Source organism: Squalius cephalus (assembly GCF_949319135.1).
Source record: "Squalius cephalus genome assembly, chromosome: 21".
Classification (NCBI taxonomy): domain Eukaryota; kingdom Metazoa; phylum Chordata; class Actinopteri; order Cypriniformes; family Leuciscidae; genus Squalius; species Squalius cephalus.
Window position 1 is genome coordinate 26994850 of NC_137142.1, and position 144179 is coordinate 27139028.

Sequence of the window (144179 nt, forward strand, 5' to 3'; positions counted from 1 at the left end):
GTCATCTCTCATCTGGTATTTATTGTATGTTTATACCGTGTATACCACAAATAAAGCACTGAGGTCATAGTGAGAGCTGCAGTGTGGAGTACCAGGTGCCCACAGTTATCTTGTGGCCTATCATCAGCTCTAACAAACACAAAGTTTTTGCATTAGTAGAATTCTGAAGCCCTTAGACGTCCACCATCCTGGGTTTTGAACACCATCATTGTGGAGATTTTTCCAAATCAGATGCTCATAAGGGCCGTGACACATCAAGCCACGTCTGTGGGGCTAGTTTTTGCAGTGTGTTCCACACATTGGCTCTAGTTAGGCTCACATTAGTCTCGCGTATAGCCAGACCTTCAGAGTGATGGCAGAAGGTCTGGACTCCATAGCAGTTTTCATGCCAAGGACTGCCCAGAGGCCGCCTGACTGACATGTAAAGCAACCAATCACAGTTTGTTTGGTTCTGCTTTATGTTTAGGGGGCGTGAAAATGTAACGTAGATGTCCCTACAATAACAGACCGGTGTGTAAAACTCTTTGACTGATCCAACTTTATATACTTTTTTGAAAATCCAGTGTTTAGTTGATCCTGAAAAGTTTACTTTTTGTGCTTGATTGATTGACTGGAGGCATAACGGTTGTGCATTTTGAGAGTTTTTACTGGCCATGAAATTTGCATTATTTCTTTTAAAAACAGGCAGTTATTACTACTACCCATGTCTGAACGATTTGGTTATTTCGGTCTCAATATAGAGCTGGTAAGTCCCGCCCATCCATAAAACCCCAAGTGGACCTCTAGGTTGAAAAATCGTCAATGCAAGTGAATGGGAGAAAATAATTATTTTCTGGTCCCGTTTGAATTGTGCCATGAATGTGAACATTTGTCTGTGAATTTTTTATATAATTTTTCATGTTACGAGTTTGACACTATATTGCATGATTCTTTGGCTAGCAGTTGTGGAAAAGACATAACGAGAAAGACTACATGTCGCCTATGTGACCTCACCCCATAACACATTTTCCCTCCACTTGTCAAATCACGGTGCTAATGCTGCAATAATCTATGGAGACAGATCGAGATGCCTGTGTGTTTTGTACCCAAATGTCACCATTCAAACCAAATGGGCTGTTCTTTCTTCAGATTCGCGTCAAAAGCAGCGAAGAGTTGAAGTCCACAACGTGCTCTCACACAAAGTCTAACCGTATCAAACTTCTACCAGCTAAATTGTAGCATTCTTTACACGAAAAATTATATAAAAAATTCACAGACAACATATGTTCACATTCATGGCACAATTCAAACGGGACCAGAAAATAATTATTTTCTCCCATTCACTTGCATTGACGATTTTTCAACCTAGAGGTCCACTTGGGGTTTTATGGATGGGCGGGACTTACCAGCTTTACTTTTTGGTTCCATTGTGGGTGCATTTCTGTATATGCATTTTTAGAGTCTAATTGATTTTCTATGATCATTAAGAGCATGCCACTGATGCTGTCAGCAGCAATGCACGGCTCATTCCTGCAGCGCTCTTTAGGATGACTTCAGCATCGCTAGTGCCACTGCGTGACCAAACATATTACGCATCTGTACATAAACAGATGTCCTCATTGAAGTTGCCTTCAGCAAAACTAATTGTGCAGAAATATAACCAAAAGTTTGCAAAGCGCTTTGTAACATATGGCTTTGGAAAGATTACAAATCTGACAAATCCCATAGAGCGTCTGGTTTTGAAGAGTCTGACTGGTAGGTGACTGATTTTCAGTGAACCTTAAGCAATTACATTAAAAGTACTGCACTGTGGGACAACTTGGTAATATGGTGAGAGCAGTGAAAGATGACATGTGGGGAGGGAAAATGAGAGAAATCGAGGCTTGTGGGAGTCAGAGAACCCTGCAAGAATAAAAAAAAAAAAAAAGAGGTGTAAAGGAATGAGGGATGCAAAGCCTCCCTCTGAGCAAACACATCTCTGAATCAGACACACCAATTTAGACCTGGCTCTCTCAAACACATTTGTGAAAGGAGCTCTTCAGCTGTAAAGTCCACGCACACGAGTACACACACACACACACACACACACACACACACACACACACACACACACTAAACGGACTGAATGAGTCTCTTCAGAGCTCTGGGGAAGCAGGATGTTCCCCTTCAGGACATATTTGAGTCTTTCAGCTCTGGAGAGCCGGCAGGACTCCAGCAAACAAACATTCACAGTCACAAATGCAATTTGTGTGACAGTTTGTCCTAGTCTAAAACTTTTTGTTTTATTCAGAACTCTATTCCATTAGCAACTTGTGCTCGTTTGACAGCGTTTGTCGTTGCTTCAGTAAGGCTAGTAATGCTGTCAATAGAGTTGCTAATGCCACCACTGAGCTATACTAACTTGCATTAGTTTAAAGAGAGAGAGATAGCACGTTAAAATAGTTAATTGGTGTCATCTTACGATTCAAATTGACCATTGGCTATAATAAACTGTCCTTGGAGGAGTTCAGTACTAATTTGTATCATATTGTTAATGTATATGTATAGGCAAGGGAGCAAGGATACCAAATTGTTGTAGTCTTGTGGCTATATGTTGTGAAAGACTAAGCTAGCCCATATTTCATGTCCATGTTATTTATTATACCTAGCCATATGGTAAATGGTATTATGTAAATGCAGCTCATAATTATCGCAAAATGAATTCAGACAGGGTGATAAAAGTAAATGGCTGCACATTATCAATGATGCCCAATTTTTTTTTGGCAAAACCAAACTTAAAGTTTTCAGTTTACCTGAAAACCAAAACAGTTTCAGTAACTCAGTTTGGGTAATTGTGCAACTGAACTCTTAATGCTGTTCAGGGTGTCGTAGTAAAGTTCTTTGCCAACAAGCTACCTCTTGATATTTCAGCCAGAAAATTGTATACATTGTTACTGTAGCACAACTTTTGGTTACTGTGAAGTGCGCCCACACCGTTGACTTGTTGTGTGCATGAAACAGACACTGAAACGGTCAAAATGAGAAGCGCCAATTAAACATCACTGTTTCTGTTGATTTCATCCCTCCAAAAGCATTTAGGCCAAAAATTCTTCTTTTTTTATTTATTTTTTTATATTTGTACGTTTTATATATTTTTAGTTGCCTGAATGCATTCCTCATGAGTTATGACTGAGGATTATGTCATAATATGCTTATCAAATTCCCTCCCGCTATTGCTGCCTAAATAAAACATGAAATCGTGAACGTGGCAAGTATAGATTTAAAAAGTAAGTGACAAGCGAACACTCGTTTTGTTGTGTTTATTGAAAAGGTTTTGATTGACAGCATAATTCCGTCAGGCACAGACTGATAGAGTGTAAAGAGGTTTAACAGCTCGTAAGGGGCACAACTGAAACAGAACGGAATGTTCCACATAATACAGAGATATGGAAAAATAACAAAACACTGTTAGTCAACTATTCCACTCTTTTGTTAAACAGAGAGGGATGCAGATGCTGAATGACTTTAATTCTGCAAACATGTTACCTCACCGCGTGAAGAAAGAAATCTACCTGGAATGCAATGCAACTCTTCTGTAAGAAAATACTGTAAAGAAGTTTTCATCCCTATTGAAACAAAACGAAACAAAAACACACCTATATAAAATCTACTCGACGTACAACAATCATCTGCAAATTTAAATCTATAACTTAATTTAATATCTTAATTCTAATAAGAGCTGAATGGCACTATCAAATAGAGCTTAAGAGGAAAAGAACAAATGCGTAAAATGAAAGAGTGTTGACATCAGACCAGTATTGCTCGTCATCCAGCCGCTTTAAAAGTGCTGGGGAAACACGTTGTCCTTTGACACTGTCTGGATGTTCATTGTAAACATTGTAAAGAAAACTTTCTTCAACCCCTAAATGCATCTCGGCTCTACCTCCATCCCAAAACACAAAAGCATGAAGGAATGCTGGCCTTTTGAACAAGATAAGGTCATGAAAGGAAACGGATCAAATAAAACATAAATACGAGGAAATAAATAATGTCGATCTGTGTCAAGGAGGGAAAAGGACCAGCAACATTGTTTGATATGTTTGAAACAATGCAAGAGGGCTGTCAGTAGTAGAGCGGAGGATGTGGAGGTGAGCCAGAGGTTACAGGTTGTACAAAAAAGGAAGCTGAGAGCGATCGCTTGCCCTGCCATCCCACACCAAACATTAAACGAAGAACTCCACACGTAATGGACGAACGCTCGAAAACACTGTATCCAACAGAACATGATGTCCCACAGCTGGAAGAAGAAATTACAGAACAACGTCATCCATATCTTTGAGAACCCAATCTGAGAATCAAGGTAACAAAGTGCCGTACAAATATTTACTTTATCGCTTTAAGAAACACCCTGCTTATATCTTTTACTGACGTGGCTGTACATTCAAACCGTACGTCGCAATATTCAGCCACTCAACTCCCTCCCAGGCACTTAACAAGTACAAAAATGCTATGTTTTGCAGGAGGAGGGAGCTGTACAGTCATCTCGTATCAAATCTACAGTTTTCGTAGTTTAGCAGCAAGCGAATCATCCTCTTTTTCTCCCCATTATATATTATTGCCGGCTTTCTGCTTGAATGCAATTGTCTGAGGACACCCTGAGACACGACCAAGCTATCCCATAATGCTTCGCTTAGATTCGCAGGGCCAGAGACACTCATCTGACAACCATGCACGCTGGAGTTGAATAGCGATAACGGTTCTGTACTCATTAACATAAAACTCAGAGCAGAGAGAAAGATTTTGGCACTTTGCAAACACACCGACCCGGAGGATTACCTCAAAAATGTTATTATACATATTCATTAGCAAAAGAGCAAATAAGAGCAACAAACTCATAGTATGGTTTCACCATATTTCTATATGCCATGTTAGGTTTTACCCACATAGCACTCCTTCATATTAAAGAGCTAGATGAAAGGATCACAGCGCCCATCTTCAGGGAAAACCAACACTGTTTTGTTTTTTTAAACAGATCTGCTTATGTCACATGCATGGAAGCCCAAATATGAAGTTTTTTTTGATACTATACAAAAATGATGAAAAGTGCTTTAAGTGTGAGTCTGACAGGAGTTAAAAATCAGTGTGGTTTCCTCGTGAAGAGCAGGAGCGCTTGTGGTCCTTTTATCGCGAAATTCAATACTGAGATACGGGCAAAGCAACTTCTGGTATACTTATTTCTTGCTTTAGAATTCATAATTTCATCCTCTTACTCTGCTGATATCACCAATTAGTTTCTCATACATTCTTGTCAATGTAAACTAAGAAATGGAAGGAAAACAAAAAGAAGCAAAAATAAATCTTGCACTTCTGTGGTAAATAACTTACAAAATTTAAAAGAAAAACCCTTTGTTTACAGTACCAAAACCCGACTATATTTTTAGACCCCCTTAAAAACCTTATGTCTATAAATAGCTTTACAAATATACATGTTAATTCAAATAAAACTTTTGTTTTGCTTTTTTTTTAGATTAAATGTTTACATGATCTCAACAGTGTATGCTCACTTGCTCTTTTAAAATGTCATTTCTTGTCTTTTTTTTTTCTTTTTTTAAGTACACTGCTACTGACTGCAATATGATACATATTTATATCTATATATTTACAATAAAAACTTTAAGATACATACAAAGCACACAGTTATATATCATCTAATTAATTCTCACATCTAGGAGACCTTTCTCTCTTTTCTCATTAAAAAAGGATGAAAAACGTTCTTTGTGAGGAGTGGAGAGGAGAGACTGGCCATGGGTTTGATTCTCACTCCAGTCAGATATTGCTGTAAAAAACCCTTCCCGTCCACGCGTGACAGGACGACTCTGTCTGCCGCTTCAGAACTGTGCTGTTACACAGTGTTGATCCGTTCTTTTTGTTTCCTGTCCAGCAATTTGTCAGTCTGTTTGTTTTTTGGTAGGCACGGAATGGTTTGACCCTTCTGACTGCGTCGCGCAAAGGAAAAACGAAACTGGCCGAATACAAAAATAGGAATTCTCTTTTCGAAGACAAAAAGCTGAATAATGATTTGGAAGAAAAGGAGGAGCTGAAGGACAGGGGCGTGATCTGTCCTTCAGACCTGTGACCAGTTGGAAGTCTGAAGCTTCTCGTTGAGCATTTCATGAGATCCACACTGTGCCAGGAACCCCCGTCTGCACTGCCGCTACATGCTGGTCCAGTGCAGCAAACCGAAAGATCCCCACAAACCACCGTTCCTTATGTTCTTATGACCCCATTGCTGTGGTGGTGATGCTTAGGGAGGCAGGGCTCGTCAGGTAAGGAGTCGTGAGCAAACACGGAGTCGTCGCCGGAAGAACAGGTGCTGTTGGAGTCCGGACAGGTAGGCGAGTACTGCTCGAACGGTACCGACAGGTCCAGATACTCCTAAACCATCGAATGCACACAAACACACACACACGTCAGAATTGGCTTTAACAGTTAGGTGTTAAGAGTTAAGGTGTTTGGTTTGATGCACGAGAGCTCTTACGTCAGTGGAGGTCATGGAAAGAACCCTGTCGTGATCCTCCACCAGCTGTCTGAACGTGGGTCTTTGTGAAGGAACGGCGTGCCAACACTCCCGCATAATCATGTACCTGCACAAAACAATATATGCATTTACTGAGCAGTGCCAGAAATTAACTTGATTGATGGACAATTGGTGCATCCACACCTTGTCAGAATTACAGAGCACTTGCGATCTCGTAGGAATAGTAATTATAATTCATAATTTTCTGAGAGCTCAGACTTGCACCACCTGACTGCAGCAACGTCATAGGCAAGGCAAGGCAAGGCAGTAAAATGAAGTTAAGCATTTATCTTGTAATATTTCTGTTTAATAATTCCTTTAATTGTCTGTTAATGTCATAATAATTAAATAATAATCTAAAAGTAGTTTAACATAGCTAGAGTTAACTAAGATCCTGCAAAAAAGGCATTTGCATAACAACTGTTGTTATTACTGTTTGTTGTATTGTGGTTTTGTCTATTGATTAATTTAAACCGATTAATGTTGGCATCAACAGTGTTGGCACTGAAATATATAATTTCGAGTTTTGAGTAGAACTTCTGGGTTGTCATCTAGTAATGACGGTATTTACGACATGGCCTGCAAATATTCACCCGCTTGGAATTGGTCTATATAAGTCACATACTTCAATTGAATCGAATCTGAACCATTACAGCTGTTACTTATAGCAAAACAATATAAAATTCAAGAGTATCAGTAAATAATACACAAGATATAACAATGAAATTATGAGATTTACACCAAGAACGATAACTATAAAGAGAACTAAAACGATAACTATATAGGTGTCCACACCAATGCACTATAACGTAGGACGAGCTTTTTAAAGCAGGATGGATTTTGATTGGCTGTCAATGTTTTTATCGTTAAAAAAAATTCCAACAGTATCATTCCTCTGTGCCATTTTCATTATAGTTGTGGTGTGGACTCTGCTATTCTTTCGCATTTAGAATGACTTTAAAACTATATCTTTATTGTTATCGTCCTTGTTGTAAATGGGCCTTTAGATTGTACAGCTCTATGCGTTCTACCATACATGGTTGTCATATGCCATTATAGACTCAGCAACATTATTTTAAGAGATGAATAAGAAGGTTTTAAGAGTTTTTCTAGATTAAAATGAAAAGAAATCATAATCGTACAGTTCATGAGTGCAGTTGGCAGGTTTGTCCATTCGATGTCCCTCCTTCAGCAGTTTAAAGAGCTCCTCCACTGGGATACCTGGGTACGGTGAGCCGCCCAGTGTGAAAATCTCCCATAATAAAACCCCATAAGACCACCTGAGATGCAAGAGAGGTCACAGTTCAGAGCAAATATGGGACAAAAATCACACATTTACATTAAAGTTCAAAATATAAACCAATTCAGTGAGAGAAAAAATGTCGAAACACTTGTTAGGCCACTATTATGCTGGTTGTGCTTGAAATAGTGGCGTAACAATACTCTCACTATCTCTTTCTGTCTGTCTCTCTCTGGGGTGTAGATACTTGGCAGATGTGAGAGAGGAGTTTTGCTGGTTCTCACTGAGGCTTATAATGTATGTCTCTGATATGAGACGCGAGTCTATTAAACTAGAGCGAGTGTGTGTGCACGCGCATATGTGTATGTGGGTGTGTGTTATCACAAGCTGCTCTGTTAACTCAGGGCTCTTTTGTTTTGGCCCATTCCTCCCACGCCACCACTGAGCAGTGCTAATCAAATTAGCCACGCTAAGAGACAACAGGAGCTATGAGCCAGCTAATGCTACTCGGCCAAATACATACACACATACAACACACAGTCAGTTAGAAGCCTTATGGGGGCTGAATAATTGGCTCGTCATTATATCACTATCCGTTCATTAGCTTTATGTCACAGTCAAATCTCATTTACGCCCATCAGCGTGGTGCTCTCTCTTACACACACACACACACACACACACACACACACACACACACACACACACACACACACACACGCAGTGAATGAAAGGCTCACTGCTCATATATCATAGCATAAGTAGAGCCTATAGGCAGAGGGAGATGATATTATTTTACTATTGCTGTCTCAGGCCAGCTGTGATTAAAGTGTATTTAGACATATTGGGAAAGTGCAGTTCTATGTACCAGTCTGAGTGTGATGAATGTGTGTATGGTCTACTGAGAGACAGTGTGCAATATACTAACATACTAATCAAAACCTGCTGCGCAAGTACACACTCTAGTCTGCTAACATACACTCATGCAAAACCACTCAAAAGTTTTGGGTCAGTATGATTTTTATCTTAAAAAAAAATTAAAAAAAAAGAAATTAATACTTTTATTCAGTAAAATGCCTTAAATTGATCAAAATTGTTAGTTTATTTGAAATAGAAATTTTTTGCAACATTATTAATGTCTTTATATTCATCTAAGAATCCTTGCCATTCAATGTACGTTTACACGACAACAATGTACTAAAAACGTAAAACTTTTTTGTGTACAGATGACATAATCCCTGTTCATACAGATCTGTAAGAACGATTAAAAATGTTGAATTATGAATGCTAGGCCAGTAGTTGGCGATGTAACTTTGTAAAGAAACACTACATGCCTTTAGAATGAACACATAATACGCGTGCACACGTTTTTGTAGTTTACACAGTGATGATAACGGTATCGTTTTCAAAAACTTGCACTTTGAAACCCATTTTCAAAAGTCAGCATTTTTAAGGCCCCCCAAAACGCTGTTGTCGTGTAAATGAACGCCCAAAATGCATAAATTGTTGTGTAAATGGACCCTCAGTCAGTAAGTTATTAATTCAATAACTGCTCTGATGAATTGAGTGATTAAATGGATCATTACAATCATTAGCTGCTTCAAACTGATTACTTGCGAGTTAGTGAATCATTTTGATGGATTCATTAAAATAACTCCTTTTGAATTGGACTATGTAATAACATGTACTGTAATAACATGTTAAAAAAAAATTCATGTCTCCAGTTCCGGTGAATTCCGGTGCAAGAAACACTGGTACACTCTATCGGATGGCTTTGATGCTGTTGTTGCAGGGTTATGGTGTTCACTTGCATTCCTTTACCGCTTGATGAACTTTATGAACAGATGGCATGAAGTGATGGAGAGGAAAAAAAGAAGAGGCATGCATGGCAATGTAAACTCACACATCACTCTGGTGTGTGTAGACACGGTCGAACAGTGCTTCTGGTGCCATCCATTTGACGGGGAGACGACCCTGAAAGGACACAGATCAGTCAGAACAACAGCGGTGCTGACCCAGCAAGACATACAGACGCCCATCGAACATCAACAGGCCTGCGGCTTAATCTCCTACTGTCCTATCTAATAAATACACTTCAGCAGTTCACATCAACATCTTCCCTCTCCCCAATGTGCTCTAATCTCCAACTGTCCCATCGAATATCCAAGACTTCACCAAACCCACCCCACATCTAAAACCCGCTATCCCCAAACCCACCCCACATCTAAAACCCGCTATCCCAACACCTAACAGTTCCATCCAACACCATCTATTCCTACCAGTTTTAGGAACCTTGTTTGATCTTGCTACAAGCTACTATAAATTAATTTAAGGTATTTTAACTATTTACATACTATATAGTGGGCGAAAAACAGTATGTGAGCTGAGTACTATATCTGAATTCATAATATTCATAAAAATATTGAAAAAAGTGATGACCTACTACTCGCGGCGAGATTCTAAAATGCGTATCCGATGGTCACTTTACCATCCCATGAGGCCACAGGGGAGGATTTGTGAATGGCAGTGAAACAACGCAACTGACGCGTAGGTTGCATGACAATGACAACATGGCAGATGTAGTACGGCTGAATTTAATTCATACTACATATTCATAATACAGAATGTATTTGTTTAACGGTCGTGAAGTAAGTTTCAAGGCAGATGTAGAGCGTACTCTATACAGCATGCGATTTCGGATGCAGCTCAAGTGTTTTTACCATAGCTAAGCTAATGCCATGCTACTGAAATTTTTTAGTTAGTTACACCCCAATACTGCATTTTACAATGCATAGTGGGCCAGGTAAACCGCAATGTGTTCAATACCGTCCAGTCCTCGCCAATACCCACACATTCTTAGTACCAACTCCAGACCTCATTCAACAGTTAATTGATTTATGACAAGCTGCTCATAAATGCACCTTCAAAAGTTCCTGAACTCGCACACACTCATTCAACTTCTACAGGTTTGACGTTTCTAAATACAGAGTGCGCAACCACATCTCTGTGCTTCAATCCAATGCCACCCAAGAGCCCTATCCTTCAAGCATTCTGAGATTGATAATCAGTGTCGACTTACGTTGGTGGTCTTCTTGTAGTAGTCAATGTTGTGCACGTCTCTAGCCAGGCCGAAGTCTGCAATCTTCATCACGTTGTCCTCGGTAACCAGAACATTCCGGGCTGCGAGGTCCCTATGGATACACTGGCAACACAAACAGAAAGAGGGCCATCCTTTATGCACAAGTCTGATAAATACACACTAGGAAAATAATATCTGGCAGCATTTATAAACTTTATAAACATTACAAGCCTCTTAAATTATTTCTATTCAAATAAGTTTACAAACTAAGATAAGTAGATGTGTTACCTTCTTTGAGGCCAGGTACTCCATACCCCTGGCGACCTGATAGGCGCAGGACACCAGGTCTTTAAATGTCAGAGTTTCGTTTGGGATCTTGCAGGTGTCAAATGAGTAGTCCATCCCAGGAGGCCTTCTTGCCCGCAAATATTCCCTAAGATTCCCTTTAGAGGCATATTCCACCAGCACATACAATGGACCTGTATGAACACAGTCAGAAACAATTCAGTCAGAGAAAATCAAAGCCGAACATCAAAGCTGTGATCTTATGTGTGTGCGTGCACTGACCATCTTGTGTGCACGCTCCCAGCAAGTTGATGATGTTCTTGTGTTTTCCAATCATCTTCATCATCTCCATTTCAGACACAAGGTCCGACAGGTCCTTATCTGTGCCATCATCTAAGAAAACAGTTACAAACAGCAATATTGTGAAATATTATTACAATTTAAAATTTATTTTAAAAATGAATTTTCAGCATCATTCCTCCAGTCTTCAGTGCCACATGATTCTTCAGAAATCATTATAATATGCCAATTTGCTGCTCAAGAAACAATTCTTATTGTTATAAATGTTGAAAACAGATGTGCTGCTTAATATTTTTGTAGAAACTGTGATGCATTTTTCAGGATTCTTTGATGAACAGAAAGTTCTAACTAGAACAGCAATTATATTTACAAACATAAAATTATAATTATAATGACCCCAAACTTTTGGATGGTAGTGCATATATTATTAATGGCAGTTAAACACATCTACAATGTTAGAGTAATGAGATTTGATGAAATTGAAAATATGACCATTTTTGGACCATTATGATAAGATTTATTTAATTTTTTTGCATTACAGGAATTAAGTTTCGGAAAGTAAATGTGACCTTGGAATGATGTTTTGAGACATTCAACCATAATTCAAGTCAACTTACTGATTATGTTATACATAAAACATAAATGTAATGCAATGATTTACAGCATCTGAACACACTAACCTTTGAGCATCTTGACAGCAACAGTGAGAGGTTTGTTGGGTTTCTCTTTGTCAATCCCAATGGCTTCAGCCATCACAACCTGTCCAAAGCAGCCCTCTCCCAACGGTTTTCCCAGCGTCAGTCTGCTACAAAATCATCATTTACAGTGAGCAAGGAACTAACTATTTGCTTTAGAATTAGTCTGATGATTATGGTCATTTGATGACCACTTCAGCTTTTAACTTACTTTGTACGTGGAAATTCCCACTTGGGGTCAGAGGGCAGTTCAAGCTCAGAAACATTGGGCAGCATCGGCCCATCGCTGGATGACAGGCGGGCGATCCGGACCAATGGGGTGTTTGAATTCATGGAAGAGTTCGACTCCAAGGACACCTGCTTGGGTAAAGAATAAAAACAGCATGTTATTGTCTCTGAAAGTGAAGAAGAAAGCGAGTGTAAGAGCGAGAAAGAGAGAGAGAGAGGAAGAATCAAGATGTCTATTTTAAGAAAATCATCAACTCAAGTGTTGTGCTGCAGACAGAAACATGGTTTCTGTTCCTCAGAGGACTGGTCCTGAGAGAGAGAGGTTTGTAGCTGTCAGATCTCCACGTAATGGACCACAGAAGTGTGTGTGAAGCAACATTTCCCTGCTGCCACGAACACACAGGAATAATCTGAAGATTCGCTGAAAGGGTGCCACTACCTCATCTGCCCCTCTTTCTTTTGATACACAGTTGATGCACAGAGATACATTCAAACATTCAAAAGCAGCCATGGCATCATCATAATAAAAATGTGCATATCGAATTGTGATTGGTCTTCTTTCTTGCATCGATCTGCATCTCTTTAGCCATCCATAACTGACTTTGCATAAGAATTAATGTGTGATGAATGTCATGAGAACGACAATTGCGTAAGTTTGCTTGTAACCGGAGGACAGTTCCTTGCAAGCACTGCGATTTCCTTTAGGAAATGCAAATCTATGTAGACTTTCATGAAACACTGAGAAAGTATGTCAGCAACCAAAACTGTCTGACAATGATATCTCAATATTTTCGAAAAACAGAACTAGCTCAAAACACACACCTACACAGACACTATTTGAAGAAAAGGAAGAAAAAAAACACTGCAACATGATTATGTAGTTTGATTCCAGCGTGACATTGTCAGGCTTTGATTGCTGGAAATAACTTGAGGAAAAAAGAAGAAGAGATCGAGAGAGTGACAGAGATTAGAGAGACGGTGTTTCAGCTGCGATTTAAACTGTTTAACACAACTGGGAGAGAGCGAGTTTCACCGTGATCTAAACACTGGCAGTCGCCGGGAGAGCATTAATATTCCACTGCCACATTGCATCTATGACATCCACAGTACGTCTTCATACACACAAATAGCCCAACACACTACACGCTACAAAAGGGTGAAAAATATGCATTCAAGGCAATTCAGAGAGGAGATAAAGAGAAAGGAAGATAAATGGGCTGATCAAATCTTGTATCTACTTTCTGTTACCTGTCTCTTGAGGGGGAATTTGGACAGTTTTTGAACGGGTGGCGTGGGGAGCGTCTTCTGCGTGTTCATCCGCATACGGCAGAGGATAATGATGACCATGGTGAGGATGAAGAGCACGCAGCCCGTCACGTAGATGAGAATGTCCGCGTAGTCATCCTCTCTCTCCATCTCCACCGCTGACACAGAGCACAAGAGCATAGATTAGACGTGTGTGATGACATTATGAGACAAATGTACCAATGTGTTGACTTTTAGGTTAAACTACTGTTGTGAATGGTAGTGAAGCGACTGACGCTGTAGGTCACATGACAATGACATCATGATGGATGTTGTACATATGGACACATATTCATTCACTTTATATAATGTATTTTAATGGTTGCAAAGTAGGTACTTATTCAAAATAAGTATCTACTGAGAGAGTATGTGATTTCTGACAGCCAGTATTAAAATGGCCCTCTTTTCTATTAGTGTTGTCTTTCATTAGGGTCCAAATTGAGCACTTATCCCATGCCAAATGCAAGCAAAAGCAAACTTGTAGAGTTTTGCTTTGATAAGAAAATAATTGAAGTTTTATTAGGGACTATTAGCTGAAATTAAATGATGGTAGTCTGACCCTCACTGATGTAAGCAATGCAAAATATTCAAAGGTTCAAACATACCAACATTTCCTCAGTGGAAAATTTGCCAACAGAGGTTTATCTAGGATGCCTTTTTTCTAGAGTTAAATGTGGTGACACATGGAGTACAAAATCAGAGGAACAAAATCATAATGTGAACAGCTGAAGGCTAAATAGAAATATTTATGGCCGGTAAATTTTCTCAATTCATCCACCTGTGTTCATTATGGACCCTATTTCTAATACACACAACCACAAAATTAAGTTTATCAACTTGAATAAAACACGAAACCAAAAATAAATTGACCACTAACTACAGTCTCAAGACTTTAATTGAAAAACTAACTAATTTAAGAAATAAGCCCATCTAATGGTTAGATTAGAGATCATCTTAAGTCAATCATTAATTTGTTTGTTTGTTTGAAGTTATAACGCAGAAGGCCTGCAGTTAATTTACAGCAACCTTACAAACTAATTAACATGCTATCGCGCCCCCATGCAGGTACAGACATCCCATAATGCCCCTCTCTCCGGGAGGCTTATTTGGCACTTGTGTGATGAGCCCCACAGATAGAGTTCAGTGGCTCTGCACGAGACGAGCGATTTTAATTACAGCAGCAGAACGGAGAACTGGATAACGGGATGAGAATTAATGAATCGGGCCTCCCAGATACAAGGACTGTGTGCCATCAGTAAATACTCCAGTAAACACGACAAGCACTTCCATCATGAGCGCATGTGTTATCGAGTGGAAACAGTCCATGAGAAAAACCCATCATCCGTCGTTTTTCCCCCTGCATATGTCATGTTTAAATCTAAAAACAATTACAAACTACCAGGTTGTTCTTCAGAGCACTTTAGTCTAGTTGGCATATTTAATTTGACATGATTAAAAACTAGGCTGCCGTGATTAGGGTCCATAGAGAATGTTCCTGAAAACATTTCAAAAACATTTTAACTGCAAAACTATGAATAAAACATGCAAGGACAATAGGGAAAACGGGAAGTAAAGAGACTTGGGAAGAAAGGAGTGAAAAGAAACCCCAGAGAGTGAGACTAGTATACCTGGTAACACTGTAAGCCAAGCAGAATGATGGTTATAGCCAATCGAGTTCCCTGCCAGACAAGTGTATTGCCCCGCATCCTCAAAAGACACATTGGTCAGGTAGAGAATCTCCAGCTCTTTATCCGTAGTATTTATTCCCGCAGTCTGGAAAAGTAGGGAGAGACGGAGAGAGAGAAACTCAGATGCTTAGAGCACAACCCTTGAGAAAGGACCAGCACCCAGCACCGGGAGAAAGATCAGTTAACCCATCACCAGTAACCCAGAGATCCCACAGTACTGCTTATGAGATGACCTAGAAGCAAAGTAAAACCCCAAACCCTGGCGGAAAATGTAACGCCCCATCAGCAGCAGCGGGTCACTTTGTTTTCATCCATAACGTGTTTGAGGTGCAAAGAAAACATAAAAAGAGCCAGGAAGAATATTACCAGCTTTAAGCTTAATTTAACCTCTCACTAGATAAAACTGACATCTATTTATGTAGAAGTGTGTGTCCCGATTCTCAAGAGAGCAGTGTGTAGGGTATGAGGAAATCAATAAGAATGTGATGTGGCACAGTCTCTGCTCCTATTCAACATGCCCTTGTTGCATTGATTGGGGAGGAAGAAGAAGAAGCGAGCATTTAAATGAAGCAGACATACACTCGCCTTACATAACAAGTCCTTGAATCAGGTCACCTTATTTATTGTGTGAGAAAGGGGCGAGAAGAGCAGTGAGAAATAGAGAGAGATTAGGGGATTTTGACTCTACGCCACCAAGGTCTTGACTGACAGCGGCTGTTTGGAGAGAGATTTACCTGGCTGGGACACTGTGAGCCAGAACGTATTCTCTGAAATGCCTAAAAAGTTGTGGGCTCTGCACCAGTACTGGCCTGCATCTTTTTCTGACACATTATACAGAGTCAGCGTATCGTGGGCCTCTTTTACCTTACTGACAAAACTCTGCAGAGAGACACACATACTTAGTCAGAGGCGAGCACGTTCACACATGAACACACACATAATGATTTAAAGTACTCAAGCAGCTTGTTGTAGCACTTCGTTAAGATACAGATACACTTTCAAATTCACTAAACAGTTACGCCACTTGTTATTTCAGTACAAAAACTTGCATCTTATTCACTAACCACTCACAATCCAGTTTAAACGGTCAAAAAATAAAAGTTTTTTTTAACAGCAGTGGTATAGAATAACTATTTGTGGTTCCCCAAATAACCTCTCAGTGAACAGTATTTAAAAGAACAATTTTTTTTTAAATAATCTAAACAACTTTTTCCACATTGTTTGTAATGGAAAGGTTCCGTTGATGTTAAAGGTTCTTAATGGAACCATCAATGCCAGTAAAGAACCTTTATTTTAAAGAGCATATCATTTAAATGAATTGAAGCTGAATTGTAATTTGAACATATACTGCAGGAAACATTTTTATTTACATTTTTTCATTTTAAAAAAAAATATTTTTTTCTTTTCTTGTTAAAATCATAAAAATCATTTTGAATTATATTACATTTCTTTGACTTGAAGTTAAATTCAAATTTCAATTACACTTTCTGTTTGCGAATTGCGAACTGGAATTCAATTCTGGAACAAGCTCAGGAAATGTTGCGAGCTGGATTCAAACTCGTTTCGCCTGCACTGGCGCCACAGCTCAACACGCTAACTGCTAGGCAACTGACGTCTCTGTATGTTATAATTAAACGCTCAAATATTGTCTTTAGCCCCTTAGTCCACACATATCGGTTTCTGTATTTCTTTCAGATGCTTCATTTGCTTTATTCTCTGTTTCCGTTCTTTCCCTTGATCGTAGGCGTTGCGCCACACATGATCTGTCGCTCAGCACTCAATCTGGGAGGGCTGGGGAAGGCTTTAGAGGGTGCGCAGATGAGACTGCGGGGAAGGGCAAAGCCGCCGCGCGGCTCCCAGTAAAATACTGTTTCAATTATGTGGGAGTCTAAAATAGCGTGGCGGTCTGGCCAGCCGACGCACTCCCCTCCTCTGCCTGCTGACTCGGCCCTTCCCTCGCTTCCCGCACTCATTTTTTCCATGGCTTTTTCGGGAGCCTCTTCCCTCGTTCCCTCCCTCCTTCTCTGAAGAGAGAGTGGGGCAGCACAGCTAATGGCTGTCTCCCTGCGCGACGCCACCGCGGCGGTTAGCTTAGCCCAAAACAGATGTCTGCCTCCTCTCTCACTCCTCTGAGAGGAAAAAGAGAGCGAGAGCCCCCTAATTCTCCAGTTGCAGAGCCTATAGTGAGATGCTAACATGGGTGGGATTAGGAGTTGGAGGGAGGTGCTCTTAGAGTCACTCAGAGCTCACATGAGACTTAATATGTGGTTTAATTTAAGCTGCACTTGGACACATTTTGAAAAAAAATGCCTTCAACAATGTTCTATTCTAACAAGCACAAGCTACCAATGTTTTCATAATTAAAAAGTTGTGTCCTACACACTACAAAAGATCATTCTCTTAAAAGTGGTTCATTCATGAATTCTTCTGATGTGCCAGTATAGATGACTGTACCTTAAGGATGTTGACGTAGGGGGCGCCATTGGGCCCATACTGGCTTCCGTTCACCTCGATGTGTTTGAGCCACTGGATGTGTGGCTGAGCATCACTGTACACCTTACAGTGAAACTCCACGTCACTGCCAACCACCACTGTCTGATTGGCCGGGAGTCCCGCCTGTAGGATGGGCCGGTGAGGAGAGCGTTCTGATTGGACAAGAGATGGACAGAATTCATCAGAGATGAAGTTAAGTTTAAGTTAAAGGTTGAATGTGTGTGTGTTGCGTATTCATACCCAGCACGTCGAGTTGGTAAGTGTGTTTGATTGTCCCGTATTTGTTCTGCACCACACACGTGTAGTTCCCTCGGTCAGATGGAACGGCGCTCTCCATGACCAAACTCCATTGCTGATGCCTCAACTAGTGAGAGAGGATGACAGAGACAGAGAGCGTTTTAATAATAAAGTGGGACGTTACACAAGAGGTCCACTTGAATCCTTCCTCAGGTTTTTCTGTTAGCTGAAGAAAAGCAGGTGCTAAATTATCTGTGTCTGTATAATGTTATGAGTAAGATCCACTCTGCTGATAAATCTGAATTGAATTAGAATTAAGGAACCAAACAGAATGCAGAATTGCAATTCAATGTAAGGAAGTAGAATTAAAATGAATGGAAATTAATAAACCAGATTTGTTTTAAACTAGAAACATATTAAGCCTATCAGATAGATAGATAGATAGATAGATAGATAGATAGATAGATAGATAGATAGATAGATAGATAGATAGATAGATAGATAGATAGATAGATCGATAGATAAATCACAGACTTGTTTTATTTATTTATTTTTGAGTTTATTTTGGAATTCCTTTATCATCACCAGATGTGGAAAATATGTAGATGGGTCCTTCACCTCATACACACACGCATATAAACACATATACATCCATTCATTCATTCATTCATAGAGCACACTCTAATTGCATATGTCTCTCTCTCTCTCTCTCTCTCTCTTCTCTTGCGCACTGTCTCTTTCTCATTCCTTCTCTACGTACTTCGAAGGTCTGAGTGGAAAAAAATGTAACTGTGTAAATATTATGGGCTGTGTTTTTGAACAGTTGCATGGTAACACCAACTGAGAGGGCAACACGCACATAGACAAACACACATGCCTAAGAAAGTTGGCAAGAGCGCCTGTGCCCCCTGCACTCCTCCTCCTCCTCCCCCTTGTCTTCTGGATCCTCACCTCCTCTCGGCTCGTTCTCGCTGGCTCACTCTCACACAGTGAGCCTTTGGTGTTTGCTGATTGACACACTGCACGGTACGAGAAATGTGTGTGAGAGTATGTATGTATGGGAGTAGTTGGCATATGTGTTCATTGACTTTTTTAAAATCAAGATTTTAGGCTCAAATTAATAAATGTATAAGGGAAAATATTGTATATTGAGTGTCATGTAACTAGTGAACACCTTTCTGTTAACTAGTTAATTTTAATTCTGCATTGAGACAAATTAATTTAAAAAAATATTTAATTTAGTCTCTCAACCATTAAAAGGTCATAAAGACTACTACTACTACATAAAAGAACAAGCAAAATGCTGTTCAAATAGTTTTAAATGAAATAAACTTTCATAATAGTTGCTAAACGGTATTTAGAAGGGCTTTAGCCCCCCTAAAATAATCGGAAATTAACTATAAATTAACCCTTAAAATGAGTGATTATATTATATTATGTTCTTTTATTTATTTTTTATTAAATTGTTGGTCGACCAAGAATTAAATCTTGGACTAAAGGCAAGAAATATTCCTCTGAGCTACATCAGCTCATGCTCAGGTTGGAAGCTGAGCCCCATTGGACTGAAATCCAGGTTAACTTCCCAAAAGTATTTAATGTCAGCTACTCATGTCCAGTGAGAGTATGAGAGGGCAAGAGTTTAATTTAGGACCCTATCTTACTTGAAATTGACATTTTGTGTGTGTGTAAGACATTTATCTCAATCTGTCCGCTAAAAAGAAATGCTGTGAGGAATTCTCAGCTGTTCCTCAATCTACCCTAGCTCTTTATCCAGAGGGAACGGGAGGAGAGGGTTAGTGCATTTATCCCATCCTTCATCAAAAGATAAGAGCTGAAAAGTGTTGTGATGTCGCGCTGTACCCTGCTGATTCAGACACAGAAAGAAAAAAAAAACAGCACGAGAATGACCCAAGCCAAGGTTCGATAATCAGTCGAAAAGCACTGCTCAAATTCCTCCCGGCATTATGCTGTTAACATATTAAGCCTCTTTAAATCTGATGTCAGACTGGGGTTAGGAGTTAAAACTAGTGCGGTGGATATTCATTCAGTTCAACTGAATTGTGACAGAACATCAGAGAATATTGGGAGTAAAGGGACTCAGGAGGTGGCAAGAAGCTCAGGTCCCTCTTGAGTATGTGTGTGTTTGTGTGTGTGTGTGTGTATGTCCAGGATTTATGGCTGTGTCAAAACGGTGCGGGCTCGTTCCGACAGCGGTTCTGTTTAATTTGACCCACAGAGACAGGAAGCAAAAACAACTGACCCCAGGGCTAGTCATTAAAACGACAAAACTGTTTCTCTATCTCTCTCTCTCTCTCAATGGAAAGTGGTACTTTCTACTAAGTGGTCTTACTGAAAACAACATGTTTCACCATTAAAAGAAGCCATCGATATTGTACAGACGGCCGGGGTCACTGTGACATATTTTGTTGATCCCGGAACAACATTCTTCTCCGAAAATATAGTGCTAACCCTACTCCTACTCCTGAACCTAATCCTACCCTGCTGAAAAATCCAGCATAAACCAGCATGAATTCCATGCTGGTCATGGCTGGTTTATGTGGGTATAGTGCTGGTTTAGCTGGTGGACTAGAAAAGTCATGCTGCTCTCAAGTAAAATGGAGCTGTCAGTCACTGATTCCAAAAAGTGTATAGTAATAGGTGTCAGTAGAGTACAGTACAGTAGATAACATATGCTGGTCCACCAGACAGCAGCATTCCAAGCTGGTCACAGTATGCCAAATATACCTTTGCTGGTGCACCAGCACACCCGCTTCCCATGCAGGGGACCAGCAAACCATCAACCAGCATCCCATTCTGGGAACCAGTAACCAGCATTTCATGTCGGGGCCAGCAAACCATCAACCAGCATCCCATTCTGGGAACCAGTAACCAGCATTTCATGTCGGGGCCAGCAAACCATCAACCAGCATCCCATTCTGGGAACCAGTAACCAGCATTTCATGTTGGGGCCAGCAAACCATCAACCAGCATCCCATTCTGGGAACCATCAGAACAGGATTCCATACTGGTCCCAGCATTCAAAACATACCTTATGCTGGCACCAGCAATACTGGATTTTCAGCAGGGTACCCACGACTTATCCGAACATTCAAGTGGGGTAGAACATCGCTAAATTACACACTTGACTTTTAAACGTATTTTTACACATTAATGAATAACTAATTGCACCCAAGCACTTCATAAAGACATATACTGCTGTGGCTTACAGACAAAAGAGACATTTGTCGGTGGATTAGAGATTCAGCATTTCATTACTGATGCTCCAAGCATGGTGGTCCCACAGAGAACTGTGACTGAAATTGAGTCATCTCTCGGAGGACGCAACAGTCTTTCTCCTCTCGCTCGTCAATTGAGCTGTTGAATATGTTGCGAGCTGCACACGCTCTCAAATGCAGCGTTTTCACAAAACATCAGTGTTTATGTGTTCGTGAGGTGTGACTAACCCACAGTGCCACAGATTAGCATTCTAATAATGCGACTTCGGCTGCCATATGTGAGCATGACAAAAGCCACGCCTCCCCCTGTCAATCAAGATCTCTAAATCGCCACGGCAACACCCTCTCAGAACCTCCCCCTTCTGATGACTCAATAGAAAGGTGACCTCTGACCTTAGAACCCTGCCAGTCAGGGACAGAAAGTGTCTGAGGTGTGTGTGTCTGTTTGTAAGTGTGTGTTTGTGTTAATGTGTGTGTGGCTCTTTGAAGGGGAAAGCTGTGGGAAAGTCAACTGTCTAAACAAAGCCATGGATCGTTTCAAACAATGAGAGTACGGCAAGTGACTCATTTTCTTGCATTTAAAACTCATTCTGCAATCTTAACGCATTTAGTCAGCAATTAACGTCGCCAGAGAGGTAGTCAAACTTGCAACCAGCTCCAGCGCCAATAGAAACATAATCACACCATTATTGTTCCCCTTGCCATGCAGAGAAGAGCTTTAAGATGCTGATCTCCTAGAGAAGTCTTCATGTTTAATTTAGCATGACGCTCTGCATTTTAACACATCGTTGAGTGCGTTATCAAGCCATCAGGCCTGTCATATCCACACACACACAAGGGAAGCACAAATACTTACACATATATATAAGAGCCGTGACTTTTAGCCTTGGTCTTAATAGAGACAGAAGACATTTAGGATGAGCTGTCAAGCTCCTGTGTATGTGTGTGTTAAATAAAGCTATTATGATGCTGTCAGAGATCTCTATGCCAACAGTGACTGTGCTGATGCGGAGGGCAGGTCTAGTATAAAGGATGACCCTGGGTCAGTGCGGACCCCTGGTGTGTGTATACGTGTGTGTTTTTGTAAGGGCGGGATGGTCACTCTATGGCTATGGAGAGGTGAAGAGGTCAGTGTTTTGTTTCTAAATGTCTCTCTTAGGAGACACTGGTAATATTCTATGCGTACAGGTCAATGCAAAGCAAGGCTGTGTTAAAGAATCTAATTGTGTGAATGAGTGTGTGTGTGTGCAAAAGTCACTCAGAACGTCCCAGTTGTTGACTTAGTTTCAGGGTTTTCTCTTAAAATTCTGTAAATTTAGAAACAAATGAGGCAATTGTTGACGTACAGTTGTAGTATACCGCTATAAAACAAATGTGGATAGCATCAGAAGAACTTGATGAGAAATACTTTATATTGAGACTTTCATATCTTGGCAAATCTACTAAAAACTACTACAGTTTGAGATCTCATCTGAAACTCCATAGGACATGTGTGAAATTACTGGTGTCTTTTTTTCAAGAGAAAATTCTGTAAATGTGTTAAAAGTCTCAATTTGTTCTCAATGCTATCTAAAAGAAACAATTGAGAGAGAAGATCTAATTTGTGATTTTTCTTTCCTATGGGGAAAATATGTGCCTCTTAAGGAAAGTTGCGATGAATAATGCTGTCATATTTAAAGGGATAGTTCACCCTAAAATGTCAATTCTGTCATCATTAACCCACACTCACGTAGCTCCAAACCTGAATGACCTGTATGACTTTGAACAGTTTTGGTCACCATTGAAAAAAGAAAACCCTCAACAAGAAAAAATTCTCAAAATATCTTCTTTTATGTTCCACAGAAGAAATGTAAGTTTAAAACAACATGAGGGTGAGTAAATGATGACAGAATTTGATTTTTTTGGGGTGAACTATCCCTTTAATTGTGTGTGTGTGTGTGTGTGTGTGTGTGTATGTGTGTGTGTGTGGGGTCATTGAGTGCTAAGGAGCAACAGCTCTGAGAGATGAAAGATTGGTAATAAAAAATTAAAATAATCTAAAGAATCAGTGGACGCTCTCCAATACACGTCACAAACAACACCCGCACACAAACGTATCGACACATAAATAACAAGACCACACAGAACTTTGTGTTCATCTGCTCTTTCACAGAGGAATAGCAACAGGTGGACGGATCCTCTAGAGGCGACAAGCAAATAAACTCCAGAGAGAGAGAGAAAGAGAGAGAGAGAGCTCTTGAAGGAGCAGATGTTGGGGATCTGCGTAAATTATTACTAATTGCTGACTCTTATTATCTGTAATACTAAACACACAATCACATATTTGCACATACACACGGACATGTTCTTAATCGATATTCCTATTGCCTTACTTTAATCCCGCCCATTCTCTGCTCTCCTTTGAATTCCTTGCCATTTTTCAGCCAATGGATGGTGGGCGTGGGGTTGCCAGCGGCGGGACAGCGGAACTTCACCGTATTGGCGGCAGGAACGGCCAACAATTTCTTCTCCATCCGGTCGGAATGGGTCCAGTATGGAGCTTCTGTTGGACAGAAATATAAATATGAGAATCAAATCACATACTGCTGAAAATATAAACAATAACTTATGCAATGAAAGTTTCCCAAAACATGTACAGTACATGAATCCATAGGTGCAAATGGAGCTCTATATAAGTGTATGTTGACATGCAGTGCTATTTTTCAGGGGGTAGGGTGTTCCCTCTCCGGGAGTCTTCGTGCGGGTGAATGTTTATGGAAAGCTTTTTCTTGTGCACTCTGTGGCAGCGTCAGACTGGCTGCCTAATTCCCAGACTGAATTAAAATTTGTTTGGAAAAGCAAACACACTTACATACACTCTTACATGAGTGTGAGGAGTGTGCTCTTGCGGACAGAACTCTAAAAGATTCCCAGTGTTGAATCCTTCACATAGCCATGATCGCACAATGTGGATTCCTAATAATAACAGCCTATTATAATAACGGACCAATTTTCCTTCATTTAATCTTCCCACAAATTTCGTATATAATGTTAACTGTCATGTGGTCGGGTCTGTGTTTATGCTTCCTAGTAGCTAATGCCAAATATCAGAGCATAAATACTTACAGTAACATTCTTTAGCTAAAATAATAATAGTCATTATTTTCATTTTCAGACAAGTCTTGTACTTTGTAAGTGTGTGTGTGTGTCTTTAAGAGATTGAGTAAACATACTTTCATCCCTCCTCAAACAATTAAATCCAGATCCGATCAACCCGCGAACTTGGCGATTAAACCCACAGACGCCACATTTCGCTCCAGACATACATGCAAGCTCACAAACACACATCTGTGAGCGCGCACACACACATACACACACATACACACAATAAACCCATTTACTAGACTGAATATAATTCTCTTGTGCATTATTTGCTCACACTATCAGATTGTGAATGTGAAGGGTGATTGGCAGGCAGGCATTTCCTTTGGCATAACTGACACACTGATGCCTACATACAACACACACACACACACCCTCTCTCTCTCTCTCTCTCTCAGTTTGCGCTCCATACTCAAATGGTCAGTGGAACTGTCAGGAAAACTCAGCATGGGTCTGTATCCAATAGTGGACCTGCCCCTATGTGTGTTTGTTTGTTTGTTTGTGTGTGTGTGTGTGTGTGTGTGTGTGTGTGTGTGTGTGTGTGTGTGTGTGTGGTTTGCTATTTTATAGAGTTCAATACAGACAATTTGAGCTTTGAAGTGGGAACCGCGAATCTACAGTGACCCAACTTTTTTTTCCATTTCTTTTATTCTACAGCCAAAAAAAAAAGCCATCAAAGTGCAGTTCAACTCCACACAGCTGATATTACGCACAGCTTGCTTCAGTCAGCCAAACTGAGAGCAGTAACCAGCACTGCATCATTAAGATATTACAGAATGATGTCATCAGATGTCACACGACCTCAACTCTTCTCAAATGTTCCAGAGAGCCCAGACCTCACAGCTCTCAGCTCCAGTGTGCTCTCATCTCTCTCTCTTTCTTAATTAGAGCTGGATTACTGGTCATTAAACTCTAAAGGGGTTTTGGTTTTTCGCTTAATCCCTCGTTTCATGCCCTCCCCTCAACCCGGAGACCCTCCCCCAACCCCTATCCCACCACAACAGACAGATGTGTTAGCTTTCCCTTCCCTCTCTCTTTCTTTGAAAAATCACAAATGAGATCTCTTTCAAATCTCAGTTGTTTCTCCTACAAAGCAATGATATTAAATAAAGATCAAATGGAGAATGTCTCCTGCATCTCAGATTTCTCCCTCAGAGAAAGACTCACAGCAATCTTGTATGTGTGTCATCTAGAGTTTCAGAGATCCTGTTTTATTTTACTATTATTTATATACTTTTTCAATATTTTTTATGTTTTTTAATTAGCTTTAATTTTTATATTTTCAGCTTTTATTTAGATTTTTGTTTAGGTTTGAGTAATTTGAATAGGTGCTTTTGTCAGTTGTATTAGTTTTTTTTTTAAAAAAGTAAGTTTTTAGTGTTAATACTTCAGCTTATTAAACTTAATTATTTCAGTAAGTTCCTGAGGCAACATTTCTAATTTTTGTTTTCCATCTAATATTTATTATTTATTTCATTTTAGCTTTATTTTAATTACCAACAAATATGTTTTAATAGTTTTAGTTAACAATAACAACACTGAAGAGATCTCAATGTGCTCAGTTTTTCCAAGATATCAAAGTCTGCGAGATTTCAATATTTACTCAAACGTTTCTCAACAAATTGAAAATATCTGGTCTTTGCTATGCATTTGATTTATTTATTTATCTCTATACAATTATTCTATAAAAAAAATGTAATTTGTCTCTATTTGTATTTCTCCTAGGGGATATTTAAAAAACATCTGAGACAAAATGTATACTTATGTAAAACATAACTGTCTGATCTTCCTTAATTCAGCTGAGCTTTGAAAGAGCAAAGTTTGTTGTCGTGTCTGATTAGTCACCAAATCCTACTTTTCAATTAACCTTTTGAAAATGGTTAACAAACAACTTTTGACATGACTGATTTGAAATATGAATAAAATCAGATATTCTGATTCTCTTGCTACAGTATATTGAGATGATTGCCTGTATAGACATTTATCAGAATGTGTTTAAAAAAAAAAAAAAAAAAAAAAATATATATATATATATATATATATATCAGTTGGGTCACTGAAATGAACACTAAAACAGAAATAAAAATTTCCTCTAGTTTCTTTAGTTGTTATACACATAGTTGAAGATATTGTGGCTTTTTCTGAGATTTTTAGTCACATTTCAGTTGATTCTATTAGACTTTAAACTATTTCTCTTCTTTTCCTTTCTTCTCTCTCCATCTCTCGTGAGAATTTGCATTTTCGTATCAAGTGGGGGAAAAGTAGCTGATGAAATGAAATGCAACCTATCCCCAGCTAAGAAAGACATCAATCACATGCATTTATTGCAAAACAGAGACACCTCATGAAATCTCAATCAAAAAAGAGGAATGAAATGAGAAATGAGAGGGTAAAACACACCATTTCCATTACCTGCATCGTCCTCATCTTCATCATAGTCCTCATCATCACCAGAGGACAGCGAATCTAAGAGACAGGGAGATGGAGAGAGAGAGTGATCTTGTTACTACACAGCACAGTGGCCTTTCTGTATGAACAATGAACCTATTCATATGATCTGCAAAATGAGGAAAATAAACTGATAACAAATCAAAACCAATTACTACACACACACACACACCCCCTCAAACACTCACACACACAGAGCGGTTAATGGATGGCAGATGTTAGCCGAGATTCAGTGAGATTTCTGACAACAGCTGTATTTTTACACACATGTCCTGAAATACACACACACACACACACACATACAAATACACACTCCCGTATCCTGCTTCTAAATGAACTTATTCAGAGGGAGAAAAAAACACTATGACCCTGAATAGGAGATTATTCTGTCTTCAGCTCCTCCTCTGAACATTTACACAGGTAAAACTGTACACCACACACTCCTAAAATACCAGTGGAGCGTGAAATCCAACACTAGGCCTATTTAGTACTAAAGATATGCTGTTACTTGGACACTGAAGCTTTCTGTGTGTGTGTGTATGTGTGTGTTAGTTTCAGATTTATGCTATATTTTCACATTTTTGTGGCTTCACAGTCTTTATTGGCTACTGGGAGTTTATGTTACATATATTTTTTGAGTTATGATGGTTTGTGTTGTTGTTCTGTGGTGTTTCATGTTTTTAAAGGATTAATACACCCCAAAGTCAAAAACTGACACAACGTCACTGACAAAACCAATGTTTAATTTCATCGATGTCAAACCTGGCATGAAGCATCTTAAGACATATGCTTCATCCATACCACTTTATTTACAAAATATTAATCTTCAACGCGCGTTCACGTGAGCAACACTAAGCATGAGTATCGTGTTGACGCGAGAGAAGGCGTTGTTGCGTATTTTGAAAATAAAGTGGTAAATTATGTTTTTTTAGTGCAAACAAAGCACTCGCATCACTTCATTAAACTGAGGTGAAACTGGAGTCACATCGATTACTTTCATGATTCATTTGATTTATTTTTATGGGTCTTGAAAGTGGTAGTTGCGTAGGCTGTCAATGGAGGGGCATAAAGTTTCATTTGTGTTTCCTATGATGAACGAATGTCTTACGGGTTTGGAACGACATGAGGGTGAGTAATTTTATATGAACTATCGATGTAAAGATATGTTGTGTGTTGCATGTTGCTGTCTGTCAGTGTGTCTGGTGTTAAAGTGTGCAGAACAGGATATTGCTGTCTTGTGGACATTTTATCGGCATGCAATAATTGGTGCAGGTTGTGTGCCCGTTTCACTTTTTTTTTCTCTGTCTTTCTCCAGACGCTGCGAGAAGGAGAGCCGGTTTGCCCTGGCCTAACGCCAAACACATGTTGGTAAAAAAAAAAAAAAAACTCTCCCTGTGCTCTTACTTTTTCCATTTGCTTTAAATGATAAAGAGATTCCATATAATTACATTCTAATTAGTTGTCAATGAGCAGCTCAGCTTGTGTCCTCGAGTTTACAGAACCAAAGATCACTCCACACTACCATTTAAAAACACACACATTACAAACACACGCACACGCCCCACAAAAAAAGAATCTGCATTCAAGCATGTAATATCTGTTTGTCTTAAGAGTTTAATGATATCTTTTTTGTTACAGTATGAACCTGCAGTATTTAGTAAACTGTGCAAATTCAACAGCAACAGCATCAAAAGCAATTTTAAACATGTTTTTCTTAACTCATTATTTGATTGGACAGCCAAACGTAAAATTATTTTTACATATTTAAAAAAAAAATTTTTTTTACAATTGTTAATTTAATTATAATAAACAAATGTTCTTATTAAAAAAAAGAGATTAAATAACACCAATTCATAATTATATATTAATCATGAATAAATGACTAAACAGCACTTGCTGAATTAAGATCATGCGTCAGTAATGTAGCATGCCAGCACTGAAACGTGTAGCACTGCATAATGCAAACTGCACCACATACTATTTTTATATAATAACAGTATTATACAGTATTTTGCGCAGTAAGCAGTGTTCAGATTCCATTCTTCAGGGTTTGAATTGTAAAATATAATAATACCTGACAGGCCAGTTCAATGGGCCATGTGTGATGCACAGACAAACAACAACTCTAGTGTCTATTCTAAAAATGTTCACACTGATTTTAATTTGTAGCGACCAAAATATGCTATTTTCCTCCTTACTTCCCCAAAGAGGCCCTATTTTATAACACCCATTTTTTATTCTGGTAAAACCATACACAGTTTAAAACAGCCCAGTTACTTTGGAATATTAAGCAATATGCAGCCTTTGAGTGAGTGTTATTGTGCTTGTTTGATAAACGTCAAGTCAGCCTGTAGGTGTGTGCTGGGAGTATGTCTCAAGACCTATTTGCCTGTTGAGAACAAGTCTGACTGGTGAGTTTCCAATTAGTGTTTTGCGTGCCTGAGCTTGTGCACCAAAGTCTGCTGTAGGGAAGGAACAACAAGACTGCTACTTAAGTATTATTAGGAGAGAGAAGGAGAGACTGACCGGTGACTCTGACGGTGTAGTTGCTTAGCAGCATGCTGCTGTGGGCATGTCTACAGGAGTACACCCCCGAGTCTTCATAGGAGACGTTGATGATGTGAAGCACTTTTTGCCCCACCCGCATACGGTTGCTAGGAGACACGGCGTTGCCATCTTTCTGCCACACGATGGGAAGCAGGAAGTCATGCGGTGTGCAGGACAGATCCACGGTGTCCCCGACTCCTGCTACTTGGTCATCCAGAAACACTTCCGCCTCACTCGACACCCAGTCTAACAGAGAGAAAAAAGAGAGAGACATGTTAATGAAGAAAATTCAATCTGCAGTTAACGAAGTAGCCGAAAACAAAATATACAAAGTTATGTCACAGGCTGATATGTCCTTAACTCAATCCGCTTGCAAACACATCATTCTTTATAGGGCGCAGCTGATTGGTTCCTGCTCTATCAGTAGACAATGAGCTTGCTGCTCAACCTTAAAATACTTGGTCAGCATTTGCAGTGCGCTTTCAGAAACCCTCCACCTTCCCCAGCTCCACCCGTATAGATCTGCTACGGGTAATTCATGTATGCTATATTGTACATGCCAACCATGGTAATGGATATGAGAGTTGTCATGACAGAAATGTGGAGATTTTATCTGAAGTGACTTAAAGTGTGTTGAAGGTATGTATTTAATTGGTTCGATCTACATTGTAAGTCTATGTAAAGTCATTGGCATCACCAACAGCAATTCAGAACGCAAAAAGTTTTTGTTTCCCCACTTGACTATTGTAAGGGTGTAGAAACAGTTTAAAATAAATCATGCTTAGCAAGTTAGGGAAAGTTGACGATAATATCTAGCTAACATTTAAGTAGCTAATTTAATTGTACAGGTGTTTGATGACATACCCCTGAACTCATACATACCCCTGAGATTTGTTAGATATGATAGTATGTTCAACATAAATTCCCAGGGAATCGAACCCATGTTGTACTCCAACCCTTAATTAACAGTTACTGTTGTTATTTACATAAAAAAAAAAGAACCATTTTTTCTTCATGTGAAAAATATTTTAATTATCTGAAGAACTTTTGTCCAATGGAAAGTTTCCATGCATGTTGAAGGTGCTTAGTGGAACCATCAATGGCAATAAAGTACCTTAAGAGTGTAGTAGAGTTTGACAGGGAGATCTACAATTCATTTTAAATAACAAAATCACTACATTTTTCCACCAAGACTGGTCTAAAAATCACACAAATGCACAGCAGGAATAATAAATAAACAAATATGTTTATTAACCACCCCGGTGAACGCCATGGAGACCCCGCTGAGGCGCAGAAATGCAGCATGCTGGAATAATTTTTCCACCTAACATAGTTTCCTTCATTTTCCTCCATAAAACCTGGTTTTCTTTCTGTAGCATCTCTATCACTCTCTTATTCTCTCTTCTCAAAGTGACATTCATCTCTGGGAAGAGCGGTGACAGACTCACAAAGGATTGATATATTTGATAGATGTTGCGCTTGTGCGTGTGTGTATGAGGTCAGGAGTGTGTTGGCAGACGGCTTGCAGACAAGACTAAGCTTGAGTAGAATACAGAATCGGGCATATGAATTATAGATCGCCCCGCTACATGTGAACGCATACACACATGCTGTTAAGCGCAAAGTCCAAAAACACCACTCTGTCTGAGACTGTCTGAAGGCCACGTGAAGTGTTAATATCTCTTTGATCACTTCTCATATCAGTTCTTGTGTGTTTCACTCTTGAACGCTGTCACGTCTGCTTCTCCGTCCCCTTTTTCTACCTTTCATCTTGTCTTTCACTCACTTCTCTACCTCTCCCACCCCATACCACTCGAATCCGAAGGTACCACAGTGCTGATCAGATGGCGGCACCTTCAGAGAATAAAACGCTGCTGTGTGTGTGTGTGTGTGTGTGTCTATTCTATATCCTGTGGAAGAGAGGGTGTGTGTGCTTGTGTAACATATGCTGGGCCCAGTGAAAGACACTAATGTGCATGGGGGAAGGGGTTATAAATAAATATCATAAATGGCTACTGTGTGTTCCCATATTTCCCAGGAGGAGAGTGGAGAATAGAGCTAGTGTGAGCGCTGAGGTTTTACAAGGCTGATATAGAAACCTCTTGAGGGCAACAGATCAGGTGAGATTTTGGCTTTTATGAAGGCTTACAACCTTGGTTTACTCTGTAAGACTATACAAGCCTCCTAAGTCACCGTGCTCCGAAATGCATAATGCAAAGTATGTATCTGTTAGCATTTCCATTATTGCGGTTACTCAGGTAAAGTACGATCCCGAAGTATGTGATTGGAAATCTGCTGTTTTTGAGTCGGAAATGTCATGTGACTAATCACTCTGGAGCAATGGATATGACATCTTGACAACACTGATTGGCTCAAGGCAAGACTAGTTCGCTAGAATCCAGCAGTGGTCAAACATCCTGGATGTGATCCGTTGGCATAAAACACACAAATGTCCTGGCCTTGGTGACCACAACGCTACCTTCCTCCAAAGCCTGTAATCATACTTTCTCTCTATAATCAGCTTCATGTATTTTCATAATCATTCAAGCACCCATTTATATTCAGCACACACACACACACACTTGCATGTATTGAGGACAGTTTTTCCTTTGATCAAGCGGAAAAGATGAAAGGTTTTTTTGTGTTTTGCCAGAGTTGTGCGGAGTAATATGTGAGATGTAATTTAAAACTGCTGCCATGGGCAACACAGCAGTTACTGGAATATATCTGACTGCTTTTATGATACATGAAACAGGTCAACAAGGCATTTTTTAGCAGTAGTTTTGGGGTCAAAAGTTTGGGATTTGTAAGATTTAAAAAAAAAAATGTAAGTCTCTTACGCTCACTAAAGTAGCATTTATTTGATCAAAAATACAATAAAAACAGTATTCTATTTTAATATATAAAATGTAATTGATTTCTGTGATGGCAAAGCTGAATTTTCAGCGTCTTCAGTGTCACATGATCCTTCAGAAATAATGCTGATTTGGTGTTTAAGAAACATTTCTTATTATTATCAATGTTGAAACAGTTGAGCAGCGTAATATTTTTGTTATAAAGGAAAAACCCTAAAAAAAGCATTTTTTTATTTTTTTAAAATAAAAATATAGATTTACAAACACATCCGTGTTTTGATAAGTAGTTAATGAGGCCTCTTGATTTATTTTTTTATTTTTTTAGAGACTAATAGTGAGTCACTATGCTGTCGCTATGCATTTACTCTCTCTTTATCTCTCTCTCTCTCTCACACACACACACACACACACACACACACACACACACACACACACACACACACACACACACACACACACACACACACACACACACACACACACACACACACACCTATTTTAGGTTTTTTATAAGCTTGTATCCTCATGGGGACCAAAAATTGTCCCCACAAGGTTAAAATGTACGGGTATTACTATACTTGAGGGGACATTTGGTCCCCATAACGTAGGGAATAACAGGACCACATACACACACACACACAAACACACACACAGTTGACAGCATGTGATAAATGTATGTACGACTAACAGTCTCTGGTTCCACTTGTTTTGGGTGTTGCAACAAAGCGACAGGTTAAAACAAGAGAATGAGGGGGAGGATAGAGAGGGTGCATGGACACACACACACACACACACACACACACACACACACACACACACACACACACACACACACACACACAAACAGTCACAGTCATGGCTGAAAGCACAGGTACGTGATCTATTGTGACACAGTGTAATCAATACATGCAGCTGATTTATAGCAGGTAATTAGTCTGCACCTTTATCAACTCACAGACACACACACACACACAGGCACACACACCAATGTGAGCTGTGCCAGTATGCTCTTTTGCCGTTTCCCGCTGCTTTCGGTCGTTTGGCGTGACACACTCAGTCAACAACCCCTACGGTCATCTGACCTTCAGACTGAACACAACACACATTCACGCACACAGTCTCATGCACACTTCTCTCATGTTACAATCTGGTTACTTTAAAGGAGTATCTGAGTATCTAGTCTGAGACGTAGATGGCGGATGTAGGAACCTCACGTTTCTGAGCCAGATCCCCCTCTAAATGAGACTGGCATGAGAGAGAAAAAAAAAGAAAGAAGCAATCGGCGATTAGGATTACGACAGAAAGAGAGGTGGGCGGAGAAGAGTTTGCAGCTTGTTACCTCTTTTATTCTGTCCTGTTGAGGCGTGTGTGTGTGCGATGGAGTGCCCCTGAGGAAAGTTTAAGAAAGCTGCTGCATCCAAAAATAAAGCCTTGTCTACACACACACACACACACACACACACACACACACACACACACACACACACACCCTCCCGCATCAGTGCTCTAATTAGTAACGGAAGCGGGATGTTCTGAAGATACAGACCCCATCCAGAGTCTGAGCCAAACCCTTTAAGAACACACACATGCACATATTAAATAAATACACACATAACTTGCTTTATCTCTAATAAATAAATCATTTTCAACACATACATGTCTACACCCTCAAAGAGTCACACACACACACACACTGAAACAAACACACAGGTTGTAATCAGCGATTGGACCATCTTAATTGTCATTCCATAGACGAACTGGCCTAGTTTCAAACCCTGCACACTGTACAGAACACACACTCAAAACACACGGCAGTAGCTTGAACACACGCTCTTACTCTAAAGTAGCATCAGCAAATCTTTGGATATTTCACAAACTTATTTTTTCCAAATCATTCCTTAAGTAGTTTTCTTACAAGTGGGGTTAACAAAATTTGTTGTATGATCTTTTGAACAATAGAAACTTGTTTAATTAGGAGTGGAAATTAAGGCTTGTTTTTGACCCTAACCCTAAATGTTACATTTATTAAGATTCCCAATATTCACATTAGTAGTCAAATGTTATATTTAAACTATTTCGTGACATACTTTGAATGTAGTATTTAGTAACAATTTATTTTACACGGTTCTTGTTACACATTACACGTGCTTACTACAGCAATAACTGTAAACTATGTGTAAATACAACAAACCCTCAACTAAACCCTATAAATGTAACCCTACAGTAAACACATTGTTAATTAATGTTACTCAGTACTTAATTGTATAATTACAGCATAACAAGGACAGCATAGGGTAACCCAATATTTATTTGTTGTGTAATTTAGACCAAGAGAGGACAATAGAGCAGTTAACAATATCCACCCATATACATTTCAAGGGCCAATATAATACTGATATTGGCCATTATCCTGGCCAATATATATTGGTCTATCACTACTAAATTGTTGTATATGTGCTGTAAAGCCCAATAAGTTGTCTTAACTCTCTGAACAAAGTTAAAAAAATGTCATTGTGATGATGACAGAATAAGCAATGAGCTGAGAGAGATGTTACTCTTTCAACTCTGTGACCTCAAATTGCCCTTAAGGAAAACACAAGCGATCAAGCAAATACACACACAAACAAGTCACCTCTCCATGGCCTCTGCCCTTCCCCCTTTACCCCCTCTGTCTTTTAGTATGAATGGAAATATAGCATTTTCAGAGAGAACCGAGAGAGAGAGAGAGAGAGATGGGGTATTACTGGGCAGGAAAAGTACTAATCCTCTGCCTTGCTTCCTTCCAGCCAATGATACCCAGAAGCAACTGGCAACAGCTGCTCAGAAAGATCCTAAATCACACACACATACACACAGTCTGAGTGTATTAACATGAATATGCAATACCATTTATAACTCAAAGTTATAAACAAAAACAGATTCCCCTAAACATGTGACAGACTGTTTAGTCTATCACAAACTGCTTATAACTAAAACCAAAAAATTCTTAGGGCCCGCTGTCCCTGTGTAACATTATAACAGTTTATAATGCTCTCACACTGCTAAACAAAGCCAGCACTAGATCACTTTCAGTTACAAACTGATCAGTGTGTGGTATAAGCTTTGTTACACTGTCATAAATGCATTATTCATGCTTTTTGTTACACTGTCATTAATGCATTATTAATGCTTTATAAACTATTCATAAGCATCCCAGGAGAGAAAGCAGCCGTCACACAGGACTCTGTGTTCCTGACTCTAATATACTAATATACCAGCCTACAGCTTAAATCAAACCATAATCCAGAGGTGATTGATAGATGGACTGCTGTTTTTGTGACACACCAAGCACTGGTTTGTTGTGTGTGTCTGTGTGTGTGGTACTGTATGTGTTGGACCAGGAATATTGCCAAGGCAGAGGTTCATTCCATGGGTGGTAAAGGAGAAGTGTACATGTCTCTGTGTGTGTTTGTTGGACATCTTACAGCACATAACTTCTGCCATCTGTTCATGACTGCCAAAAGTGGTATAGAAGAGGTGAGGCAAATCAGCAACACACACACACACACACACACACACACACACACACACACACACACACACACACACACACACACACACACACACACACACACACACACACACACACACACACACACACACACACACACATTGACTTGGCTAAGTGACGGCATACCATAGACCTCTATTGTTTTTATATAAACCTAATTATAATTAATATAGGCTAACTCTAACCCTTACAGGAAAACCATTCAAACGTTTGGGGTTGGTACAATTTGTGAATGTTTTTGAAAAAAAGTATCTTATGCTGACCTAGGCTGTTTTTATTTGACAGCCATATAGTGAAATATTATTATTAAAATATAAAATAACAGTTTTATATATATTTTTTTTATATATATATATATATATATATATATATATATATTATTTTTTTGTATTTATTTTTTTTTATTATTATTATTATTATTTTTTATGTAATTCAATCCTGTGATGGCATTCTTCAGCCTTCAGTGTTGCATGATCCTCCAGAAATCATTCTCATATGCCAATTTGCTGCTCAAGAAAAAAATTTCATCAATATTGTGCTACTTAATAATTTTTAGGAATCTGAAGCTGTGGTGGATTTTTTTCAGGATTCTGTGATGACTAGAAAGTTCAAAAGAACAGCACTTTAATATAAAAGAACCACAGAAATGTATATAAGACTAAAAGAATAAAAGGAGTCGTCTGACAAGAACTGGTCCAAAGAGGAACAACACACACACACACACACACACACACACACACACACACACCTGTTTGTTTGACCACTTATGACTTTTAAGTAAGTATCTAAGCAATGTCCTTCAGGGGAACTTATAATTACATTGAAGACACCCATCCTACAGGTTGACAGGCCAGCAAGTGTGTACGTGCTTCACACGCCTCTGCCTCTCTGTGTGTAGAGGTGTGTGCGTTACTGCGCAGGTACTGGTATAAGGAAGACAGGTGATTATCGACTGCATTCTGAGGACGTCTTTCTCTTCTCAATATTTACTCATCTGCTGACCTGCAGTGAGTTTCAAAGATCATTAATGACCAACTAATAACAAAGAACAGAAAACATTCACACAAATGTGCAAAGGGTCAATAAATGTCCATAAATAATCAGAAGAAATTGCAAAATTGCCACTTTAATATGCTGTGCCTAAGAACACATTTTACTAAAATGCAGAGCCTCTTGTGTCTTATTGATTGACTGTCTGTCTGTAATGATCAATTTAAACTCACTGTCACTGAATTGACAGACCTAAAAAGACGGGATAAATAGTGGAATAGAAAGAGAGAGAGAGAGAGAGAAACAGGGGATTTGGTGGTTAGGATTAAGAGTGAAAAGGAGCTGGGTGGTGAAGTGTTTGCAGGTTCTTGTCTCATAACAATCCCTCTTTGTTTATCCTGTGGTTTCACTGAAGACTTTCTGCATTCTCTCCTTTAGACCATGTGTGAACATTAACTGTAATTCTCTCGCTGTCTCCTAATATTTGCCTGTTATCAGTATGAGAAATCAGATCCACCACCAATCAGATGATCTCTCCCAAAAGCAGAGAAATGGGCCAAGAAAGCATCAAGTTCCTTTCTATTTTCTAAGTGACTGTAACATGTTCAGTAGAGCTAGAGCCATCTAGAATCTAAACACAACAGAGAAGTCGGCCAAGAAACCTGTCTTTAACAAACAACTGATAATGATCAACACATCTCTCAGCACCCTGGGCTCTCATACCTGCCCACATATGCAGAAAATTCAGACAATATCTGCCTAGAGCGATAAGCTTTTAATCAGTCCACACACACACACACACACACACACACACCCACACACACACACACACACACACTTAACTGTCATGTAATCCACTCTGCAGGGCCTCATCCGTCAACTGTGGGATAATAAATCAATGGCAAGGACAAAGTGTGTTTACATAATATCAGCTACACAAGTGTTCATTGCAACAATACCCACTTTGTGCCACTGTACAAACTCAGCCCGTCACACTGACCAATCGAAGAGGCTGTAACTCGAGCTCCTTAAAAACACAGAATCACTGACAACCCTTTCATTTTCATGTGATAAATAATAGTAACAAACAGTACTCCGTTTTCGAAGCAGTTTTTTTACGCTATTTTAAGTATTCAAAGAAGGTTTGGTGTTTCAAAAGGAGGTGCAGAGATTCAGATGAACTAAAATGAATCATTCAGACCAGTGTGAACATGGTTTGACTGATTCATAGAAGAGAAATGACACATTCATTTACCAATCAAACATCACGTGGCTTGCAAGCAAGTTTTATTACACAAGACCTACTATATGTTTTGAAGACAAAATATACTGTGAAATCATAACTGTAGAAATGTATATTCACTGTCCACGACCTTTCCAGTCATTTGAGATAACTTTGAATGTTTTTAAAAATGATTCTGATTTAGATGATTCACTAATGAATCACAATTTCAGACCAATCTGTGGGTTGACAGATTCATTGAACAGAATCAGTTTACAACAATAGAACACTGACAAATCAATAATTATTAGAGAAATCTAAACCAAATATTTCAGATCGAAACATACACTATCAAAAGTTTGGGGTCAGTAAGATTTGTTTTGAAAGAAATGAATACTTCTGCTCATCAAGGACACATTCAATTGATCAAAAGTGACAGTTCCACTTTAAAAAAAGCTGTTCTTTCAAAAATCATCACGGTTTCTACAAAAAGTACAACTGCAACAGTACAACTGCTTTATACATTGGTAATAACAAGAAATGTTTCTTGTAAATCAGCATATTAGAATGATTTCTGAAGGATAATGTGACACTGAAGACTGTTCAGACTGAAAATTCAGCTTTGCATCCGAGGAACAAATTACAATTTAAAAATAGAAAACAGTTATTCTAAATTGCATTTAACAATATTTCTCTTTTTACTGTATTTTTGATCAAATAAATGCAGCCTTGGTGAGCATAAGAAACTTCAAAAAAATCTTACAGCCCCCAAACTTCTAAACAACAGTGTAACTTTTCCAGGCATGGAATTTTTCCAGGTTTTTGTGATTTTCTGGGAACCCTGCAGACAGTAAGACAGAGAAGGTGAAGTGTAATGTCTGACCTGTGGGCTCTGGAGACAGCAGGTGGGCGCTGTCCACCGAGGGGAAGATGAGGGACACGAGGTACAGGAGGAGACAGAGCGGGACCATCCCGGGCGGAACGACGCGGGGACGGGTGTCCTCACCACGGAGACCAGACTCAGACATCCTCCACCTTTACACACATGCTGTCAATGTGGCGCTGCCACAAACACACTCCTGTCAGAAACGCTGCCTCTTCCCAACCTGAAATGTAAGATCATATTCAACAATCATAATAGGTCTAATAGAGAAGGAACACTTTATCATATTTTTAGGAGGTGAAGAATAAAAATGGTCTCATATATTCAATCAACATTATGCCTGTTTTTTTGATAGGGGACATATTTTTCAAAGCACTCTATTGAAATGCCATGCTGACGTGCAAATGTCTCCAGCAGGCTCTCTGCGTATACTGTAAATTGAAAAATAAAGTGCGACGACCACACACAACTGCCACGAGAGCATGAAATGGAGTGATTTCATATTACGTGTCCTGCGCTAGTTAAGACGAGATTGGGATTTGTTGTAAACTCTTTTGCGTTCTTACTCTCCCTTTTTTTTTTCTCTTTCTCACTGGTCGGGCTACTCTGAAACACCTCTTTCACTAAGCTAACACAAACACACTTATCTTTCTAAAGAAAACATATGCTCCCCTCACACTCTGTGACTTGTGTGTGTGTGTGTGTCTGTGTCTTGCCACATAGAGAGTTTACATTAGTCACAATAAAAGGAATGTAAAGTGCTTTAAATACACACACGTACACACACACATATATACTGTGGGCTGTATGGTTTGGTTCCCCGCTGAGAGATTTTCGTTCAAAGACGTTGAGAAAATGTGAGAACTCTGGGTTGCTTTAAACTTGAACTCCTGTTATTTCAGAACAGCCTTGGTTTAGACACACAAAATGTTTGTGTTAACTTTAAACGGTGGCATTCTTCTCCAACGGACCCACAAACTCTCCTGAGGCTAGCGTGGCGCTGTTTTTCTTTCCCTTGACGAGCAGACGCTCAATTCTTGGTCAGCACATACTGAAGAGAGAGAGAAAGAGAGAGAGAGAAGCCAGGTTGGTGTGTTGAGTAACTCAGTGTTTTCTCTGGCCGGCGGAGCAGGAGTGTGCACTGCGCTGTGGGCTGATAGTGTATCAGCGCTGGCTGTTCTAGGAGAGAAGGGTTTATTTGTGGAGCGTATTTCTGGAGTGTGTATCGTAGGTGTGTTTTTAGAGCATGTTTCTGGAGCCATACTATCTTACAGTAACAGTGATGGAGAGGCCTTAACAAACTTTTGATATATTCTTAGAAATAGCTTAATATTATTATGCATCATGCATCTTTTTGGAATACTTGATTCTGGTTGGTCAATCACAGCAATCTGCGGCCATATGTTTTTGTAGGACCACTTTACTAATTGACCATTTTGACCAGGCAACCAATTTTGGAGTTCTGCTAGACAAACTATGCAGTTTCTTTCTCCAACAATATGCAATAATTTCATTAATATTTCATGTCCATTTATTTATTTGGCAATAAGCTATGTAACAAGCAGGGTAATATACAGTCAGTCAATAATCGCAAAATAGACCTCTTTGGGGTGATACAAGACTATCCTGATCACCCTGTCTGATGACTATACATTATCATGAGTTTAAGTCATTTGAACACAATATACAGTACATTACCATTGAAAAACTTTTTTTTCAGGATTCTTTGAAGATTTTTTTGAAACAGAATGTTTTTGTAACAATATAAAAGTCTTGTAAAAAAAAAAAAAAACTGTCACTGCATCCTTCCTCAATAAAAGTATTAATTTCATTAAAAAATATATATAATTAATTATCCCAATCTTTATTGTATACAGTTCTTTGCAGATTAAACTTTAGGATATAGGCAGCTGGGACTGTGTGACATGACGGATACGCAGGAGTGTGCTGCCGTGTGGTGTGTAAAACTCTCTCAGAAGAGTCAGTGTTTATCTATGGGATTACTGAAGAATTTGATTTGGACTCCATTGAAATATTATGATTATCAGTTGAGTCAATAAATCAACATTAGCTACTATGTTTTTACTGTCTGTCTGTATCTCTTTCTTTGTCTCTTACTTTTCGCCCCCTCACTCAACTTTGAATGCATATTAAAGTATATTATATTAAAAAAATACAATGCTCTTTCTATGACAATCAAACAACTACAGACCTGAACAAGACCATGCGAGGATATGCTGTCATATCCTGGGTATTCATGTGTGTAATGTCTGATAGTTTTGGGTGAAAGAGGGTTTAAATGGAATCCTATCACACGCTAGTCACACCTTGCAACAAATCTGGGACTCAAAAATGTCAGTAATCTCCAGTAATTGTGCAGCCATGTCAACGGCCAGCCCAGTCTAAATCTGCCAATGAAAATAGGGATTAGGAGGGAGACAGAGTAAAAGAGAGATAAAGAAAAAGAGAGAGAGAGAGAGAGAGAGCAGATGAAAAGCTGAAGTCTGAGGTGTCTCTATTAGAGTTTGGCTGTAATCCTCTTCCGAGGACTTCACTCGCCCTCCTGCGGCTCTCTGAGAGCTCTGTCAGCGTGCATGTGGGATTGTGTGCGGCTAGGGGTTTGCGCATTGCTTCAGTGTAGACAACTGCATAAAGGTGAGAATTAAACTCACTAACCCACCCTTTTAAACATCCCCATGGAGGAACACATCAAACACACACAAATCACAGAGGAGCAATTTACAAACCACATTTACAGATGTGTGTCACTGTGAAATTATGGGTTTCTCTAAACTTTTCGGTCAGTGACTTTTCTGTGCTTTCTAGCATTAAACTCATCATCTTATTTGCTTACATGCAGCATTTGGTATGACACTGTCCACAAAACAATTTACAGAAAAAGTAAACCTAAGGGTAATTTAAAAAAATGGAAGATGAAAGGGCGAGAGAGCACAGTAACATTGTCCATTGTTTATTGTTTGCTCGATTTCATTCATGCCGTTTTTAGCCCTTGGACTGCATTGTGCATTGTGTAAAATGATCTTGAGCACTTTTTTTTTTGCTTTATATATACTAAAAATCACTTAAAGGTCTAAATAAAGAATAACAACCTTTAGAGAAAGAGAGAGAAAGTTTGATGGCACTTCTTCAGGACTTCAACTCCCAAACTTTCGACAGTCCACAGAGTGGCGTATTGATTTTGAGCCGGCACCGGTCCACTAAGGGTCACAATTAGTAGAGGATTCCAATTGAAAAGAGCCTCACTTTTCCCTGCTGACGCGACCGCTCATATTTGAGTTGTGTGAATGTCTCTGAGAGACCTTTACTGGTTCCAACAGAGCTGGTTTGAAAAGTGCAAGGGAAACATGACTAGAAAAGTAATGATTATCTCCCAAAAAATTGGTGTAGAAATGTCTAAAAGTGGGAGATGACGATTGCTGCACACACTGCAAACAAAGCTTTCAAGTTTTCAAGACTTTTCTACTCCATTTAATGAGTTTTCAGAGATTCAACTGATTTTCTTTATCTGTAAATTAAGTTACAGTAGTACAATGACTGTAATCACCACTTAAAAATGTAAGGCAGCTATTAAACGTTTCGAATTTTAGTAGATTAAAATGTTTTACAGCGCTTAAGTTCAACAACCAAATTTCACCAGGACATCTGACAAGCTGAAAGAGACAGAAAGAAACTTTATCATCTGCCATAAAGTCCAGAGACCTAGACCTGCTAAAAATAAAGAAGTAGGCTACTCAAGATTATGTGAAAACCTAACAGTTCTCAGCATGGACTCTTCTCAGTCGTTTGAATGACTCTGGTACATGAGGTGGCTAATTGCCCCCAGTAGCCCGCGTTAACACCTCCAGAGACTCTAATTCACTCCGATAGCTACAATTGGTTTCAGATGGCCCCGCGGATGAAAAACTGGTGAGGTTCGCTTCAGTGTGAGCTAAAAACAACACAAATGAAGCCCTGCAGAGGTGGCCGCAAAATAAATGGATGTAATTTTGGTTTTAAAATGCGTCATACACCAAGTTGTAAAGGGTTTAGTCTCTCATCAGACAGACACGTCAACTGAGGGACTGTTAAAGAGTGGAGTTTACAACAGGTAAACTCAACATACTGTGAATAGCTCTATACACTGTCTAAAGGGAATAGCTATAAACAGTTTTTTGTTTAAGTGCAGCAGAAAAGCGCTCGAGTGCTCACCGGGAAGATTGACTGATACAGTATAAGCACCCTTGACTGTGTTTTCCACCACCTCACATCCCACGGTGGGTTTCGGCACCATTAAAACACCTACACCTATAGGCTACATGACAAAGACAGGCTGCTGACCAATTACAGGCTGGTTTCTGATTCGCGTCTCAGGAAACGAGTAGTCAATTCGACTGTCCACACAACAGGCTACATTATACACTGAAAACACTTTTAATTGAGACTTATTGAAAATGTACTGTATTGCAGCACAGGTGCGGCTTCTCCTCACGACTGGTAGAGCAGCTTTCGAGCACGCGGTAGCCTACTCTCTCTCTCCCTCACACACACACACACACACACACACACAAACACACCGCGCAACACCTGTCCGACTGACTGTACAGGCACCACATGTCACCGCGGCTCACTTCTACACTAAAACTTTGTTTCCATTCATAAGGCTTTGATTGAATAGTCTAATTGAAAAACACGTTTTTGAACCAAAACAAGGAAATAACTAGAAATATGAGGAATAAGACATTTTCCTTTCCCTCCAAAGGCGTCTTTACACTGCTGAATTAAGGGTCTGAGCAGCTCTGTCTGCTTCAAATTCTGCCAAAATGCACACACACACACAAAACAAAACAAAAAAAACAGGTAAAATATGCCCATATAGTAGGCCTAGAGACTATATCAGAGACGGCTCTGATGCTGCTTTGCGTCCATGTAAATGATGCATGAGCAGCCTAAACGTTATTTCATGACAGAGTAGCCTATTTATTTTATAATTTATAAAAAAAATGTTTAATATATTTTAATGTCATAATCCATGTTTCTATATGTAATAGACCTGCCACACATTCCATAATTTATTATAGGCTATCTGAAATTATTAAAGACAAAATAATAATAAATAATAACAAACTTCTCACCAAATTCCTTCTTGACAGTAATCCTTTTCAAGACCACAATACAATATGTTGATCGGCTTTTTGAGAAAAACTGGTCTGCGAGGTCCCTCCAGATGTTCCGTGAATCACATTCACGGGGCAAATCATCCAAATACACTGACGTTTTTAAATCCAGGCGTAAAGAAAAAATCTGAGCAGACGTGAAGTCAGTCAGTGGAGTGTTTGAGAAGAAGTTGTCGGCTATTCACCACACAGCCTTGAGTTATCCGTCTCTGTCCAGTCCTTAAACCCTTCAAAAGTGTGTCAAAACCACACTAGGCTGTTTGTTCATCTAAAGGAGCGCCAGTGTAGTGTTTGGTCGTAAGAGAGTATCGGGGTCCCACAGAAGAAGCTCCGCTCTTCTCTGCTGCGCTATCCGGGCACAACTGCTCCGCTGCGCCGCTGGGTCAGTTGTGAAGTGCGGGGCGTTTGGTGCTGTGTGAAAGCTTGGCTCACAGACTCCCACTAACAGTTTGAGCACCGGGCTCTGGAGAGAGGGAAAAAAATTAACTAGGATCGGATTTCAAACCGCGTCCCTGCTGCGAGTGCGGTGCTCGCCGCCTAACGCCCCCCTCGCGAGTTCAGGGAGAGAGAGAGAGAGAGAGAGAGAGAGAGAGAGAGAGAGAGAGAGAGAGAGAGAGAGAGAGAGAGAGAGAGAGAGAGAGAGAGAGAGAGAGAGAGAGAGAGAGAGAGAGAGAGAGCCGCAGGCGCCTCCCACACCAAACCCGAATAGGCTATTCAATCAACTTACTCGCTGTCAAATTAGCTGCGCTCAGCGAACCCAAACCGCGCTATGGACTGTGGAGAGAGTCGGCAGAAAAACAATTAAAAATAGCAAAGATTTTGCTGTTCAAACTATTTTCAGGGTGCGAATTGTAGCGGGGTTTGAGGGGCATGTATGACAACGTTCAGTCAGGGCTAAACTTGCGACGAAGTTTATAGAGTTATTATTAGTTATTATAGATTTACACAGCAGAAATATATCATCACAAACATAATGTTTAGATTAAAACAACTTTAAGATTACTTGTTGCCAAACTGCTGCATTTATAGCGACAAAACACAATTTGTATAGCGAGAGATGAAAGTCAGCCGAGGGCGCCCTTAAAATTGCAGACAGAAAGCCTTGAAAATCATAAAAACATAATGTGCACAGTGATCATGCTTTAAAGTTTAGTAAAAAAAAAAAAGTAATATTGCAGTATTTATCCATGCACATCATTTTTTTTTAATTCATGTGCTGTGTCCTTGTAATCTTTAATCAATATAACTTACGTGATGACGTGTTTACTGGCCTGAGGGCGGGACAAACTGTCACTCACATGACATCACAGTAGTAGTAAACCACAACCATCCAACAATCCAATCAGTTCCTTCTCGATGGACAAAATCAAGCACCGTCCTAGTTTTCTTGTTCGAGAAGCCGTTTCTGTCGGATATACATCACAATAGGGAAGAAAAGACAATCATAACTTATGTTTAATGCTAACTTTAACATATCATTAATGTGTGAAATAGCCTATACTTACCAGCAAAGATGTTTCTGGTTGTATGTCATTTCATGTTAGCGTCACTGACTAGTTCACCGACAAATCACATGCTGCTGGGAATAAAAGCACAATGCTGAACATTTCTATATAGCACCATGATCTTTTTATATTTTTATGCAATTGCTTGGTTTTAAATGAAATTTTATACCCCCAAACTTTTCTTGTATGTTTTGATTCTTTTACCTGGCTGCAGACATCTCATGCTGAGAAACCAGAAGTGCAAGTGTGTGTGTAATTACAGGTTGTGTCATCAGGTATTTCAGCTTATGCCTCTGTACAGGTGTGTGTGAATGTGTAGGTTTGTGTGTTCCTGTCAGTGTATGTGTGTGTGTTGATTTTTCATCTCATAAACCTGTCATGTGTCTCCTGAAGGCTGATTAGCCGAGCGCCAAGTGTCGACGAGAGCCGTAATTCTGTAGAATAAGCACCAAAACAAAGACTCAATTACTTTTAAAGCTACAAACATGTTTGCAGAGAGAACTTTATGAGACCATAAAGAGAAGAAACCTCTTCTTAATTACCAGAGGAGTCTGTGTACGTGTGAGGGAAGCAGAGACAGGGAGTTCTTATAGCTGTCCATCTGTGTTTGCTTTAAGAGAAGGGCTGTTAGCCTGCGAGTGGTAAAATCAGCATGCAAACATGAGGATCCTCAGTCACATCAACACTCTGTTCTCTGACACCAGGGTTAAAGACATTCAGTAAAAAGACATATAAACATCACCCATCCAATAATAACCCCTGTTAGCCTATTTCAAAATAATATTCTCTGTGAATACTAATGCAGTCACTGTCATTATATCTATTAGAGCCTTGAGAAAGAAGATTGATTTTATTGATTGACAAAGTTGGATGCAGCGCTCTAAGTGATGACTTCTGACCCCAGCAAAGGTGTTTATGGGAATTTTAGTGGCTTGTTGGCAGCACGTGGTAAAAATGACTGCTACAACCGTAAAGGCGGAAAGAGGGACACAAAATGTGGTCAATGACTAAAATGGATTTTCAATGTCTTATGGCTGTGGTTTCAGTGACTGGATCACAAAAAAACATTTTGGACACTTTTTTAAGCCCTGTATTTAACTGTTTAGTTGACCATGGTTCAGGGCAACCAGTGTCCTAAATAGATTTGTTTTATGTCTTTTATATATACACACAAGACATGTGCCTGAAAATGTGCAGTTCTTCCTGTCATATCTGTGACACTAGTTCTATTTCTGCATGTGTTTGCTCTGTACCTGTCGGTATTGTAATGAATACATGCATTAAATATATACATAAATATGCATACATATATGCATTCAGTTAATCAAAAGCAATAGTAAATACATTTATATTGTCCCAAAAAAATGCTTATTTCCACAAACATGCTGTTCTGTTGAAATTCCTATTCATTAAAGAAGTGTAAAAAAAAAAAAAACTATCATGGTTTAGATAAAAATATTATTATTATTTTTTTATTTTATTTTTTAAACAGATATTAAACAAATATTATAAATATGAAACAAATATTAAACAGCACCGCTTTTTTTTAACTCTGATAATAATGACAATTTCGTGATCACCAATTTTTTATATACAGCCCAAGGCCTTGCTTACAGAATGCAGCGTCAGACATTCTGAGACCTAAAGAACAGAATGGATGGGTGACCTCCCACCCCAAGAGCCGAGTGAACCCCTGAACTCTCTCTCCAGCTACACCCCTCAGTCTAACCCCAGCCTCTGGCTACAACACACAATGGAGCAGAGGTGAGGACGAGGGCCTCCCTTCACAAGAGGTTGAATATTAAACTGGGCTGCATTTATCCCCTTAAAAACACTTTTCATGGATGGCTCTAATCCATAAGGTCCATTGTGAGCACCTACTGGCCATGTTTCACAACATCAGAGAGCTGTGATTTTGTGAGCGGTAGGAGATAATCACAAATCAATAACTCCCTCATTGATTACAGATGTGGCTAAATCCCTGAAAACAGCCCAGGTTGAGCATGAGATTTAAAGCATCGGTACACCACATGGGCATTTAATCTGTTTGAAACGTGAAGAGAGGAGAGGCAAGACAGTCCGTAGAGTGTGTGTGTGTGTGTGTGTGTGTGTGTGTGTGTGTGTGTGTGTGTGTGTGTGTGTGTGTGTGTGTGTGTGTGTGAGAGAGAGAGAGAGTGAGCATTCGTAAAATCTTTTAGCTCTTATCAGTGTGCATTCTTTTACTGATAACCTAAAGAGCTGATAACATTGCGTTTGTTTTCTTTTGATTTTTTCTATATTGACTACGTTTTTTTGACTGATTGTGTGTGTGTGTGTGTGTGTGTGTGTGTGTGTGTGTGTGTGTGTGTGTGTGTGTGTGTGTGTGTGTGTGTGTGAGAGAGAGAGAGAGAGAGAGAGAGAGAGAGAGAGAGAGAGAGAGAGAGAGAGAGAGAGAAATGATTACGAGTTCATTTTAGAGAAAAACATTTAATATAAAATATTCGTAATCATGTTAGATATGACAGTAGCAGTGAAGATGATTACATTTTACTTCCTGTCCCAGTCCTAATTGTCAAGTCCAGATCAGTTCTGCAGAATAGGGACATTGTGCCAACCTTCCCTACTGTACATTCAGTTACCGCTCGCAAGGCGTATCCCTCAGCAAGGTACACAGAGTCTGTATCCTTCTTTAAACCATGCACGCACACACACAGAAGCACAAAATCAAACACACACACACCCGGATCCATGTGTAACACTCTCATGGAAAATGTGTATTGTCTTTCGACTTCAGAGTTTGTGCATTTCTGCCCGATACAGAGAGGAAACTGGCATATCTGTGTCACTAGTTCTATTTCTGCATACAGTATCCAGGCTGTTACCTGCTGGTATTGTAATGAATAATCAGTTAGACACTGCATCAATGACATGTGAAAAAGAGTTTGAGCACAAGTGTACAAAAGGACACAAGTGTAGAAATGAGTTTCTGGCAGGTTTTTTTTCTTTTCTTTTCTCGAGACAATTCAAAGAGACAATGTCAAAAACAAAATACAAAATGCTATTAACATTACGTTAATACGTTAGTAGAATAAATAAAATATAATATATAATAGAATAAAATATTAAATAAATTACTGTATTATCAATTTTCGTTTTACGAAAAAAGTCCCTTATGTTCTAATTTGATCAAAAATACAGTAAAAACAGTATGACATATTATTACAATTTAAAATAATGTTATCTATTTGAATATATTTTAAAAAGTTATTTATCCCTGTGATGTAAAGCTGAATTTTCAGAATCATTATTCAGTCTTCATAGTCACATGATCCTTCAGAAATTATTAATATATCAATTTGGTGCTCATAAAAACATTTCTTATTATTATCAGTGTTGAAAACCCGTTGTGCTGCTTGATATTTTTGTGGAAACTGTGATAATTTTTTTAGGATTCTTTGATGAATAGAAAGTTCAAAAGAACAGCATTTATGTGAAATATAAATCTTTCATAACATTATAAATATTTTGTTACTTTTTGAGCAATTAAAAAAATAGCATTTTTATTTTATTTTTGTTTTGTTTAAAGTGTAAGGTAAATGTAGTTCTTCTACCAGCCTTTCAAATCAGAAACCATGTAAACTTCAAGGAGAATGAATTTACATTATACTAAAAAAAAGGCAAAAAAACTGCACCAAAGGCAAATAGGGGACTTTGCCTTCTCATTTCAGAAGTCGACCACTTGTCACTGGTGTCTGGCATATACCTGAGAGCCCGTTTATCCTTCACATTTCATCTCTCCCATCAGCATCTTTTTTCCCACCTCCCTCTCTGTTTCCCATTATCCTTCTGAAAGACAGTGACCCCTCCCTCTCATCTTACCCCTCAATTTGTATGTATGTATTCAAGAGTCTTCTGAGGATGCATATTTGTGCAAGGATGCCCTATAAATCTGTCAGCGACAAGCAAAGCAGTCTCCACAATGCAGGGAGGAGATCACAATGATTTCACCTTCACTCGCACTGAAATCCAACCAGTCAACACGACTTAAGAGTCAAATGATTTAATAATATTCAGTTTCCACAAGATGTGAGTTATCATGCCCGATGATGCACCGCTATTAAAGGCTATAGCTGGATTTGTTCCTCTAAAGCAGAGCAGATGATCACTGGTCCCAGGCCTGTGCAACTGCTGCTGATCCATATCCAAACACACCAGCCCTCATCCCTGATCCAGTAGGCATCCCTGGAATTTCAGCCCTCTGCTCCCCTCCCGTCCTCCTGCTCACCCTAAAGCCCCGCTCCATCTCCTCCTAATCTCCCGCTCAGACACCCTGAATTAACGCCACATTCTCCGCTGATAAGAGTTTAATGCATGTCTCTGAAGCGTCGGACGTCAGCAGCATTGATGGGGAGCAGAGATGTTATATGTTGCGTATTTGGTCACTGTAGCTCAACATCTGAGATGCCATTTATCATCTTACTTGCGGCTTTCGCACACAAACGCCACATCTTTTTCAATGCATGAAGCAACGTCAAGCCGTTTAATGATATGACCTGCCCTTATAATTTCTTATCGCACACAAGTATGCTAGAGTACCAGTAGGCAATCCATGTGCTGTCCTGCTAGCTTAGCATTCACTAACAAAAAAGTACCACGGTATTACCATGTTTTTTAGGACATGTTACATGGATACCGTCACTTTACCATGGCACTGCCACAGAACATTGTTGTAAGGGTCGCATAATTCCAGTACAAAAGCAGAACAAATCCGTTTCTCCATGTGCTCGTTTTCCCTTCGCAGAGATTAGCTTAGCCTAGCATCTAACTCAATAAGCAAGTTGGCCAAGAACTCTGAGTCACCAGAACAAACAAAGAAACACCCTCCGCTGTATACGAACTCACACAGACACACACAGAGAACAATTACAGGAGACCTGTTGGTACTCAGAGAGCAGCGTCGGTGCAATGTTTACCAACGGATTTAGGAGTAAATCTGCCCCCTACATTCCTATTGAGATTCAGACTGAGCCTTAAGAGAGAGCAGGATTACTGGCCGTTCTCTATAGACCCCACTGTACACACAGTGCTCGGCCTTAAAAAGAGCCTGAAAAAAACCTGCCACAACAGACAGACACACAGAGAGAAAGAGATTAAAACCATTAAAAGTTGAATTTGCTGCTCTAAATATCTGAGTCAGTGTCGCTTGTTATTAAATAACTCGGTGCAAATGTCTTATTAACGGGTCTTGTCGTATATGACGGTTCAGGGCTATCAAGCTCCAAAAAAGACAAAGCAATATCATAAAAGCGACATTAAATCCATGACTCATGCACTATATATTAAGTTTTCTGAAGCCATATAGCTCAGTATGAGGAACAGACTTAAATTTAGAGGGATCCCATGTGTAAAAGAAGCGTACATAATTTTATTTAATGTGCAAATCTTAAAAGTATATGCTACATTTAAAAAAAAAAAAACTGTACTTGCAGATAATATAATTTGAATGAAATAAAAGCCACTTATGTGTATTTAAAGCGGCACACGTTAATGACACACTTAATTGCACTTTCAAAACTGTAAATTTGATTTACTTTAAAGTACATTTAAAATCATAATGTTTTGCTTTAAATAAGTACACATATTTTGATATGTTGACTACCATACTAAAAGCACAAAATACTTATATTTTCATAATAATTTTCATTGTGTTATTCAATACATTAAAAAGTTATTTATTTGAATTCATTACAAATGTGTAATTAATTACATATATTTAATGACAAGTTTCAATAGAAATGACATTCAGTACACCTTAACCATATGTTAAAGAAAACTGAAGTAATTATGAAATTACACAACGATATTTATGTCCTTAATTTGGTAAAAAAAAATTTTTTTTAAAAATTAATTGCATTTAATATAAATTTAAAATATAATGCATTTTTTATTTAATTGCAAATAACATGCAATTAAATGTCCGAAATAAGTACTAAAAGTACTGTATGCTACTCCTTTTTCACAAGGGAAAAGTTCACTTAAATTATAAAAGTCTGTCATCACTCACCCTCATGTTGTTTCAAACGACTTTCTTTCTTCTGTGTAACACAAAAGAACATATTTATAACTGTGTGTGTGTGTGTGTGTGTGTGTGTGTGTGTGTGTGTGTGTGTGTGTGTGTGTGTGTGTGTGTGTGTGTGTGTGTGTGTGTGTGTGTGTGTTTTGACCAAAGTGTTCTTCAAAATATCAGCCATACAGTTTTGGAATGATAAATTATGAGAGAATAATCAATTTTGGATGAACTATCACTGTACGTTGTTATTTAATAGTGCTCAGTACAGTCACAGTTATGTTGAGTAATCCTCCAGTATGATCTGCAGTAATACTAAAATGAATGGCCATCATGCTAGCAGTGAATTATGAGGCAGAATGCAAATACAGATAATCTCACTGCATACAGCGTTTACCGTTGTTGTACGGACAAGTATTCTGTTTTTAACCATGCACTGAATCACTGGGTGGGAGAGTTAAAGTATGTCCTTGTATAAGTGTGTTTGTCTTTGAAGAAGCGCCATCCATGTCACAGTTAACAGCCAATCCAATAAGCCGGTGACATCATCCTTTTAAATATTTCACAGCTCTCTAAAGTTATTTTAGATCTATCTGATCTTTTATGAAAAAAAAAAACATCTTTTCCCTTCGAGCTTCTCAAAATTTGGTTTTCACATTCACATCACAAAACTAGAAAAAGATTTCCAAAGGTTCTGAACTGTGAAACGTTACATTTGTTAATTGTTAAAGCCACCAAATATTTAGAACGTGTTCATGTTAACATTTAATATGCCAAAAGCACATCTATTTTCATTTATTATAAGCAGTGTGCTTGAGAGAGGGGTTCTTTAAAGTGCATAAATGCATGAAGGTGAATATCATCAACTATAGTTTGATAAATGCATTGACTGGATGGCGGGAAGGAGAAGGATATGATTTGGGGTGTCCTTGTAAGTCATCTATTCAATCTTGGTTTATGTAAGACATTTATATATGAAACTATAAGAGCGCATTCTTAGTATGAAGCATAAACCATAACAGTAAGTTTATAACTTAATTATATTAACATAAAAATACTTACATACTTCTGTATTTGTAACAACAGAGTTAACCTGTGCTGTGCAGTGAGAATCACAAACAAATGATTTTTATGACTCTGTTCTTTTAATTAATCATTGAGAAAGACTCACAAATGTATAAGTTGCCGGCTTGAATCAGCTTCACAAATCTTTCACTGAATAAACTCAACAAATCCTTCAGAGCAGCTACTGTATCCAAAATATGACTCACTAAACTGCAAGTTCCATGTCAATGAATCATTAGTCTACTTAAATGAACATGACAATAATATGACCAACTGAACGAAAAGGGAATAAATAACATTTTTTTACTCTAAACAGTTTGTGGTGGGTCTTGAGATTGATTATACCTCACTAGGTGGTTTATACCTCTAGATTATACCTCTTGTTTCTCTTAGCATGAGAAAGTGTACATAAGTAAAATGTATATTTTACTGCTGTCAAATCAATTAATTGCAATTAATCGATTCTAAAATAAAAGTTTTTGTTTATGTGTGTGTATATATATATATATATATATATATATATACTACATATATTATATAAACACAAACTTTTATTAATCGATTAATTGCGATTAATCAATTTGACAGCAGTACTGGATGCATGAATGAAATGTACAGGTATGCCGTATAATGGCCAACAGATCCCATTCATCCTTGTATTGATACATTGATTATAGTCACACACTCTGCTGCTTGAATATACATGACTACTATTGAATATACATGGCTACTTTATAATTATAATTTTATTCCCTTGCTTTTGCTTTTGCTTTCCCTTGTCTTTACTGCTACCACATATCACACATGCTGGCTGCTAATGCTGAATGATTCCTATTCATGGTTATGAAAGAGACAGAGAATCTTGGCTCTTCCACAAGACACATGAGAATTATTATTGAGGTTTATGTAAACTCATAACCTTGCTCTCGGTCAGAATTAATCTATGATTATTATGCATGTTTACACACTAGGATTCTTAACGTACCCTAACACACACACACACACACACACACACACACACACACACACACACACACACACACACACACACACACACACACACACACACACACACACACACACACACACACACACACACACACACACACACACACACACACACACACACACACACACACACACACACACACACACACTTTACGAAACGCAAGCAGATTAAAGCCAATTTTCAGCTTGTTCAAGTTCTATTTTTAGCTGTTGGATTTTTCAGTTCAAACCTCACTGATCAGGCCAACATCAAAAAGAAATAGTGATAGAGGAGGGAGCGAGGGCAAAAGAGAGAGAGAGAGCAGGAGTTTTAAAGTGACATGCAATCTGCCGCATTCGAGAGAAAGGAGAGCGAGAGAGAGAGAGAGGGAGTTAGATGAAACAGACTGAAAGAGGCTGAGAGAGGACTCCTCTCTTACTACTAATGACTGAGGGGGTGGACAAAGAGCCAAGTCTCTTCCCTCATTCTCTGTTTCTTTACTCACAAAGCTGCCATCACCCCATTCACCACTACTTTTATTTACCCCTTACACATACATAAATATGAGGAGCTGTGAGTTTGTTTTATCTGATTGGTTGAGATATTAGTTTTAGATGATATAGCTTGTCCCAGTGTCCCATCATTGAGTTTGGGTCCATCACTTTTAGCCTTAAAAAAACAAAAAACAACCTAAAAATCCATGCTTGCAACACACTGGCCACCTGTTCAGGGTGTTCCCCCGCCTGCAGCCTGAGATGCTGGGATTTGCTCCAGCATTCCCGTGATCCTGCAGAAGACAAGCAGTTTAGACAATGGATGGATGCTTGCAAAGCAACATTGCATAAGATACCGGGTATGGTATCTTATGGTATCTGGAGACCGGGTATGGTTTTAACACGGGGAGAGTTGTAACACCACCATTTCCACCACTTGGGGATAAGATAGGAGTCATGTGATCATTTCAATATTTACCTACTGCCTCCCTGATACCGCATGGTGGTTGTCAAGTCTGGAAACCGACACATTCTGAATTTATAGAGAAAAAAATGATTTTGAGGTAAGAAAGTCAATTTTTTGACCCAGACTATTTTTTGTCTAGTATCTAAACTATTGCAGATAAAATAGTTTGACTTATATTAGATTAAAATGTAGTTTCTTAGGCAACATGTGATGCAGTTTTCCCCTGCTAATTTCAAACCAGTATGCTAATACAGCTAGCTAAACAGTGACTGACAGGGGTGGGGTGGGTTGTAACACTTCTTGAAAAAGTGTTACAACCATCCCCTATCATACAACTGATTGATTTGAATATTTTTACAGAATGCCTATTGCAGTCTCTGGGCCCACAAAGCCTGCACTCCAGGGTTACCGGCATTCATTTGTCAGCACTGTGACTCTGATTAAGAAGACACACACACACACACACACACACATACACACACACATACACACACACACAGAGATATTGTTTTTTGTTAGAAATTATAGTATGTTTATCAAGTATACTGTTAAATAAGTTCGTTCAAGTAGACACATTTACATATACACACACACACAAGTTAATCAGACAGTCTGTTCCAGAGAGGGAGTGAGACATTGTTCTTTTATGTCAATAAACCTGTCTTATAAATCTTATAGTGTGGCATCCATTTTTGCTTCTTTTGTGTAATTGTTACAACTTACCCCAGCATGTGTTACAACCTACCCCGGTATTGGGGTAGGTTGTAACGAAGGTACACCATGTATTGGACACCAGCTCACAAGGTCTGTGATATTCTTGTAGAGGATTGAATTGGGGCCATTTGTAGTAAACACATGTGGATACTTTGTATACAATTTTGAGAACTCTAGCTACAAAATTCAGTGAGTTATAGTTACTGAAGCAAAAAGTGTTACAACCATACCCGTTCTCCACGGTCATGATACACAGGGCAACTTTGTTGAGCAATGTTTTTGAGCAAAAAATATGCTTAAATTCAAAATGCAATCTATAGATCATTTGGATGTTTGCAAACAGAGATGATGGTTTTTTTTTGTGTGGGCGGAGCCTACCTGGGGACAGAAAATGAAAGTTCTGCAGTAGCAGTAGGGAAGCCATGGAGAAAAAGAATAAAAAATTTAAGTTTATGTTTCACAACTCTGACTTTTTTTTCTTGCAATTCCGAGTTTTCTCTCTCACAATTCAGAATAGAAAAATCAGAATTGGGAGATATAAAATTGTTATTCTGTTTTTTTGTTCTTATCACAAGTTTCATCCATCTAGTCTGAGGCCTGCAACCATAAATGTCTGCGTTTGGCTTCAAAGGGCGTCTTCATTTTTTCTGACATCCAAAGACACAAGACAATTTTTTTCCCTCTTATTCTGTGAATTTTGTCCATTTTCCTCCACTTTTTCCCACTGTTTTTCTTCCACCACAATACGTGCGCGCGCAACTGCAAGTGACATCTGCTCCTAAATCTATATCTTATGCAGTGTTGATTCTTAAATAAATATATGTTGTTTAAAAACTAGAATATTAGACAAAAATACTCATGAAGAATAAGATTTCATAGAACACAACTTGGATGCAAAACACTCTCTTCCATTAATTCAAGACCTGTTTGAACCCGTTTGTTGGGTGCACATGTTTGTGTCACAGTTTGGCAACTTTATTTTGAGTCCAAAAACCGTTGCGACACTCCCACCGACCTCTAACCCCACACCACCAGAGAAACAGCAAGCCAAAGAGTGTGTGAGAAAGCGTGAGAGAGAGTAAAAAGAAAGATAGTCCAGAGGGGATGAAAGAGCAGAGATTAGCTCTAAATAAACTCTGTCAGGCAGAAAACGGTAGGAGGCTGACAACGAAGCAACCTAAGTCCCAAATCTCTCTTTCTGTTTAACACGGCCTCTCTCCCTCCCTCACTCAGTATTTTACTTTCTGGCCAACAATAGTAGGAGGTGCAAACTGCAGGCCTCATGAAGGTGGACTGTATAGGGATAAGAGCTTTTGCTGGCAAAATACAAATTACACATCTCCCGGTACTCTCCTTCTCCTTTTCATTCATTTCTTTTGTCTGTCTTTCCCTCCCTCCAAAGCTTCTCCCAGTGGTCTACATCAAAATTTCCCTCTCATTTCTCATCTATATTGACTCCCTAAAAAAGGAGAATGAACCACAAAAAAAAAAAAAAAAGGTTGAGAATGACTAGGCCTACTTCAAATGTATCAAATGTAATAAAAACATTTCTGGTCATAATCTCCTCTCATCCTGTAAGATTTTAATTGCGTCGCCATGCATGGCGTTGAAATTACTGTATATTGCACACACATGTGGTCACACAGACAGTACATGCAGGACATGAGAACTGAAATCACATCCACTGAGATGTGGGAAGCTGACTTTTTTTACATACAGTATAATACTGAAGATCATATAAGCTATACCCTAACCAGAGGTGTATATTTTGCAGTTACCCCATTACTCAGTCAAGCTATGGTGGGGTAAGATTTTGATTTGCTCTGCTAAAACTATAAAAACAGAAACTGCAATATAAAGGCTGCCAAAGTGTTAAAATAATCAAATAATCATTAACCATCCGCAATCCAGTTTAATATTCGCAAAATCTGCTGAAATAGCACTGCGACATGAGTATGTAAATAAAGTAATTAAATAAAGCAGACACCCTTTCTATGTAAATTAGGCTCATTATAAATCGCACCTAATCGGAAAATTCAGCACTATTTTCTTGGTTTAATTAACGTTGTGCTAGCTATTATGGCCACGGAAACCGTGCAAGAAAATTTCATTCTTAAGAGACTTTTGGGTGAATTTTTGTATTGATTATGGCAGCAGTAATTAATTACATAATGATCATATGACAAAGAGCACTATGCTGTAACATATAGGCCTATCCAAATGTCTTGTCTTGTTGTGTAGTGGAGCACACTTTTAAAGAACCGATTGTTCGATGCTTTTGAGTCATTTCTTTGTCTGTTAAACTTGCGCAGTAGTCTTTGATTCACGAACTAGAACTGGTTCATAAGACAAGAGCCACGGACTTCACTAGCTGTGCTGTTATGTAAAGAGGAGATTTCTTACCATTATTTTGAGTTGCACAAACTAATTCAATACAGACTGCAAGCCGAATTAATTATTGGTCACGACTCCCACGAGTGAGTTACGTTGCGCATGTGCGAGATTCTGGAACGTACGCAGACGGCAATGCAGCACTTTTTCTCTTGGACGAACGGTAGGCCAAGTATTCAAATTAAATTTGTTAAAGTGGGCTAACAGTAGCTGTTTTGAATATGGGTGCTTGAAAACAAAACAAGGGCTGAATCCGAAATCCTCCCTAAACCCTCAATCACTATTCCCACTAAATAATACTGTTCACTTGAGTGAATGAAAACGAGTGAGCGAATTCGGACAGCCGGTGAGTGTACATCGGTTGTACACTCATTATTGCGGTGCAATGTGGGATATAATAAGTGCAATCTTCTATAACTTTCACTATGGTTTTGGAAACCACTACAAATGGCTGTCCCCTCAAATAATGCCCTATTTTAGGGTATAGGGTGGGATTTCGGATTCAGCCAAGAAATAGCCTACGCCTGTCGTTTTAGATCGGTCTGTTTAAATAGCCTACCTTGCCTGTGTTCCTTTGTTCTCCTTTTCCTTTGTAATCGGTTACCATGGATATTCATTTAATCATCACAGCTGTTCATTAATTCATCATGTGTAAAGGGGTGGTTGATTATTATTTCACTTTTCTAACTTTTTCGTTAGTGTGTAATGTTGCTGCTTGAGCATGAACAACATCTGCAAAGTTACTTTGTTCAAAGCAAAGGGAGATATTTTCTTTTTGAGGATAATTGCTTTTTAAGGAGACATCACAAACCCTAAAATGTACATAAACCCCGCCCCCGAACACGTTTTATAGATTATCAAAACAGAATATGCTAATCAATGACTAGAAGATAACTAGACGCAATAATTCATCAACTAACCATTCAGAAATGTTGTCTACATGTTGCCACTTCTTCTTGAGTCTCTCCATCTTTCTGACTCCGGTTTGAACATAAAAGGCAAAACATTTTAGAAATTTTCAGTGCATGTCTGTGTGAGGTAATCGAAGCTGCTAAGGACACAAGTTGTTGTAGCTCCGCCTTCTGTGCCGGGAGCAGCAGCTCATTTTCATTTAAAGGGACAGATACAAAAACGGTGTGTTTTTGCTCACCCTCAAAAAGTGACAACTTTAACATGCTATATAAAAATATCTGTGGGGTATTTTTAGCTAAAACTCCACATACACACTCCGGGGACATCTTGTGAAAAGGGCATTATACCACGCCTTTAAGTTCCTCAAGTTTCCCCTCATTCTTTGTCCAGTATTTTGTGCATGGCACACTGTTTCAAGTTGTTGGCTTCTGTTATAGACTGTCAATATTTCATCTTTGTCCTTGGACTTAAACCGTTACAGAGCCTTAGTTAGGGGAGTAACATATTTAAGTTCTGACAGTAATAACAAAACTGTAGTGGATAGAAGTTCAGTGCATAAAAACCATCACTGACACCTTGTGGAGTTTGTTTTGATACGCAAGGCGTGCTGCACAGAGCAGGGGCCTATACCATTATGGTAGTTGAACAAACTCAGGGTTACAGGATTAGTTTCGAGTTGACAAAACCAAACCAATCCAACCAGGCTTTGTTGGTACCATGATGCTAAACATCAACTTTCTCTGTCAACTCAGGCTTTGATCCTGAGTTTAGGTGTGACATCAGTAGCGAACAGCCAATCACATGCTTAGAAAGAGTGAAACTGTGATTCATTTCTCACGAGAGAAGCAGCGCGATTCACTTCTCTCTTCTGCAGAATATTTCAAGATTGAAAAATATTAAGAATTTAAACAAATTTTCACAGCAAGAAGAAAATAGCTGTCTATTAAAAGAGGACAACTAAAAGAAAAAGTCTTGCTATATCAGTGCAAGTAAAAGTTGTGAAGTTAATTTATACAGTTGATAAAGGTATAGCCTAGAGAGAATTGAACATTTAAGCTCACATGTAGCAATTTTATAGCTTTATTGATTCTAAAGCGTATTTATATTACCTTTATATATGTATTCATTTAAACTGTGCGTAATAATAATTGATAAACTAAAATTGTACATGTGTGATCGATTAAGGGTATATCTAATATCTAAATCATACAAAATTATTTTTCTATATAAGCATTAGTAAAAGCCAGACGATTTTGTCTTTAAAAATCATTTGCTATGTAGTGACCTTTAATTTGGAGTAGAAACAGGTGGAGTGACTTTATCCTTTGCTCACAGCTTATTGGTCCAAGTTCGGTTTGCAACCTCCTACCTGGAACATAACCTGCCTCGGACCAGGTTAGCCGTGGAAGTTACCATGGCGATGAACACTCCTAAAAACCAAACCACTTTCATAGTGCCTAAAACCCAGGGTTGGCGCAAACTAACTGAAACATACCTGGCTAGCCACCTAAACCGGCTTCATGGTATAGGCCCCGGGACACTTCAGAAACGTATTTAAAACATAGACAACAAAACGGTAGCATGTATACAGTACACTATAGCCTACATGTTTTCATACCAATAATACGTTTGTTGACTAGATGTGGAGAACAGCAGTATGTTCACCATAGAGGCTGAGAAGACATTACCTCAAGTGGTTAAAACAATGTGACAAAAACACACACAAGCCCTACCCAAATGTTAAATGCAATGATTGTTAGCATATTGCATTAGTTTATATCCATTTATTTGTTTTTATGCATTCGCTATCCAGCGAAGTCAAATATTTAAAGCTAGTGGCATGAGATAGCAAAATGTATCATGCACCCGAGAGAAACATAACAATTAGGCTAACAAATCAGAAAAGCATTCGATTTCAGTTATGTTTTACCGTCACTGTAGCCTAATACATATTTTTGATTTGAAGTGTTCTAAAAAAGAAGCAAATAACGTGTGCGAGTGTACATACAATATGTCTAATTTCAATGCTATGGCGTTTGTGTTGATATTTAAAGATGGCCATCTTTAAGCATGACTTTTTGAATTTATATGAAATGGTAACACTTCAGAATAAGAGTCCATTTGTAACATTAACTAAGGTTAATACAAGTATTGTTCATTGTTAATTTCAACATTTACTTATATATTATAACATTTTAAAATAGTTTTAGTCAATGTTCTGTGAATTAACATAAATGAGTGTAATTTTAAAAGTCTAGTCCCAGACTAAAATGCATGTTTGAGCTGTTTTGACTGAAAGCAACTTGCAATGACATATCTTGAAATATGTCACTGTTTTGTCAGGATGCAAACTTGCTAACCAGTAAAGTTTTTTTCTAAGGCAAATTTATAAAAGCTGCTTTAATTTCCTAATTGAACTAAGGCCTAATCCTGACTTAATCCAAGACCTGACTGTAAAACCAGGCCTAAAAGGCCTAAAGTTCACTTTAAAGAATTTACAGGTATACTAGGTAGTTTTATCCTGCAAGTATACCTGTAAATTCTTTAAAGTGAACTTTAGGCCTTTTAGGCCTGGTTTTACAGTTTTACAATGCAAGGATTTAAATAGTAAACTACCTAAAAGTTCACTTGTAGTATGGTTGCTGTACAAATTAAAAATGAAGTTGTAAACCAGTTGTGTACTCGAAGTTTATTACTGTTACACAAAGTATACTTAAAAGTATAATTTTATACACTAAAAAACGGGACAATTTAATCCCAAGTTGTATTGAAATAATGCATGTGCAAGTATACTACTAGTACATTGTTAGTATACCTGCTAGGCTAGTATACTTACTTGAACTTTTCTTAAGTATACTTAATAAAATGAACTTGAAGTATACTTATTTTTTTGTATTGTCTATAGGACATTTATACAGTATAGGCCTTTGTAAAGACTAAGTTTCTCCCTCAAAGCCTCGTTTTTCAACCTCGTTAATTTCATTATAGTGTCTTACCTGGCTGTCTAATGTATTCTGTTTTGAACCTATTGCAGATTGTGTTAGTCTGCTGCATCCTCCACAAATAACGTAGGATGCTTTAGAAAATATATGGTGCTATCTTGGTGAATTTCCTCTTTGAATATAATATGAGTAAGGAACACATTTCTATAGCCTTGTGTTGATGAAGGTATCCTTGATCCGTACTGATAGGGCTGTGGGGGTGTATGAAGCAAGACCATCCTGCATACACTTATGAGATCAGGAAGGCATGGAGACACTCACACAGACCGAGGTGCAGAAGGAAGAGCTGTCTGAGCCTCTGTAAACCTTTCACCTCTGTGCCAACCTGAGAAAAAGCTGTTGGATGCCAGATTGTCTAGGTCTGTGTTTTTTCTCCTAGTCTTGGGCATTAGCCGCTCTTTGAAGAGCCCACTGACTGATGAAGACCAGGTGTGACTATGTGCCTGAGTGTGTATGTGTGATAGAGAGAGAATAGGACAGACAGGGAAAAAGAGAGCGAGAAAGGAAAGAGACAGAGCTTAAGTACGTACACTGGAACTGTTGGTAGGAATGACTCTTATGTAAGTGTGTATTTATATGTGCCGTATCCTCGGGGTACAAGTTTGTATGTTTTGGCTATACAAATTTTAGAAGTTTGACACTACATTGGAAATCTGGGATTTAAATTTCTGTTTAATCCTGGAAAATAAAGTCAACGTTTTAGGCTCTTACAAATATACAAGCACATTATGATATAAAATGAATAAGAATTTTTTTTAATATTATGCACCACAATTCAAAAGTTTGGGGTCAGTAAAAAAATTATATTTTTATACAGCAAGGATGCATTAAATTAATCTAAAGTGACAGTAAAGACATTTATAATGTCACAAATTATTTCAATATGAAAAATAAATGCTGTTCATTTTTAATATGTTTGTTACATTGTGATACAATCATGAGTGTATCACAAAGTATCAAATGTATTATAAATGTTTTCAACATGATAATAGGAAATGCATGAATCAGCATGAATGATTTCTGAAGAAATACTGTCAGTGCTTAGTTCAAGGAGTTCAGTAAAGTTGGCAATATATTCACAGATTCCAACTTCCCGGCTCAAAAACTCGTGAGCTAAACGTTGTTAAAACACAAATGACACCTCTTTCCAATAACAGTAACAACGAGCTACAACCTAATTTTCCTCAACGAGGCTTATATCGCAATGAGCAGGCGGCTGAGAGACCAGTCCGAAGGGACCGTCTGCAAAGTGCAAAACCTGAAAAATAATGCTTTTTCAGTAATGTTTAGTCATTAATGTTACACACTGTAGTGTCACCACTGTTTTTTTATGATTTATTATGAAAAATATGAAACAATTTCACTGTAACAAACTGTAGTGTCATCAAATTCAGTTCACACGTCATCGCTCTCCTGCTGGTTATACTACAACACTTAGGCTAGTTTGATAAAAATGTATTTTTGCATCATTTTTTATGATTTATTTTTTATGATTTATGAAATAAAATCAATAAGCACTGTTAGAAAAAATATTCAATAACTTTACTGTTATACAGTGTAATGCCATCACATTCAATAAGCAATTATCATGCAAAAGCTATGGTTGTGTAACTGTTAGCTGGGTACCAACATCATTTGTGTAAACTGTAAAGAATAGGCCTACTTAATTTTTATGTGCAATCACATGCCAAACTAATGCCACGTTCCAGGCAACCTGTAACACGTGTTTTTCCAACCTTATACCCGTGAAAGTGCACTGGAACGGCAGTCAAACCCGTGATTTCCCACCCGTGAACTCGTACTAGATCGATGTACTCCCAGTTACGAGTTGGAAAAACACGGGTTACAGGTTGCCTGGAACGCGGCATAAGTGTTGTAGTATAACCAGCAGTAGACCATTGATGTGTGAACTGAATTTGGTGACAGTATAGTGTGTTACAGTGAAGTTATTGAATATTTTTGTTGGAACACTTTTCGGGTTTTGCACTTTGCAGACGGTCCCTTCAGACTTGTCTCTCAGCCGCCTTCTCGTTGAGATATTATAAGGCTTGTTTTGAGGAAAATTAGGTTGTAGCTAGTTGTCTACGTTAATTGAAAAGAGGTGTCATTTGTGTTTTAACAACGTTTAGCTCATGATTGATCCATGAAGTTCGAATCTGTGAACATAGCTGTTGCCAACTTTACTGAACAAATAAACACTGACCATATTTCTTTATAATAAAACAAACCGCTCCACTGCTAAAGTACGGAGCTGTCTAAAAACACTGCCAGCGGGACATTAAACAGGGTGTGTTTGTCCGAACTTACAACAAGTTTTGCGAGAGAATTCAAATATTCTTTGTGAGAGAACACGAAGCTTTGAAAAATATTTTTTCCTCCCATCCCATATTTTTTCCACCACCATGTCCCTTTAGGGGCTCCGTACATTGCAGCTTGTAGTGTGGGAACAATTATTACAAATCATCATTGCTTTACATTTTATTGGCTTAATTTATGCTGCTGCTTTTGTTGTCACTGTTAGTTAGCTGCCATTTGGTTCAGATTTCATATTTATTAACATTTGTTGATCTTACTGTGTTTGAGATTTGTGCATGTGTTGAGGTATATGTGCATAGCATTGAAACTATGTGATTTAACATATTGATGAGAATAGCTGGATCCTAATTCAGAGGCTGCATCTTCGAAAGCCGAATGTGGCGCGACAAAGCCTTTCCCAATTGCTGGAAAATGCCGGAATACACTTTTAAATGCAAGTATTTTAAAGATAGGCTACTACTCTTTATTATGTTGCATGGACCAAGTTGAACAAATCTGACACTGAACAATCCTTTGTAGGCTAGAACGTCCCATTTCACAACGCTCGGTTCCACATTCGCAGACTTGGAAGGCGTTGCCTTTGAAGTTTGCTTCCTTCGAAGGATGGAGCCTCTGATTTGGAACACAGGTAATGAGGTTTGTAGTTCCTTGAACTGTTAAATGCTAAACAATCTTAAGTTGCCTTGACAAGATTTTTTGAGCTCATTAGATGAACAAACGTTTTAAAGTTTTCAGTTGTTAGTTAAGTTAGCCTAACAAATTGACGGTTATAGGTTGCTTTATCTTTTAATGTAGGTTAAAAAAATGGTTAGTGTTAGCTAATTATGTTGTTTTGTGGACATTTTTGGATTAGGATCTAAAAATGTAGTTTTTGGTCATTTTATTGTGCTTTTTCTTCTTAATCTTTCTCCCCTCTCGATGTTTCCCTCGTGCCGTCTCTCTGAGAGTGGATCTTGTTTGTATAAGGCATTTCTCTCTGTCAGCAGTGCTATGTTTAATTCTCGCTCACCAAGACCATGCCAACCCAAGCAAGAAGCCTACTATTGCTACTGTACTCTCTCTCTCTCTCTCTCTCTCTCTCATATACACACACACATGCTCTCTCCTGCAGTAAAGTCACTGTTACCGTGTCTAAGTATGGTCAGAGGGATGGTCGTGTGGTCACTTTCCTCAAGTCTGTCTTCGTTCAGCTATATGAAGCCTGTATCCCACACTGTAACCATAATGTTCTGGGAGGTGCATGGGGAACACTGTCAAAATGTTGTGTAAACAAAAGCATCTCTTTTAATAGAGCTACTCCCAAATTACACTAAACCAATAAGCCACAGAACAGGCTCTGATTGCAAAAACAAACACACATACCGAGGCAGTAGCTTACGAACTTCTTAAGAAACGTTCTGCAAAGCGCTTGGGTTTATAAAGCGGCACAACAAGAAAAAAACACCAGCAGAGTAAATATGAAAGCCTCTAATTTTCAACTAATCTCTTTCATCCTTAGCCATCAAAAAATGTCATTCGAGGATCTTCTGACCATCTCCGCGCTGCTAAACACCAAGAAAACCTAAAAATAGCTTTACAGTAAGCCTGTATGTATGCACAGAGAGGGAAAAATAATATTTAATAAAGACAGAAGTTGATATTTTTGTGCATGCTGCAATCTGCTCATGTTTTGACAGGATGTTCACATTTAAAAAAATATGTCTGGAAGAAATAATAACACGTGTGTGTATGTGTGTGTGTGTGTGTGTGTGTGTGTTTCATTCTTGCTCCAGACAAAAGCAGCTTTCAGCAGCGTTGTGCAAAATAGCACCCAGATTTACACATGTATGTAAACACCCACACAAATGTACTAAATTAAACACTGTTTTGTTTGAAAAATCTTTAATTCACATGTTTATCAGTATAATGCTCTCTTCATCTGAAGGGAAAGATGGGATTTCACCATGTATTCTGTTCTTCTTCATAATTCTCATAAATGTACAGAAGAAGGGTCAAGGCCAAATAAGGATGTCTGTTTAAAACGCATGTGCCAGGTTTTTAGAAATGCAGTCTTTGTCGGTTTTGTACATTTTTGAGAAATTTTAATAGCATTTTCTGTAAAAAGTTTGATTTAATAACTCTACAAATGTCAAGTGGCGTAACCATCTAGTAAAATTAACATACTTTCCTTGCATCTTGACTACATGAGAGCACACCTTAATAATTATTTAAAAAGAAAATATTTAATGGTAAAAAATGGTATGTACACACACGCCTTTTCCTACAAATTGGGAAATATACATACATACACTGTATGTATATTTCACCACTTGTAGGAAAAGGTGTGTGTAAAATAAAATATAAATATGGCATAAAAAATAATAATGACCTTGATTCATAGTCACTCTGGCTTCTGGCTTTTTTTTCTTTTTTCTTTTTTTTTTTCAAATGTTTATAATATTTTAAAACACAACTGCTAATAAAATATCATGCCATGCTCCAAAAAACCTATTTTCCCCTAAGAATTCAGCTTTTCATTGACATGGCTTCAATAATAGTAATAATGACCTTGATTCATACTGACTCTGGCTGTTTTTTTTTGTTTGTTTTTTTATTTTCCAGATGTTTATAATATTTTAAAACACAACTGCTAGTAAAATATCATGCCATGCTACTTATGCCAAAAAATTTTTTTTTCAAGAATACAGCTTTTCGATGTCACTTTTTAACAATCTTGTTTTCCCCGATGTTTTTGACATCCCACAAAAATAAATCCAATTGAATTTTAATTCAGAAATTGAAAACATGTTCAATAAAAATGTGTATTTGAGTAAATTTTTAAACAGATTTTTAATAACTGAATAAGCATCACATTATTTGCCCACAAATAACTATAGCATGTTTAAAAGGTCATGTCCGCTACTAAACTACAGATTTGTGGATTTTGTTTCATTTATAAAGAGAGCAGCCCTGCTTGCAGAAATCTTATCCAAACTGTGTTTTTGAGAAATGTTGCCTTACACGTCTTTATGAAGCCAGCACGACAGAAGTGTCATGTTGGCTGGGAATATCACATCCTCAGCAGGACCCGTCAAAGAACAATAGGTGTGATTGAATTGAGCGGGTGGGATTTGTGAGGTGACACTATAAAATTGCAATAGCAGAGTGTAATAGTGATTTACAGTGCAGGAAGCAAATGTCTACTACGGAAACATGCATGTGCACGAGGCCGCTCACACACACACACACACACACACACACACACACACACACACACACACACACACACACACACACACACACACACACACACACACACACACACACACACACACACACACACACACACACACACACACACACACACACACACACACACACACACACACACACACAGAGGCAGATTCTCTCACTTTTTCTCACAGATACTTACACATACTGTGAAGAAGTGTCTCATTGTTCTTTTCAGTGCCCGGGGGTAAAAGGTCGAGTGGAGTAAGTACAGTTATCAATCAAACCCTAAGCACTAAGATTCTCTCTCTGTGCGTTGTTCTGTTCTGCTTGCTGCAGGGTTTTACAGACGTTCCCTGGCAGGTGTCAAATACCAGCAGTGAGAAATAATTACTGTCCTGCTGAATTCAGCTCCACTTACTGCCTTTCCACACCTCCGTTCCCCCCATCTTTCACTCCTCCACTCAAGCCCCCCGTCTGCCGTTGTGCCGCACTTAGACAACTCTTCTCCGAAGCATACTGAAGTGGATGGTCTCTCAAGTAAAGAGCTTCTCTGTCAGTATCTGCATGCGTGTGTGTGCGCAAGTGCTCGTATGTTTCCAGAATGTGTGTATGTGTGTGTCTACCTGCGTGTGTTGAGTCTCTGAGGGAGTGTCTTATTACCGGAGCCGTTTTAGTGAAGCTGCGATCTGTGTCTCGGTGTATGCGTGTGTGCTCGTGGATTAATGTCACTTTGGGAGTATTGCATGACCAAGGCCGTAACACACAGTAGCACATGCGTCTGCCAGTAACTCCTGAAATACTGGGTCCCCACAGAGAACATACTGTGTGTGTGGACACAATAAGTAGGCCTTAGTGGGAGCTAAAGTCTCTGAATAATGGGAATGGGAAATCAATAAAACAGTTCTATTATACATGTCATGTTCTTTCTCTGTGTGTGTGTGTGTGTCTGTGCATTATTGATATCAGGAATGGGTTCTGACATGTAGTCAAGTAAAAATGGGAGTTTAGATGGGTTGAAAAATAAGAGGGTTTGGTGACATTAGGTTTCAAAGCCGTTTTTCTTTTAAAGTAGCATGCATATATTACGGAAGTAAATAGGGTCAGTGTTGATTTCATATTGACTTTAAAGGCACCCTGTGTAAGATTTTTGGATTAAAATATCCAAAAACCACTAGAACAATGTTATATATTTTGTTGATTGTACTAACATTATCCCAAATGTTTCTAAGAATGTTTAAATGTGGATACATTTGTAAGCCCCTTATTACCTTTTTGGTTTCGGTGGGAATGAGACCTTTGTACCAGTCGCACTGAGACATTTCAAATGATACCAAACATGTATAATACTGTATGATAATTGTTCATATTAAACCATATAGATTTTTGGGTGAATTCAGGTAGGGGTGGGTGAAGGGAATGATGTGTAAATTGGGAGGTGATCAACTCAAGTGTGATCATGTCTCGAATGGGGATGGTAATATAGATATAGCAAGAGAGTTCAAATGTTAATTTCCTTTGTTTTCTCAGAGAGTAGCCCTCTCTTCCAGTTTCTCCAGTCTTACACATTCATAGACAGAAAACTAATCATTGTTATATAGCTCAACACAGTTAGTCTTTTGGTTTAAATCTCGTTTTCTTGATTTACTGCGAGTGCCATTTTTACCATGCCTAATATTGATCTAGCTCACTGCAGTGTGCAACAAGTGTCTCATATAGAAGCCGCCGAGCGAACGCACAGAGTAGCATTGTAACAACTTTCATCGCACTCAAATGTATCTAATATGATAAAACAGCGCTGCGTTACCCCACATACGCATGACGGGAAGAAGCAGTGTCTGTGGCATAATAAAAGCTCCACTGCTCTTGAGCTGTGTGTCGTGCTTGTCTCTCATTGCAATCGCTCCAGCGTCCTCGTTCCGCTCCAGCGGCTTTCGTAATGTTAATAAATCTTTAATGCATTACCGGTCACCCATTGACATTTTTGCCCGAGTCCCGGCGTATTCTACACTGGCTGTAGAGGTGAAGATAACTCCCATGATTCTGTGAAATCAAGGCGTCCTGAAGCTACGCCTTTGTTTTGAATAAGCGACCTCTAGTGGCGAAAAATTACTTGGTGTGCCTTTAATGCAAGCTCTATCAGCAGTGTTTGTTGCATGCTGCTAAGTATCACAGAAAATTTAAATAAAATATTTTATTTTTAAAATAAAAAGGGGATAGGCCCCTTACTTCCAGTGAAGGGAAAACTTAATGCGTCAGCATACCAATACGTTTTGGACAATGCTATTCTTCCAACTTTGTTGGAACAGTTTGGGGAAGGCCCTTTTCTATTCCCCCATGACTGTGCCCCAGTGCACAAAGCAAGGTCCGAAAAGACCTTAAAGTTGGATGAGTTTGGTATGGTAGAACTTTACGGTCCCATACAGAGCCCTGACATCAATCCCATTTTATACCTTTGGGATGAACTGGAACGGAGCTGGCTAATTAAAGCATTTTTTAAAAATGTAAGATCCCAGCAGGACTTGGGTAATTGCGTACCTGTGAGCTTTTAATGACAAATTGGTTGTCAGTGTGATTGTGATGATTATAATAACTTCGATAGAAGTACTGCTAATTGATAACAGTGTTCTCTAGCAAACAAATCCAGACATGATTAATAAAACAGCATGTGACCTTCAGTCAGCACAGATGGTAAATATATTCTTTTCTATCTGAAAATCTGTTGTATTCCCACACACATTTGATATCCTTCTAAAAATTGCTGCACCCGTCCAAATGAATAATGGAACGAGTCATCAGCTTCAGTCTGAGACAAGTCACAAGTAATTGCAACAGAGACAAAGTTTCAAGTACTACTATTCTTCCTAAAATGTTGAGTCTTAATGGAACAGTTCCCCCAAAAGTGAAAACTTTTTCTCTCTTCTGTGGAACTGAGAAGATTTTTACAAAATGTAGTTGCACTTTTGCCATCCAGTGCAGGTAGATCAGAGGCTCTCAATCTGTCATTGAAAAAGAGCAGCTCACACATTATGCAAAACATCTCATTTTGTTTTCCACACCAGAAAGATCATTGGGGTTTGAATGACATGAGGCTAAGTAAAAGATGACAGAATTTTCATTTCTATATGGATTACCCTTTTGAGTCTGACTTGAGGTTTCTGAATGTTTCTGTAAATTGTGTAAGAAACACAATCCCTGTGTTTAAATTTCACAAGATACAGTATACACAAGAAAATTATGCCCCAGAGAAATTAAGAAAGCATTTTTATTTCTTTGTTCTTTATTCTCTTTGAGCTCAAACATAAACACTGAACCCCTAAAAAACATTAAGCCTCAAGGTTCTTGCCTGCTGTTTGTTGACGTGTGTGTTTATGCTTTGTTGTATCCATCGCAACTCGCATAGTAAGCATATGCTGCACTTTCCACCACTTTGCTAATTATAGTGTGAATGTTTTCCTGTTTGCAGTATTGGTTGTGTGTTTTCTTTAGTGATTTTGCTGGTTCATAGAGGTGTGTATTTCATTGCACAACACTTTATCCGTAAACATTAAACCTTTTTAAAACGGATCTCTGGTAAACGTAAAGAGAAGAGTCATACACCTTAATTCTGAGCGCTGACATGACATGGAGCAAAATACGTCTGCTATTACCCATCATTTGACAAATTAAACACTTCAGTGGGCTTTAAAAGGGCTGTTTGTTCTTTGAAGATCTTATTAAACTTGCAATTTGTCTCGGAAATAATAATTCTAACAGCTCTGGTTGGTAATTTGTATCAAATAAGTTTGTTGCCTGAAGAGATTTTTATCTCACCAGATTTCATTCATCATGAAATGGAAGAGGAATGCATTTTTCAGAAAGAAAGTCAGCTAAGTAGGACACAGAGAGGGTTCGTTTAATAGATCATCCAGCTAGGGCTGTTTTGCATATGATGTATGGTTTTGTACAGCAATGGAAAAGAAGTAAAGCAAAATCACGCCACAGGTTACTTCTAGATGAATGTTGCAAGTTCTCTTTGTTTCTCTTCATTTGGTGTATTTATTCGTCCATGTGTGAGTTTACACAGTGTGAGGGCCCGCAGTAAACACAGACCCTCGGGCTCTGCTGGCTAATAAACACCTTCCCCTAGAAGATAAACTCGTAGTGTATATGGTACACCACGACTGTTATGCCTTCTGCACAGTCTCGGCCGCTTTCAGGCTGTTCAGTGGTCCACAGTCTCCCACTGCACTCATGTACAACATGTGGGCCAAACGACTGAGATTAACATCAGCAGTGTGTGAAAGTCTTTAAAAGAATAGTTCACCCCCTCCCCCAAAAACTGAAAATTCTGTCAATATTCACTGTTTTTTATCGTACAGTAAAATTGTTTTTCTCTGAATTTTGGCAGGTCGTTCTGCATTGTCGCATTATTAAAATATGACCTTGACTTATTGTAACTCGTCAACATGGGGTTTCCACACCATTCAAGACGAGCCGCGCCTGCAAAATAAATAGGAATTCATACATTCTGAAATTGTTACATTTGTTATTTTTTTGAGTGTGTAGTGTACGTGCTTGTGCTTGCATTCACAGTAATCATTCATTAACAGTTTCTACACTCTATTGGAAAGTCTTAGCTGACAGTTCATTAGTTCTTGTCTGAGACAGATAAAACAGAAAAACAACACATGACATGGAGGAGCCTGTTTAAACAGCGTAAATACTTGAATCATGACAAAACATGATATGCCAACTTAGCTGTTGAGAAAGAATTAAAAACACACAGCTATTTATAGCTCCTACTTGTTCCCTTCTGTTTACAGTAACTATCAATCTGAAGTTACTTCCTACATGAGCTGAAAAGGTAGGAATTATTAAAGCTGCTTTTCTCTGCCAACATTTAAACTAATTAAAATATTTCCCCTACTCAATATGCACAGGAAATAGGACTAAGACATTTGTAAGTTATAAGTTGTAAATAAATTTCCCTGAAAGGATTAACACTGTCTCAGTGGTGCTATCAAATAATTTGTTTGATCAATACAACCTGCCTGACAACAGCAACAAATGGTGTGAGTTTGGGGCGTGGCTATCTGTTTGTCTAACCAATGGCAGATGAAAGTGTTTAAGGAAACTTGTTTGAAAACAGTCATAAGCTGTTCTCGACTTAGCCAGGATTTAACCGATAGGCAAAGATTTGCCACTTGAAGTCGGGGAGGAGTTGATGCTCGTGCGGCTTTTGCACACTATCACAAATAAAGTGGATTAGATGAAATATTTTTTAACAACATAAGCTTATACTATTTCCATACATGCTTATTTTTATAAGAATTATACAATATAACATTAAGATTACATTGAAAAAACATGGATTTGTAACCATCAGTGGAACAGAAGGTGTCAGAATAAACACAAAACACATCATTGTTGTCATCTGTGAATTCAGCCAATCATAAAACAGTTAGTTATTAGAGAAACTGTGCTGACTGAGCCAAATTCTCTCAAATCGCTCTCATGGTACTTTGATGGCATACGTCACTATGATGTGGGGTTGGCAGCATCTCAAGTTAGACAAAATTGCTAACCAACATGCACTGCTTCAAGTCAGACACCAATCAGTCTGCGCAGCGTCGCATGAAGTCGAACATTTTTGTTTCGAACATTTTGTTATTTTTGATGTTCAGTTTGGTGATGCTGGGGCCGCAGAAATTACAAAATTCACACATTTATTTATTTTACTTTAAGACAAATTAAAACCTAAATAAATAGTAAGCATAAATTTAAATAGTATAGCACTAAACAAAATCTCACCTCACAAGAGAAAATAAAAAAAAATGGAAAAGAAAATAACGTAAAAAAGCAATGCAATACAGGAAAGTGAGAAATGGGGCAAAAGAAAGGAAAGCTAGAGCTCGGCAGGAGAGAGAGTGAATTGAGACTGACCCGAACACTGCTGCCCACAGCCATCAGATTGGCAGCGCTCACTCTGTAATGATGGCAATTTATTTCAATTAAATCGCCCCATTATTGTTGTAAAATCGTTAGCATGGCGTCTGGGCGATTAACACGCTATGCAAAGAATCATGTAGACCAAGACAAATTAACATCCTCTCATTCGTGTTCACTCCCCCCACTCCTAACTAATAACCTTCTAATCAAGCCTCAGTCTCCCCCATTAGCCTCATTTGTTTACATGTAACTCGTATTAACCCGTTCCCTTGAACACACTAATACAATACAGTCTCTGTGCCATCTGTAATTATAATAATCGTTCTGTATGGATTTTAAAACCACAGCATTCGATGTCATAAAACGTGCTTATAAGACATACATAAACGTGTTAATGGTTCTGAGTTGTTTCCTGAAAGGCCTGAAAAAAAGACACCATTCCTGTCTGTTTGGCTTGTGTGACGGCTGCTTCAATAATGATTTGATTCATGGACACGAAACTCAAAATGTGCAACAGAACGACAAAGTGTGTCCCGCTCAAGTTTTTCCAACCCTCCCCTGCCTTTCTTTTTTTATTATGTCTGCTTGGCACATATATCTCCTCTCGCACTGACAGAGAAGAGGAGTGAAACCGAAAGAGGGGGAGGAAAGGCAAAAAAGTGTGGCGAGACAGTTTATAACATGCAATTTTAATGCAGCTGCGAGCTCAATTTAATATTGCAACATCCATTTCAGATAATCTCTTAAAATGAGATTTTCAAATCAGAGCTCTCACACTTATATGCTGAATACGGTAATGCCGCACTGCGATTTGCAAAACGAACAGGTTTTAGTTGGCAATCCAAACACTCAGTCTAATGAGCGTAAGTTCTGCTGTGACACACAAAAACACAATGTATTTAAACTTGATTCAACACCCTTAGGCCTGGTTTCACAGACAGGGCTTAGATTAAGCCAGGATTAGGCCTTAGTTCAATTAGGACATTTGAGTAGATTTCATAAACATGCCTTAGAACGTGCTGTCAGTTAAAACAGCTCAAACATGCAATTTAGTCTGGCACTAGGTATAAACCTTGTCTGTGAAACGGGGGGTAAATGTCTTATCCGTTAAAAGTTGAGTCTGTACAAAGCAAAATTTACTGATTGTCTAACATTAAGGAGTGTCTGGAAGGTTACAAGATATGGAGAGGTTTCCCTGAGCTTTTCTCTGGCAAACGGTTCACTCAGGCCCTGCCTCCTCGTACCCAGCATTAGCGTCTCAGCTAACAACTAGCGCCCAGCAGATTCCTTTCTGATTACTGCTGCCGTCTAAGAGGTGAGAGGTTACAGTGTTTATAAAAGACATCAACACTACTGTACTTCAGGCAATTACACCTAAATATAAACCAAATTTAAGAGAAAAAACACTCTCAAGGGGTGTCTCAATCTGCCGTGGGGAGCTAGCTGACTGTTTTAATCCAGTGCCAAGCACTATTTTAAAGCATATGTCCTCCAGGGATTAGCCGTGACATGATAACTCACCACTTCAAAATAACCGGGAGACTGCAAAGAAACCCGCCGCTGTTCAGTGAGTCGAAAGAGAGGGCAAAGGTCAGGTGAAAGTTTAGCGCTAAATGCAGTGATGTTTGATGTAATCTGCTGATGTCCTAGGTTATATTGTGCACCGTTACGTAAGGTGAACGAAATGTATTCCATCACGTGGGGGGTTTTTAGTGATAGATGATCCTTTCTGGAGCTGAAATGAGAGAACGAGAACAACAAAAACACACTTTATAATATCCTTCAGCTGATATTGAATGCTGATAATTTGGCATGAGAAAATGACAGTATGAAAGCATAGTAACACTTTACAATAAGGTTTTGTATATTACATATGCATTACATGGTTTATACTGTATATTTTCATATGCATTCATACAGTATGTAGACATATGCATCAGGAGCAACAATAAACAATACTTTTTTTTACAGAATTTATGAATGTAACACATTTAGTGCATCTTAACAAATATATATATTTTATTTTGAAAAGTGAAAAATGAAAGGCAACATGCCCCCATCAGATTTACACTGATTTAAATGTTGATGTTAAATCCACAAAAATGTGTCCTATAGTCAAGCAGTTACATCAGAAGTAACTTAAATTACAGAAAAAAAGGGAAAAGTAATTAAATTACAGTAATTAAATACTTAGTAATGCATTACACCCAACAATGCACTATATAAAGTATATTACTTATTTTTCACAAGGGAATGCATGCAGAATTTTATGTGACTTTTGCGTTTTCCATAAGGCATTGAATAGGAAATACACGTTATGGAGGAAAAAATATGGCAACAAACAAATGGAAACTCAACAAACAAACAAAACTCTCTTTCTCTCACTTGCTCTGCCCTTTTCTGTGGCTCATGAGTCACTGCTCATGACCATTCTGACAACAGCAAGACATTACTTTATAGCAGCATTAGCAAAAACCAGTATATGAGAAAAATGAGGGGGCCTGAATGTCTGAGGAGGAGGAAAGCAAGAGAAATGAAGAGAGAAGGACATAAAGTAGATGGAGGAGTATTGGCACAGGTAACAAAATGAAGACAAGCTTTCATATTTGAGAGTTAAATTGTATTTTGTGTGCTTACAGCTTGATGTATGACATTACAGTGTGGGAATGTGTTTCAGGGAAGGAGATTTACTGCATAAATATTTTAAATGCTTCTCTCTCTCTCACTCTCTCTCTCTCGTTTTATCTCACTGCAGGGGCTGTTATGTGCTAAGATGGAAAAAAGTTTAATGTCACCATAAAAAGTGGTTAACTGAGGTGTAATGGTCTGTGTATTTATGTCCATTAAAAAAGGCACAGCCAACACTTTGGACAAATGCATTCTGGGACATTAGCAATTGAAACCATACTGGAGTATCATGTTCTCACAGGGACATGGGCTCTTCAGGTCTTTCTGACAGGCTGTCCCAGTGCCGTAATAGTCTCAGGTACAGATGGAAGTGGCTGTATGTGCGGAGTGCGTGTGTCTAGTTAGTGTCTTCAGGCAGAGCTCAGGGCAGAACAGCTGAATCCCTTCCAAACTGCATGGACTCACTTTAATTTATTCCTATGATTTTGCTCATGGAATATTGAGTGCTTTCAGTGGACCCGCTGTGGGTGGACTGGCATTTTCAGCATTATTATATAGGATGCAAACTGTAGGCTCAAAGCCATATGCGATTCCTTTGTCCTCTGATTCTTCCTGTTATATTAACTGAAAAAAGCCAAACAACATTAGTATCTGTGTAGGCTGGGCAAAAAAAAGAAATCTGTTCAAACTATACCAGGACGCAACGAGCTACGAGAGGCTGTGTTAAATAAGACACCAATGTTCAATAAATAGTTACATTTATTCAAATTAATAATTTATCATTTTATCAAAATTGTTGTGCCCTTGTAATCTTCAATCAAAATAGCTTCCTCTCCCTCTTGCAGTTGTCACTCACATGAGGTCACAGCAATAGCAAACCACAACCATCCAATCAATTCCCAGTGGACAAAATCATGACCCGCCCGACATTTTTTCTTGTTCAAGGAGCCATTTTACTCTGATATACATCACATTAGAGAAGAAAAGACTATCGCAACTTCCATTTCAGGCTGACTTTAATAAAGGAAATTTGTGGTTGGCAAGCAATGATTTGCCACATTAATATCCACCTTATTTCGCAACGCAGAAGTAATCTGTTTTCTGTAAATCTGCAAGATTTCCAATTCATTCGTTGCTCTTGGTAAATTACCAGAAGATTAATAAAGTTCAGTATATGGTAAAATATTTGCGTTATAAACCAGCGTGTTTATATTTACGATAATAAATTGAGAATAATATACCAGTTTGTTTCAGGAAGCGAATGACATCTGGAAACTTCGCACATTCAAGTTACAAATGGCTGCACCTGATCTTAAAATAAAAATAAGGTTGAATTCCAGAAAATGCCATTCTTTTTCTCCATAGGGGAATAAACAATAAGGAAATGGTTGTTAACCATTGGAATATGCTTTTGTTGAAAACTATCAGCCTGCATCATTTTAACTTATTTTTAAAAATAATCATCCATCAGTGAAACTACGTTACCCATTATTCTGCATAGAAATCTCCACCAATCAGAGAGTTGAAACCATACTTTCCTCATTAGTGGCTGTTTTAATGGCTCTATATGTAATCCGTCCACCATATTGGAACAGTCAAAGCCAGTTCGTGAAAATTCGAGAGCAAGTTGACTGTACGTCTGCAAACGTAGTTAGACGCGTGTATGAATATCTATATATGAAATAGACTTCAGCAGATCATTTTGCTAAACTAACACAATACAAGACAGAGACATCAGATAACACAACATTAAACATTAAAAGGTTACCATAGTAACTAATAGACCATAGAGATCTTTTCTGAGATTCAACTTCATTTGGATGAATTCAGTGTTCTAAAATACAGGTATTTGTACAGTAAGCAGATTTTACTTTTTAAATGTCACTGATGTTTGTCGTGGCAGCTTAGGATTATTATTAAATATTTAGGCCAAGTCTCATCTGTCAGCTTATGCTTTGACAGATGAGTCAAGACAAAAACAGTTCAGGGAAGCAACTCAGTAAATCTCTTTCAAGAGGTGGGCCTACAGACACTCAAACTTTAACGACAGACAAACAGATTTTCAGTTATGCCATCAGAGCTTACAGACATATGAAGGCATAAAATTCATCCATAAAATGTTTTAATAAAGTTTATATAAATAAATAGATGCTAAATTAAATTAGCATGACATTTTTTTTAACTTTGTTACATCAAATGTATTTATTCCCCCTTAAAATAGGGATTTTTGTCTGACACAAAGTCATACAATAATGTCCTAATTTTGACTGTTGATCTGTTGAATTGATATTTAACTCAGTGTTTATTGCTAGAAAATAACTAAATCACACCAATCAGAGTTTTAGACATGTTCCAAATCTGGCTAAATAATCATTATTGATTGGAACAATGGCAGTTGCATAACTGATATGAGATGAATAACATCTGAAAATGTGGTTTGTTTGCACACGTACCAGGTTGTTTTGTAAGTGGTTTGTATAATTATGAGTTACTTGGGCCTAAATCTGCACATTTCCTTACCAACGGCATGTTAAAACAACATGCATAGTTTGTTTATGTATTCTACGCAGCGTCAAACAGGATTTTTTTGCTTCTCTATGCTTGATTTCATCACTGTCTCAGTTGGTTATCTTGCAGTTGCTTTAAGACCTTGCAATATGTGAAAAGTCTTGAAAGCGAGTTTGTGTTTGAGGCACAAAGACGACAGGCAGGGTAAATGATTTAACACAAAACCACAAGAGCCCTTTCTCTCTCTCTCTTCCTCTCTCCCTCTCTGAACTCGTTTGGTAGGTTCTTGCATGCCTTTTTACTGACTGTATGAAACTGTGCAGAATTATAATTAATTAGTGGTTGGAAAAAAATAGCGACTGTTTGGCTTAAAGTAAATTATATGGTAGGCTTCCAGAAAAAGGGCCAGCGAGAGAGAGGGTGACCTGCCGCAACACAAAAAAACAGACACTCACACACATACACACTCTCACATATGCCTATATAAAACTACATTTAGATTTCCCTGAAACTCCACACATAAACACACACACCGCATTTAGATTTCCCTGCATTGTGGCATACATTAAACATACATGGTTAAACAGAGGCTATGACGGATGGAGAATGTATGGAGGTGAAGTGAGGTTCAGAGAACACACACACCCTTTCAGTTATACGCATGCCAAAGATGCAAAACTGAGTGGACGTAGGCTATACGTTCGAGGGAGATGTACTGTACATGTAGGACTAGAAGAACATGTGAGTGGAGATTGTCTGTCCAAAACTGTGTAAATGTGTTTTAAGTCCTGCGTAGAATTAATACCTGTCGCACCATCTAGGCATAGACTAAATCTTACGCTTAGTCAAAGGTAGGTGTAAAGTGAAAAGTCATGACAACTGATTTTAATAAAGACAGAACTTTAATTTCACGGTAAAGGCAATGAACATGCGAACCAACGAAATCTTTTACTTTATTTTCAAAAACAATGTATATCTTTACAGGGAAACCCAATAAAAAAATGCCTAGAGCACCTCCTAGTTATCATTATATAAAACACAACAGAAAAAAAACCTACATGAGAAATTGCTTAATAATTTAACAACTTTAACTAAAAATATACACAAGCTTAAGAGAAATTATTCTGATAAGAGGGTTTTCTGTGGACGTGAACTGTAACAAGCGATATATAGCAATCGTTAAGATGGGTGTGTCTTCTGCACACTGCACTGCAGACACAACTGCTAACAAAATGTTTGTACATAATTATGTTAGAAATATTTAATATGAGCACATATCTGGGGTTATTGGCAGAAATCGTATACCATTTATCTTTCTCAGAGGGACAGTATACTTGGAAATAGAATTGTATGTCTTTAAGTCCACAGCAAGCGATATAGCAAGCCAATCTTTTAAATTAAGTAAAGCAATATTATCTAACGCAACTGTGAATAACTGTAGGCCTAAGGTACAATGTGAATAAGGTTGTATGCACATTAAAAACAAATCAATTTTATTCAGATTTCAGAATGAGTGCTTTGTTTGCAGAAGGCTTGTAGCTCGATCACACTTCAGGGACAATTCCTGACTTTAAAATAAATAGGCTAACTATGTACATGCACGTTTGCATTGCACAGGGAGATTCAGTATAAAAACGCTGATTCTTTAGGCAATGTTTACGCATTGAAATCAGATGGTGACTTCACTTGTTGTGATGTTATGACTATTAAAATAGCAAAATTTGAATGGCATCTTAATATAACTGGGCGTAATTGGGCCTGGTCATAGTTTTAGTTTGTGCAACAGGTGTAAATATTTGTCAGAAGGCTTTGTGTAGCTAAGCCCAGTGTAGAGCTTGAACCCAACTTTTTCACTTCCAGCTGGTGCAGCCGGCCCTAGGACATCAGATTTTTGAGCGGTTGCTTAGCAGTTGTTGGCACGTTGTTAGGCAGCTGCTGTGGTGTTCTAGGTAGTTGCTACGGTGGTCTGGGGTTTGTTAGGGTGCTCTGAGGGGTTGCTAGGGTGTTAATGTTAATATAATGTTATATATATATATATATATATATATATATATAAATAATATACAGTACTTTGCAAAAGTCTTAGGCATGTTAATACCCCCCCCCCCCCCCCAAAATAAATTTTTTTGTTTTGTTTTAAGTCAGTTATTTATATCTTTAGCTGTAGTGTGTCAGTAGGAAATATCAGTTTACATTTCCAAACATTCTTTTTGCCATTAATTGTAATAATCCAGTGAGATTTGTGTATGCACAAGGAGTCTGATAACAACCGGTATGATCTGATCTCACCATCATCGAGTCCGTCTGTGATTACATGAAGAAACAGAAAAAACTGAGACAGACTAAATCCAGAAGAACTGCGGGAACGTCTCTGAGATGCTTGAAGACACCTTCCTGCAAAGCTACCTGAAAAACTATGCACAAGTGTACCTGGACAATATGGGGGGATATTAACATGCCTAAGACTTTTGCACAGTACTGTATATATATATATATATATATATATATATATATAATTTTTTTTTTTTTTTTTTTTCAGCCATGAAACGTAGATTAATCCTTATTAAAGTTACAAAAGTTATTCAGTCATGAGCAATGAGTGATTGTTCTTTGTCTTTTGTTGTTTGATTAACATTAAAAACACACAGCAGCAGGAGAATTAGGCTGCTGTCACTTTAAGGGCTAATTCACAGATCAAATATACTGTTACACATGCGTTATACTGGTACGTATACTGTTTACGTTCAGTTAAGACATAACTTACTATGTTTATGAGGATACTTGCCAAGATGGGCATTTTAACAATTTAGTTTGAATATGTCTGTTCAAGCGCAAGAAGACGTGAAAGAGCTCATTCAGTATTCGCAGTATTCAGTAACGAAATGAGTTCGTTTTCGCGTCTTCTTGAGCTTGAATATTTAAATCAGCAAGGCTTAAACTTGACGTGACGATGCAGCACTGTTGCATTGTTAGAGTTTATAAATGTTTATAAATGTTTGCTGGCCTACTGGCGATTGACACTGTTTCATATACTCACCAACACCTATTTTTACTCGCGTTTGTCGCTTGATGAGTATTAATTTTTGGCCCTGCTTTCTAACATTTACAGATGGAGAATCTCGTAATAGCAAACTAGGCTCTACTGTATATCGACATAAATGGTATTGCCATATCCTATATTGTATATAAAAAAGTATCGAAATATCATACAAACTCGATATACCGCCTAGTCCTAGTCAGTTGTGTATTTTAGGCAGTTGCTAGGGTGTTCTTGTGGTTTCCATGGGGTTCTGGGTGGAGATTGACAGATTGACAAGGCTTTTCAATCTAAACAACCTTTTTTTTAGTGTAACTCTATGGGATTTTTCAAATCTATTTCTGTTTTTTTTTTTTTTTTTGTCTGCCAGGTGAAAATGGCAGAGCCGATCAAGCACATCTCTGCTTAAAAAGCAGCATGATTTGAGGGGTCACTGATGTGTGTATACAAACCTTGTGGGATAAGTTATACGCAAAATGTTCTTCCTAAAAAAGAAGAATGATGAACTGAAGTGATGCTTTGCTTCACAAGCAGCACTAATAAGAACATAAACACTTTACTGAACATTGACACATCCAAATACATACAGAGACCTCTCGACACACACACAAACACATACACTCTCCTGTGACTTAAACGTTTTCTGAAATCAGACCCTGTCGCTGTCTTTCTTTTTTTCCCAATGTAGATATTGGCCACTACCATACACAACACCGTCTCTGCCTTACAAGCCGAGATAGAGCTACACCAAAGAGATTAGTGGTTTGTGAATGTGTGTGTGTCTGTCCGCTTTGGTGCACTTAGTCTTGCTCTGGGTTGTGTTGTTTATTTAAACTGGAAACGTTTTGATTAATGTGGTGCCCTGAGTGCTGTGGCACAGTGCAGATAAGTACACACACACACACACACACACACCCACACACACACACACACATCCAGACAGATAACTGCTTTCTTTCCCTGTCAGTGAAGGGAGTTAAAAGAACTCTTTGAAAGTGAGAGCGGTTTGCGATGTGAATACACACACATACACATGTTTGAGGGCTTTGATTTTCCACTCAGTGACTGCTGACCTCTAAATATTTACAGTGGTTGGCACATGAGGTGCCCGGTTGTGAGTGTTAGTGTGTTTCGATTGGGCCAAGCAAATGTTGCCCTTCTTGTCTTGTGTCTTTCTCGAATATACAAAGCTTAAACCTCACAGGCTACCAAACTTTTTTTTTTTTATATGCTCAATAAAAGCATTTCATTTTATTTTTCTTTATGAAACATATATTCACAGATTTTCATCGCATTCCCTGGTAAATTGCATTTTTGCTTTTTAGTACATATATCTTGTGAAAAAGTGAGCTTAATTGTATTGAATATGCATTTGTAGTGTACATTCAGTAATACCATGGTCTGGGTGAATACTCGATTCTGATTGGCTGCAGGGTGTCCATTAAAAAGTGATAGAGGACACCTAGTAAATAAACCGTCAGGCGTAACCAGGGAAACCAAGTTATTGTTTGTAAAAACTTTAGATTTCGATTGTAAAACTAATTAAAATATAAACTAATGTTTTAAAAATGTGTTATTTGGCAAGTGACCATGGTATAAGCTGGTTAATGCCTTTCTAGGTGTCCATTGTCAGGTATTAATGGACTGCTACGCGTCGGATGGTTCACGCCTCGCCGTCGTCCATTAATACCTGACAATGGACACCTCGTCGGCATTTACCCTTACATAATGTACTTGCAGATAATACAATATTAATGAAATAAAAGTGGATTTGAAGTGCCTTCTCAACATGTCGACAACACGAAACATTCTTCCAGGCCTCAGCTACAACTACAGTGTTTGAGGGCTGGTCAAAGATGTTGTTTACTAGCAGCCAATGAAGACCACTGGTTGGCGTTATGCAAATCTGTTTCGTCAAATCAAATCATTGTTACGTAAGTATGTAACAGGAAGTGAGACTGGAATTGCTGATGACGAGTTCACGAGAGCGTCATCTTCTCAGTTCTCTCGCATACGTCATGGCGCTCTCGTGAACTCACGTCAGAGGCCCACACAGAAGAAAATGAATAGTTGAATAAAGTCATTATTTTTTTTGTTTTTTTTTGCGCACAAGAAGTATTCTCGTCGCTTGATAAACTTAAAGTTGAGCCACTGTAGTCACTTGGACTATTTTAACAATGTCTTTACTAACTTTTCTGGGCCACCAGAAGGAAATTACATAGAAGCCTATGAAGGAGTGAGCCAGCTCTCAGATTTCATCAAAAATATCTTCATTTGTGTTCCGAAGAAGAACGAAAGTCTTACGGGGTTGGAACAACATGAGGGTGAGTCATTACTGACAGAATTTTCGTTTTTGGGTGAACTAACTCTTTAAGTTGAACAATTAATCCGTGCAAGTTAATACTCAGAAAGAAAATTGTTTGTCATGGTAATCTTTAATCAAAATCTGAAAAGTTACTTCCGGTCTGGAATGGCGTTCCTTTTCCGATGATGTCAGTTTGACTGCTTGGGTTGAAAACGCTTAACCACTCCCCTCAAACCGTTAGTCTGCTATAGGCGAGAGATGGAGAGGAGGTGAGCTAAAATAAAACCCTGCCCTCTGTTCAATATTCCGTTTCACTTAAAAATACGTCACAACACTGAAGTAAAATCAGTTGCCTCAGCTAAGTTCAGCTAATTGCATTTACTGTAAATTTTAATGGCAACTAAAATGCAATTAAGTGTTCAAAAACATTACATTCAATTCACACTTAAGTATTATTCTTTGAAAGTAAATAATTTCCATAATAACTCTTTTTAAAAAGTATGCTAAAGTGTAGGCCTTTTTTTTTTTTTTACAAGGGATGCTAAGTATGCATTTCAGCATATCTCATATATTAGATATCTAACTCATTTGACCCCATTTTGTGTGTGTGTGTAGCTGTTATTGCTCCTGTGTGATATAATTTGCTGCATTTTACAGCTGTTGCTCTGGATGGGCTGCTGTTCAGCTTAAGCCTATTAACTTTAACAAGGCGAAGGCACACACTCACACATATTTAGATTCAGAAGCAATTTCGGACATCATTTTACACACTCCCAAACAGATCAAAAAAAGATATAGAGGCACACACAGAAGTAGGAGTGTTGTGTTTCACTGCTGTGTGCGTGTTTGTGTACGTGTTGTTGGCACGCTGGTAGTGCCAAGCGTACAGTGGAAGCGTTTCTGGCATGCTGGTAACCCAGGGGTCCTATAAACCACTGTAATTTTTTTTTTTCTCTGAATGTTGATGAATCGTTTGTGTATGCTGCACACTTTCTATTGTTTCTCTGCTTCTCTCACATTCATTGTTCTTTCTCCATGTTGCATCCCTGCTATTTGGCAGTAAAGCTGAAGCCGTTGTGAGCCGCATAGATTGACGACATATAGCCTACAGTAGAAAAGCAGAACAATAATTTGAAATTCACACTTAAAATATGGTTCATAAGCTGGGAACGTATGAGTCAGATTAATTTAGCCATACCCTGCCAAATTCAGCCCTGCAGTTATGTTTAAAATACTATTAATCTTTTTGCAGATTTTCTTAATAAAATGCCTCAAGAAGTGGGGAGTGTGCAAAACCTTAGCTTGGATTACTGGATCCCCTGTGGTAAGATTTACTGCTAAATTGTAACACTTTTAGTATATATAATATATGCCTATATTTTTGGTTGATGGAACGGTCTCGATTGACCTGCAGGTTGTGATGAATGATGTTTGATGATTGAAATGCACAACTAGTTAAGATTATACCCAAATAAGCACAGTGCAGTGCTCTCATCACTTTTTTCCTCTGTTGTCTGTGTTTCTTTGGCCTGATTCCTCTCACAGTCAAACAGATAATATAATTCACTGTTACACTGTAAAATGTAAAAATGTGTGTAATAATAGAGCTTTTTGTACCTGATCTAATGTGTGAACCTCAACTGGTAGGACAACTGTTGGCAATAAAAATATCATATAGTCTCACAAGTCCCAGTGATGACGTAAAGCAAGAGATATAAGTGTCTTTGGCTTGTGTAATTACCTATTGTACAGTAGTTGAATTGAATAACATTTTGATTTGAATAAAAAGTTCATTTAGATATTACCATATGAACCACATTCATTTTTTTATGTTTTGAAAGAAGTCTCTTATGCTCCCCAAGGCTGCATTTATTTAATAAAAATACAGTAAAAACTGTTTTCTATTTGAATATATTATAAAATGTAATTTATTCCAGTGATGCAAAACTTAATTTTCAGCAGCCATTACTCTAGTCTTCAGTGTCACATGATCCTTCAGAAAAGTTAATTGCAACATTTTGTCTCACAAATTTTACTTTATTTCTCGATTACTGACTTGTAAGATATAAACTTAATTTTTTCCCCCTCAGAATTGCGTTTATATCTCACAGTTCTGACTAAACACTCAGTGTCACTCTGACTAAACACTCACCCCCCCCCATGTCAGCAATGTCAATGTGTTGTGATGGAATAAGCATTTGACACAGCCATTAGTTTTCCTAACAATATTAGAGGATTCAACTTGACAGACAACATCAAAACAAGCAAGTCTAAAATAATCTATTTTTAAAAAATCGATTTTGGTCCAAGAGTTGGCTTTAGTTTGTTCCTATTCAGCCAACGTAATCGAAACATGTAATGAAAATAAAAACAATGGATTAAATGAAAATCAGTGTGTCGCTTTTTGTTTCCCCTGGACCTGTAATGGAAGGTCAAATAAATGTAACATAAGTAACCATGGAAACAGCAAAAGTATGCTGTCGAAAATAAATCATTTTCCTCATCCACTGACACTTTGCCCTTTAAATTGATTTTTTTTAATAGAATCACATTAAAACATCTCCCTGTTTTTCAGAAACATGACCACATATTTGTCCGTGGCCTTCAGGTTATTTAAAGCATATATTGAATTTATAGTACTCTTTCAAATCTATATTCTGTATTTTTAGTGGCCTTCCTCTCCTCATCTTCAGACAAAACACACAGACACACACACACACACACACACATACACATACATATGACGCCAGTATAAGCTTTGTAGCATTAGAACAAAGAGTTGAAAAGTGAGATAAAAAGTGAATTTCTGAGGCTGGATATTTAATGGCGCTGTGTGGGCTTCTTCTGTCTCAGTGGAGGCTGTGAACACTGCAGGAGTGTGGAGAGGGTCCAGATGGAATTGCCCAAACGAACCCAAACTCAAAGAAGCTTCAGTCACCTCCCAATGAAATACAGAACCAGTCATACATAATCAGCTCCTGTCACATCACAATGGAAACCAGCAAACGCACAGAAACTGCACTGTGAATATGCTACAATCAGGCCTTTTATTTTAAAGTGTCGTCTTTTTATAGACATGAATTAGGAATCCAAGGTGATTTGTTTGTGTTTTTTTTCCTGAGGGTGAAGAACGCTCAGCCTCTTTCAGTTACTAGTCTTCACCTTTAAAGGTAACTGACGCCACAGGGGAAGTTTGGCATGTTTTTCTTATTTCCTTTTTTCCATTTTTTGCTGAAATGTTCCTTTGACTAACTCGGTCCTCGACAGAGGGCCTTACTGAGAGTCGGCACTACACTACTGACGCTCAACGGCCGAGTGTGTGCGTGTGGGAAGGGGTGTTTTCGTTGGTCTCCTCCCCAGTTCACCTTCACAGTGCTCCTTTTCTACTGACGGCAAAGAATTCCACCACACACACTCATATACACATGCTTACAAAAACCTCTTTCTACTCTATTGCTCAGTGTACCTTGACACATTAACACACACTCAGTCAGATGGGCAGCAGCGACGCCCACATCAAATCTGCCCTTTAAAGGAGTCCGGTGGTTTTGACGTCAGAGATGTCATTGTTAGTTGCATCTTCAAGGCCTTTGAATGGAAGAAGGGATTTTTATTTCAGGCGCTTGCAGTGTTGGTACTGACACCAGTCTTAGGGGCCTTTTACACTACACCATTTTCAACTGGTTTCAAAGTGCAAGTTTTTGAAAAAGACACCGTTATTGTCTCTTTGTAAACTACAAAAACGTTAATTTGTGAAAATGGTGACGTCATGCACATGCATATTACGTGTTCAGTCTATAGGTGCGTAGCGTTTCTTTACAAAAGTGACATTGCTAACTACTGGATTGGCAGCATAATGCAGCGTTTTCAGTCTTTTTTTTTGTTCGTCCTTGTGAACGGGGATCGTTTTGACAATAGTGTCGTCCGTACGGCAAAAAAAATGCAAAGGAAAAACTGTAACATTTTTAGTACATTCTTAACATGTAAACATATCCTTATTTAACTGTGCTGTATTCGATCTGAGATCACACACTACTTTCAGTACTGAATTCATTTTATCACTGCTGTTCAGCTGTTCTGGCAAATATACAATAGAAAAAAATCAATAGAAAAAAACTTTCTTATGAAATATAAGAGTTTGTGACCCTTCAGGTGTGAAGATCTATTATCTAACTCAGCATTGCATATAGGTGTGAAAATGCACTTATGTCTTTCAGTGATCTTTATGGTGCGGCTATTGATCTGAAATACAACACAAAATGAGAACTGTAATTATAAGAAAATTGTTTCATTTAACCTGGCTTGATATTGCCTGGACGGCTCAATGACTCAGTACGGTGACCACTAAGTCTGTGTAAAGCAAATCTTATAATGAGAAAGCTATGAGAAAACTACATCAATGTTCAAAGCTGAGAGTGAAAGAAAAAAAAACACTGCATACTGTAAAATACAGTTGTTGCCTCAGCACTTTGTCTTCCTTATCTGACCCTTTAAGGGATAGTTCACCCCAAAAATAAAAATTCACATTTTTTTCAAAAAGGTATGGAAAACCTTTCTTTCTTTTGAGTAAGATAAAATGAAAGAAGAAATGTTGAAGAATATACCAGCAGTAACCTTCCACATAATGCTGTATTATGAGACAAAAGAGAAATTTAAAGGTATAGTTCACCCAAAAATGTAAATTCATTTCAGAATCATTTACTCACCCTCATGTTGTTCCAAACCTGTATGACTCTCTTTCTTCTGTGGAACATAAAATAAGATAATTTGAAGAATGTTGGTAACCAGACAGTTTACTACTGAGTTCCATTGTAATGACATTTCCAATGTTTCCAACAAACTTTTTTGTTCTGCAGAAGTTATTAAGATTTGGAGTAAATTATGAGTATTCTTTTTTTGGGTGAACTTTCCCATTAAGTCATCATTCATGGAAATCTTTGTCTTTGCTGTCCACAGTTTCATATATTTATTCAAATATAGCACCTTGATATCAATGTGACTTGGCCAATCATCACTGCGGAATTTTTGCATACAGTATGCAGAAGCAAAAATGAGAAATGAGACCTATCTGCTCATCATACAAAATTATCGGTAACACTTTAGTTTAGGGTCCAATTCTCACTATTAACTATAGTTGATTATTATCATGCATATTAGGGTATTGGCTGTTTATCAGTATTTTTAAAGCACATATGAATGTCTTATTCTCCATGACCATATTCTACATCCATAATCCCAATACGTAAACGTAACAACTACCATACTAACTATTAATAAGCAGTAATTAGGAGTTTATTGAGGCAAAAACCATGGTTAATGGTTAGTTAATAGTGAGAATTGGACCCTAATCTATAGTGTGACCAAATTATCATACCAGCTTTAGAGGACTTGGACTGTAGAGCATGCATGTTGAGTGCACTACTTTCTAAAATTTTGTTATTTCTTTTGGTTGTCATTTTAGAGTCTAGATTTAGTCTGCAGTAGTACATTCTTCAACATTAAGGGGCAGTCACACTACATTTAGATCCATTGACTTCCATACAGATTCCATGCAGATTTAGCTGCTTTCCAAAGTTCAAGTGTGGTGAACGACTCTGCCCAGCGAATTCGTATTACCAAAGAAGTGAGACCAGTAGAAGATCGATGCCTCACAGTGTAACGCCAGCTTAATTAAAAGAGGAAAATGTTCAAATCTGTAGAGTAGACTGCATATTTTTACATTTTGCATGTATTATATGTTGACTTTTGTTTCTAAAAGAAGATGCAGCAGAGTGTGATGTCAAATTACAACAGCTGTCCGTAGAGATTTTACGAGCTCAAAGTCTGTGACCACCGCTTTAGTCATTTTGTGCTAAAAAAAAAAAAAAGCAGGAAACCAGAGAGTAAGGTTGAGTACAACTGGAAGGTGAGTAAATGATTTTTGGATGAACTATCCCTTTAAAACTGACTTTCCCTAATGTAACCCAATGCACTCAGGTTTGTGATATATTTAATCATCTTAATAAAACCAGTACATTCAAATATTACCAGATGCAATCTAACCAATTGATTTTAGTGATCATCCTCAGAAGTGCACTTGCTTGCATCATTGACGTAATTAATGACTCACAGATATCAAAAAAAACTTTTATATTCACACAACACTCACACAAACACACAGCTTACTGCTGGAGGGGAGTGAATTTCTGAATATTTGAACATATTTAAATTTATCACTAGCACTTCACCAGATGCATGAATGGAAATCGGCATTATATATTTTCATTAATCTGGAACATTCTCTTGCTTACAGCCACTACATGCGAACACACACACACACAGGGACACTTGAGAGAGGGATAATGGAGCTCATGCAGTGAAGTGCTGTTGATAATGAGGCAGATGTCTGTCTGCAGGGCTGACACAGCAGGGACACACACACACACACACACACACACTTGCTTTTTTGGCCACCTTTCTCCCGGTTCCCTCTTCACCTCCCTCCTCCTGAAGTTTTAATTACCCCTCTCCAGACACACAGAGGTGTGATGCTTCTGTGTGTTTGTATGGCCGTATATGTGTGTGTGCTGAAGGTCAGCCCGCGTAGCCTTGGAGTAACACAGGCTAGTCAGGGTCTCCCCTTTCTCACAGTTACATCGACCAATCAGAGCCCCCTCCTCACAGTCATTCGGCCAATCACAGCTCTCGATTCCAGCCTCCAAAAAGCCAATCGTGCTGATTAATTTATTCAGAGCCCCCTCCTCTGCCTCTCCTGCTGGAATGAGTCTTTTTTTATAGACCATCGTGCCCCTCCAGCCCCCGTTTCTTTATTGCGTTTGTGTAGAGCAGTACAAGAATGCGGCGTATTCTTTTTTTTCACCCTCTTTTTGTATGTAACCCCTCTCCCTCTTTTTTCCTCCTTCCTCTCCAAAGTAATTAGACAGAGGCGTGTAAAGAGGAGAAATTCATTTCTTTGAGGGAAATGGGGAAAGAAAGGGAGAGTGATAGAGAAAGACAGACACAGAGAATGAGAGAGGAAAGGGGCAAAGCATAAACTCGCACAGTTGAGTGTTATTGTGCGAGTCTGAGCGCAAAGGAAATAAAAAACCAGGATTACTGATAAATAAACCCTCCTTGCGTGCGCACGCACGCACACACACACACTTTCCCCTCTTTGCCAATTGCCAGAGGGCTGAGAGGCTGACATCATCGCTTCCTGTAGTAAACAGGTGTGAGGAGGGATATGAAAAATAAAAGAAAGAGAAGAGAAGAGGCCTCTCCTCGGAAAACTCCTTTTCTTTATCGTGGTGCTTAGCTGAGGTTTGAGGATCAGTCTGACCTTCGTTTATACAGCTCCCTCGCGGTCTTAGCTTTAATTCAAAGTGCTTCTCTTCAAATAATCTACGTTATGAGAAAAACATTGACCTGTCCTGAAGCTAGAGAAGTTGCACAGTTACACACAATGAGTTTTTGGTTATTCTCTGGGTTAGTTAAAGAACAAAGAGTACATGGAAAAATTTGTGGTGTTCCAGCATCCTAGTAAGCTGCCTAAAGATTCAGCATTTTAAGGCATCATAGATGGGTTATTCTACAGAACAGATGCCATTAATGTCCTTGACCTGACCTATCTCTGTGTTTCCAAATTTTCCTTGCTGTATTAGCAAATATGCACATGGTAGTAGTAATAATAATAATAGGGGCTGTAGTATCTGTTAGTATTCTTCTTAATATTAATTCTTTATTATTCTTCCCCAATGGTAGTCTATGGCAGCTGTATGAACAGAACATATGAAAATGATAAAAATAGGCACACTTGTAGTGATGGTAATGAATAGACCCCAACTTTGGGGTCTCTATGACCAACTCCATAACCAGTTCAAAAATTCGCTTTTCAAATGGTTATAACTTTTAAGCCCTTTGTTCTAGAAAAATGAAATTTAGATCACATTCAATAGCTCACATTAAGACTCCACCCATTACAGTAGTAAAATACAGTAGATTTCTAGATATTTTCTTTGTTTTTAGATTTTTGTTGACATCCAAAATGTAATCCTGTTGCCATCATATTTTAAAGTAATGAACTATTCCATATGCCCTCCAAAAATGTGATAATTTTATTCTTCTTTCATATGTTTTGAAATGTTTGACAGAAGAGGATTTTAAACTGTCAAACCTGTTACCTTTACTTAGTAAACAACCAAAAACTGAAACATGGATATTTACCTGTTGCATAACTGTATCTCAACATACATTAAAATGTATTCATTTAGCCCAGGTATTGGCATCGTAATTCTGCTGCCTCATTGTGGCCAAATTCTATAGGCCTGTTCACACCAAGGACAATAACTATAAGATAACGATAAAGATATAGTTCTAAAAATCGTTCTCAATATTAAAGAATAGCAGAGTTCACACCACAGCTATAACTATAACGGCACAGAGAAACTATATAATTGGAATCACTTAAAGAACGATTATTTCCAGCTGATGAACGATAAAAACATTGACAGCCAATCAGAATCCATCCTGCTGTAGTGAGGGCGAGCATTTAAAGCGGCAGACAAGCACACGCTTAGAATAAACAGAACGATATCATCCGCTGGTGTGGACGCTAATATAGTTATCGTTATAGTAATCGTTCTTGGTGTGAACCAGACTGTAAAAAAAGATGGACGACGCCCCTTCGCTCTCTCCATTGATGAGAACTGAAGCCGCCAGTGTCCCGATATGGCGCTGACATATTGGAACTTGAGTCTGCGCAGTAGCGATCTCGGGACCAGGCCTGCGCAGTAGTGAGCAGGAAGTAAAGCCGCGAAATCAACGCTCCGCCCTCACTCTCGCAGAATGCACTCAGGGAGAGTGCATTCTGCACACTTTTTTGAAAATTGATTGCAGTACGACAAGAGGCTTGTTAAAATAAAGTAAATACAATCTCCTCAGTCCTCCGAAGATCCCGAAAAAAATGTCCGTTGGTGCTTCAGTGACTACTTCGCTCAGAGAACCTGTCAATCACAGCTGTCAATCATGACGTTACACCACCGCATCATGTAACTAACTAAAAACCAACTTATTTTTGAAACAGACACTTGAACTTACATCAGCGTGATAAAAACGACAGCAGATGAAAGAAACCACCTTTGGAAAAAAGATATTTGAAGTGTAATTTAATTGTTTATTTGGTCTCACGTCCCGTTGAATAACACGGGGAGGCGGGGCTTATGACCTATACTAGGACCAGTCACCGGGGGGCGATCGAGACGTTTTGGCTTCACTTTTCAGGGCTTGTGCGGCACGCTTGGTGTGAACGGGTCTTAAGGCAGCACACGGCATTATCACATTAGCTTAGCCACGTGTAAAATGCTATTAATGACACATCTCCTGTGTGGAGAGCTATTTGTGTGACACACAGAGTTGCTATCTATGTAAAGCGCTCCAAGCTGATTATCAAATCCATTTCTGTTAGGAAGTTGCCTAAGAAGGCAGCTGCCTATTTAGGTTGTAGGCATTGAGGCGGCTCATAGGTTTTGGAACAGAGCTAATCTCTCTGCCTCTCATGTTCTCATTACATCCATGTGTGTTTGACGTGTCAGGCTGATGTTAAATATTAATGCTTGTCTGAATAAAACAGCTGAGTTACGGCTCTTCCTTATTGTTCTGTTCCTTTTGTCCTCTGTGTTTTGTTTTGCCTCTCTCTTGTCTACTTTTCTTTCCTCTCCGAATATAGGAAGATCCCTTTACTCCCTCGTATACTCCCTGCCAGCCATCCTGCTCTCCTGTTCCTTCTAACAGTCTCGCTTTTCTTCCCTCTTCCTTCTTCTTCCATTAATCTCTCTTTCAGTCTTTGTCACACCATTTGTTCCCATTCTTTCCACCTTTTTTATTCTCCCTCTCATCACAGGTTCACTGGGATGAACACACTCATGCAGCATTTTTGCTTTCAGTGTGGAAAATCACAGCCAATCAGATTATACTCGATTAATATATGCTTAAGTGGAGCAGAATTTTAGACCAATCAAAATCCACACTGGGAGGAGCTAGACAACCGAAATAGAACAGTCAAAAATTGCCTGTCATAAATGATTTGCACAAAAGACAATTTACTTGAAAGCTTTTATCGCTTGTCATACATATAGGAGAGGATACGTAACAAGAAGTAATAGGGAGAAGAAGGAATAATGAAATCAAAACATTTACCAAGCCAGACCCAAAACCAGGTTGTCCGACCTTCACAATGTGTTAGATCATGTCAGGGATTGACTGGCTATTGGGAGGCCCTGGATTTTTTCCCGGTGCATGGATCTGTCGACTTGCCGGCTGTCAAAACCAAATTTAGATATAAAGTAAATCCCCAAAGGTTTTTAAGAGAGGAAAAAATGCCGGCCATTTAAACCATAGTGATGGATGTATTCCTTCCCCGTCGCCGGCTGCCACATCCCACTTCTGTTGCTATTTGTCTGCACATGAGCACATGAAATCAATTCAGTCACATGAGTCTGATCACCTGCTAGAAGTCAAACATGATGGGGGATGGATGCTCCGTGCTGTCCCAAAGGTAACGCTTTATAATAAAGGTTAATATGTTAACATTAGTTAATGCATCATGAAATAACAATGAGCATTTATGTTTATGTTAATTTTAAATATACTATTGTTCATTTTTTTAATTCATGTTTGTTCATAATACATTGTAAACTTATACAATACAATATATTAGTATATGTAGAAATTAACATTAACCAAGACTAAGAAATACTGTTGTTTAATAGTTGTGTTTGAGGCACTCAGAAATGTTCAAACAGTCACTGATGCTCCAGAAGGAAACACGATGCATTAAGAGCTGGGGGTGAAAACTTTTGAACAGGATGAAGATGTCCACATTTTTCTTATTTTGTTTAAATATATTTTTTTTCATTTAGTACTGCCCTTCATAAGCAACTGAAGATACTTGCATGGTTCCCGGAAGACAAATTAAGTACAATTTACCTTGATCTTCAAATTAAAAAAGTTTTCACCCCCAGGTGTTAATGCATTGTTTTTCCTTCTGGAGCATCAGTGACTGTTTGAGCCTTTTTTTAATAGTTGTGTTTGAGTCCCTCAATTGTCCTCTGTATGATTTTGAGATCCACCTTTTCACACTGTCACTGGAAAGGGTTCAAATATGCAAAAGATGCTGGAAAACTGAAGAATTTGCAGGACCTGAAGGATTTTTCTAAAGAAAATTGGGCAGTTTAACTTCTCAAGACAAACAAGGGACTCAAGAACAACCATCACAAATAAATAAAAAAACAGTCGTGGATCATCCACACTGTAAAAAAAAAAAAAGTTCAAAAAACTTAAAAGTTTAAGGCAACCAGCTGCAGGACATTTTTGAGTTTTCTCAACTTACGTGTTTGAGCTATCTCAACTTTTTTCATGTTAAATAGTTGAATAAACTTTAAAAACTGAGTTTGTCATACAAAACGTAAGTTGGATTTTTTTACAGTGCAGGTAATGACACAGTATTAAGAATCAAGGGTATTTAAACTTTTGAAAAGGGTCATTTTTATAAATTATGCTATTTGTTTTGTCTTGTGGACTATATGTAAAATATCTTATTCAGGATAGTACTAAATAAGTATGAACAGCACCCCAACAGATGTCAGACCACCCTCGTGCATTTGAGCAGAAACTGGTTTTCACTGTATGTGTTGACAAAAGCTACATTCTTAACATGGTTTTTCATTTTGAATAATGAAGCAATTGTTCACATATATACTTACATGCTCACTGGCTCGCACACTTCAAACGAACGGCTTCAGGCTTTATTTAGAATTCGCCATAAAGTGAACAACAAACGAGTTTAGATTAGTTAGTCACAAACAGATATGATACACAAGCAACTTGAAACGCTCTGGATTCACTTTGTACTACAAAACCAATTTGTCAAAAAACATATAATCAGCAAGGAGGGATGCGCTTGTTTTTGCGTGTGGCCTTTTGCTTGTGGTGTGTATGCAAAACATATTTACACACATAAAAGGATATGTGAGTGTCATTTGCACAACGATACTTTTCGTCTGCTCTCCAAAAGCAAAATCTCTCTAGGGTATTCATTAGTGAACACTCTATACCACACACACACACGGGCCTGTCACCGGATCACAGCTAGTGCGAAAATAGCTCCATTTGCACTATCTGTAGTTATAGCTGTCAGTACTATAGATCTGCCGGCCCGATAGGAGACGCCTAATGTATAGCAGCCCCTAAAACTGCATATCATGAACATCAAATAGCTTCTCTGCTTTGTAGTTCAAGTTTAAGACCCGATAAGTGTTACGTCTCCGCCTCATCTCTCAGAATGGGTTCATTTGCAGCAGATTTAATGATAGTGCATATTGAATATTCCTCCCAGTGTTTAGTCTGCCTCATTCTCTCCCACCTCTCCAAGAAGAGAGAATGACGTCAGTATAAACACATTTCTTCCTTTTATAATGACTTCGTATAGTCTTCAGACTCATGTGCGTTTGTTTGAACTTATATGATTGTTTTGTCAGATGTGATGTGGCCCCGTCGTTGCCCCTCCGTTACGGCGACCCGAGTTCGGCGGCTGGGCCGTGCCTTGTTTTTCACTGTGTGGGTGTGTGTGTCTGTGAGTGAGTGAGGGGGGGAGTCTGTGGCTGCTTTGGCAGGGCTGCGAGGCGTCAGCGCTTTGCCTCATGGGACGTCCTGGCAAAGTCACATACCCACAGCACATATACACACACAGACGCGCACACATTGACACAGATACAGACGCATACCCGCAGCTCTGCAGTCTAGATAATTAAAACCACACACACAGCAAAACACACCCCCATCTTTGCTGTCACAGAATCGTTCTCGGTTTCTCTCCTTTAATATTACCATACACACACTTTTCGTTCTTATTTCATGTTTGTCTCACACAATTAATTCCAGTATGTGGGGGTTGTCAGGACAATTTGTGGTAAAATGGGTGCGTTTAGTGAGATGACAGAACCCAAATATTCCAAATGTGTGAATCCTCACAGATTTCCCGACATTCCAAGTTGTTGTTCAAGTTTGTTTGTGACTGGACAGTTTTAATTATCTCAAAATTAGCAACATCTGTGGCTCAATTAGCATTTTTGCATGCGAAGTGACTAAGTGCGTGCGTCTACAGCCCTGAGGGTTTCAAAAATGTCTTGTCTGTGTGTGTTGTCTTCGCCTGTGAGTCTGTTTCTTGTGGAATCAGACTTTTCTGAAGTATTTTCCCATAAAACTCAAGCCTGGCTGTGGTTTCGAGCCTGCAGTTGCTTTTTTCCCTCTCTTTTTCTGTCATTCTCTCTTTCCACTTTTTTTGCGCCGGGTAAAGTTTCATTCACAATTGCTCTGTGAATGCTTCTGGTCTTCCTCTGATGATCTGTCGCTTCGTGGAGGAGAGTGGGGGTGGGATTAGAGCGATGGAGGTTGATGTGACCTCATACAAACACACACATACACGATCAACGCAAACACGCGCATGTTTGCTCGGGGGAATTGATGGTGGAGATCGAGACATTTCGTCTCAAGCTGTGGTCGTGCTGGAAAAAACAAAATGAACACATAATTACTCCAAGATGGAGGATATCATTTTGATTTGCTGAATTTGGGAAATATTTGGTGGATACATTAAGTTAAATCTAAATTATAGGCTTGAGACTAAGAGTGTTTAAGGAGAAATGGGTTCTTGTTTGGGTTGAGCTGAGGATGAATGGAGAGCGGGAAAACTCTCTTCCTGTGATTATAGAAAGGGAGCGAGAGAAGAAGAAAATAGAAGCAAAGAAAGTAGTTCTGTGTACTGACTGACCACACATCTTTCCTTGCATGCATACATGTTGGATTCAGATTGCATTTTGCTGGAGAATATAGAGTGTTTCTTCAACTAGGGACACTTTTGGCTCTCTGGACTTCGAGAGAATAACACACGCTTTTCATACTTTATGTGCACTAGTTTATTTAATTCAATTGTCAACTTTTTCTGAGACGTGTGGGGAAAAACCCCACAGCAGTGTAAGTTCCATCACTCCTCAAATTATGTATTTTAATATTATTCTGTAGTGGAATAAAATAGCTGATCCATTTGTCTTACTAAGGCTAATTTGCATAATTTGACACAATTACAGATTGAATATTAATTTCTCTTTATTTTGTCTATATTTGTCACACATCATATCTTATATTTCAGCTCACTGACATTGTTGTATCCATGTTAACCAAGTACACTAACTTAAAAAAAAAGACATTTTCCATATAATTTATATTAAGCCTATTAAACCAAATGAATTGGCAAATTACAGACTCATTTCATATCTTACATTTATGTCTAAAATACTTCAAAAAGTGTCTTCTTTGTGTCTAGTTACTTCTAGCTTCTGACCTAGGCTGCGTCTCAATACTAGTTCTACCAGAAAGACTCGGGAGAATAAATACTGTGACAATTCTACATTTATTAACAGCCCAGCAAGCAATAAAGTTCTTTGGCGTAGGCCCCATCCGTAGCTCGCAATCCGAGGGTCCGGACTCTGCATATCCTGCCTGAAGACAAAGGCAGGGGTGCAGCCGACCCCCTGTGAGGTATGGGAAGGGACCATCCTGGTGGTAGTGGTGGGGAGGATGGAGGGAAGGATCCGTCTTGGAGGTGGTGGGGAGGATGGAGGTGAATGGAAGCGTCAGCATCTGCGAACTCAAACGTGTGTAAGTACCAATCTTTTATACCACGAGTATTAGTATATGATTGGATAGATGAGAAGGTAAAGTGACGTAACAATTGAGTCTTCCCGGCAGAACTTATGCTAAAGCTTTCATTTTTGCTTGTTCTCAGTGCTGTTTTTGACACAATAGATCATGACAAATAGAAACTTACACCGGTTATCAGGGAGAGGCATTAGGGTGGTTTAGATCATACCTATCTGACTTACCATTTTGTCTATTTAAACAGGGAATTATACAAGTTAAAGTAATTAAACTATGGAGTGCCGCAAGGGTCTGTTTTAGGATCTCTGCTATTTTCAGTATTCATGTTGCTTCTTGGTAATATTATTAGAAAACATGGAATTATGTTACACAGTTATGCCAATGATACTCAGTTATATATTTCACGACCAGAAGAAACCTCTAAATTATCCAAGCTGACAGAGTGTGTTTAAGATGTAAAAATTTTTATTAAATTTGGATAAGACTGGGGTATTGCGTATTGGACGAAAAACCCATACACAGAATCTCTTAGAATACAATTTGCATCTAGAAGGATGTTGCTTCATCCTCTACATTTAAAGACCTGGGTGTTATATCAGACAGCAACTTGTCATTTGATAATCATATTTTCAAAACTTTCACCTCAGAAACTTCGCTAAGCTGGTTCTGGTTCTGATGCAGAAAAGCTAGTTTGTGCATTCATGACCTCCAGACTGGATTACTGTAATGCTTTACTAGCTGGTTGTCCTGCATCCTCAATACAAAAACTACAGTTAGTCCAAAAGGCAGCTGCTAGAGTTCTTACCAGGTTAAGAAAATATGATCATATAACATAAATTTTATCATCTGGTTACGTATTAAGTTCTGTATCGATTACAAAGCATTGCTTCGGCTCCTGTGCATTCACCCTACAATCCATCACGCTCTTTAAGGTCACAAAACTCTGGGCTTTTGGTAGTATCCTAGGATATCTAAGTCCACTAAAGGAGGGAGAATTTTTAACATTTGGCTCCTAAAGCCTGGAATAGCCTTCCTGACAATGTTCGAGGCTCATTCTCCCATTCTGAATCTAGATTAAAGACGCATCTCTTTAGTCAAGCATTCACATGATGCATCCCATAACCTTGTACTCCAAATGCACATAATTATCTTTGCTTGAAATGTTATGAACATCAGCTACACTAAATATTGCCCATTTTGCTTCTCTGTCCCATCCCGAGATAACTAGAGAGTACCCTAGCGTTTGGATTTAGCCTTAATACAGAAATTTTAGATGACCCAACACCTGTGAAGAGATGACTAAAATTTTCATAATTATTGTTTCTATCATACTATAATTTAAAGTCTAGGTCTAGGAAAAATGTAAAACAATTAAATCTGTACATAAAGGCATTTGAAAAGCATCAGAGTGACACTTATTTGTCCCCACCTCTCGTTCTTATAGTTGTAAGAACATATAATTATATGTTGTTAGCATCTGGTTATCATATAATTGTATAATTGTACAATTATACATATAATATAAGTGTAGCATCTGGTATCAGCTCCAACATGACTCACAGACCTGTGAGAGAAACAGGCAAAGGAGAGTCCAGAAACTGGGTTACAAAAAAAGAGAGAAGAACAGAAGTAAGATAGATAGCAGAAGAAAGAGAGAATCAGAAAGGGATTGTTTGTATATTTCGAGCGGATGTACATTTCCTCAATATGAGCATGTGTGTAGCACATGGCCGTTTTACGCTGTGATGATGGGCCAACATAAATCAGCCCACTTCCTGTGGACAGCACTCTTAGGGTCTGTCACTTCCTGTCCTTACTGAAAGAGATCCAAGCTCATTTCTGTTATTTTTAGACTGAAGCTTCTGTCAAAGTCAGGTGCTCTACCTAGAATGAATGGAGACCCTTGAACTGCCCATTGTCCTGAGTAAGGTCCAACAGTAGATTACGTTGTACTATCAGAGTACCTTTATCTATACTGATACTGTATGTTTTGGTGTTTCTGTAAATGATAATGCACAGTATTTGCTGCACGCAGGTAAAGTAGGAGCTACTGTTTTTCTTAAAAGTTCATAAGTGATTTTAATAATTTGCTAACTTCTGCGATTTTGCTAACTTAACCTAAACATACACCTCTGTCTAAAACCCTGTCTTCCAAAGACATGTCAGCAAACCCAGTGTAAGCAAACTTGCATGCACAAAATGACTGATAGGTAGAGATTGTTTCTGATTGGCAAAAGCCTGGGCTGCTCCCCTAACAATATTTTGTGAAATGTCTCAGTGTTGTTGTTGTTTTTTTGGTCTTTAAAGTCAATGGAAACCGAAACTGTTTGGTTACCAACATTTTTCAAATATCTTATTTTATGTTCCACAGAAGGAAAGAAATTCATACATGTTTGGAACTACATGACAGTGAGTAGATGATGACAGAACTTTCCACTTCAGACAACCAAAACCAATCATAATTGTAACATTTTACAATGACATTTTCTACCCTTTCTCTGACCCTCAGTATTGAGGCTGTTTTTGCTTCTGTGCCTTTAAGACTTGTAAATGACTTTCATTATGATTATGTATACTGGCAATTTTGGGTCATTCCTACACTTTGGTGGATTTTATGTCCCCGTGAAACAACACTGCATATTTTACATCAAATGTTAATCAACTTTAATGTCCCATGTTTTTTCATGCATAGATGTGCCCCAGTTAAAACAAATTCATTATGATTAGTACCTAAAAATAATAATCATTGACAGGCAAATTCCCCATCTTCCCATTCTCAAATGCCGATGTTTTCTTAACTTCATTTTGAAATAAAGGTTACATATATATTTCTAAATTAAATTTTTTTGAGTATTAGCATGCACATGTTTAGTTAATCTTTTTTCGACATAAAATACGATTTAATGTGTAAAACAATTAAATGAGTTGATGTCCCTCAAACTCCAGTCCACCCTGTTACTCTGCACTAAAAAAAAAAAAAAAAAAACTGCACTAAATCACAATGCAATGCAATAAGAACAAAGTATAATCAGTCTTTTCTCTTTTTTCCTATTTTTTAGAAGACTTATCTAATAGTGTCAATCATAACGTCCACCCTGTTGTAAATAGATTTAAATAGATTTTATAAATTACAAAAATTCTTCCTAAATGTTAAATTCTTCCTTCTGATAGTATTTTGTTATTGTGCTTCATCATCTTATAACGCTCACCCTGTTAAGGTCCACTCTGTTACAATTTGCATTGTAAAAATGTCATGTAACAGGGTGGTGAAATGTAAAATATTTGTTCAAGATTATTAGATTGCTCTACTCTGAGCTTGACCAGTGTGTTAAAGATAGATAGACATTTTCTGACATTTTTCCAACCTGCTCAGTCCAAAATCCACCAAACTGTAGGAATTTCACACTTTCATTCATCAAAAATGCTGAATACTTAAAGGCACTTTCATAATGTGCTCATGGTTGTGATGTCAACATTTTTGCAGTTTAGTTATCTGAGTGAACTGAGAAGAAAGTTTTGCATTGAATAGAAGTTTTGCGTTATCTACAGTACATACATAGTACTGTAAACTCTTGTATTTTAAAAAAGAGCAAATCCTGTTTTCCATGATGTGCAGTCTTTAAGGTTTTTTTTTGTTGTTGTTGTTTTTTTAAGAAATGTCTTATACAACAAATCCCTACACTGAATACTGAGCATATTTTCATGATCTCCTGCTGGTTCATGTACCCCTCCATTCTCATTCACCGCTTTATATGGCTGTACAATTTGCGGTGAGAGAAACAAACATCTCCAGCCATCAATAACTCAGCTCTTCCTGAAAAGTCCGCATATTCTGTGACAGAAGTATTTCAATCAAATTCCAGAGGCTAAGTAGTAATTACCCAGCATTCCAAGGCATTTTGTGGTTGGCCAGCAAATGTGTGTCCCTCCAATTAGTGCCTCTCCTGTTCCTCAGTACTGTACAGAACAATTCAAGGTTTAGCTGGAAGAGTGGACACGCAAACAGTGCTGTGGTATGTGTGTGTGTGTGTGTTTCAGCGCTTCTCTGACTTTACAAGCTTTACCACAATCTTGGAGCGCCCACAACAACAGCTCTTATGGCCCCTATAAAGATCCTCTTGTATTTTACCCTGCACACCCACAGAAAGTGCTCGTTCCAGTAAACACTAAAGGTAACATCTATATGAAAATCTTTTAAACACACTACCAGTCATCCAGACAATTTCTGTCTGTATATTTATCTATTGATGCAAATTGAATTTTCTTGAAGAACTTTGACCTTTACGGTTATATATAACTGTATTGGCCTCAAGTGCTAGACAAGATTTGTCATGGTGAGCAAGATACATTATTATTCATTGTCACAGTTATAGAACATGATGCATTTGCAGCTCTTTCTTAATCTGTTCTCGCAACATTCATCTCTATTTTTGCAGAAGGTAAGTGGGGTATGTGGACATTCTAGTCAAAGAATTTGTGCCGTCTCATTCCTGTGTAATGAGTTTAAACATGGTCTGTTGGCTGACCTTTGACCAAACACAGGCCTAGTCCTCTGACCCAGAGTCACACATCTCTACACAGACTTCTCTCATCCAGATCATCTCTGACAGAAAGGAGCGGTGACATCTCTGGAGGTCCCTGCGGCTTGACCTTTGACCTTTCCTATATTAGGCTTAAACCCTGATTTACAGTCACAGCTCAGCCCTCATGACTGACCCCTAAACCCTGTGCCCTCATAAAGAGAGAGTAGAGAGTTTGAACTGTTCAATTTCAGGTTCATTGCTTGCAACACACAGGAAAAAAAAAAAATAAGATTTTGCATTGCTGAATGATTTTGCATTCAGCGTAGAGTACAACATTCACTGAATATGTGCGACCTCATTCAGCCAAAGCTATGCTGCAATGCAAACTAGAGACCTGCGGTGGGCTTTCTCTTGCCATGCTTTGGGGGGGTTGGGCAAAGGAATCACAGATTGACTGAGGTGGAGATGTGCCAGACGGGCAGATGTTGGCTAAAGGGGTTCAGCAACGGAAATCCCCCTTATCCAGGCCAGTGTGCCAACCTGCGTCCACACCACAGATGAAATACACACCTACTGCTACATATTCCCAAATAAATCACTGCAGGTGTGCAATTTTACTAACTGCCATTATTGAATGATTCCTGACCTCTCTCTAAATGCTTTGTCTGTTTATGTGTTGAAGTCTCAATTACATGAAGCTTATTTTTGTTCCTAATTTTTTCAAAAATACATAAACAATGCAATTAAAAATAAGCTTAAATACACCTTAAATTAAATCCTTGAAATAAAATTTTGAATTAGCGGACACTTTATTTTACAGTTTTCGTTTTACACGTTACATGTACTTACAATAGTAATAAGTATAAATTATGTATAATTGCATGCAATGAACACTAATCCTAACTCTAACCCTATAGTGAGTACATGTAGTTAATTAATATTACTCAGTACTTAAATGTATAATTACACTAATAAAGTGTAACCCATTATTAAGTAGTTTGGCATAATCATTTTATTATTATTATTATTTATTATTTTAAATATTATTTTAACAAAACTTCATTACCTTTAAGTATTTGCAATTCATACAGTCATACAAAAAATCTATCCATGCATTCAATGATTAAAATTCACCTTAAATTCTTTAAAAAAGAAATAGTTTGGCATAACTGTATTATTATTATTATTATTTATAAATAGAGTATTTTAACAAAACTACTTAAGTATCTTTGAATATTTGAAAAATGCCAAAGCAAAATTGTGGTGAGACCAACATGCAGAGAAAAAAAAAAAAGAAGAAAACAGAAGAAAGGGGAAATTATAGAATTGAAAGGACCTCTGCAGACCCTCATGACCCTGTGTCAGTCTCTTAAAAAATCTAATATAAATCTCTTAAAAAATATCAAATAATTTGTACATTATTGTGTCTTCTTTATATTTTCTATTTAATATTTATTTAAAACGTAATACTTTTTATTTAAAGTAATTAATAATAATATTCATATGATGATATTCATGATAAAATTGTGTAAACACAAGGAAAATATGTTGTTACATTTTAAGGTTTCACCTCATGTATGACTTTTAAAGTCATTCAACTTTTACTTTAAATACGTTACATTAAATACGTCTTACTAAGATGTAAGAAAGAAAGTACATCATTACTAAGAACTTGGCCATGTTTTTGGCCAGCATTTTTCTTTTTCTTTATCATGGACACTCTTATTTGTCATTTACTTAGAATGTACAGATTTTAACCAGTCACTCCTCTATAGTCCGTATGGATAAAGGAAATCATCTCCTTATCATATAATTATGTACTTATAGAAAACACATTAGCATGGTATATAATTCAGCTACTTAGCGTAATTACTGTAATCTATTTTACAGCATTTGTACGATAGCAGAGGGAATGAGTTGTGAATGGTGAGTGTGTGTGTGTGGTTTTATACAGATGTCAAAATGAAGCATCATCTATCTCCCCACTAAAAAGAGTCTCTCTCTCTCTCTCTCTCTCTCTCTCTCTCTCTCTCTCTCTCTCTCTCTCTCTCTCTCTCTCTCTCTCCTACATATGTGCACACAAATGCACATATGAAGGAGTTTTATTTCCTTTTTTCTCGAGCCTTTCATCACAGTCTCCATATGTAACTAATTCAAAGTATCATCTCTGTTCAGTTTCTCTCTCACTTTCTCTCACTCTGTCCCTCTGAAGTGGAAAATCTGAAGTAATTGCTTTCTGAATTAAAGAGTGAAGTCTGTGAGAAATACAAGCCGTCATTTATTTTTGCTTTCTCTCTCTCTCTTCCTCTCAAGTACAGAGAGAGGATTGTGTAAATGTACGTCCGTCTGACTGCGCCGCTGGATGTACCCCGCTCGCACTCTTACCTCAGAGTAAACGTTCCTGCATGTGTGTGCGTCGCGGAAATCTCACCCTTTTGCCCTGAAATCATCGTTCACACACATACAGTAACCACACACACACGCATGGTTGGACGCGGTGGAACTCTCCAGGTCCTCGCTGGCAGCTCAGAACAGAAAACTCGTTTGGAAACATGTAATTGGATGGCTTGTGGATGACTGTCGAGGAAACGATTGTGTGGGAGCGTAATTGAACAGACGGCACTCTGTATCGCTACGGCTGACACAACAAGGCCTCAAGTTCAGGGTGCTAACTTGACCTGTACCTCCAGGGACCAATCATATCTCTGAATAAGAAAGTTATGGCAGTCAGTGAAAGAGAGAGTGAGATGAAGAATGGTTATATCTCCAGATGATTCTCTGAGTCTTGAGATGAGGGGGCATTTCTCATGTGATAATATCAGACTGCTTTTTCAAAGTAAAATGAGTAAAGTATAATGTTATATCCAAGTTAAAATCTTAAATTTCAGTCTGTCCCTCACATAAAACCTTAGTATGGCTTCAAAGACTTGTAATATAGTGTATGAGTCATATTTTTTTTTATGAAACTATAGTGTTTTCTGTTTTGTGTCCTTTTTGAAGCTTGAGAGCGACCAGTAAAATTCTTTAAAAATCCATTATATGGTATACGTGCTTTCACATACTTTATACGCACAATTGTGCTACCAGGCTGTAATTTTTATTTGAAAATCAATGAAAATGTACACTACCGCTGAAAAGCTTGAGGTCAGTTATAGGTTTTTGTAAGAAGTCTCTTATGCTCAAGGCTACATATTTGAACTAAAATACAGTATAACAGTTTATAATATTACAATTTTAAATAACTGGTTTAAAAATATATTCTAAAATGTAATTTATTCCTGTAAAGCTGAATTTTCAACATCATTACTCCAGTCTGCAGTGTCACATGATCCTTTAGAAATCATTTTCATATGCTGATTTGCTGCTCAAGAAACATTTATTATTATCGATGCAAACAGCTGTTGATCAATATATTTTTCTGGAAACCATGATACATTTTTTGTAATATTATTCATGCCTTTACTATGCCTTTGCCTTTACTTTACTATAGGCTATATATTTTAATGCTTCCTTGACGAATATAAATCATTTCTTTAAAGGTACATAGTGGCATAGTTCGTTGTCAAGAGCGAGAAAGGTTGACATGGAGCAGCTAAATCTCAAACCTCCAGGGATTTATTTATATCCAAACAGAGGAGAGTCTGCTGGCAAAAAGAGAATACGACAGAGCTCGTAATAAAACAAGAATCAACATTGGCTTGGTTTTCAAATATAGTGAGAACTGAGGGATTTAAAATGTTATAAAAGCGACGAAGAGATGACATTTTTATTCCTCTAAAGGAGAGTAAGGTATTTTATTGAACAGATTAATTGCCATATGTGCTGGGTTGTTTTAACCCAACTTTGGTTGGGTCAAATATGGACAAACCCAAACATTGGGTTAAAAATGTAATTTAAAGATTTGACCCAAATTTAACACAATGGTTTAACTGGTTTAACACAAACCAGAATTGGTGTGAATTAGTGTGGCTCTCTAATAGAGTTCTTTGAAAATTATGATCTGTGAAGGGTCATTTCATTATGGTTGTTGTAGCGCTGTGCTGGATTTTATTTTCAAGGAAGTACCGTATCTATTACCGAGTATAGCTACAGTAACGCTTTAGCAGTGAATGTTTCAGTAGGATAATCTCTCTCTTTTTAGGGATGAGAAAAAAAAAACATATTTCACGCAGAGCCGAAGCACAACAAAAACAATGTTTTTCCGCATTTTACAGGACATATGGGTGATGATTTTTGTATGAACTTTAATAGTTTAACGTGTAACTTTATAAATAGTAAAAATTATACCTGATTGGTTACTTTTCATAATGAGTACTGCTGCATATTAACATGTTACTTTTAATAGTAACATCCCACAATTCTGCATGAGACATTTACATTAGACACATATTTAAATCACATTTCAGGTACACATCTAATTATTTCTGTCATTTCTTGTGAATCAAAACTTGGTGTTGCCAACACTGTCCTCCACTATTTGAGCTACAGTCAGCTGGCACACAGGACCACTGTCAACTCTCTACTTTTCAATCCTTTACTCAGTTAATAACTTTAAAAAAAAAAAAAAATCTGTGTTCAGAAAATATATATACATTTGGTTTTTTTAAAAAGAATAATACAGTAAGGCTGTTAGAGGCCATATAAAATATCCTTTTCTATGGCACAAAAGGGAAGTTGCTGGGAAATGAAATTGATGGCCTGCTACACTTGCGGTAAGATCGCATTCGCTTTTGCTTGTGTCCAGCTGGTCAGTATGTGGTGAGAGACATACGATCCGCTCGGTTCTAATCTGAGCATCTCAACAAAAACACCACAAGATGAGTCCAAAACTGCTCTGGTTTCATGTTGCTTCCGTTTCCTTGCAAACTTAACAACAGCGCACACAAACCACAATTACAATCTAGGAGATCTTCATAGTCAGGATGCAGAAACAAAGTCAGTTTTGTGCAGTTGTTAGGAAAGAAAGAGAAAGACAGAAAGAGAGGGGAAGGATGGGATGATGAGGACGGATTTTTAAAGTGATGAGGAGCTCATTCCGGTCTTATCTTGACCTGTCACATCACACAAGTGAGTGATGTAGTGCTTGGCCATGTCCATATGTCATCGAGAGCGAGAGGGATCCCTTCTCTTATCAGCTCTATCTTCAAACAGCATGTGGTGTGTGTTTGTGTGCTTTTTGAAAGAGAGTGTGTGTGTCATTTCATCATGCAGTCCTTGTGCTCGTTTGATAACACACTCACTGCCAGGGTTCATGCTGTTTGGAGTTATTATGTGTCATTGTGTGTTTAATGATGCAACGAAAATCAAGAAGAAAGTCAGGATGTTCTTTAATCAGAGTCAGTAGCCATTAACGTCATGAACACTAATCTGAAAACTGACAAAAACAGGTGTTTTTACACACATTTGATGATTTAATTTGAGGGTATTCACATCTAAATTGGAGGGAGTGACGTTTAGTGAAGGCCAAGTATGGTAAACAGGGCTTGACATGAACTTTTTTGCTCGCCAGCCACTGTGGCTAGTGTTTTTTACAAAGTTACTAGTCACTCAACTTTTTCACTGGTCACAATTTTGACATTAATACCATGGGGGAAAAGTGCCATATAGATATTTTTAAGATTATATCATAATTTGGCAGCATGTATATTAGGCTGCTGTCACTTTAAGACCTGATGCACAGATCTATTATACTTTTACACATGCGTTTTCTTTCTCAGCTGTTTACGTTCACTTAAAACATGACTGGCTGTGTTATGTGAATTCCTCGCCAAGACCAGCATTTTGACATAATTTTGTGTGTATTTGACTGTTTAAGCGCAATAAGCAGCGAAAAAGAACTAGATTTAGTACTGAGAAGCGGCTTTATGTGCGCGTACTTTGGGTGTGAGCACAAAATCTGCGGGAATGAGTAAAATTATGCGCAATACGCGCAATCCCACGCCGAAATTCAAGCCCAACATCAACAATATTCATCCGGGGAAAAATTAAATGAGTGAGTGAGGGGAGGGGGGTTCGTAGAAATGAGAGAGTGAGAAAGCGCTGCTGATATCGTGTATCTATTCTGCAGAAAATGAGTATTGATAGCGTTTCAGATATTTCAGTATAAAAAAAAATTCTATTTTTGACAACACTAAATTGCACTAGTTTGTTATTTCCAGATGCCTTTTTAAAAGACTACAATTAAAAAATGTATATATTATAATATAAATTTCAACCCGCCTAAATGGCTTGTAGGAGTGACTCCAAATCCACCTGCATTTGGCAGGTTGGCGGATGTTAATGTCAAGCCCTAAAGGTAACCCATACTTGCAATTTGTCCTTTGCGTTTAACCCATAGTGCACACACATTTGGAGCAGTTAGTAGTGAACACATACACTACAAGCCGTGGACACACACACCCGGAGTAGTGGGCAGCCATTCACTGCAGCGCCCGGGGAGCAATTGGGGGGTTAGTTGCCTTGCTCAAGGGGTTTTCCTGCCAGTTTTGAGAATAGAGCCCTGGACCTTTGGGTTACAAGTCTGACTCTCTAACCATTAGGCCACAACTGACCCAGGGTTTATGAATTTAGGAAGGGTTGAATTACAGCTCTTGGGAGTGAACAACCTCCTCCCCCACTTTTTTTTTCAAGGGACCAAACGTAATTGGACAATTGACTTAAAAACGTTTTTTTATGGACAGGTGTGAACTATTATTTCTTCAGCTAAGCAGGTAAAATGTCTGGAGTTGATTCTAAATGTGGTATTTGGAAGTTGTTGCTCTGAACCCACATCATGCGGTCAAAGGAGATCTCCATGCAAGTGAAACAGACCATCGTTAGGCTTTAAAAACAAAACAAATCCATCAGGAAGATGGCAGGAACATTAGGAATGGACAAATCAACAGTTACATTCTGAGGAAAAAAAGAATGCAATGGTGATCTCAGCAACATAAAAAGGCCTGGATATCCATGGAAGACAACTGTGGTGGGTGTTCGCAGGATCCTCTCCGTTGTAAAGAAAAAACCCTTTACAACATCCAGCCAAGTAAAGTACACTCTCCAGGAGGTAGACGTGTCATTGTCCAAGTCTACAATCAAGAGAAGACTTCATGAGAGCAAATACAGAGGGTTCACCACAAGGTGCAAACCATTCAGAAACCTCAAGAATAGAAAGTCCAGATTAGACTGCCAGAAAAAGCCAGACCAGTTCTGGAAAAGTATTCTTTGGACGGATGAAACTAAGGGGCTGTTTACATGATACCGTCAACCATAAACGTAAAACTTTTTATGCATTTTGGCTGTTCATTTACACAACAACAGTGTTTTGGGGGCCTGAAAATGCAAATTTGTGAAAAATGGGTTCAAAGTGCAAGTTTTTGAAAAGGATAAAGTTATCATCTCATCAAAAAAATGCAAATTTGCTGCATGCGCATGTGTAATACGTGTTCAGTCTAGGGGCGTTGTGTTTCTTTACAAAGTGACATTGCCAACTACTGGCCTGGCATGAACAATACAGCGTTTTCAGTCGTTTTCGTGGATCATTTTGACAATGGTGTTGTCTGTACAAGAAAAATGCAAAGGAAAACCTTTTCCATTTTTAGAGCATCGTTGTTGTGTAAACGTACCCTTAGATCAACCTGTACCAGAATGACGGAAAGAAAAAAGTATGGAGAAGGCTTGGACCAGCTCGTGATCCAAAGCATACAACATCAACTGTAAATCATGGTGGAGGAAGTGTGATGACATGGGCATGCATGGCTTCCAGTGGCACTTGGTCACTGGTGTTTATTGATGGTGTGACAGAAGACAGAAGCAGCCGGATGAATTCTGAAGTATATAGAGAGTGTATAGGGATATACTGTCTGCCCAGATTCAGCCAAATGCAGCAAAGTTGATTGGACGGCGCTTCACAGTATGGATGGACAATGACCCAAAACACACATTTGAATTGACAATGTTAATTAATTAATTTACTCCTAAAACTCCTGACTAGTTTAGTCACAGCACAACAGGATGGATGGATGGATGGATTCATTCATTTATGAATGAATTCGTTCCAGTTCTACAGAAATCTGTGAATTACTCTGTGAATTCTTCTGCAGGCACAGATACTGTGTGGGCTTGAGGAGACTGAAAAATGAACACTCACAACATGCAGCTGTGTTTTCTATCATCTTAATGACATCACCGGTACACAATAATTGGTTTAGATGTGATATAACTGACCTGTGTTCCATTTTTAGCACCTCTCTTCCTCAAGCTCAGCTATTCTGCCACAATACCAGAAGCACATCAAAGAGACGCCCTGCAATTTCAGGACAATCACTTTTCCTCTTAGCCTAGAAACCAAGAGTGTGTTTTCCAGCGTAGGTCTTTGTTCAGCTTGTGAAGTCTGAGGACTGATCTAATGCATTGTTCCTGTAGAGGGTGGAGTGCAGGATGAACAGTCTGATGAAGATGTTCCCACAGACACACACATGAGATTGAGATGTATCTTCACATGCACACACAGACAAACTCATTTACACACGTCATGCCAAAGGGTCTGTATGTAGCACTTTAGAACAGAGTCTTATTCAAGGCCGTAGAGGAAGGGGAGGAGAGAAGAACGGAGGGTCGGGGTTCCATTCAATCCACTGGATTTGAATGACTCCATAACGTCTCAATTACACACGTCCGTAACTTTCTCATCTCAGACGTGCTTTCACGCTAAATTCAAAGCGTTGTGCTAAACCGCCGGGGAGCGTGTGAGAGTTTTAGGGTGTGGTGGAGGACATCCTGAGAGAGACTGTTGATGTAAGACATTTCTATTTGTTGCTGTGGAGATTGGGGAGGTGTGTCTCTGGTTCCCCCTGGTGGGCAGGGTGAGAACTGAAGCATCGCAAATCTCGCAAGAAGCAATTACTGATTGGTTTGTTCCTTAAACAGCTGGTTCTGATACACAGCTGCAAAAGACTGTTTGGATTATTTTAACGAGACACATATGTGAAGTGATAAACTAGGTATTGATGTGATATTTTTACACAAACTTATTTTCAGTGCTGATCTGTTGGTTTTGTTTGTCTGTGTAAGATTAATTGTGTGAAAAGATATTCACCTCACCTCACTTCACTCCCACAGCTTATCTTTCCCATGACTCCCTGCTCTGGTCTCCGTGGGTGACGGCCTGGCCCCTCCCTCTCCTTGCCGAGCCTTTCTCTTGTATGAATGGAGCCGGTTTACATCTCCATCTCAGGGTCAGGGTGGGAGTGTGAGTATGTGTGTGTTTTTTGCACATGAAGTGTCAGCATGCTGGAAATACAACTCAAATCAGCGTAGATTGGCATGATAAGTTTAAGCAATATCCCACTGGTTAACACATACATACACACAAGAGTCTGCAGACTCCATTGAATTACAGTATGTCAGAGTTGTCATGACTACAGCAGCATGAGAGAGAATACCCACAGAGCTTCTCAGAAAATACTGAAATTACACTGTCATAGGTCATTTCCATGACGACAACCTTGATTTAGCACCAATCTCATCCCCATTAGCTGTCTGAAACAATGCCATGCTCACTGTACACCGTCTGTTCTGACGCTCAGACATAAAGAACTCCTGCTTCCTAACATATAGTTCAAACAAACAACAAACACTAACCTGTTTGATTTATAGTGGTTCAATCCCATTAAACTGTATTACAGTTAACCAAGCTAGTCATACACACAAACGCCACACTGTGTACATTTCCCAGTTTAACAGAGCACCTTTATTTGCAGTATATACCGTATACACTTGGAAGTGGATATAGGATATGATACGATACAATACAAAACGATACGATATAATACAAATTGTGTTATAATACAATAACACAAAAATGTGGTATTACCGGTTTTTGTATAAGTCTTGTATACTTTTTGTACTATATTTTCAAAACAGTGTGTATTTTAAAAGATTTACCTCAGTGCACTGCTTTGCCCCATAGACTTCCATTACATTCTTTACTGCGAAGACCATTTTAGTTTTGTTTGTTTTTTTCAAATTGAAGGATGACTCTAAATCTCTTTCTGTGGTTACAGAAGCTGTTGATGGAGCTTGTAATAAATTCATATTTGAAATATATTCAATTTTAGCAAATGAGTGAGCGGAGTCATGGTAAACAAAGAGTGAAAAAAGAAGGTGGTGGGAGAGAAAGAGAGTGTGAGCTTAAGAAAGAGAAGGAGGGAAAGAAGAATAGGATTCCTGTAGGGATAAAAAGGCAAGGGAAACGTCTCTCTCAGCACGGATAAATATTTGGGATAAGCCTGGTTTTCTCATGTAAAGTGGATCCAAGCCCTGAATCCAGAGTCCACACTACACACACACACACACACACACATACACGCAAGTGGCCAAATTGAACTACGTTAAGAGGTGCAGATTAGCTCTTTCTCTCTCTCTCTACTATCTCTATCTCTCTTTCTCTCTCCCTGTCATATTCGTACACACTCTCACACATCGCAAACAATGGCACACACTCATGTGTGAAATGAGCTTCATGAACACACACACACACACGCACACACACAGCAGCTCACAATACATGTGCTGGCATCCTAATCCAGCCTTAGAGAGGGTTCTGGAATGGACTCTCTTTCAGGACTCTAGAGGAAGGGGAGGAGAGCAAGGGAGTTCATTGACAACAGTTGCATTTGAGTGAGGATTTGGTTGATGATTTCATAAGGAATGCTCGAGTGAGCAGCAATGGACCCCCGGTCCTCTCCTCGGCCCCTCCTTCTCTTCATCTCTGGTCATTTACTCTGCTGGGGGCGTTTGTCCTCAAAAAGCCCCCCTACAGAACCTTTATTTTTCTGTCCGATTAGAATAGACAGAACCCTTCTGCCTTCCTCCACACACAAGTACACTCTTCCTTCATATAAAATGCCATTATCTGTTATGAGTATAGATTTTGTATATGATAAGTCATGTCTCAGGCTATTTGCATCCTCATAAACTCATAAATTGCATCATAAATCCGATCTCAGCAGCAGATGACAGTTTACAGAAGGGCACATCACAGTAAAGTGACGTCTGGACTACAGGATCCACAACGGCAGCATATTCAGAACTCACTGATTATAATATAGAGTTTGCTCTTCTTGACCTGTTCATCTGCTATTTAGCCTTATAGAATTACATATATCAAATATATTCTGTCAATAGTGCATTTATGCAAAATGAGAAATTCTTTTTTTGCAACAAAATTTTGCAATTAGTTTTTTGCTTCAAATCAAAAGGTTATAAATATGTTGGGATTATTCTTCTGGTTTGGTTCAAGGCTTTGCTTTTAAGGTGCAGACATTTTCAACAACATGTCACTTTGAAACTTTGCACATTTTGCAAAAAAGTTCTATTTTCCATTGTCAATAATGTAGTGATGCATTAAGCACTGCTCATACAGAAGACACTTTCAAACCAAGCAGCTTTCTGTTAGTCAACACAGTAAATTCGCAGGACAAGCTTGAACACAAGCGAAATCTGTGCGGGGAACTTTTGTCCTCACGCAAAACTCCAGATCCCGTGGATTCCTATTGAAATAAAATTTTGCAGGGCAACAGTAAATGTGACTGAACTTTTAGATGGCATTTAGACTTGACATTAACAAGTGTCCTGTAGTCCACTGTTTTGGATAATGCATTGGATTTTGCGTACACACTTAAAAATAAAGGTTTTTTGTTGGCATTTATGGTTCCATGAAGAACCTTTAACATCCACATTCCATTGCACAAAAGGTCCTTTATTGTAGATAAAGGTTCTTTAGATTATTAAAAGGTTCTTCACACTAAGATGGTTCTGTTAAGAATTGTTTACTGTAAGGTTCTTTGGGGAACCAAAAATGGTTCTTCTATGGCATTACTGCAAACCCCCATTAAGGACTGTTCTGTTTTTTCAGTTTCCACTCTATCACCCGTGCACACGAACCATGTTTTGAAACTTATTCATTGTTTCTTTTTTGTATTCATGTACGGAATAAAACTTCTATGTATATTCACTTTCTTATCTATTCTATTACATATACTTCAACATTCATGCATGCAGCCCACTCCTATCTCTCTCGAACATACATTCTGGGCTTCATTAATATTCTCCAGATACGTTCCTGCATGCAACTTGGCTTGGTTATTTTTTAGAGTCTTTGGGGAGGGGGCTAATTGTGCTTCTAATGCATGGAAATGGGACAGAATAATTAAAATAAACAAGAATCAGGTCAGAGGTCTGAACAGTGGTAGTGCACAGGATTTTAATAATTTTTTTTGTGTTTATCTCATATTTTCACCTGAATTGTGAAAGCCATGTGTGTGCATGCAAAACAAATACTACTTATTATTTGGAAATATTCCTCAATATTCAGCATAAACAGAGCAAACAACTGGTGAAACAGAAAGAGCTATTAAAGAAGTTAATAACCATTCAGGGTAAAAACACTGCAAGCATTCTGATTACGCATTACAAAAACGTGCAGAGAAATGTCAAAAGTCTTTGCAAAAGTTCCTCATTTATATATTTATTTTTGGTGAATAGCCTATGTATATATCATGGAGTTAAGGTATATAAATAGATCATTAGCTTATTCACTGTATCTTTCCTCCATTGTAGCTCTTACTTTTTCTTCATATTTCTGTCAGGAGTGGAGCTTAGAGTTTGTTTTACAACCACAATGCTCAAGCCCATCCATTACGGACCGAAAAATACACCTGTCCCTTTCTACATTCTTCTAATACTTTACAGGAATGTGAACCTGTGAAATTGCATTAGAAACGATCAGAGCTGTGGGACCAAGACCAGGTTCATTGTTTATATTGCTGTGCACTGAATACAGTATGAGGTCTTTGGAACAGAATGAGATTATTGTGAATAATGAAACTGTAGTAGGTTGATGGCGTGGGCTCTGGTGTTCGGCAGCTGTGGATCTTCTCTTTATTAATTCTGTTCTGGTTGAACAGAGACACAAGAGTGATTTGCCGCCCTGGAGCCAAGCGCTGTAATGCGATTTGAGCGCGGTAGCATACAGATTCTATATTATGTACACACGTACACACAGGACAAAGTTATTACTGTTTTAGTTCCCCTGGAAACCTAATTTGTACTGCATGTGTGCTGGAATTGTCCTGTAGGTGCACTTAGAGAGTTTGCTCATTTAAGCATTCATTCATCCTCTCAGGGCCACACAGAATCACCGGCCACAGAATTGAAACACCCATTATACAAATTTCTAGAAATAATTCATCCATTGCACATTCATTTATGAAACATTTAGGCTCATTTGATTATGCTTTCCAGCTAATAAGAGCACACTACTCAGTCTCAGCTCTTACAAGTCCCCTTGTAGTCAATCATTTTATCCCTTAAAACTCATCTTTGATAACCAAAATGGCATATTTAAATGTTTTTTCCTTGAAAAAAATGTCTTCATGCCTTAAAATAGCTTGAATGTAACTTTACACCTTGCCTCATTTAGCATATGAGGTTCTATGAATATGCAAATTAGCCCCGCCTCCACTCACTCACTCACTCACACCAGCTCGGAGATCCACTCGTTGACGATCACACGTTGACCTGATTTGTTACAAGGTAGTTTGTGACGTCAGAAACACCAGCGCGTTTTGAGACTGCCATTAGACATACCTGTCAACCCTCCCGTTTTTCCCGGGATTCTCCCGTATTTTACCTTGCTATCCCGCTATCATCCCGTTTAAATATTTTCCCGTATTTCTCCCGTATTTTTAATCTTTCTATAAAAAAATAAAAAATCCCACTGGGCGCAAACCAGTTAAGCAGAAATCCCGCCCTGCAGCTAATTTCATTGGTTAAGGTTACAATGACGGGTAGGTTTAGGGATCAGTGTTTGGTGTAGGCTCTGCTGAAGTAGTTTGGGGGAAAATAATTGCGCGAAGAAGAACAGCAGCATCCCAAGGATGGACGAACATGAGAGAGATGGCATTGGAGACTATGTATGTAATGTATTATGTATGTAATACAGAGATTATGTATTTATTTATGTTAATATCTGCACAATTAATGTGTATTTAGCCTGCCTCTGCCATCCAGCACCCCCTGCACCCCCGTTCAGATCTCCTGTATTTTGGTATCCAAATGTTGACAGGTATGTCTTTAGATCACTGCAGTTTTAAGGAGAAATTACTCAGCAATGTTGTTGACTTATGAATTTGCACATGGTTTGTCTTAAAGCATATTAAAAACACCACATAGACATATAACAACATTAAAAGCTTGATTTTCACCACAGGGGGACTTTAATTTGAAAGAATTTCAATTGTAAATGATGACAGTCTCTTTAACTCTGTCTTTTTTATATATCATTTCTAATTCACAAAAAAAATTCTGAATCATCTGCTTTGGTGCAATGGCAGGAAGTTTGAAATTGGGGTTAATTAGCCATCAGATCCATCACTTTATTAGTAGAGTCACTACAACCTCAGAATAAGAACCACATTATCAGTATTAATTGTTACGTCAGACACGTGGTCGTTAAGCTAACGAGCTGAGATTCTGGACTAGAATTAACGGAGATGCCATGTATAATTAACAGTCAAACTCTTCCTCTGTGCTATTAAAAACCAATTTACACCGCGGCTGCACCCTACTAATGCCTGCAAGAGGAATTAGACTCTCACCACATCTGGCACAGATCATTTTCTTTCCAGGTTCCTATCTGTCCTCCCTCTTCCACCATCTCTCATTTTATTTCTAATACTCCTCTTTCCTCTTTCTCTTTAGATGTCTCTGTTTACACCTTTCTTGCATTCCCAAACCAAACCTCTCTTCCCTTTTGGATAACAGAAACCATTAAAATCACAATATCTTAATAAGCCACATTCCCTGTGCCATCTGCAGAGATTTAAAAAAATAATATGAGAGAGATAGAGAAATGAAGAGAGGGAGGGAGATGAAGAGTTGTGAAAGCAGGTGTTTTCTGATTGTTTTGCTCTGGAGATCCTGTGATGTCTCATTGCTGAACTCATTTCCTGTGTCCATTCCCTGATGACTGGCTGATTATCACAGGAAGATGGAGCTCGCCTTATCAGGTGGCACCGAGACTACTGAAGAACTCGTGTTTGATTTGTAGAATTATCCAACAAAATGGGCTATGCTTACTTCTACACACACACACACACACACACATTCTTGTACAGCAATCTTTGTGAGGACATTATTTGACACAATGCAATCTCTAGCTCCTTACCCTAATCTTACCCATCACAATTAAGTGCCTAACCCGAACCATTACCCTAAACCAGCGGTGCCCAATCCTACTCCTGCCGATCGACTGTCCTGCACAGTTCATCTCCAACCCTAATCAAACACACCTGCCTTTAATTTTCAAGTGATCCTGGAGACGTTAATTAGTTGCTTCAGGTGTGTTTGATTAAGGTTGGAGATGAACTGTGCAGGACAGTCGATCGGCAGCATCAGGATTGGGCACCCCTCCCCTAAACCTACCCTAAACCCAATTATTACCTTATCACACTTATTATTACACTTTCTTAACACATGGTACACTTCATGTCAAATTAAATGTTTTGCTTTAAAGTAGACTACATTTTAGATCATAATCTTTTGTTGTGTTTTAAAGACGTATTTTACATATTTGAATGTGTTAACATACTAAAACACATGTAAAGTACTTGATTATAATTTTAACTGTAATGTTTCTCGGTATTACATTTAAAGTTAATACATTTAAATGTACTAAAATGCAACTTAATGATTACAAATTTGTAATTACAAATATATTACTAAATATAAATACATGACATACAAGTTCCAATTGAAATGACATTATAGTTTATTATCATAAATGCTTGTCCATACATTCAGCAGTGCACTTTAACCATATTTCAAAGACAATAGAAGTCCTTAAAGTTAATTTCCTTTAACATGCAATTAAGTGTCCGTAAAAAAATTACACACAGTTCAAACTTAAGTATATTCTCTTAAAGTATATTATTTCCGTAATAAGTACTATTTTTCACAGTATGCTAAAGTGTACTTCCTTTTCACAACAGGTTTCTTATCTTTATTCCACTGATAGAGGATACAGAAAATGAGAGAGCTGTGCTTATTACTTTTTTACTATTACTTATAAAGTAATTACACATATGATTTTCATCTATCATATAAAATGAAAGAAAAAAAATCCCATTATTTGCAGTGAAGATATATGACCATGAGTCATATCAGGATCAAAATATCATAGACTTGATAGTGTTTTTTAATTTTATTTTTACCTAGGCCAGTAAACAATAATCTAGAAACACCTCAGCAACTATAGCTAACTACCACTTACAAACCTTAGCAACAACAAGATAACAGAGAAACATTTGGGTATTAGGTATTAGGGGGTTTAATAATGGATACATAGAGGATGTATTAAGTCCCCTGCAGTATGTGAGACAGATGAACTTTGTCTTTCTGTCTGTCTGTCTGTCTGTCTGTCTGTCTGTCTGTCTGTCTGTCTGTCTGTGTCAGCTCTGGTTAGTGTCAGTGATTGTGTATGATGAGTGAAGGTGAGAGCAGGGTACAGTCTCTGGCATGGTGCCATGTTTATCCTAACCTTCAACACTGTGTCGTGCGTCACCACAGAGATGGAGATGGCCTGTTACACAAACAGGACATTAATCACACACACATAGATAAGCGCCTGCATAAGCAGTCTTCTCAAAAGCAGCTTGGAACTGACCTATCATAACCGATCACAAATAATTAGCTCATGTCCGTCTTAAGAGCAATGTTCACCGAGATACCTGTCTTAAACGGTGCTTATTTGTAAAAATCTATGGACTGGTTTCACAGACAGGGCTTAGATTAAACTAGGAGTGGGCCTTTGGTGTACATCTTGAGCTAAAATACTTTAGCATATGTCAGTGCAAGTTACTTTCAGTTAAAACGGCTCAAACATGCATTTTAGTCTGGGAGGTTTAAGACTTGTCTGTGAAACCGGGGGTATATGTTGAATTAACGAAAGAAATAAAAGAGCAGAGGGACTGAATGTTTGGACTGCCACACTGACATCTCCACACTCTTTTTTCCCCTCTGTGCTGTGTCAAACATGTTTATCTGCTTCCTGTCACTGGCACCAGAAAGACAACAGAAGTCTGACAGACTGGCCTCAGGTCAGTGAGGAGAACCTCTCATGCAGGTACTGTAAGCAGGACACAGACACAAACAGCAGTGAGGACACGCGACTGCGGCATCATGGGTGTACCTGTATGTGCACAAACAACCCCAGACTACATGACTGATTCACAGCTGCACATTCAACACACGCACTCAGCTCAATAATGCAGCATATAACACAGGAGACCTTCAGGGACTAATAACATGCACATACAGTCACAAGCATTCAGATCTCTGCACCTTTCTGCAAAAACAACAAAAGGTTTTCACGGGAGCATGTCTATGTTCCCACAGCCCTATGTTCCCACAAATGGCCTACCCCTGACCCCACCCCTAAACCTACCCGTAACTGGGGTTTAGACAAATCGTAAAAAAAAAAAAAAAATTCTTAGATATGTGGGAACATAGGGCTGTGGGAACATAGGGCTGACCCCGTTTTGGGATGGAGACTTTTCATACTATACAATACAGATATTCTGGAATTTCAGTAGAACTCCACAATATCTTAAACAGTGATTAGATTTGACAAGATACCAAAGTCTGGCATCAAAAGTCAGAGAATTCATGCTGAAAACTCCAGTATAAACCAGACTGGACACGGACGCACACACTCACAGGGAAGCTCTACCTGGATAACAGCTGTAAGTCTCTCTCCCACAAAAATATATGCGCTGTAAAATATTATGTCTGCCATATGAGGTGCTACAGGTCAAAGGTTAAGCATGTAATGCCGCACAGATGTTCACATGACTCTGAACACACTACATGTCTTTGAACACAAACACACAGTGCTGGGGTCAGACGGGCTGATCTACATCAGGCTTTTGTTGTAAACAGGGAAAGTGTTTATGAGCTAGCCATGACAGCTGAACCTGCAAGCCATATTTCTTTCAGATTTTAATAAGCTGAGTGAAAAGAAACTAGCCCTTTTTCTTTCTCCTATACCCTCTTTTTTCCTCCCTCTCTCTCTCTCTCTCTCTCTCTCTCTCTCTCTCTCTCTCTCTCTCTCTCTCTCTCTCTCTCTCTCACTTTTGCACTGTTTCTCACTTCAATTCATCCCTTTCTGTGGTCATTTTTATTTTGATATGTGCATAACCTTGGCAGGCTTCACTTCGTGACTTCTTTCTGAACTGTGTGAACTGTAAAGGAGGTTTGTTTGGGTAACTTGAATTGATCTTCTTGTTTCACCCACCTTTGTGAGACCGGTCCCCTCACCTGCTGCTAATGAGCCAGGCGGGGATCAAAACCTGACACAGAGGGGTAAATCTCAATAAACAATGACCAAAAGCCTAATCTTTTACCTTGAGGTGCTTTTTTTATTCTAAGATGTTTCTACATAAACAGGTCAGTGATTCATCTTCCATTCACGAACAGTTCTGGTGTTCTTGCTCCATTATCAGACTTCAGCCTTGTAGTTGCACACAGACACATTTATATTTAACGAAAGCAACAGACCTCCTTTGTTAGCAAACGAGCTTCTGTGACTTAATGAGCAGCTTAAGGGAGTAGGTTGGTTCCCCGATAATGAGAGAAGAGGAAGAAGTATAGATAAGAGAGTGGTCATGAAAAGGAGTTACAGTGTTCACAGGGGAGTCAGTCTTTGCATTCTGCCATCATCATCATCATCATCATCATTATAAGGGCCATTTCTCCCAGGAAAGCATGTAAAGCACAACTATTTTTAGCATTTCATCCAAAAGTTCTACATTTCTGTCTCTTGTTATTATCCACCATCTATCTGCAGTTATGTAATTATAATGATGATCTCAGTGAACCTTGAAGCCATCAAAATGCTAATTAAAGCACCTCTGCTAAAATAACAAAATTACACTACCGGTTAAAGGTTTGGTGTCAGTAAGATTTTTTTTAAAGGACATTAATACTTTTATTTAGCAAGGACGCATTAAATGGATCAAAACATTTATAATTTCACAAAGCAGCACAACTGTTTTCAACATTAATAATAATACGATTTTTGAATATAGAACTATCAAATGACAGTTCTTTCAAAAACACTCTTAAAAAATATTTCCGACCCCAAACTTTTGAACAGGATATATACACACAAGAAAAGTATTGATAAACTAGTCAACAGGTTGAGGCAGTTGTTGGACGAATAGTAAATCCTAGGGAAGCACTATGTTAGCAGTCATAATGGTAATGGTTGATAAATGTGAATTATTTTATAATTGTCTATATCAGCCTGATAAGTAAAATAAATTCATATATTTTAACTGATCAATTTTAGCTTAAGCACAATTATTTTATGTTTATTAAGATACTGAACACAAATGCATTTAGTCCCCCCCCCCCCCCCTCATATTTATGAAAGTTATATTTTCTATTTTCTATTTTCTATTTTCTGATTGTGTTACAAGAAAGATTCTTTTCTGCAGTTCTACTCATTTTAAAATGAAATTGTTTGTTATCAGTACAGTCACTGGGTCCACTAATAAAGATTTAGTTTCAGGCCATGCAAATGTACGTGATGACCTGTTCCTAAACAAGGCCTTCAGCTGTTGAAAGTCAGTCCCCACAATTATTATACTACAAGTTACCTGAATAAGGACAAATAATCAAAACGACAAGTAACTAACAGGAATTTCAGACAGCAAGACTTTTCCAGCCTCTCTAATCCACATAGTTTCCTGCGTCCTGAATGAGCTTTATCTGTGCACTTCTGATCTGGACCTCCGGAGTGGCCATATATGGGGTATTCACAGTTTTTTAGTGCCTGTGGATGTTAGATTTCTCTGGGGATCACCTTTCCCTCCACATCTAAGAGCCGGTCCAGAGTGGGCGTGTTATGGGGCACAATTTGGCACAGAAATCAAAATCTCCAGCTGAACATATGCGTGTGCATGTGTGAGCGTAGGCAGTTTTTAACAGGCTTTTAAGCTCTTCTCTTCCGTTGGTGGACCGCAGTGGATAATGTCACATGTAACCCTGGTTGCCGTGGTGACTGACCCCGCAGTCATTAGATTGATATTTGGCGTGGGCTGTATAGATGTGAGCTGTCTGTTTTGATCTGTGAACTTTCCCCCCCATCGCCCGTCTCTCTGCTCTTTTCATTCTCAGCCAGAATAGCTGCAAATACTGTTATGATTGGCAGGGTGTTTTCAAGTGTGGGCAAATATGATGAATTCTCTCTTTCTCCCTCTTGCTCTATCATGCTCTCTTTTTGTAATATAGTAGCCCCAGCAGAATTGTTGAGACAATGTCATTTTTTTTGCAATCTATATATAATTCTGTTGGTCTGGTACTAGTCTAGTTGGTGGACCAGCAAAATTTACATGGTGAAGCTGGTCCAGTAAACCAGAACTGTGCAAAACACTCTTGGATAAGTAAATAAGGCTGAAAAATAAACTCTCTATTGTAATTCTTCTAACAAGTTCTAACAACTTGTAACTTTGAGGAACACAAGTAATGCATCCAAGACACTTTGACTACAAGTCATAAGTATTTTACTTTCCTGTACGTTTTCCTGTTTTTTCCACTTCAAAAATAGTTCTACATTAACACTTCAGCTACTGCACTAAGATAAAAACAAGATGAGATAGTTCCTTATAATCAATAATTACAGAATAAGTTTAGCTTCATTAAAAAACTATAACAAATAATAAAGAATTTGTTAATTACTAAACAAACTTTCATTTTAAAATAATGGTCCAGATCATTAGTAGTTCCTGCAGAGTGACTAGGTAACACTTGACTATTTAGGGATGCATTTTATGACCATGTTCAGGGGGAAAAAAACCCCCACAATTGCTCACTTCTCAGACACGTTAATGTTGTGATCAGTAATTAATTGGTAAATCTTTATCATTTGTAATATTTCTTAATGCCGTCCAGGACCATGGGCGGAAGTGTTGACTTAAGGTCAAACTGACAAAATGAGCACAACCAATTTGACCCACACTCCGAACAGACTCAATATGATAATGATAATAGTATTGGATGAAAAATTTGTTCTCGTGCCAAGAGAATAAAGAGTATGTATCCTGTGGTGCACATTGCCTGTTTAAAAAAGTAACATGTTAGGCCCATATATTTTGCCTTTAATATATGTATTGTGTGGTAACCGTTTTATAAAAGCAATAAGCCCCGTGAAGACGTGGTTTACTGTTCATTTAAAACTCCGCTCCACGTCGTGAGTAACAATGCCCCTTAGGTGCTCTAAATTCAATGTATACTTCTTGGCTTCTTGAGGCTTATTGCTATAATTTGTTCTGCATTACTTCCTGCACAGTTACCTAACGATAGACCATTATTCTAAAATGTTACCTTTATGAGTCCAAACAGTGTGTGCCTGTGATGTAAAGAAACCTGGTCCCACTGGGGCACAAATATTTTATAGTTGCAGTGTTGAACAGTTTTCCAGTTTTATTTACACTTTGACATTTAAAGGAGAACTCGGCAACTCTAGCGAACTCTATAGTCACTTCTTCGCTGATTTTTCCTTTTGTTGTCGCATGTTTTCCCCACGAGCTCCCCCTACAGCTGTGGGGGGGGCGTATATTTCACAACACGGTCGTAAAAAACTCACTTGCGGCGGCCTCCTCCCCCTCTCTACCGCTGCTCATGTGCGTTTGTTTTGATCGGAGCAAGCCAACTGTATCGTGTGGAGCTATGTCTACCGAGGTGGGTAATCTGGTAATACATCATACATGCGTGTGTGTTTATGTCGAATTGCCGTAAAGCAATTCGTGTTCCGCGCTCGTTCTCGTTCTCATTCTCGCTTCTCACGAGACTTCCAATTTCTATCTTGCCGGGACGGTAGTCCCCAAGTTGCAAGGTTGATTTTCCGCCTGGGAATGCTGGGGGGAGCGGGGAAAGTCACCAATATCACCAGAACAGGTTGTTTAACCATCCAAATGAATTCTAGACAGTTTTATTAAGTTAAAAAAGTTACCAAGTTCTCCTTTAATAATCAAGTAAATAAATCAAAAAAGCACATTGTCATCTCACAGCCTGATCTCACGGCAATTCGTACGAATTCTACGAGGTGGCTAATTCGTACAAATTCATACGACCTCACCCGTACGAATTAGCACGAATTTTGCTAAATCGTACATATTTTACGAATTGCCCAATTCGTATGAATTCATACGAATGACCTACCCCTGACCCCGCCCCTAAACCTACCCATCACGTGGGTTTAGACAAATCGTACAAATTCGTACGAGTGAGGTCGTACGAATTCGTACGAATAAGCCACCTTTTTATCACTCGTACGAATTCGTACGAATTGGTTGTGACTCGTGAGATAGCGTTGCATCTCACGCAGGACAGCAGCATGCAAAACACGACTTTTAGAAGTGAAAGGAGAGAAAGTGTTGTAGGAGCATGTGGCAAGCGGGGGCGGGGACGAGAGCTGTGGGAAGGGAGCGAGGCCGGTACCGCGAGTGCTAACACCGGTCTCCAGTCTCACGGTGGAGCTCCGGAAGGATAAGAGGAGGAGTGATGACAGTGAAGGACGAGAGAGGACAAGGCCTGGACTTTATGTTGTGTTTTGTTTTAATTTATGTGGCAGTCGTCCATGAGGGGCTGCCGCTTTACTTAAGTTTTGTTGTTTGTTTATTTTATTATTAAAGTTTACCGGTTCCCGCCTCCTTCTTCACTGAGCCTTAAACATTGCTATAGTACATGTATAGCACAGAGAGAGAAAGAACGACAGAATAGAAAAGAACGTAGAATAGAGGTATTATTATATTAGAATGTAAAAAAAACACCCAAGAGACACTTTCAAATGCTAAGCACTCAATCAAGATAAAACATTCAGACTGCGTGTGCCTGTGATGTGATGAAACCTGAAGTAGAAGACAAGCAGTCGAGATGAGGAAGAGTTCAGCTGTGGCACTGGGGATATGATCAGTTCACACCTTCAGTAAATGAGAAGTGAAAGAGAGTTCAGACAGTTCACAGAGAGGAAAGAGGTCTCTGCTGTGAGTGAGAAGAGATAGAGACTCAGGGCACGCTGGGATTACATGGCCATGCGCTTTTATTACAGGGGATATCGGTGTGTGATAGAGACGGAAAAAGGGAAAAGCATAGGATTTGTGGATGTGTTTACAAATTGTGTGAAGGCTGCACCAAAATGATGAAACATGAATTCATTCTCCAAAGAAATTATGTATTTTTTTAATCATCTTCAGACAGAGTAGACTGACACACAGAAAAAAATTATTACGTCCTTTGACCCCATTTAGAGTTTTAACCCTATAATGCCTATCATATTTGATACGGAAAATTCTAAGGCCTCTAAATGATCAAGATGATCAAAACCTTGTTGATAAACCTGGTGGTTTTCTATCTATTCTATTCTATCCATGCATGTGTATTGTAAGTGTCAAATATGATACAATGTACATTTGTACATCTCGACATCAATCATCATTGTTTTGCACCCACAATAAAAACTTTGATCATAAAACTAAGAATTTAAATATCATCTTACTAAGACATATTATTGGGAGATACTGTATAGATTGACAACTGATATTTATATGCATAATATGTAAGTAAACTGCTAAATTGTCATAAAGATCTCATTACAAGCTTTCAGAACTTTTGACATTTAGCCATTGTCTAAAGGTTCAATAAAGGGTTTAAATTTAAAGGTTTTTTTTTTTTTTTGGTAACACTTTATTTTACAGTGTCCTTGTTACACGTTGTAGTTCCTATAGTAATTACTATAAATTGTGCATAATTACATGTAACTAACCACACCCTAATCCTAACCCTAAGTACATGTAATTATTATTACTCAGTACTTAAATGTATAATTACACTGTAATACGAACACATTAAAATAAAGTGTAAAACCTTTTTTTTTTTTTCTTTTTTTTTCTTTTGCATGCAGTAACACAATGATGTAGTAACACATAGTCATAAAATGAAAGACCTTGCACATTTACAAAACTGCAATTTTCAAAACTTTCAGACACTGTTCCTCCTATATACTCAGGGTTGGCCTTAACTTACTGGACAGCCGTTTAGTTGAGTGTCTTTTCTTTTGCACCAAGGCTATTGGTAACTATGGCAACCTCGCCCTCTCATTGTCACCAGGACTTAAGGCTTGAAAACAATGTACGCTGTTATAAAAGGTGTTTGTGTGCGTGTGTGTGTGCGTGTGTCAGTGATAGATGAAGTGCAGCGTGCTCTGCAGATATATGACTCTGTGTCTGACTGCACTACAGACCTGCCACTGTTTCAGCGGCAAACATTTCACTCCCAACTTCCTACAGACAGCGAGAGAGAAAGAGAGAAAAGAGAGGAAGAGGCAGGGAGGAAGAGAAAGAGACAGATTGGGCAGGAGTGCTTTTAAAACTAACACCACACAAAGAGCTAATTCAGAAGCCGGCCTGCACCTGCCTCCATACACTGTACAGACGCACACGCTCTCACAGTAAAACTTTACACAGACAAGAATGCCTTGTCATTGCATCTTTGTGTTTTCATGCTCAAATGGGCACATTAGCCACAATGCTTTGCTTCTTGAATCACACAAGCATACTAAAAACTAACCCTAAGAAAGTAAACTTAGAAAGAACTTTAAAGAACTGGAGGTCGACATGAAATACTTTTTGGAAGTTTTACAATGTGACATGCTAAACTTTAAAAAAAATTTTTTTTTTTTTTTTTTTTTTCAATGAAATGTGTACTATTTTAGTTTGATAATGTTTTTTTATATTTTTTTTAGGGGATTTTATGGTACTAAAATATATTTATGCAGTAATTCTAATGCATTTATTCACTTTTTGAGCATAGACCAACTCTTTAAACTGTAGTAAATCTTGAATGCTTTGGAGCACAGATTTGGTCTCTTTTTAAAGGCGACACATGGCAGATTATTGCTGAAAAAAGTTTTAAAAAGTGAACTTGAAAAAAGTTATAAAAATGTACATTTATTGTTGTAAAAAATGCACAAAAATACCATTTTAAATATATATATTTTTTAAAAACACACGTTTTACTCAAAACTGTAATAAAATCAAGCTGTGTTGATATCTCAAAAAAAAATTCTGTCATCATTTAGGCCTACTCACCCTCAAGTTGTTCCAAACCTGTATGAATTTCTTTCTTCTGCTGAACACAAAAGAAGATATTTTGAAGAATATGGTTAACCAAACAGTTGATGGGCCCAATTGACTTCCATATCATGGGGGGGTACCATGGAAGTCAATGGGGCCCATCAACTCTTTGGTTTCCAACATTGTTAAAAATATCTTCTGAGTTCAATTTTTTTCTAAAAAAAAAAAAGAAAAAGGAAACCATTATCAACTACAGAACCACAGGTACCATTTTCCTTTATACATTCATGCAAATTAAATTTAACATTGATGTCGAGTATTTTCCAAGTGTGTATTTTTTTTTACATGCATACACATAGCTAATAACAAATAACTCACATCATTCACTGTGGATTTGCATCTCTCAAGACTAAACAAACCGAATGAGCATGTCAACATATCCACACAACAAACAACACCCTCTGCCAATCTATACACACTTTGTTATCCCTCACAAACACTGTAGTAGCACATTTTCACACTAACAAGAGGCCAGAGGTCTGTTTGTGGGGCAGTTTACAGGGTGGAGGAGTCTGAGGAGAGTCTTTTAAGAGCGAGAGAAAGAAAAAGAGGGCAGCCAACAGGACGGGGGCTTACACCACCCTGTGTGTGCCAGGCTGTTTGGCAGCTCATGTGCACTTTTTCAGGTGGCATCTGTAGTAAAACTTCCAGCCACACCAACGCACACACTCCTGTGCTGCTGTCACAATGCAGCATGTGAACGGCTGGTATGGTACGACACTTGAAGCTTACAAGCTGTGTGTGGAGACACATAGCGCCTTCCTCTGGTAGTATTTAACATTACACAGTGCACCAGTGCAGATGTTGTGGAAGCATAATAATTGCGGGTTCTCTAATATGATGATTTAGATCATGGTTTGGCTTTGTAAATTATAATTATATCATTATAAAATGTATAATAAATTACATACATTTTAAGAATCATTCACTAACGCTGCTGTATGAACAGTATAAGTTAATGTTAATGTAAGTTAATGTAAATAGCAGTCCCTAACTAGTTTTTGTTAATACAAAAAGTAGGAATGAGCCACCACAGTTATTAGAAATATTGAAAATAACTAAAAGAAGTGAAAAACATGGTATTTTGGAAACTACAGTTAAATTCACAATACTTGCTTGAACTGTTAACCCTCTGGTTCTCTTCACGTGTCAGTCAAAAATGACTGATTTAAAAAAAAAAATTACTATTTCAATTAAATGAATGTGCTTTTTTTAATAACGTTTTTTTATTTAGCCTAATATTTTGCATTTTTAGGGGATTTTAGGGCACTAAATTATATTCATGCAGTAGTTATAATCTATTCACTTTTTGAGCCGAAATAAATACATCTTGAATGCCTTGGAGCACAGACTTAAGTTTGGTCTCTTTTTAAAGACGACACATGGTCTTTTACAAGTGAACCTTTAAAAAATATATAGAATTGTACACAGTTATTGTTATTAAAAATTCACAAAAAAACAACAACAAATTTTCAATTTTAAAATGAAATATATAGACCTATATATTACAAAACACGTTTTACTCAAAAAAAAAAAAAAAAAAAAAAAAAAAAAAAAAACAATCAAAGCCATTAATCTAAACAAGCTGTATTACAAATTTGAGCTTACAGATATAAATAAATAAAAAAATCTTTTCAAATCATGTCCATGATTTTGTGTGTGTGTGTGTGTGTGTGTGTGTGTGTGTGTGTGTGCACTGTAAAAAAATTCTAACCCTCCCAAATCAAAAATTTCAAGTGACCGATAACATCTAAATTTTTCAATTGGCCCAAGTGAAAATCTGTGAATTTAATTTGATAATTTACAGAATTTCACTTGGGCCAAGTGAAAAAATTAGATGTTATCGGTCACTTGAAATTTTTGATTTGGGAGCTCGGGTTAGAAATTTTTTACAGTGTGTTCACATAACAAGCGCCAAAACTTTTGCAAAGTTTCGTAGCATTCCGATGAAGTAAGAATTCCACAAAAAAAAACTAAACGCAATTTTTTTTGTTAAAACATTTCCGAAGAGCACCATATGAACATTTATCCTGATGAATAGAATTTAAAAATCATCCCTGCATGCAAACCCTTCCCAGCTAACACAACGTACCAGTTACGTAATTTATTGGTACCTTTTAGGCTACTTACAATTTCACAACGTAACTACAGCGTTGCATGATTACGTCAAACACAGTACGTCTGACAGGACAGGACAGTTTGTTTTTCTGAGGTGAGAGAGTTTTTATTTTGTAGCAAGATACGAAAATAATGTAATGCTAGAATAATGACACTGACATATCAACACGATCTCATGAAAGTGCGTATCTATAGCACGAATGATATTTCTCGTATCTCGTATCATTTATACGCCAAAATGAGTTTTTGCGTACATATGATACGCAGTTTTCGCGTGCATATGATAAGCACTTTATGGCGTGTAATATGCACGCCCTCCTCATCCTTAATCCTACCCAAGGGGGTTACAGTGCATATCATTTGAACGCAAAAACTCGTTTTGGTGTATAAATGATACGAGAAATATCATTCGTGCTATAGATAGCCTACGCACTTTCATGAGATCGACATATAGCCTGAAAACAGCAAATACTGAATCAGGACGTGTTTTTCTCAGACACTCTTTTCTTAAACTGCGTCTGACAGAAGAGTCAACAGATTTCACTCGCGTCTTTCAAAATAAAAGCCTCGCAGAAATAATATGCTTTTTTCTGCTTTGACTTCGCACTCCGCGACTCTCTCAAATTGGTAGGCAATTGCAACCCACCAGTTGAGAAACACTGGTTTAGTGAGACAAATGAGATCTAAAAATGTGAAAACGGACTAATAACTGCTGCGGTGTACAGGCCAGTCGCTGAAAGATGTGAGGTCGGACTGGCCAATAAGAAGAACAGCTAGTGTAACAGCCTGACCTCATCTCAACCCCTGCACTGGGAAAACAATCTGTATTTCACAAATCTGCTTCAGGTTGTTGAGCTTATGGCCCATTTGACTTGACACACAGAAGCGCATTACAGAATGGTGAGAGGTGGACAAGAGGTTGCTTGTGATGCAGAAGTGTCCCCTGCCCTCGCGCTGTATGCTCTTATTGACACTGCTATGAGAACACACACACACACACAAAGCATTCAGCCCTGTTTACCTTGTGTGTTTCTGAGGATTTATTTAGACTCTAGATGTTTTTAGCTTAGCCAAGCAAACCACTGGTATTTCCTTCACATGTCTCTGCCATACACTGCCCCTGTGTGTGTTTATATTAAAGACATACTGTAGTTAGCTCTCTGTGGGTTATCTGGCCCCTGTAGAACGATTCTGCTGCTTGTTAAGGGCATTCATTACAATCACATAGAAAGTCACTCTTGTACATAATGTGTTATGCAGAACTGGTTTCAGTTCAGAATAGACACAATAACAAAAACTGAACTGAACTGAAAAACAACAAAAAGTATTTGTCAGGTAACCTAAAAATGTGCTTTTAAATGTCTAAATTATCTCAACAATTTTTAAAAATGTTATTTATATGACTGAATCATCAAAAGCTCTGTAACAACTGCACATTTTCACTCCATAATGAAAGAAAAAATAAGAAGAACTTATAAAAATATGAATAATAATAATTATTATTATTATTTGTTTAATTAATTTTTTTTAATAATAATTTGTAATAATTATTACCTGCTATATAGCTTAATATTTATTTTGCATGCAAGTTATTTACAATTATTTAATAAGACAGTTATTTAATTATTTATATAGGCTACTAAATGATTAGTAAAATATTTTTATAATTTAGCATGTCAGACTGCACATTAACTTCCAAAAGTATTTCATGTTGTTTACCCATGTACATGTATAATAAATGAATAAATAAAAACAAATGGTCTGTTATTACAGATAGCATAAAATAATTGAATAAGGTGTATATCACTGGTCTATATCATCTTACATCAATTTTGTAAAAACAGAATTTCTCTAGAATAAAATGAGCACGGAACATGACAGGAATAGTGACCAGCGTATAAATGGGCCTTTATCTCAATAACTTAAACTGAGATGGAAATGGGATGTAGAGCAGAAACAAAGAAAGAAGAGAGAAAGAGTGACACTGTATTGTAAATGAGAAGCACAGAGTATATCTACCTCCATCTGTCTCTGTCACCACACTCATAGAAGAGGGGAGCGCAGCCTCTTTCACACGCTTTTTTTCCCTTCTCGCCTGTTCCTGTCTAAGCCTCAAACTCCTCTCATTTCTCATGTCTTTTGCTCTGTCACCAAGGTGCAGGAGCCTGAGGTGAACTCATAATGAGCTTGTGAAACTCACTTTTCCTATTGTTTTCCTGGACTAACGCACACACACAGCCTCTCCTTCAGTTGGGTTTCCTCTCAATGTACAGGCAACGGCAGGCCTTGATCTTTACTCTGCTGTAGCAGCACAGTGACAGCATGTCTCAGATAGAAGTAAGACCCACTAATGATGCCAGCGCTCATGTGCACATATGAATTATGGATTTCCTTACCATATTGCTATTTTGAACGTATTTTCAAATTCCCATTTAGAGAACTACTATCAGGAGGATGCTTTTTATATAGAATACAATTTATATTGCATGGCTAATTCTAAGGAAACTGTGTGTCCAATTGTGTATACCAGTATTGTTATTGTTAATTAAAACTATTAAAACATTATTCAAACATTTTTAAAATGTTTCCCTGGCAACTAACTGAAATAAAAATGAATTAAAACTAACTTAAAATTAAAAATAGTAATAAACAATATAAATGACTAAATAAAAACATAACACAATTATTACAATTAAAATGAAAACTGAAAGTATAAAGGCTAATTAAAAGTAGCCTATTAATAAAAACTATAATAGTGTTTAACTAATGCCTTACTGTTAATATAATTAATACAATATTTGAGTAGCTGTGATGTAAAAGGAATGTTACATCGTGTTAGAGTTATAGTACTTTTATTACGGACACTTTTATTCATGTTAGATTAGAAAAAAAAATCGTTCAATATTATTAGCTACATATACTGGTACTTTGGCCTTGAGGTAGGGAAAAGTTCAGTTGTAACTTGTTTCAAGAAAAAAAATACCACTCTTACTAAAGTGTATAGATTGTGTCTTTCTACAATCTTTTATGTTCCAATAATTTCAGAAAGCCATGAATGAATAATTACATTTTAATTTACACATATTTAGATAGCTCTATGCCAGCTAAATCTTTTGATGATGATACTGACATATTTTCTTAAAATATAGCCTACATTTGCAATGCAACAAATACAGGGACATTTGCGATGTTTCTGAATGGATCTAGCCCCATCTAGCGGTGAGATAAATCGTGAACAACACGATGGGATGGGCATCTGAAAACAATTGATATTTTACCATCTACACTACAGTGGCTTCGCTAGACACCTAGACCCTTTTGTACTAGGGCACAAAAAAAAAAAAAAAAAAAAAAAAAAAGAGTAGCCTATCTAAATATATGTAGGACGATGTGTCTTTGATTCAACGATAGATAGGCTGTGTAAAATAATAGGTGTGTATGTTGCTTTATACCTAAAAACAGAATTAATTTATAGCCTATACATGCTTCAGAATACTACATCATATGTCTGAGGATTGGAAACACAGAAACTCGTCAAGGCTTGAAGTCTTGGTTTGTGGTTTGGTTGGAACGGTTTGTTTAGGTCAGGATTTAGAGTCTAAATTCAGAGTTTAATTTTGACTGATTTTGACCACAACTTAAATAGAACTGGATCAGTTCTCTGCGCATATTTCAATTTAAATTGAAACGTCATCGTGCGAGTAGCCTACCTCGCTGCAATGGAAACATCCAGCCTACCAATATTGCGTCACTAACCTACTTTCAACACTAGGTGGCGCAGGGATACAGGCATCATTGCATGCCTGTCTATGTGATAGATGGAGAAATAAACTATACAACAACAAAAACCTACCTGAGAATATTTCAGGCCTACATCTGAATAGATCATTCTTAGCGTAAGACTATTTATATCATATACTTGTGGTTATTGATATCATAGGCCTTGTGCATAATCTACATTTTTATTTTGTGTGGGTGTATTTTTGAGAGGACAAAAAATATTGAGGTGAACTTTAAGGTAGTATCTATCTATCTATCTATCTATCTATCTATCTATCTATCTATCTATCTATCTATCTATCTATCTATCTATCTATCTCTGTCTGTCTGTATGTCTGTCTGTCTATCTGGTCAGGACAGCCTGGTGATTCGTTAATCTATTCGGTTGTCTAGTCCTCATCGAAATGCTTTGCTGAAGGTTTTGGATATCGCTGAAAAATTAATCTTAAAATGGTAGTGAAAGCTGCTTGTTAAATTAGAGAAAAGGAAAGAAAAGAGCACACGTTTTACAACGTGACTCTCAGAACAGAAACTGGTAAGTGTGAAGAAATCGAAGAATTAGCCTATAGCCTAAACCAGTTAAAGAACATTTCGATCATTATTAGCCTATTTCTGAAACGGTGACATTTTGATGCTCATTGTGTTGCTCCAAAACAGACAATTTCAAAATCGGGAACTGATTAGCTAAAATATGGGCTGCAAAGCAGATTTTTTATGCTGTGGCCTTCCTATAATTTTGTTTAAGCAGCGGTAGCCAAATTAGTTTGCTACAACTGTAGCCTACTTAAAGTAGGCAAGCCTAACTTCACATAACATAGCCTCTTTTAAAATGATGAATTAATATTTTATTAATAAAACCAACTTTTTGTTAGAGACCTTTTAGAAAACGATTTGGTGAAACTGTACAGACCTGTAACTTTTACATAGGCAGGCCTATTAATTCGTAAATTCAATAAAATAACAACAACAATTGATAATAATAACAACAACAACACTAATAATAAGCTGCTTCCGAAAATATCTGATTATCCTTAGGCTATGTGATGATCTTTTTTTTCAGTGGCTGTAGCCTAAATAGGCTAGCTAACTTATGCTGGTTAAATAATTTTAACAATTGTATAAAAACGTTACTATTAGCCTATTATTATTATTATTATTATTATTATTATTCAAATCAACTGAGATTTCAAGAAGAAAGAAGAACAGAGAATAGGCTACTCTGTTTAAACCTTTCTGTTCATAATATTTACTAGCTAATGTCCGTTTTAAATTTGCAAAATGTATTAGCCTTTATATAGGCTAGCCTATTGTTTTGAGCCTAAATTCGGTTTTCTCTATTTTAACAAGCCTGTAGTCTGTCTCTCTCTCTCTCTCTCTGTTTATGAATGATTTAAATCATCTCCCTGAAATCCCCAATCTATATGCCACGCCTACTTCGAGGAGATTGTCATCTATTGGCTGAAGGAGTCAAGAATACAAGATTAGACACCGTATTTGCCGCACATGGGTGTATATATGACCAAATTTCGCTCAGAAAAACCAGACACTTGTTGTTTTTAACCTGACCATAAGAGATATAGTATTGTGCGTTACTGTGAGAGCGTGAGCTCCAGAGAGACACATTTGCCTTATAGGCACTGGAGATATGAACACCATCGACGCGCAGATCCATAACAATAGTAACGCTGCTGTCAACCCTCTCCAGCAACTGCCAAAAAGCGCGCACGAGACCCCGGATATGGCTGTGTACTGTGACAACTTCAGTGTTTACCACCAACAGAGTCTACCTGCGACGCAGCGACCAACTGGCTACGGCCTGGGGGACTACGCCACCCCAAACCCATACCTGTGGCTCAATGGACCTAGTGTCAACTCCTCTTCGTCTTACATACATGGCAACAACAGCCCCTCATTCATTCCCCCGGCTTACGGCTCTCAGAGGCAATATCTCACTAACTCCTCTGGGTTCGCCGGTCCGGACCTAGGCTGGCTCTCCATTGCGAGCCAAGAGGAACTTTTAAAGCTCGTGCGCCCGCCCTACTCGTACTCGGCTCTGATAGCCATGGCAATACAGAACGCGCACGAGAAGAAGTTAACTTTGAGCCAGATATATCAATATGTGGCGGATAATTTCCCGTTTTATAAGAAGAGTAAAGCGGGATGGCAGAACTCCATCAGACACAATCTTTCCCTGAATGACTGCTTCAAAAAAGTGCCGCGTGACGAAGACGACCCAGGTGAGTGATGCTCGTGCACCTTTGCATAGCTGGCCATTAACTGTGATATAGAGACAATGACGTGATAGTCATTTTGTCCAGTAGGCTAAGTTAAAAAAAAAAAAAAAAAAAAAACTATAGTTAAAGCACCTATAGTTTAAAATGACTTGAGAACACTTACCGCATTGGCAACTTCTATTTATTTTTGAATTAAAAGTCTTACATGTCCAGAGATTGAAAATGTATTAAATAAATAAGTAAATAAATAAACAGCCTACATAAATAAATTAAAAGGGTTCTTGGATTATTTGAGAAAAAAATTTGCATTATCTTTCATTATAGTCATGTCATTATAGTCATCAGAAAGTAAAAAAATAATGTTAGGCCTACATAAATATATAATAGTCTGCCGAATCAAAATTATTCATTTTGTTGTAATGTGACCTCTAAAAAAGCAAATAAATCTTGAAAAAGACTTCATTATACAAGGCACATTTTTTATCAAGTGGAATAACCCTAAGAAAACGTCTTGATATTAATGAAATAGCTTACCCCATATATCAAGACGTTCAATTTATATTTGTAAAAAAATAAAAAAAATAAAAAAAATAAAAGACCTTGTTTGAAAACATTATTTGGACAATATTAATTAAGACGTGTACGCTCAGGTGTATTCAATGTGCAAGAGACGTATTTTATTGTTTTGATTATTATGCTTGACACTTATAAATAATTGAATCATAAAATCAAAATTTACAAAAAAAAAAAAAGAAAGAAAGAAAAATAAATAATGGTATAAACATTGTTCACAAATGAAACCGGTATTAATACAGATTACATTTCTTAGAACTTGGCCCTTTTTCTTCTCTTTTTAGTTATTGGCCCAATAATGTAATTTTAAAAACTCGTTTAATGTTTAAATTAATGGAATTTCACAGTAAATAACTTGCTCATGAAAAGTTGCTACATTTGGGCCCTAACACACCAACTATCCATCTTGCTTGAAGGGAAAGGAAACTACTGGACTCTTGACCCCAACTGTGAAAAGATGTTTGACAACGGGAACTTTCGTCGAAAAAGGAAGCGCAGATCTGATTCCAGCACAGGTGCAGCCAGCAACACAAAACCGGAGGATGATCGACAGCTCGCAGGAATCAAACCCACCGTCAGCCCTCACCTCACCGGACCCGCATCTCCTGACACTGATGCGGCCAGTGACAGTCACAAAGCCGCGTCTCCTGCAGGCCTCGCGAGCGCTCCATGCTTCAACAATTTCTTCAACAGTATGTCTGCCTTAAGCTCGTCTTCGGCTCCGACAAGCAGACAGGGCTCTCTGGGGCTGGTAAACGAACTTTCCAGCCGAAATATCAGCGCTTTGAGCCAGTACCACGGCAGCTCAGCACCTGAGGCCGGTGGAGCGAGTGAACTACAGGACAGTGTGCACGTGAACCGTGGAATGTACTATAACTCTTTTACTACTGGCGGCCAGAGCGCGCAGTTCAACGGACACTTCTACAACAGCTTCAGTGTGAACAGTCTTATTTACCCTCGAGACGGAACGGAGTTATAAATCTATCACGCGCGCTCGTATGTTTTTTAATAAGAAAAAAAAAGATTTTCTTTTTTCAACACTGTGTGTGCTGCTGAAATGCAACATGCCTTAGAACCAGATAACATTCATATAAATGCAACATTGACAAATTGACATCCATCAAATGAGTGAAATCCGATGTATTAGTGTCGAAACACATTTTATTCTGTGAAAAATCTATTTACTTCTACATTGGATTCCTTTATGTCTTAACAGAGATTTCCATATTATGTGCCAGTTTTTTTGGATCATGCACTAATTTAAATGGATTTATCTTTTTAGTTTGAATTTATAATAGTATTTTGTAGTTCTAGTTTGATGGAGGGATTTCCTTGGTATCCATGATTGCCAAGATTCAGTATTGTCCAGTATCGAAAAAGTTTAGTCTTATTATCATAATTTTTTGGCTTATTTTTGTAAATGCAGTTGTTTTGTTTTATACACTTGTTTTAAACTATTTATATTAAGTTATGTAACTTGCAGTTTGTCCTTTAATGAAAGAAATATGTGGTCTGGGAAGCTATGGGTAAAATTAAAGTTTTACCTGTAAGGTAAAGTGATAAGTGAATTATCGAATGTCATCATGCCACTAACTCACTTGATTTTAAATGATGTTTCATAGCTGATGATCTTTACACAGATAAAAGTCACTACATTTTCAAAATTTATGCAAAATATTAAGTTTTAAAGAAAATAAAGAATTACATTTCCAAATCTCAAAATTCTGTTAATTTATTTATATATTTTTTTCCCTCGAACACTTGAACTTTTAATATGAACTTACAAACCTATGCTCGATAAAGGCGAATTAATTTAATACAAGCATTAAAATGACTAGGAAATATGCAACAAATAGGCATACATGAAACATTTTGAATCATTCAAATATTATATATATATATATATATATATATATATATATATATATATACATACATGTGTATATATATATATATATATATATATATATATATATACATTAATTTTTTTAATTTTTTTATAGGCGTATATATATATGAATAATCCAAAATGTTTCACATTTGCCTATTTGTATGACCTGAATTAAACAATGACTACATCACTATCAAAACCCTGCAATATGGTTGACTCCTTCAGAATTCTTTTAAATAGTGGGAGTAGTGTCTTTTTCTTTTAGATGAAAAAAAAAAAAAGTTTTCTTACCTATGCTTATCAAAAGAACCGAATAATTCAATACAAAATAACCCTCTGTTGTTGCACAATGCACAGTTTTAAATCTCTGAGACTGTCTGGTTATGTAATATTAGCATCATCATAGACTGCCCTGTGCAGACCTCAGAAGTATGTCTACACTAAGTTTCTGGGACAATACAGTATGAGATCCTTAGTCATCTCTGAAGAAAACAGAAAGATGCACACATAGCAAACCTGCTTTTCGGTCTATTTCCAAGTTCCACAGAAACAATACCACTATTGTTCTGTATGTACCAGAACAGCTCTTACTGTATGTTTGTGTGCTAAAAATACCTAATTTGATTACATCTCTCTAAGTATAATGCTGTTTTTATTATTGATATATTTATGATTTAAAAAAAAACTTTAAAGACAACATGTATAGAAGTTTTGATGGCATTAAAGCACACTGAAGTGAGATGAATTAAAAGGGGTTGCCCGCCTCCTTTTGTCCTCTCTTCATTAGAACTGTCTGAGTAAAAGCGGGACAGACCCAAGTGCTTGTTTAGAGATTAAGGGGAGGGAAAAAACTCCCATTGAGAAATTCCCTCAGTAAGCAGGGCAGTGCCACCCAGGAGGAGATGGAGAGGTGTAGATTTGGGTGGAGGCCAGTCAGCTTCAGGTTCAGAGAAACAGAATGAGAGCACAAATTAAACAAGACTGTTTTCTGCATATATATATATATATATATATATATACACACACATATACATATACAAGTGCGCGCACATACACACACACACACACACACACACAAATAGCTACAGTTTTACATGTTGTCAACTCGCCAAACACAGTGGTCCTTGCCACATCAGATGAAGCCACAGTAATAATTAGAGCTAGTGGGGGCAGGAGCTTATTTAGCATCTCTGAGTCGCCATATTTACTCACACTACGCAAGGCTGCTTTTTTCTCTAAGCACTTTACCCCACTGCCAAATATGACGTTGTCAATTAGTCGGGGCCTGTCCTCTGTGCTTACTTAGCGCCTGGGACAATCATCAGGCAATCACCAGCCCCCACCAACACCCAACCCTGTGTGCTCATCTCTATCTGCCTGCCTGAAAAGATCTTTGTTTCTCAGTACAGATGAACTAAACTGTACTTAAAGACAGAGCTTTATCAGAGACAACAGCTATAAAGGACTTGTTTCTGGACAACCCTGAGGCCAAGTAGAGTTTTTTTGGTGGGGATAAGGATGCATGGAAAATTTGAAGCCCCTCACAAGCACAAAATGTGACTGGGAATGACTATCTCCAACTGTCAAGTATCAAACAAAGTTGGGTTACAAAAGTTGGGGCCTGTTTTCATGTCTTTGAGTCTTTCCTTGATCTTACGGAGCCCTGCATATGACATACGGTGGGCAAAAAAGACAAGATATTGTGTCCAGAAATTAGGAATTTGTTCCCACAACTTAATTTCTTCCCTCCTTAAATCATGGACACAATTTAGCTCAATTAAAATAAGGTAATGAATTAGTATGGCCACATTTTAACTAAAATGATAATTATTTATTTGTAGCCCTGTCTATTTAAGGGCTTCCAGATGATCTTACAGTGTTTTTTTCTGTTCAAGTCCAGATCAAATTAAATTAAATAAAAAATTAATCACTAAAACTGTCTAGTTTTGGAGATCAGGAAATACAAATGGTGTGACCATTCAAAATGGAAGCCTGTTATGAAACAATATCTTAGTCTTGAGTCAATGAAACAATATCTTAAGAATGTACATTTAAACACACACACACACACACTCACACACACACGCATTGGTTGTTTTATGGGGACTTTCCATAGACATAATGATTTTTATACTGTACAAACTGTATATTCTACATCCCATAAGTGTATATTCTATCCCATTCATTTATCCTGTATTCCATGATATTTTGTCCCCATAATGTAGAGTATACCTGAACCACACACACACACACACACACATATATATATATATAGAGAGAGAGAGAGAGAGAGAGAGAGAGAGAGGCTTCTTTCAATGTTGTCATCAAGCAATGGCCTTAATTCATGTCATTATTCCATTTTGCCTAACTATACTCAAATCAAATGAAGAGTATTTGTGACATTACACAAGTCGAAAGCTACATTTCCCACCGCCACACAGGCCTGTATGCTAAAATGAGAGACAACTGATCTACATCTCAGAATTTTGTTTATTTTTTTCCCAACATATTTTGTAGTAGTTGTCTTTGGTCTGTTTTAGGTAATAGTTGAATCATTTGTTTTAGGTCATACTAGCACACTCTGTGAAACTTGTGCGATGATGAATGAGACATGTTCTCTTGCACTTGTGATCAAGATACATGTTTAAGAGTGTAGGATGTCTGACTCTGTGTGTGCTGAGCTGCGGTGTTTCTCTAGTCTACTGTAAACGAGCTGATACATGTTTGGGAGGTGAGAAATATGAGGGCTTTAGAGTGAGTGATTAAGGACTGTAATTAAAGTATTACATCGCTTTCCTAGTGCTAAGCTGAGAGAAACAGCCCACCTCAGCTCTCCTCTAACACACTGTCTGGATCTGAGACAAACCTTCACACACAATCAGTTTTTCTCATGCTCCCCCCTGAGATCCATTCAGGTGCAGAACCATATTTCAGGTTACCGAGGTCATACACTGTATTTTAAGCAAAACGTGTTTTTATGACACCGAATATCTCAAATGAAGACATTAAACACATAAGTGGCTAACATTAATTGTGATTGATACTTCACTGGAACAATGGCTACAGCTTATGTCATTTTAGAGATGAACTCCCACCAGTGTCCATATCCTTTTGTAAACAGCATCACAAAGAAGGTTTGCTCACAAATGAGCTGTTTTTATCCTTTTTCAGACTGTGTATTTTGAAGTTTAAGTCTAAAAGGCCCCCCTACTGATAGAGAAGAAAAGGGAAAATAGCTCTCAGCAGGAAGCATTTAAGTGTATGTGTGTGAAGGAGTGTGTATGTCTGTCCCGTCGGTGTGTGTATCTACGGGGCCCCAGTTAAGTGGTTGCGTTACCTCTCATGTGGAGCAGGCGAGTCGGGGGCGAGTCAGGGCGGGTCAGCGGTGGCTAAGGTGTCCATCATTATTTTTACGCCTGTCGGATCCCATGAGGTCGCCCAGCAAAACGGTCAGTGCTTGGGCTGTGGGGTGGGGGTGGGGGGTCAGGGGGCGGAGTCAGACACACTCAGCGGCTCTTGCGCACATAGGATTATGATCAACAAAGCAGATCCCACACCTGCATGAAGGGGAAGAAGGGGGGCACTTGTTGCAGTGGGGGGGGGGGGATCTACAGCCCATCTCTAGGGAAAAATGGACATTACATAAATCCTTGTTTTACACTTAAACAGTTGAACAATTGCTACTAGAAGTCCCAAGGTGTGGCAAAAAAATATCTCCATTACACCATCACCACCGGCCTGAACCGTTGATACAAAGCAGGATGGATCCATGCTTACATGTCGTCTATGCCAAATTCTGACCCTATCTGAATGTCATTGCAGAAATCGAGATTCATCAGACCCGGCAACGTTTTTCCAATCTTCTAATGTACAATCTTGGTGAGCCTGTGGGAATTTAGCCTCGGTTTCCTGTCCTTAGCGGACAGGAGTGGCACCTGGTGTGTCTTCTGCGGCTGTAGCCCATCCGCTTCAAGATTCAACGTGTTGTGTGTTCATATCGTTGCCTTTCTATCAGCTCAAACCAGTCTGGCCCTAGAGACGGTTGCGCGTGAAAATCCCAGTAGATCAGCAGTTTCTGAAATACTCAGACCAGCCCGTCTGGCACCAACAACCATGCCATGATCAAAGTCATTTAAATCACCTTTCTTCCCCACACTGAAGCTCATTTTGAAATTCAGTATATCGTACTTGACCATACATGGCTAAAAGCATTGAGTTGCTGCCATGTGATTGGCTGATTAGGTATTTGCTTTAATTAGGAGTTGAACTGGTGTACCTAATAAACTGGCCGGTCAGTGTATAAAGTCACATTGTAAGTTATTGTAAGTCGCAGTTGTTAGATTTTGTGAGGTACTGTAAAAGTCGAATACAAATTAAAAATACTCCAGTATAGATTACCAATCAATCGTGTACATAAAGCCAATATAAAAGATTCAAAAGATTAAACTTAGTCACTGACAGCTCATTTTTTGTCTATGACATATCACCTTAGTAAACTGTAAAGTAATTAATTATTACATAATATAATATAATATATAATATAATATTGTATAATATCACACATCTTTAAAATCATATGTAGACAGGTGCATAGCCATCATTTCAGAAGTGAAGAGGACAGAAATGTCAAGTCTAATACCAGTTTTTTCTTACGTTTGCTTAATTGACAGGTTTTATTTTTTCTTATCTCTTGCTTTTAAAAATCAAATACACTGCTGAACCAATAATTTGTTGTCTATAGTATTTTTGCTATATTTTCCCAATGGCATAGTTGCTAGATTTGATTGTTTCTGTAATCAAGTCAATTAGCACTGCATTATTCATATACTTTATTGTTGAAAATATCCAAGATCACTTGAATTACATACATAAACCATATATTGTCACAATCTTGTGTTTATTGTCTTCACGTTTCATCAGTAAAAACGTTTCTGCTTTTTATTCAGCTACAGCAATAGATGCTTTTGTGATATAAGGGATTTCCCGGAACGTCAGTTATTACTTCTATGAGTCCATTTTGGACCATCTGTGAGAGAGCGCCCCCCGGCTTCATGTTTGAATGAAACTTACATTACTTGAGAGGGTTTAGCACTCCATAATACTTATATTGCCCTGTTTTGGGTAAGAATAAAACTTCAGGTCATGCATAGAATATGTTGTCTCTTTTCATTTAAATCTAGATTTATTCACATGACAACCTCGTGAAAGATTTTAATGTATGCCCATAGATAGGAAAGCTGGACTGTGAAAATGTTTCTAATATACATGGGTTTATTCAAGTCAAATTTGATGTCTTCAACCTGACTACACCAGAGAAAGTCATTTTTAATGGTCAGGACAGGTAGAAATGTCTCCGTATAGTGATGACTACATGTCACCTTCATTTATATAGCGCTTAATATGAATTGTTAAAACTACACAGTATTCTATTTTTGCAGTGAGTGTGAAAGTGAAATGTGAGGGGCTACAGAGGAATGTGTGTCATTGC

General features: G+C 38.1%; 2 protein-coding genes across 9 annotated transcripts; one reads left to right on the plus strand and one right to left on the minus strand.

Annotated features, from left to right (window-relative positions):
- Window positions 1–5878: 5878 nt before the first annotated feature.
- fgfr3 (fibroblast growth factor receptor 3) lies at window positions 5879–44711 on the minus strand. 8 transcript variants are annotated; one of them, XM_079855622.1, is made up of 18 exons: window positions 44087–44711; window positions 38955–39177; window positions 29434–29700; window positions 26860–26925; window positions 23691–23860; window positions 18086–18209; window positions 17807–17997; window positions 16087–16231; window positions 13608–13783; window positions 12343–12491; window positions 12117–12241; window positions 11419–11529; window positions 11140–11330; window positions 10852–10974; window positions 9676–9746; window positions 7678–7815; window positions 6497–6602; window positions 5879–6393 (listed from the first exon to the last, which is right to left on the minus strand). In XM_079855622.1, the coding sequence occupies exons 2-18, from the start codon at window positions 39097–39099 to the stop codon at window positions 6226–6228; spliced, it is 2466 nt and encodes an 821-aa protein (XP_079711748.1). In that variant the 5' UTR covers window positions 39100–39177; window positions 44087–44711; the 3' UTR covers window positions 5879–6225. The 8 variants fall into 8 exon arrangements, with proteins under 8 accessions (XP_079711748.1, XP_079711754.1, XP_079711751.1 ...); XM_079855628.1 differs by having other exon boundaries at window positions 12343–12488; window positions 26872–26925; window positions 44087–44693; XM_079855625.1 differs by lacking the exon at window positions 16087–16231 and adding an exon at window positions 15293–15437 and having other exon boundaries at window positions 26872–26925; window positions 44087–44644.
- A 90823-nt stretch (window positions 44712–135534) lies between these two features.
- foxi2 (forkhead box I2) lies at window positions 135535–138518 on the plus strand. Its single transcript, XM_079856364.1, has 2 exons — window positions 135535–136230; window positions 137217–138518. The coding sequence occupies exons 1-2, from the start codon at window positions 135639–135641 to the stop codon at window positions 137777–137779; spliced, it is 1155 nt and encodes a 384-aa protein (XP_079712490.1). The 5' UTR covers window positions 135535–135638; the 3' UTR covers window positions 137780–138518.
- The last annotated feature ends 5661 nt before the right edge of the window (window positions 138519–144179 follow it).

Coding starts and splice junctions, on each gene's coding strand:
- fgfr3 (XM_079855622.1), bottom strand. CDS start 39,099: ATGTCTGAGTCTGGTCTCCGTGGTGAGGACACCCGTCCCCGCGTCGTT. Junction 10,975..11,139: donor AGTACCTGGCCTCAAAGAAG/GTAACACATCTA, acceptor TTGTGTTGCCAG/TGTATCCATAGGGACCTCGC. Junction 6,603..7,677: donor GCCAACTGCACTCATGAACT/GTACGATTATGA, acceptor TGTTTTGTGCAG/GTACATGATTATGCGGGAGT.
- foxi2 (XM_079856364.1), top strand. CDS start 135,639: ATGAACACCATCGACGCGCAGATCCATAACAATAGTAACGCTGCTGTC. Junction 136,231..137,216: donor GCGTGACGAAGACGACCCAG/GTGAGTGATGCT, acceptor TCTTGCTTGAAG/GGAAAGGAAACTACTGGACT.